General features: G+C 42.4%; 3 protein-coding genes across 5 annotated transcripts; 1 reads left to right on the top strand and 2 right to left on the bottom strand.

The window, feature by feature from the left end:
• Positions 1–10,259: 10,259 nt before the first annotated feature.
• LOC110697599 lies at positions 10,260–11,153 on the bottom strand. Its single transcript, XM_021874988.1, has one exon. The coding sequence runs from the start codon at positions 11,151–11,153 to the stop codon at positions 10,260–10,262; it is 894 nt and encodes a 297-aa protein (XP_021730680.1).
• Positions 11,154–43,831: 32,678 nt separating this feature from the next.
• Positions 43,832–61,932, top strand: LOC110697582. 3 transcript variants are annotated; one of them, XM_021874957.1, is made up of 7 exons: positions 43,833–45,706; positions 50,803–50,858; positions 57,003–57,275; positions 57,422–57,658; positions 58,644–58,763; positions 59,375–59,503; positions 61,566–61,932. In XM_021874957.1, exons 1-7 carry the CDS (start codon positions 43,939–43,941, stop codon positions 61,629–61,631), a joined length of 2,649 nt encoding a protein of 882 aa, XP_021730649.1. In that variant the 5' UTR covers positions 43,833–43,938; the 3' UTR covers positions 61,632–61,932. The 3 variants fall into 3 exon arrangements, with proteins under 3 accessions (XP_021730651.1, XP_021730649.1, XP_021730650.1); XM_021874958.1 differs by having other exon boundaries at positions 43,834–45,706; positions 61,476–61,692; XM_021874959.1 differs by lacking the exon at positions 59,375–59,503 and having other exon boundaries at positions 43,832–45,706; positions 61,476–61,692.
• A 25,064-nt stretch (positions 61,933–86,996) lies between these two features.
• On the bottom strand, positions 86,997–108,551 carry LOC110697581 (histone-lysine N-methyltransferase ATXR2). Its single transcript, XM_021874956.1, has 16 exons — positions 108,094–108,551; positions 107,897–107,989; positions 107,725–107,800; positions 104,401–104,486; positions 103,981–104,309; positions 103,262–103,374; positions 103,148–103,179; positions 102,257–102,402; positions 101,053–101,140; positions 92,650–92,698; positions 92,520–92,574; positions 92,326–92,395; positions 92,130–92,199; positions 91,751–91,827; positions 87,519–87,575; positions 86,997–87,404 (listed from the first exon to the last, which is right to left on the bottom strand). Exons 2-16 carry the CDS (start codon positions 107,978–107,980, stop codon positions 87,291–87,293), a joined length of 1,446 nt encoding a protein of 481 aa, XP_021730648.1. The 5' UTR covers positions 107,981–107,989; positions 108,094–108,551; the 3' UTR covers positions 86,997–87,290.
• Between the last annotated feature and the right edge of the window lie 35,628 nt (positions 108,552–144,179).

Below are 144,179 nucleotides of genomic sequence, written 5' to 3'. Positions count from 1 at the left end.
GGCTGCACTGAAAAAACGGGCAGCCAGTTTTTAAATGATAAAGGGAGAACTTCACAAAAGAGGGTATCTCCAACCCTACTTGAAGTGTGTTACTCCAGAAAAGGGGCGAGAGATACTAGACGATCTTCACTCTGGTTACTGCGCTTCCCATATAGGCGGCAGGTCGCTTGCCCAACGGACAAGGCGGCAGGGCTACTTTTGGCCTACTCTAGAAGCAGATGCAATGGAGATGGTGAAAAAATGTGACAAGTGTCAAAAGTTTGGAAAACTAATTCACCGTCCGGCTACTGACCTCACTACCATTCAAAGTCCACTACCGTTTGCTAAGTGGGGCATGGATATTCTGGGTTCCTATACGCCTGCTACAGGTGGTAGGAAGTACATACTTGTTGCAGTCGACTACTTCACTAAATGGGTGGAGGCGGAGGCTGTAAAGGGAATCAAGACGAAGGATGTAATTTCGTTCATCTGGAAAAATGTCATCACTCGATTCGGGGTTCCCATGTCTATGGTTTTTGATAATGGTCCCCAATTTGAGACGCCTGTTCTCAAAAGCTGGTTGGGTGACCAAGGTATCGCACACTACTTTGCATCAGCCGGCCATCCACAAGCAAACGGCCAAGTAGAAGCCTTCAATAAAATCATCTCAGACGGTCTTAAGAAGAAGATTGAAAGAGTAGGCGGCCTATGGGCGGATGAACTACCACATGTTCTCTGGGCCATTAGGACGACTGAAAAAGGGGCGACTGGAGAGACTCCATTCCTCCTAACCTATGGTGTGGAAGCTGTTCTTCCAATTGAACACTACGAGCTGACTCTTCGAGTAATGTTATACGACGAAGAGGCGAACTGGGAATCCATGCGCCTGGCATTGGACTCACTCCCAGAAAGAAGGGGCAATGCCGTCTTGCGCCATGAAATTTACTGTCTGAGAATGACCAGATCATACAACAAAAAAGTACACAGGCGTCCACTCAAAGTGGGGGACTTTGTACTAAGAAAAATGGAAGCAGTCGGTAGGGCTAATGAGTCTGGCAAATTAACTCCCAACTGGGAAGGACCCTACCGAATCTATGAAGAGGTCAGGGACGGTACCTACCGCCTGGAAGCACCAGACGGCCAACCGTTTCCTCGAACCTGGAATGTAGATAATCTTAAGAAATATTATTTTTGAATGATGTAAATAGCCGAGAGCTACTTAATAGAAGTTTGTTGTTTCATTCAATTTTGTACTAAGAGGGGCATGCCTACTGACAAACAGTCGGCTACTCTCCATGTTTTATTTTCCTACTTAAGAGGGGCATGTCGTTTGTTCCACACAACCGGCTACTCTCCCATAACATGGTTCACCAAGAACTATCAAAGGCTTATGGCTGAAATGATCAGATCAGGCGCCATGCCAACTGATTCAAACGATAAACTAATCCGACCTGTCCTAACATCATAGCAGGCGTCCGGCGGCATCCATCCGGATGAAATTCGTTGCAGAGGGCAGCTCCCTTTTGGGTGGAACATTGTTCTATAAAATAATTACACGGCACCTATACGACTGTCTAACCAAGAAAACCACGTAGCCGTTTCTCAGACAAGGATACCTCTCACTTAACCTAGTAATTAGGTCCAACAAGTGTTTGCAGTAACCATCCGTGTCAGCCAACCGACTGAACTACTTAGGATAAGAACAGTCGGTACCTTATGAGTTAATAGCCAACAAACATTGGCGAATAAAGGGGAACAATAGGTACCCACCATTTGAAGCCCCTACTACTCAGTCACTCGGCGTCTAAGTAACAACCGTGTTTACTTGGTCACTCCTTAAAACTTGGTATAAAACTAAAAAGGTGTTCATTTATCGCCTGTTCTCACTAAGTTAACACAGAGGGACTAGCCGGCCCAGACCGCCTAGTTTCTCTTGCTTAAAACCATGGCAGACGAGAAACCATCTTCCTACTTGGTTAATACTAAAAATGACAAGACCGCCCGCCTAAAGGGGATCCAGTCTTCAAAATAAGTCAGATACCAGTTGAATAAATGGCTGACTGATCTCCTAGCCTGGAAACAAACAACCAGTCGTCCAGGGGCATAGGCAGCGTGACTACCCCTTACCTGTCTAGCGTGACTACCTCTTACCTGTCTGCAACTATCGGCCATGCAAGAAACAGTCGGTATAGTATACAATTGGATATCAGAGTTTCGATACTTAGCAAAATAAAAGCGCAAATTCGAAGAATTCGAAGCATTTTGGCAAAAAAAGGCGACCTAAAATAATGGTCGCCTAAGTTATATTAACAGCCGGCCACAAAGACCGGCATAAATATTCAAAACCCCGGCCCCTAGGCCGGGTAAAAGATACAAAAGAAGCCGGCCATTAAGACCGGCAAAATATTAAGAGCCCCGGCCCCCTGGCCGGGTAAAAGAAAGCAAACGGCACGCAGGCCGAAGAAGACAAAGCTTAAGATGGAGGCAGATCTTCAACAATAGCAGCTGCCGCCTGGTCAACATTCTTCTTGCTTGACTCGGCCTCAGCTGCATCTTTTTTCGACGCATCCACCCCAATCGGCACTATGGCCACTATCGGATCCTCATCCTCCATTGCCTCGTCCTCAGCAGCCGCCAGGATCTCTTGATTGTATCTGTTGGAACACTGGCGGTACGTTTTTTCCCATGAGGCAAATTCGGCATTGGGGAAGAGGCGGCCCCAGGTCAGGCGCTGAATTTGAGCCGAATCTTCCATCATCTCTCGGACCAAGTCTTTCTTTTCCTGCTCGGCCTTTGCCGAGAGCTCCGCAGTGAGACTCTTCTCCTGAGTCGCCAAGCGCTCTTTAACGCGCTCCAAGGATTTCTCCAAGACGTCGTATGTGGTCATTTTTTGGCGAAGAGGTCTCAGCTCGGCCTTGAGATTGTTGATGGTCGCCTCCAGCTCATTATTTTTCTTCTGGGCCGCCTCCAACTGAGCCCGGATAGCAGAAGTAGCATGCGCCTGATATTAAAGAATATCAGTTGTCAAAATCTCATTTTGGGCAATTTGAAACATTGCCTTATCACAGTCAGAGACGGCCATAGCTTTAGCAGCCTTTACCTCTTTGTTCTTCCTATCAAGCGGCTTGCGAAGGCCGTTCACTCGGAGCAGAGCCTGATCAAAAGGAAACAGGCGTCAGTTTTCAAACAAAAAACAGGCGTCTTGGAGTTTAAATGACAAGAGTATGCCAAGTATACCTCAACCAGGACCCCTGCGATTCCGTCTAGGTCAAGGGTGCCGACACCCCTGACCGCCTCTCTCTCAGCCGGAGGGACGGCTTTAATCATAGACTTGGCCACCTCGATCAGGTCCGGTTCCTGAGGGCCGGCTGCATCAAGCATAAACAAGCATGTTAGACCTAGTAAAAGGGAAGCAAGTCTGAATTCGCAAGGACAGGTCCATACTCCTAGGCGGCCTTATTGGAGTTTGAGAGGGGGTGGCCGACTGTTTCTCAGTCGCCGCATTTTTCCTGGCCGTGCCAGGAGAGCTCGCAATAGTCGTCCTCCGGGTCTTAGAGTCCGGCTGTTGGGAAGAAGAAGTTCTAGGAGTGCCCGTCTAAAAAAAAACAACAAAACACGCGGTCAGTCTCTGCGTAAACCCAACTTCAAAAAGGAGAGTGTGTGAAAGGCTTGGAACTTACCAAAGGCGCCTCCTTGTTGGGAGAGTCGGTTGAAGATTGTTGCAAGATAAAGGCTCGCAACATAGCCGCCGCAGTCTTGGGAGCGGTGATCTTGCTCATGGCGTCCACTGCAAGGACAAATACCAAAGTTAAATAAAACGTTATAACAAGTAATGCATGGCAAGAGAGTATTCGACAGGCCGGCTACCTCTTGGACACCGACTGCTGAGGCCACAGGCGGCCAAAAAGTACTCTTCATAGAGCCATTTAAAGCTCGAGACGCAGTGCAGGGGTACTTGCTCTCGCACCCCTGTAGTAGAGTCGACCCTCGACTCTACTTTGAAGAGTCCTTTGTCCAGGATCTCTTTCTTAGCCTTTGAAGGAACAGGCGGCATGCTACGGCCGCCTGCAAGAAGAGGCGGATCCCTGTTCCACCTATTGAAGCGCTTGTTCAGCTCTGTGTCTGAACTTTCAATGATAAGGAAGGTGCTTCGCCAATCCTTCCATTTATTTTCTTTACCTCTTGTCATGAGGTAGCCTCTGTGGCTCGTCAATTGATACCAGCTGGTACCGCCTGCCTTAGGGGTTCGGCTGAGGTAATTCATGTGGGCGAAAGCCTCAAAGTTTGGCTCCACCCCGTGCAGTTCGCACCCGGCCACATAGCCGAGAACGTTGAACCAGGAGTTTGGGGCTAACTACCATAACCCCAACTCATACCCATCCAAGATCCGCTGAACAGCCGGATGTAGTGGAAGCGCAGCCCAGCTCTGATGGCCGTCTCGTAGCAGCCGAAGCAGGCGCTATCGTAGCTGGTACCAGCCGGCCAGACGACTGTGTCCTCTAGATCCGGCACAAAAACTAAAAAGTCGGGGCCCATTGTGTGGTTCGCAATAAAGCTCCCCACTTTCTCTTGCATGGACTTGATCCGGCCTTTTGGGACAGTGCAGTAGTAAGGGGTATTTTGCTCTCTGTAAGAGGCGAACGGCTCCGCCCAATTGTCCCCCTTCTCAACTGCGTGAGAAAGCCTCGCCTCTTGTAGGCGGTTGTTTTTCTCTTCTGTGTCTAGAGAAGTATGACCAGAAGAACTAGACTCGGACTCGTCCTCTAACGAATCTGAAGAGGACGACTCCTCTCCTCTCCTAGAGGGGCCCGCCTCCTCTCCTTCGATAGGAGCAGGAGAAAAGTTAGACATGTCAACTGTAAAATGGGAAGGGACCACCTTGACCCCTCCCTCAGAGCTGTCGGCAGTCAAGCCGCCTTAATTTACTTCAGCATCTGGCGCTTGGTCAGATGTCTCACTAATCGGCACCTGGTAGGAGGACCGTCTGAGTTTGTGATCCTAGCAAATCTTTTTGTTCTGGCCATTATGTTCTGCATAGACACAGAGACAGTCGAACTTTGTATAAAGGGAAAAGATTGGTTCGGAAAAGGGCAGGCGGCACTCCTAGTCCTAGATTCAGCCGTCCCCGGTGACCGGCTGATCACTAACCTAGGTCGTGTCGTGTGCTTCCGTGGTGCCATTTCAAAAAGGAAAAAATAAAGAAAAATTAAAAGAGTGAGAGAACCGACGGTTACCTGAACGAGTGAGAAGTTGACGAAGTTCTGAAAATTCTGAGAAAACGGCCGACTTGTCAGAGCAGGCGGTAGGTAGAAAGTATCCGGAATGTCAGAGCAGGTTCAGGGGTCCGAATGTTCTCTTAAAAATTTCTCAAGTGTGAAAATGACTGAATTCAACACACACTTATATAGGTAAAATGAGAAGGCGAAGGGTCACTCCCAAATTCGAAATTTGAGCGGGAAACCTCTCGGCCTTTCATCAAGTGACACCTGTAGCAGGCCTTCGCCTGTTACGGTGCGACACCTGTCACAGGTAACACGTGACCAGTCACGTGCCACCTTTGAGGGGCAAATGATTAGGGGATTTTTATCCACCAATCACCATGTGATACGTGGACCAACCAGGTTTTGCCACATGTCCTTCATGTAGGCCAATCGGAGCCTGCCACGTGTCAATTAAAGATACGTCCTCCATAGACCAATTGCAACGCGACACGTGTCCACCCATGCCAAATGGGAAAATCAGCCAACAAGGCCCAATCTTTGGGAAGCCCAGTCAACCTTAGGTTTAACCTAAACCTAGTATTGGCACACATCCCAAGGCACATAAATATGCTCATTAATCCTCATTAAGGGGGGATTACGCACATTTAACACTCTCACCTAGTGAGACTAAATTACATTTTCCGCATTAATTACTCCTTAATCAAGTACTAACTTGACCGTTGGAGGCGGATCTCCAACCATCCGGAGCATCCGTTTGTTTTGCAGGTACAGGCGTCCGGTTCAAGTCTCGAAATTGTAACTCTCCCACAGGACATCAGAAAACCCCGAAACAGCCGCGATCTTGGGAGTTGGGATTCAAGTTCTCGATCTAGGTACTAAATCAAAGAGGATCCTTGCCACTTATTCAAAATGTAGTAGGCTTGAAAGATATTAAAAACCTCACCTTTGGGAACAATGTGGGATCAATTACTACCTTTCGGGGTTCAAATTCCTTTGATATGGGCGACACCTTCTTACCACAATCCTAGACTTTAGGTCTCGTACATTCGGTAAGGTTATTCTCATACTAGCTTAAACTAGCCAGTTCTATGTTCAACCAAAGGCATCTAAACCATGCTCGAAATTTTATTACCTAAAGAAAGCAAATATCCATCACATGCAATCCAATATCATTCTTGAGGACTATTCTAAAAGCAAAAAGGTTTATATATATATATATATATATATATATATATATATATATTATATATATATATATATATATATTTACTAGAGGAAAAGGGAAGGAGGAGTTACCATTGATCTTGATGTAGTAGTATCTTTCATATATACAAGATGATAAAAGAATAGTGATTAGTAGCAAAGCAAATAAAGAATATCATGAGTGGATCATACATATAAGAGTCTAACAATCATTCCACAATTCATTGATAAACTATCACTTGCAAAACTAAGACAATTATATCACATGCACACTTGAATTCATTTTACCATCAAAGATACTAATCAAATCACTAAGACAAACGACTACAAGCAAAAACAATATATACAAAGCCTATTCTAAAAAAACACAAATTTTTTTTATAAATAGGAGGGGAGAAGAGAAACTAACTAAAGAATTTGGATGAAGGGCTTTGGATTTTTGGGGTTTGGGAAAGAGAGGAGGCTCATCAACAAACATCATCATCAATGGGAAGCACATCAACCAAGCCAAGTTCATTAAAATGCAAACATTCAACCATTAATTAACCAACCAAGATAAGCGAAGAATAATCAAATTAAGCACAAAACTAACAACACCGAATCCCAACTCTATACAAGGCCTAAATGCTCCCCCAAGCTAGACATTTAATTACCGTTTCATGAAAGAAAATAGGCAGTGACAAAACCTCCCCCAAGCTTGGGATTGGCACCGTCCTCGGTATCCCAAGGGTCTAAAGGGGCGATGAAACGGTAAGTAAAATGTCTAGATCAACTAGTCATGCCGGCGCCCCGGTGAATAATGAAAGTTGTAGTTAATATCTACATCACTAGGGGTAGTCGAGGCATCTACATAAGGAGGTAGATCGTAGTTGGGACAAGTACAGTAGTGGCCAAAATCCGGCACACCTCGCTCACCCCAACCACCATCATAACTGGGTGGGAACCCGTAATACCCCCTTAGGTGGGGATCAAGTACCTCAGCAGATGAACTATCACTACCAACCTCGGGGACGTAGTAATAACTAGGGTCACCCCTATAATCACTACCCCCGGGATGTGTATAGCCATAAGGGGGATAGGAGCGAAGCTCCCCAATCGAACTACGCGGGCCTTGCCAAAAAGGGTAGGTGGGTTGGCCATTAGACCAACCTGAAACCGACCCTTGTTGAACGGGACGGTTGGGATAGTTGAGGTAAGGGAGAAAGTCTCCCCTCTCAACTTGATGTTGATAGTTTCTTTCCGCTACAAAACTTTGATATTCATTATGTTCTAAAATTCTTTGGTTGGTTAAATTTAATTGGTTGAAAGCGTTTTCGACATCAAAGAGGGAAGAGGAGGAGGAGGAACTATCTATCCTAGATCGGGGAATGGAGGATTTACTCATACGACGGGGTATAGGTGCATCCTCGTCATCGTCGGCCATAGCTCGTGGGGGTGGATCACGTGGCACATGCCACGTGTCCCCCACGGAGTTAGTGACCGCCGCATTAGGGAGCGTGCAATAATGCCTCCCATTGACCTTCCAGCTAAAGCGACGAACCCGACCCGGAATTTCAACAAGGAACTTCATATCATAAAGTCCCTTGATATCAAGCAAGTTCGAACCATGGACCGGGGTCATTTGGTCTAGAAAAGCACCAAATCCCAATTTCCTCACTATAATTGAAATCATCCCCCCACATCTAATCTCACCACTCATATCTTCATTTACCCTCATTTCCATGCATCTCTTAATGAACATATATCCCATGTTCACGTTCCCTTCCACATTTCCTTCGAATCTTGTAGCTATGAAGAGGCATTTAATCTCTTCTTTTGTTAGTTTCCCTAAGTCTTGCTTAGAGAAACAAGCATAGCTCATGAGTCTCATGAAGAGTCGAAGGACGGGGTGGATAATGTGGCTAGCATGGCTAGACCGGGTCGTGAAGTTGGGATAACCCGCAATGGCGTTCCACCAAACTTGCTCCTCATAGCTTGAGAAGTAAGTACCATTGGGGTCGTAAATTTGGTTAAGGGTGGGCCATTCAAAAATTTTGTTCAATCTCGTTAAGGTTAGGATCTTTTCGACATTGAACATCCTAAACTTTATCTCACATTCTAATGGCTCACCCTCTAGGTTTATGCGCTTCATACTGACCGATGAAAGAAATTCAAGAGTTAGGGAAGCATAAGTTTCTTCCGTATTCCTTAAGAAGTTTAGCCAACCAAAGTTGTCAGCTACTCTTCTTATTCCTTCATCGACCCCTAATATTTGCATAGATTCTTGATGATAGAAACGGGTTGGGATAATTTTTCGTTTGGAGAGGTCATTGAAAGCCTTCTTATATCGGTCATGGACTTTAAGTGTTGGTGGGGGGTTAGGATTTTCTTGTTGCGAAGGAGTTGGGGATGGTTGAGGTTCACTTGTCTTTCTCTTCTTACTTCCTCCAAATAACTTCTTCATTTTTTATTTAGGGAAGGTTATTTAAGAAAATCACTCAACAACAAACAACAACACCACACACACCCTTAACTTCAAACCCCCTTTAAAATCCAAGTACCTGTTTCACAATATATATAACAACACAACCAAACAGAGTATCCCAACACACAATTTTTTCAAACACAATTTACTCCAATTTCACACAATTCACATTCCCAAATTCACCAAGTTTGTGCAATTTTCAATCACAAGTTCAACTACTCCAAAAAGTCATTCATAAATTTGCCACAAACAATTCTAATTAAGCAACAATAATTGTTAAAATTTCAATTAATCATGCAACTAACTACACAATTTATATGAAATTAACAAAATTAAGAAAATTGAAGAAGAACCCTAAGGTTCAAGAGGGAAAGTGAAGTAAAGAAGAAGATTATACCAAATAGAGTATGAAATACTCTACATTCTTCCAAGACTACTCAGATTTTGCTACTCCTTCAAGCTTTCACCGTTTTCCCCTTGTTCTTCAATGGAGAATTTGTGGGCTTTTGAATTTTTGCTCAATTTTGTGAAAATTTGTGATTTTTAGAGAGAGAATTGGATGGAGATTATGAATTTGTGAATTTTGAGTGAAAAAATTGGAGGATTGATGATGATTTTGAAGAGAGAAGGTAAAAGAAGTGAGGGTTTTAGAGTGAGAAAGAGATGGTAAAAGAGGAGAGAGAGTGTGAAAATGGTGAAATGAGGGGTAGAAAGTGAAAGAAGATTAAAAGAGATAAAAGGAAATCTCTTATTTTTTATCCGGACCCCTTAGGAGCGGGCGTGCAGGGTGAGAGGAGCGCCCGCTCCGGATTCTGAAATTGCTCACTGATTTAGTATTGAAGATAGGAGCGGGCGTGCAAGGGTTTAGGAGTGCCCGCTCCTAACTAAATTTCAGTTTCTGATTTGCTTTCTCAGTTGATGGAGCGGGCGTGTTGTGGTATAGGAGCACCCGCTCCTTCCTGATCTAGAGTTTCTGCCTTAGATGTTGTAGATAGGAGCGGGCACGCACTCAGTCTGGAGCGCCCTCTCCTATCTGTTGTTGTTGGTACAATTTTTGCTGTTTCAACTAGGAGCGGGCGTGGTAGGGTCTAGGAGCGCCCGCACCTTTTTGAGTTAGTGATTCTGTTTTTATTGTTCAGTGGTGGAGCGGGCATGCACCACATTTGGAGCACCCGCTCTTCACTGCTTTTCCAAATCTCTTGCTTTGTCTTCACTTGAGCAAATTATCCTAGTTCAAAAACAAAACATAAACAAACACTCAAATTCGTCAAGTGTTAGTTCAAGATCTTTCATTTTTTTCATTTTTTTTTTCATTAAGCAACAATACTCGGGTTGCCTCCCGGAAGCGCTTCTTTAACATCACTAGCTTGACGACATTGCGCTATCCAAAATTAGGGAGGGTCAAGCCACACCTTTTTGACCCACCTCATTGTTTCCACACACTTGCCATTCTCCTTAGGCAAGATAATGACATTTCTATCATCATTAGAAATGCAACCAAACAACTTGTCCATTAACTTGATCTTGTTTTTCTTTTTCTTCTTGGCCCTCTCTTGCTTTTTCACCTCCGGAGCATGAATCAATTCATCTTGTGACTCCTGCATGTCTTCCTTCAAAATATTAACCAAAACATCAACCCTATGAACTTGTTTAACCATAGGGTCATTCAACGTTTCCGGAAATGAGAAAGAGATTATTTCATCCCCAACATGTAAGGTAAGCCGCCCTTGTTTCATATCAATATTAACACCCGCGGTTTTCAAAAATGGCCTACCTAATATGAAAGTAATTTTGAAATCCTCATCCATCTCCATGATTACAAAATCACAAGGCACAAGAACCTTCCCCACTTGAATTGGGATGTCCTTCAAGACTCCCAATGGGACTCTAACCGAGCGTTCGGCTAGTTGGATTGACATTTTGGTGGGGCTAATCTCCCCAAGATTTAATCTTTTTGCCATAGAGTGAGGCATAAGGCTAACACTAGCCCCAAGATCACACAAAGAATTTGTTGATTCAAGATCCCCAACCTTCATCGGTATAGCAAAACTACCGGGGTCACCAGAATTCTCGGGAAGCTCATTTTGAGGGATAACACTTATCTCCGTTAGAATGGAGATAGAATCACTCTCCTCAAGCCTACTCTTGTTAGAAAGAATATGTTTCAAGAACTTTGCATATGTAGGCATTTGTGACAAAGCATGAAGAAGTGGAATGTTTGGTTGAAGTCCTTTCATTTCATCAAGGAACTTGGAAAGTTTCTCAGTTAGCTTCTTCTCTATCATTCTATGAGGGAATGGAATACAAGGCTCATGCTCTAAATGGAGCTTGACTCTTCACTTCTCCCTCATCTCTCTTTGAGGCACCCTCATCACTCATTTTTAACCTTCCTCTCGCCTCCTCACTCACTTCATTTTCAAACTCACTTTCATCTACCCAACTATCTCCCTCATCTCCCTTTTTGGCAACATTTTCTCTCATAATTGGAGTTTCATACCCCCCTTCCATAATCAAGGTGATTGATTTATCTTGCTCTTTTGGATTCATTACTGTTGTGCATGGAAATTGACCACCGGGGTTAGAGGTGCACCTAACTTGTTGCGCAATTTGAGATAATTGACTTTCAATCATCTTGTTGTGTGCTTGGAGTTGTTGAATAGAGCTACTAACTTCCCCATTGATCTTGATTTGTTGGGTCATGAAGGTTTCCAAAACGGATTCAATGTTGGATTTTGGAGGAGGAGGGGCTTGATTGTATTGGGGTCTTTGTTGGACATTGTCTCTTTGATTGGGGTGGCAATAGGGTGCTTGTTGTTATGGAGGGGGTTGATTGTAAGGAGGAGCTTGGTTGTAATTTTTTTGAGGAGGGGGAGCTTGATAATTTGGATGTTGTTTCCAACCTTGGTTAAAAGTTTGGGAGTAAGGATCATTCCTACCAAGTGAAGCCACATGCTCCGTTGTAGTGTTGCCATAGGATGCCAAGTGGTCGTTTCCTCCACAAGTCTCACAAGACATGACTTGTGGGGAGGAGCTACCGGGCACATTGTTCACTTGATCTAGCTTTCGAGCTAACATATCAACCTTTGAAGCAATAAGATCGATTGCTTCAAGATCATGCTTACCGCCTTTCTTGGGTTGACCTTGCCTTTTATCACCCCCATAAGCATAATGCTTGGCCACTTCCTCAATCATTTTGTAGGCTTCGTCAACCGATAGCTTTTTAAGGCTACCTCCGGCTCCCGAATCAAGGTTGGCCCTTGAGGTAGGAGTAAGACCATCATAGAAGCTTTGCACTATGATCCATGAGGTGAAACCGTGGTGAGGGCATGCTCTAGTGTAATCTTTGAACCACTCCCATGCTTCACTCAAAGTTTCATCAACCTCTTGTTTGAAGTTTGTGATCTTCCGTCTTAGTTCGGCGGTTTTCTCGGGAGGGAAATACTTCCCAAGAAAAGCTCTAGTCACTTCATCCCAAGTACTCAACGATCCCTCTTCAACCGTTCTCAACCAATGCTTTGCTTTGTCTCGAAGGGAGAATTGAAACATGTGCATCCGAATAAACTCTTCCGAAATGTTGATTTGCTTGATAGTTGTACACAACTCAAGAAAGTTGTCCAAATGAGCAAAAGGACACTCATAAGGACTACCCCCAAATTGATCGCTTTAAATCATGCGGATGAGTTGAGGTGAAAGCTCAAAGTTGTTTGCATTTGTGGTGGGGAGACGTATGCCCCTCCGAAGTTGGAATGCGTTGGGGTGGTGATGCGTTTCTTGGTTCGTTTGGTCTTAGTTTTAAACAAGCTTCACTCGTTTGTTTTCGCCTAAGGGTTCTAAATCTGATTTCAAGGCTTCACTCACCTTAATCTCGTGATTTAGGGGTTTTTTTAGGATAGTTTGAATTAGCTTCACTCACTAATTAATCTAACCTCTCTTAAATCAGGTTTCACTCGCCTAATCTAAGGGTTTTTATGTTTAACTTCACTCGTCAAACACAAAGAAAACTTGGAAAGAAACGTTCCAAATTAACAAGCAATAAAGCTTTAATCAACAAAACAAACTTGTATAATTCGAAATTTACAACCTTTATTTATAGAATCAAAACTAATCCTAAACCTAATCAAATTATAAGACTAATCCTAATTGAATTAGAATCCCATTTGACCTAGAAAACCTAAGAAAACCGAAACTTGATCCCCAAGTTCCTAATTCGGATATGACTAAACTAACTAAGTTTAATTCAACTTAGATTAGGTTATTCAATCCTCTTAAAACTCCTAGACACGCCTAAAAACCAAAGTCAAGTCCTAATACACTTAGGAACTTACTTTGCTAAAAACAAGTCCTAATTCAAATAGGAACTCTCTTTTGCTAAAGACAAGTCCTAATTCAAATAGGAACTCACTAGACCAAAACAATTCCTAATCAAAATAGAAATCCTAATGCTTAAAACAAGAAAAACCCTTTCAAGTGAAAGGTAAAAACTTGTAAGCCAAAATCTAATCTAAGAAACATTAAAGAAACGGACCAAGAAAGGAAACCTTGAATGCTCCCGCATCATACTCCTCCTCTTGAAAACGAACTTGTCCTCAAGTGACATCATAACAAGGAACGAGATCATTTGCGCTAAGAGAAGCACAAACGGCTTCACCAAGTAGCACTTGAAATGTATCATAATTCTCCCTATGCACGATTTTAAAAGGCCCTTCATCAAAGGATTCATGATTGTCTTTGCGGTTGTTGTATAACTTCTGTGCACTCAAAGAAAGCCACACATAGTCACCTATCTCAAATGGAGACTTACGAACAAGTTGAAGCACTCTATCTTGCTGCTTGTCTTTCTTCTTCCTTTTTCTTGAACCACCTTTATGACATGTAGAAAGAGAAATAACCTTGTTGCCATCATGTTTCATAGGTTCAAATTTAGGAGGCAAAGGTTTTAATCCAATCCTTTTCCCTTTTGTAGAACCGAAACCACATTCTTCTTTGCAAGGTAGATCACATCACGATCAAATTGCCAAGGACGACCTAGAAACAAAGCACATGCATCCATAGGAACAACATCACACCATACTTTGTCTTCAAACTCACTAATTGTAAAAGAAACCAATGCTTGTTTCGAAACATGTACTCCTCCAACATTTGTGAGCCAATTAAGCTTGTATGGATTAGGATGGTTTCTAGTCTCAAGCTGCAACGTATCCGTCATCTTCTTAGAGCATGCATTAGTACAAGAACCATTATCCACAATAACTGAACAACTACGCCCATTCACTAAGCATCTAGTGTGAAACAAGTTCTCCCTTTGTGCCATATCAGTCAAAGGAGTAGATTGAGCATGGAGAAGCTTTCTCAAAACGAGTGTGTTGTGATCCGGGGCTGCCTCACACAATGGTTGCTCTTCACACTCTTCCTCAAAGTCATATTCATTCTCCTCTTCTTCACGTTGCTCTTTTAGAAGTAAAGCGGTTTTAGCATCCTCCTCTTCTAAGGCTTGGTATCTTGTTAATGTCATGACCCTTCTATTAGGACACTCGGACTTGTAGTGACCTCTACCTTGACACTTGAAACACTTGATCTCCTCTTCAAGACTCTTCCTATGATGCATGAACGTAATGTGTCGTTCCATCAAAACAGTCATCTGTTCAAGCAAGTGAGTGACCGTTGATTTATTCTCCATGTTTGCGCACAATCAGTAATTTTCCCTCGAACGTTTGTTGCTGTAGATTTTGCGTCACTTATCCAATGACCACGAAATTTTACAGGCTATAATTTTAGTCCAATAGGAATCCAATCCAAAACGAATCACCGAAAAAAAACTAATAGAAAATTCGCAGTAATTAAAAACTTTCGGTCGTTCCAGAAATTTCGTCCAGAAACAAAACGACCAAAGTTTGAAGCTCCCTAGGACTCGTTACTTGATCAAACGCATTGAAACTTTATAGGAAAAAACTCTAAAGATATTATAACACAATAGAAGTGGAATCACCAAAAAATACCAAGTAGATAATTCGCAGTAACCTAAAACTTCCAATTGGTCCAGATCTGCGCCGAGAAGAACAAGAACCAAGAAACTAGCTTGAATTGATTCTTGATTACTCAAGAACAAGGATATAACGACTCAATAATCACACCAACAGCTCTGATACCATATGATGCGTTTCTTGATTCGTTTGGTCTTAGGTTTAAACAAGCTTCACTCGTTTGTTTTCGCCTAAGGGTTCTAAATCTGATTTCAAGGCTTCACTCACCTTAATCTCGTGATTTAGGGGTTTTTTTAGGATAGTTTGAATTAGCTTCACTCACTAATTAATCTAACCTCTCTTAAATCAGGTTTCACTCGCCTAATCTAAGGATTTTTATGTTTAACTTCACTCGTCAAACACAAAGAAAACTTGGAAAGAAACATTCCAAATTAACAAGCAATAAAGCTTTAATCAACAAAACAAACTTGTATAATTCGAAGTTTACAACCTTTATTTATAGACTCAAAACTAATCCTAAACCTAATCAAATTAGAAGACTAATCCTAATTGAATTAGAATCCCATTTGACCTAGAAAACCTAAGAAAACCGAAACTTGATCCCCAAGTTCCTAATTCGGATATGACTAAACTAACTAAGTTTAATTCAACTTAGATTAGGTTATTCAATCCTCCTAAAACTCCTAGACACGCCTAAAAACCAAAGTCAAGTCCTAATACACTTAGGAACTTACTTTGCTAAAAACAAGTCCTAATTCAAATAGGAACTCTCTTTTGCTAAAGACAAGTCCTAATTCAAATAGGAACTCACTAGACCAAAACAATTCCTAATCAAAATAGAAATCCTAATGCTTAAAACAAGAAAAACCCTTTCAAGTGAAAGGTAAAAACTTGTAAGCCAAAATCTAATCTAAGAAACATTAAAGAAACGGACCAAGAAAGGAAACCTTGAATGCTCCCGCATCAGGTGGTCATAGTCTCGTAGCAAAGGTTGTGAAGGAGGATTCTCTCCCATGTTATCTTCTTGGTAGGTTTCAAAGACCTCTTCCGGATCGGAATCCGAATATACAATGGAGAACTCGGGTGTGCCTTGTAAAAGTCTCCTCACGTTCCTCAAGGTCTTGTTCAACTCTAGATCAACGGGAATAAGCGGTGATTGCTTACTCTTTCGTGTCATACAAAGTCAAACAAAGCTAAGAAAAACGTTAGCAATGACTATCACAAGTTAAACATACATAAACAAAAATTAAGGTAAGGAAACGACTATACATATACACACATTTAGTCTCATTCAACAATAATACATTCAATGTGACTTTGCCTCCCCGACAACGGCGCCAAAATTTGATAGGCCGTCGTCGAGCCTACCAAAGATAATAATTCCTATCTTGGCTCACTAACTAATAGCAAGGGTAAGAAAGGGTCGAACCCAAGAGAGGTGTTGGATCAACCACCGAGTACTACCGTTTAAATAAGCTAAATGAAGTCGAAATTGGGTTGGTTTTGAGTAACTTCTACTAATTTAATTCAACTAAAACTAAGAGGAAATTAACAATATTTAGGGGAATCTAGGGCTCGGGTTATACCACTCAACTTCATCACAATTCATAATTAACATGCAACAATCAAGGTAAATCAATGGGATAAATTAGGGGAAGTCATCTATGGCACCCAACTACTCTCTCAAGCTAGAGGGATTACTTGAATCATGAATACAACCTACTCTCGTGGTTACAAAGCATAAAACAAGTGTTTAAAGCATAATCACGATGACATAAACATTCCCTTGACCGGAAATTCCTATTCTCATGGCATTTCAAGTCAACTAAGCATAAGGGAGCTAACTCAAGTTCATCTCTCGATCCTTTGTTGAGAAAGCTTGGATAAATAGTTCTAGCAATGGCCATATACAAGAACTAAGCAATTAAACCACTTAAGCTCAACTAATTAACACCCAATAATTACCCAATTATTACATGCAACAAGTATTAGTGACTACATTGAGGGTTTTACCCAACCCCTAGAAAATAGACTACTCACAATCCATGGTGAAGAACAACCTAACAACAATATTTAAGTTCATCATAAATCCAACAAGTTGAGAAAAGTAGTAAGAACAAGGTAGATTGAACATGCAACAACAATTTAACAAGATTAAGAAGGAAATTAACAATTCAAAGAAATTAAAAACTGAAAATAAGGAGCAAGAGATAGAGGAAGAAATTTACTAGTGAAGCTAGCTTCAAAGTTGAGAAAGTCTTGAAATTGAGAGTACAAACTTCAATTAACTACTTCAATGATTGAAATTGAGAGAAAATAAGCTAATTAATGAGAGTTTTTGAGAGCTAACTAAGTACCTAAGAAGCCTAAAAGGAAGAAGCAGCCCCCCAAAATTAAAGACCCACGGTCCTTTTATACTCCCCCAAAGCCGCATAAAGAATTCCGTAGAGAAAATCGGGTTTGCATGTAGGAGCGCCTGCTCCTACAAATAGGAGCGCTCGCTCCTAGCTGCAACAAGAAGGTAGATTGTTGGAACTTAGGGAGGAGCGCCCGCTCCTCCTTAGGTGCGCGCCCGCTCCTCGCTGCATCAGAGAAGGCAGAATGTTGGAGCTCGAATAGGAGCGCCCGCTCCTTGACTGGTGCACGCTCGCTCCTGGCTGGGAAAGAGGGAGGCAGATTGTGGCGCTTGGGGTAGGAGCGCCCTATCCTCTTGTGCTTTGCTTCCAATATAGTTCTTCATGCTTGTGCTATATAACCAATTTATCATTGCATCTACAAACACGAACACACACATAAAAAAGATCGGGGAAGCTAAAAGCTATAATCATGCACAAAAGGAGACAAAAAAGGGATAAAAGAGGGAAAAATAACTACAAAATCGTGTCAAAAATACCACAATAAGTGGACAAATAAAACACTTATCACTGCTTCGGCTTCAAAGAAAACGCCTGACACAGACAGGCCTACTACTGCAGGAAAGAGCCTGCAATCCATTCCCCACTTCAAAATGGTAGTAGAGGAATTAAGGTTGGCTGCTCGTACCCAAACGGGTACAGACTCAAATGCGGCCTGGGGGGCTTTGACCCCACTGTCCGAAAAAGGTAAAACCACTGCCTTTGATCCCCCCTGGCCGCTTGGGCATATGAGAGTCAAAACCCAAGCAAGCCAATCCGGGGATTCTTCTAGATGCCGCCTGAATATAGGCAGAGCGTATGCCCAACATCTTACAGATAACTATCTAATTGCAAATGCAACCTCCAGTCGGCCCAATTACAACCAGTATGCTCAGAGAATGATTAAGACTCTAACCCGCTCTGAGAAGGCAGTGGTGCCGGCTGTGCACCAAGTGAACTTCAACCGCATCAACTCCATTATAGCTGAGGTAATTGACCGAATGACCTATGCTTGTGAAATGTTCTGTATTTACCGGAAGAGTAATAATCTTTTAATTTCTCACACTTTTACCGGCTGATGTCGCAGGTGATGCTGAGAGTTGATGGGCTGCGAGTCCTCTTGCGTAAAAAGCAAGAGGAGGTAAGGGACGCTCATAAACCCAGATCTGAGCTGATTGACGTTTCCCAATTCAATGCTATTGAAATTAACTTCGAAACTAAACGGAGGGAGTTGGAATAGGAGGAATTGCTGAAGGGAGCTGTTTCGGCTGGGGAGGCGGCAAAAAAGAGAGCGGATGAGTTTGATCAAAAGGTCAAGGACCTTCAGGCTGATCTCAAGGCTCTGGAAGGAGCCGACAAAGAGAATGCTGACCTCCGCCGGGAAAACAGCCAACTGAAGGACGAGCTTGCTTCAAATTAGGCGGCACATAAAGAAGAGCTAGAGAAGGAACAAATCCGCCTAATTGAAGAGAATGAGGCCGACTACGAGGAGCGTATGAAGCTAGCTTGGAGTCTCATTCATCCGGACTATGAGTTCAAATACTTCAACCTCTGGTACCTGTATGCTTCTGAAGTATACGAGGCTAAGGTACTCGGTTCTGACCCTCTTCCCCCTTTTGAGGAGTGGGTCAAACGGAATACGGAGAGTCAACCGAATGAGGTAAATCAGGAGGCCCCAACTGAAATCCAGCCATAACCAAATGTGGCGCAGTCGGCTGAAGTTCCAACAGAACAAACTCAGCAGCCGGAGCAACAGCAACCTCAGCAGCAACAGTTTCAACCATAAACATTTCTTTTTTTATCGGCCTGCGAGCCGTGTATGTCTCTGTACTTTTCCCGGACATGGGTCCGGTTAACATTTCTATTTCAATATATTTACCGACTTAGTCAGTTTTGCTATTTACTTGCAAATTTTAATTAATTGAAATTTTTTACAAGTATATATCTACAATATACCGGTTGATACAATAAAAATGCCCCTGAAATGGATGACTGTTTACTCCAACGGTAAACAAGCAGCCGTTTCAAAAACAGCCGGATGGGTAACGATCTTTGACCTTCAATCATACCGGCTGATACAATAAAATGCTCCTGAAACGGATGACTGTTTACTCCAACGATAAACTAGCAGCCGTTTCAAGGACAGCCGGATGGGTAACGATCTTTGACCTTCAATCATACCGGCTGATACAATAAAATGCCCCTGAAATGGATGACTGTTTACTCCAACGGTAAACTAATAGCCATTTCAAGGACATCCGGATGGGTAACGATCTTTGACCTTTAATCATACCGGCTGATACAATAAAATGTCCCTGAAACGGATGATTGTTTACTCCAACGGCAAACAAGCACCCGTTTCAAAGTTAGTCGGATGGGTACTAAAGACCGTCTGCATATCTTTTGGATATAGACCGGTTGCTTTAAGCCCATATATATATATATATATATATATATTTAAAATCTGCTGTTGTTTTTAACACAGCAAGAGTTTTCATACAAAGAGGAATAACATTGTCCTTTTAAACAAGTTTTCATCCGGAATACCTAACAACCTGTAGTGCTTTGCTGCTAAAGCCGGTTGGCGTTTTTACCAGGATTTGAATTTTGCCGCATGGAACACTTTTGGATCTATGCTGGCCGAATCCCAGATGTAATGGATCATTGCGAACGGTTGTGTACTTTCAATGATGTGTCAGTAAATGCCGTTTGAGTTTACGATCGCCAGAACAATGTACCACCCGGAAGGGAGCTGTTCTCTTCGGTGAATTCACCCGGATGGGTGTCACTGGATGACTGCTCTTTTTGGAGCAGTGGTTTAATAAATGTTCTTCCGTTCAAGTTATCTACGTTACAAAAATTACAAATTTCTTAGAAGTAGTACTTTTTCAAGTTATCTACGTTCCAGGTGCGAGGTAGCCGCATTCCGTTTGGGGTTTCCAGGCAGTAAGTGCCATTTCTAACTTCTTCAAAAATCCGGTAGGGACCTTCCCAATTTGGAGTTAACTTCCCTTGCTCGTTCGCCCTACCGGTTGCCTCAAGCTTACGTAGTACAAAATCTCCTACTTTAAGGGGTCTTTTGCGTACCCTTTTGTTGTAGGCTTTCGTCATTCTCAGACGGTAGATTTCATGACGTAATGCGGCATTACCCCTTCTTTCAGGGAGTGTATCCAAAGCCAGACGCATAGCCTCCCAATTTGCTTTTTCATCATAAAGCATGATTCGAAGTGTTGGTTCATATAACTCAATAGGAAGGACAGCCTATGTTCCGTATGCCATGAGAAATGGGGTTTCACCGGTTGACCCCTTCTCTGTCGTTCTGATTAACCAAAGAACATGAGTCAATTCTTCTGCCCAAAGACCGCCTGCTTTTTTGATCTTCTTCTTTATGCCGCCTGAGATGAGCTTGTAAAAAGCGTCCACCTGACCGTTTTCTTGAGGACAGCCTACGGATGCAAAATAATGTGAAATTCCTTGGTCTTGCAACCAAGTTTTGAGAACAGGCGTTTTGAACTGCGAACTATTATCAAAGACCATTGACATAGGAACACCGAACCGGGTGATGACATTCTTTCAGATGAAGGAGATGACATCCTTAGTTTTGATGCCCTTTACCGCCTCTGCCTCAACCCACTTTGTGAAGTAATCAACAGCCACCAAAATGTATCTACGACCGCCTGAGGCTGGCTTATACGGTCCCAAAATATCCATGCCCCATTTGGCAAACGGGATAGGGCTGAAAATAGTCGTCAAATCAGTAGCCGGTTGACGGATAAGCCGGCCAAATCTCTGGCACTTGTCACATCTCTTTACCAGTTCTAGAGCATCTGCCTCAAGAGTGGGCCAAAAGTACCCCTGCCGCCTGGCTCTCTTTGCAAGAGTTCTGCCGCCTATGTGTGATCCACAGAAGCCGGCATGTAGGTCTTCAAGCACTTCCTTTCCCCTTTCTGGGGTTATACACTTGAATAACGGCTGTAGGTACCCCTTTCAAAAGAGTTCACCCTTGTGCATGACGAAACTTAATGCTCGTCGCTTTAGAGCAGCCGCTTTTGAGGAGGAATTCGGCAGAGTGTCGTCTACCAAGTAGTCCCGGATGGGGTCCATCCAAGTAGAGCTTCGATCTAGAACTCCAATGGGATCATGTTTAATGATTTTCTTTTCCATGACTTCCCAAAATACTGACCTAGGCGTATCGCAAGTGGCAGATGATGCCAGTTTTGATAGTGCATCCGCCTGATTATTCTCAGACCTTGGTACTTGACTTAGATTGAATTCATCAAATGCCCTAGCCTCTTCTTTGACTACCTGAAGATATTTAATCATTACCGTGGCTTCGTAATCACCATGGTACTGGCTAACAATTAGTTGAAAATCCAAACAGGCATCAACCTTCCTTGCCCCGACTGCCTTACACATGCGGATACCGGCTAGCAAGGCCTCGTACTTTGCTTCATTATTCGAAGCCTGAAACTTGAATCGTAGAGCATATTCGTATTTATCACCTTCCGAGGAATGACAAATTACGCCTGCCCCACAACCATTCATGGTAGAACTCCCGTCTACATACACCTTCTGATTAGGGGATTTTTATCCACCAAACACCGTCTCACAAGTGGACCAACCAGGTTCCGCCACGTGTCCTTCACGAAGGCCAATAGGAGCCTGCCACGTGTCAATCACAGATACGTCCTCTACGGACCAATCGAGGCACGCCACGTGTCCACCCATGCCAAATGGGAAAACCGGCCAACAAGGCCCAATCCTGTCTAGAGGCCCGGTCAGCCCTAGGTTTACCCTAAACCTAGAGAGTGGCACGCTTCTCAAGACTATAAATACTTAATTAATCCTCATTAAAAGGGAAAAAGCAATTGAGAGGCAATTGATCAAGCAATTAATCTCACCTGAAGAACAGAGAAGAACAGAAACATTACGGAACAAACATTACCGGCTAATCTCGCTAACAAAGCAGATTACCAACATTAAACACTCTCACCTAGAGAGGTCTTATTACTTTAATTTCCGTATTAATTACTCCTTAATCAGGTACTAACTTGACCGTTGGAGGCAGAGCTCTCAGGAGTCTCTGTTATTTTGCAGGTACAGGCGTCCGGTTCCAGTCTCGGAATTGTAACTCTCCCGCAGGACATCAGAAAACCCCGAAACATTTGGCGCCGTCTGTGGGGAGAGTACTTCAGAGATGGCATCCAAGTCTGTACCGACTCCTGAAGAGAGGCGTCCCCTAAACGACCCTCAAGTTCAGTCGGACCATGACACCGAAAGTGAATTTGAAGTGGAAACTCATACAGCTCCAGACGGGACCCTAAGGGCCCGACGTACCCGTCATACCGAAAGGAGGGAACGGGAGCATCTTCAAACAGGAAGCGAGCCAGCAGGCGCACCGCCTGCTCGGCAACAGCCGACTGATGGGTCTGCTCCCATCACAAGGAACGAACTCATGACCTTCATGAGGGACTTCAAGGGAGAGATTCAAGAGTTGATCAACAAAAAGCCGCCTGCTTCAGTCAAAGAGCAGTCGGCCAAAAAACCTTCCACTTCACTGAAGAGGAAGCCAGTTCAAGGGCGAGAGGCGACTCCTCATCCTAAATCCAAGAAGCGGGAGCCACCTGCTCTTGATTTCACAAAATTCCGTTATCCTACGGGAAATAGGAAACCGGTTCGTCATATTCAGGCGGACGGGTCAAAGCAAACGTTCACAGATGCTCGGCTACTGCTAGAGCAGAAGAAGAGTGACCGATTGTCAGAGTCGTCTTCTACTTCAAATTTTCAAGACAGTTTGCGAAATGCCTCGATGAGGCATACTCAGTCGTACCATGAGAGTCAGTCAGGCGGCACCTCCCGTCAGTCCGGCTTTCATAGTGCCCAGGCGGTACCAAACTTACCATTTGTGCCGCAACAACAGTATTTTATGCAGCCACCTCCATTTGGTGGACCTGCAGCAAAAAACGTCCAACCTATGGACTGGCAGCTACGGTTGCTTAGACTTGGTGAACAGCCGTCGGCCTTCTCCAAGGAAATTACTGAAGCCGCTCAGCCGGCCAAAGTAAAAAATGTACTAGTAGGCGCCTATGACGGCACTACTAACCCAGAAGACCATCTGATGGCATTCACCAACCTGATGTACCTTCAAGGGTTGGATGATCCCACTTGGTGCAAGTGTTTCCCAGCGACTCTCAAGGGAATCGCACAGCAATGGTTCGGCAACCTGCCGACTGGTTGTGTAAACAGCTTCAGGACGCTTGCTTACTTATTTGCCTCCAACTTCGCCATGAACATCCCTGCGAAGAAAACGACCCTTGATTTGGGAACAATTCAGCAGGGCGAGAAGGAGGGGCTTCGTTCTTACATCAGGCGGTTCAACCTGATGAGAATACAGATTCAAGGGTTACCGGATGAGGTAGCTTATACTGACTTTTTTAGAGGTCTCAAAGACGGGTCTACCTTCAAATTTGATTTAGTTCGAAAAAGGGTGGCGACTCTTCAAGAGGCCTTGATTGAAGCAGAAGCCTATATACAGGCGACTGATCTGTGTACGATAAAACAGTCGGACGGGAAAAGGTTCGACAAAAGAGAAGGACGACAGAAACAGTCGTCTAACAAAGATGAGAAAAGAAAAGAGGTCTGGGCGGTTGATTCCTCTAAACAGCCGGCCCAGAAAAAGAAAAAAGAATTCAAACCATACTCCCCAAAGTATGTGTTTAACAAGGATAACCAGTTTATCCTAAAAGAAATAAAGGGACGGTTCTCAATTGAGAAGCCGGTCCCCATGAAGGGTTCTGCAAACAACCGGAACCAAAACAAAATCTGTGCTTATCATGATGACGTTGGTCATCACACCAATGACTGCATCAGTCTCATGCGGTACCTAGACCGCTTGGCTGAGCAAGGTGATCTTGACACTTATGTCAAGAAATCTACGGGGAACACTTCCTCAAAAAAGCAGTCGGCCAAAAAGAATCAACAGGCCGACAGTTCCGATACAGATGATGCAGTCGTCTACACCATTGCAGGCGGCTTCTCAGGAGGCGGCCCCACTATTAGGGGCAACAAAGATAATATAAGGCGGTTAGATGTAAATTCCGTTCACCAAGAACGGCCGTCCAAATATACATTTCCTGAGATTGTCATCACTGAAGAGGATCTAGGAGGGGTAAGGGGGCCGCATGACGACCCTCTCGTTATTGAATGTAAAGTGGCCAACCAGAGAGTTGGCCGAATCCTCATAGATACCGGGAGCTCCTCAGATCTCATCAGCAGCAAATGTCTGTCAAAACTGAAATATCAGACGGACTGCATACATCCGGCCTCCCACCCTTTAATAGGGTTTGGAGGAGGAGTCGTCCACCCACTGGGACGAGTAGATTTACCCATTCGCCTGGGCGAAAAAGGGGAAGGACGACACATGGTAGTCCGGTTCCTAGTAGTAGAGGAACTCTCGGCCTACAACATGATTCTGGGTCGACCAACCCTGAATAATTCCAAGGCTGTTATAATCCCGTCTCTTATGCTGCTTAAGTTTGAGAGGGACAATGGAACAGTCGGCTCCCTAAGGGGAGATCAGAGGATGGCCCGAGAGTGCTATCTCTCGGATGTCAAGCCCACTGTTATTGCCACTGGGTCAAGTGGAGAAAAAACAGACCTTGACAATGTCAAGGAGAGTGCGCCTGTTCAAGAAACAGGCGACAAAAAGAGAAAGGCGTCCCAGACAGAGTCCGCAAGAAAAGCAAAAAAATAGCAATCATTGGCAGAGGAGCGGCCGGATGAGTTCCGCCCTCAGCCGGCTGGTGAGCATGCGGACCTGATCTTAGACGACTCACGTCCTGACCGAACAGTCAAAGTTGGGACGACTGCTCTGAGAAACCTTGGTGACGACTTTCACAACCTATTGAAAGAATACAAGGACATCTTTGCATTTGAAGTCCATGAAATGCCAGGCATTAGTCCTGATCTGGCAGTACATAAACTCGTTGTGGATCCGAAAAAGAAGCCGGTACGGCAAAAGAAGCGGAACCATGGCGAAGAAAGAAGTCAGGCGGCAGCCGCCGAAGTTAAAAAATTACTTGATGCAGGGTTCATTCGGCAATGTTACTTCCCAGACTGGGTTGCAAATGTGGTGCTTGTTAAAAAGCCGAATGGCACCTGGCGAATGTGTGTAGACTACACAGACTTAAACAAGGCGTGCCCCAAAGACAGTTACCCTCTGCCTAAAATTGATAACCTGGTCGACTCAACAGCGGGTCATGCCTTGATGAGTTTTATGGACGCCTATTCTGGTTTCCATCAAATTCCCTTATGGAAGAAAGATCAGGAGAAGACGGCCTTCGTCACTGATCAGGGGTTATACTGTTACACGGTCATGCCGTTTGGTCTTAAGAATGCCCCGGCTACCTTCCAACGAATGATAAACACAGTGTTCTTTGATCAGATTGGGAGAAACGTCGAGGCATATATTGATGATATGATTGTCAAGACTAAACTTCAGAAAGATCATCTGACGGACCTCCGAGAAACTTTCGCCACACTCAGGCGGCACCATGTCATGCTCAATCCCAAGAAATGTGTATTTGGAGTTGAGTCTGGGAAATTTCTCGGATTCCTTATCAATCAGAGAGGAATAGAGGCAAACCCTGAGAAGGTGCAGGCGGTCATTGACATGCAGTTGCCTCGTACCATCCGAGAGGTTCAGAAGTTAACAGGTTGTCTGGCGGCCTTGGGGAGATTCCTAAGCCGATCAGGCGACAAATGCCTATACTTTTTCCAGGAAATTAAGAAAAAGGCAAGGTTTGAATGGGGGCCGGATGCTGAGGCCGCCTTCCAGAAATTAAAAGTTCACTTGCATTCCTTGCCGAGGCTGGTCAGCCCTTTGCCCAAAGAGGATCTCTACATGTACCTGGCCGTCTCTGATCATGCGTTAAGCGCTGTGCTCCTTGCTGAAAGGGACGGCTGTCAGCTCCCGGTCTACTTTGTCAGTCACGTACTGAAAAATGCCGAGTTGAGGTATCCCCTAGTGGAGAAATTTGGTCTTGCACTCTTCATGGCTGTTAAAAAATTGAAGCCCTACTTTTTGGCACATGCAGTCGTCGTGTATACCGACCAACCAATCAAGCGGCCCCTTACCATCATGGAGTCGTTAGGACGAATGATCAAATGGGCCATAGAAATACAAAGCCTCGAAGTTACTTTCGAGCCTAGAAAAGCAGTGAAGGGGCAAGCCTTTGCTGACTTTGTTGTAGAGATGACTCGTCCTCCTGACTCTCAAGTTCCAGACCAAGTCTGGAAGGTATATGTGGACGGAAGCTCTACTTCAAATGGTTGTGGAGCAGGTGTCGTATGTCAATCTCCAGAGGGCGACAGGTTCGAGTATGCTCTACGCTTCAGTTTTCAGGCTTCAAACAATGAGGCAGAATATGAAGCTTTACTAGCCGGGATCCGCATGTGCAAGGCGGCAGGGGCAAGAAAAATAGACGCCTGTTCTGATTCACAATTGATAGTGAGTCAGTACAATGGCGAATACGAAGCAACCCATCCGGCCATGATCAAGTATTTACAGGCGGTCCGACAAGCAGTCGGCTCCCTTGAGGATTTCCATCTGATCCAAGTGCCGAGATCAGAAAACAACCAGGCAGATGCACTGTCAAAATTAGCATCATCCGCCTCCTCCGATACTCCTCGAACTGTTTTTTGGGAAGTAATGGAGAAGAGAAGCATCGAGGAAAACCCTATTGGAATCCTAGACAGAAGCTCAACCTGGATGGATTCAATCAGGGCATATCTGACAAACGGTACACTGCCGGATGATCCTCAACAGGCGGCAGCACTGAAAAAACGAGCCTCCTGTTTTGAAATGATACAGGGAGAACTTCACAAGAGGGGGTACCTTCAACCCTTCTTAAAGTGTGTTACTCCTGAAAAGGGACGAGAGATACTAGATGATCTTCACTCTGGTTACTGTGCTTCTCATATAGGTGGTAGGATGCTTGCTCAAAGGGCAAGGCGGCAGGGCTACTTTTGGCCTACTTTGGAAGCAGATGCAATGGAGATGGTGAAAAAATAAGACAAGTGCCAAAGGTTTGGCAAATTAATTCACCGTCCGGCTACTGACCTCACTACCATTCACAGCCCACTACCGTTTGCTAAGTGGGGCATGGACATTCTGGGTCCATATACGCCTGCTACAGGCGGCAGAAGGTATATACTTGTTGCCGTTGACTACTTCACTAAATGGGTAGAGGCGGAGGCTGTAAAGGGAATCAAGACGAAAGATGTAATTTCATTCATTTGGAAAAACGTCATCACTCGGTTCGGGGTTCCCATGTCTACGGTTTTTTATAATGGTCCCCAATTTGAGACGCCTGTTCTCAAAAGCTGGTTGGGAGACCAAGGAATTGCACACTACTTTGCATCTGTCGGCCGTCCACAAGCAAACGGCCAGGTAGAAGCCTTTAATAAAATCATCTCAGACGGTCTCAAGAAAAAGATTGAACGAGCAGGCGGCCTATGGGCGGATGAACTACCACATGTTCTCTGGGCCATTAGGACGACTGAAAAAGGGGCGACTGGAGAAACTCCATTCCTCCTAACTTATGGTGCGGAAGCTGTTCTTCCAATAGAACACTACGAGCCGACTCTTCGAGTAATGCTATATGACGAAGAGGCAAACTGGGAAGCCATGCGCCTGGCATTAGACTCACTTCCTGAAAGGAGGGGCAATGCTGTTTTGCGCCATGAGATCTATCGCCTGAGAATGACTAGATCATACAACAAAAAAGTACACAGGCGTCCACTCAAAGTAGGGGACTTTGTACTTAGAAAAATGGAAGCAGTTGGTAGGGCTAATGAGTCTGCTAAACTAACTCCCAACTGGGAAGGACCCTACCGAATCTATGAGGAAGTCAGGGACGGTACCTACCGTCTGGAAACACCAGACGGACAACCGTTGCCTCGAACTTGGAATGTAGATAACCTTAAAAAATATTTCTTCTGAATGATGTAAAGTAAAGAGCTACTTAATAAAGTTTGCACTTACTATTCAATTTTGTATTACGAGGGGCATGCCGTCTGTACCTTTACAGTCGGCTACTCTCCATTGAGTTTTTCACTCTATCTTCAGAGGGGCATGCCGTCTGTACCTTTACAGTCGGCTACTCTCCATTGAGTATTTTACTCACAATACTTAGCTAAAAAGATTAGGGCCTGGCCGACCCTGTGTCTAACAGGCGGCTACCCTTCTTTTACTTAGCACCTACGTTCACCAAGAACTTACCAAGGCCACCGGCCGAATGATCATACCAGGCGCCAAGCCACCTGATCAAATCTACAAAACTAATACGACCTGTCCCAACATCATAGCAGGCGTCCGACGGCATCCCTCCGGATGAAATTCGTCGCAGAGAGCAGCTCCCTTTTGGGTGGAACATTGTTCTATAAACTAATTACACGGCACCTATACGACTGTCCCCAAGGGCAACCACGTAGCCGTTTTTGAGACAAGGATAACTCTATCACTAACCAAACCAGTGGTAGCAGTTGACATCTGAGTCAGATGACCGCCTGTATTACTTGGGATAAATGCAGGGGGTACCTATTGAGTTAATAGCCAACAAACATTGGCGAATCAAGGGGTCTAGCCGGCCTACGCCGCCTGGTACCTCTACTACTCAATCTAGATTGTGACGAAGACTAAGTAACTCCTATGTTAACTTAATAGTCACTCAAACTTAGTATGGAGCCTAAAAGGTATGAGTCGTCCGCCTGTTTTTAATAAACAGGGGCTCTCAACCACTACTCTTGCTAGGTTAACAAATTACGAGTTAAAAGCCAACATTGGCAATAAAGGGAAACAACCGGTACCCGCCGCTTGTTATCCTACTTAATTCCTTGGCGACTAGGTAATACTATTTACTTGGTCAGACCGATTGAATAAATAGTTCGAATACCGATTGAATAAATGGCCGACTGATCGTCTATCCTGGAAACAGACAACCAGTCGTCCAGGGGCATAGGCGGCGTACTTACTATTTGTACCTGTCTGCAACGTTCGGCCATGTACAACAGTCGGTCTAGTGAACAATGGGATATTAGATATGGAATACTTAGACAAATTTGAATCAAAACAAAAATTTGATTAAAAATAAGCCGGTCATTAAAGACCAGCAGAATATTCAAAACCCCGGCCCCCTGGCCGGGTAAATACAAAGCAAACGGCACGCAGGCCGTGGATAAAATACTTTAAGCTTAAGAAGGGGGCAGTTCAGTATTAGCAGCTGCCGCCTGGTCAGCACTCTTCTTGCTGGACTCGGCTTCAGCTGCACCCTCTTTTGATGCCTTACCCCCAAGTGGCACAAGCGCCACAACCGGCTCTTCCTCCTCCTCCAACGTATCTCCCAACGCCTCTTCTTCAGCAGCCGCCAGGATCTCTTGATTATATGTTTCCGAACACTGGCGGTACGTTCTTTCCCATGAGGCAAAGTCGGCATTGGGGAACAGGCGGCCCCAGGTCATGCGCCGGATTTGAGCGGAGTCTTCCACCATCTCCCGGACGAGCTCTTTCTTCTCTTGCTCGGCCTTTTCCGAGAGCTCTTGGGTAAGACTCTTCTCTTGGCTCACCAGGCGTTCTTTTACGTTGGCCAAAGATTTCTCCATGGCTTCGTAAGAGTGCATTTTTTGGCGAAGAGGTTTCAGCTCGGCCTTAAGATTTGTGACGGTCGCCTCCAGCTCGTCATTCTTCTTCTGGGCCGCCTCTAACTGAGCCCGAACAGCGGCGGTAGCCTGCGCCTGATAATAAAGAATATCAATGGTCAGTACTTCATTTTGGGCAATTTGAAACATTGCCTTATCACAGTTGGAGGCGGCCATAGCTTTTGCGGCCTTTACCTCTTTGTTTTTTTCGATCAATCGGCTTGCGAAGGCTGTTAACTCGGAGCAGGGCCTAAGTACAAAAAAAAAAAACAGGCGTCAGTTTCCAAACAAAAAAGATAACAGGCGTCCTGGAACTCAAATACTCAAAAATATGCTAAGTATACCTCAGCAAGGACCCCTGCAATCCCATCAAGGTCAAGGGTGCCGGCACCCCTGACCGCCTCCCTTTCAGATGGAGGAACTGCTTTGATCATGGACTTGGCTACCTCAACCAAGTCAAGCCCCTGAGGGCCGGCTGCATCAAGCGTAAAAAAAGCAAGTTAGACCTAGTCAAGAAGGAAGCAAGTGTGAGTTTTTACAAGTGATTGTCCATACTTCTAGGCGGCCCCGCCGGGGTTTTAGAAGAAGTGGCCGGCTGCTTCTCAGCCGCCACTGTTTTCCTGGAAGACCCAGGAGAGCTTGCAACAGTCGTCCTCCGGGCCTTGGGGTCCGGCTGTTGCGAGGAAGAAGCTCTTGGAGTGCCAGACTGAAAACAAAAAGAGTTAGTATATGCATAAGACAACTCCTAAAAGAGGAAGAGTTTTCGAAGCCTACCAAGGGTGCCCCCTTGTTGGGGGAGTCGGCACAAGACTGTTGCATGAGAGAGGCCCGCAACATGGCCGCCGCAGTCTTGGATGCTGTTATTTTACTCATGGCGTCAGCTGCAAAAAATAAACAGCAAAGTTAGTAAAGATCCCAAGTAAACAAGGCGTGAAAAAAACAGAGTATTTGTCAGGCCGGCTACCTCTAGAGCACCGACTGCTGAGGCCACAGGCGGCCAAAAAGTACTCGTCATAGAGCCACTTGAAGCTCGGGACGCAGTTTAGGGGTACTTGCTCTCGTACCCCTGAAGTAGAGTTCACCCTAGTCTCTACTTTGAAGAGTCCTTTGTCTAGGATCTCTCTTTTAGCCTTTGGGGGAACAGGCGGCATGCTGCGGCCGCCTGCGAGAAGAGGTGGATCCCTATTCCACTTGTTAAAACGTTGGTTCAGCTCCGTGTCTGAACCCTCAATGATAAGGAAGGTGTTTCGCCAATCCTTCCATTTGTTCGCCTTACCTCTCGTCATGAGGTAACCCCTATGGCTTGTTAATTGATACCAGCCGGTACCTCCCGACTTAGGGGTCCGGCTGAGATAGTTCATGTGGGCGAAAGCCTCAAAGCTTGGCTCCACCCCGTACATTTCGCACCCGGCCACATAGCCGAGTACGTTTACCCAAGAGTTGGGGGCTAACTGCCATAACCCCAAATCATACCCATCTAAAATCCGCTGAACAGCCGGATGTAATGGGAAGCGCAGTCCAGCTTTGATGGCCGCCATCTAGCAGCCAAAGCAGCCGTCATCATAGCTGGTACCAGCCGGCCAGACGACAGTGTCTTCTGGATCCGGCGCGAACAGTAAAAATTCCGGGCCCATTCTGTGGTTAGCAATAAAGCTCTCCACTTTGTCTTGCATGGTTGCGATCCGGCCCCGGGGTACCATGCAGTAGTAGGGGGCGTTTTCCTCTCTATAAGAGGCGGACGGCTCCGCCCAATTGTCCCCCTTCTCAACTGCATGAGAAAGTCTCGCCTCTTGTAGGCGGCTATGTCTTTCTTCTGAGCCTGGAGAACTGTGGCCAGAAGAGCTGGACTCGGACTCGTCCTCTAACGAGTCCGAAGAGGACGACTCCTCCCCTCTCCCAGAGGGGCCCGCCTCCTCTCCCTTAGAAGGAGCATGAGGAAAATTAGACATATCAACGGTAAGATGGGAAGGGACCACCTTGGCCCCTCTCTCAGAACTGTCGGCCTGGCAGCCGCCTCGTTTCAATTCTACATCTGGCGCCTGGTCAGATGTTTCACTAATGAGCACCCTTTGGGAGGAGCCGTCTGAGTTTGATATCATAGCAGTCTTTTTTGTTCTGGCCATCACGTTCTGCATAGACACAGATACAGTCGGACTTTGTATAAAGGGCAAAGATGGGTCCAGAAAAGGGCAGGCGGCACTCCTAGTCCTAGATTCAGCCGTCCCCGGTGACCGGCTGATCACTAACTTAGGTCGTGTCGTGTGCTTCCGTGGTGCCATTTCAAAAAATAAAAAGAAAATTAAGAGTAAGAGAACTGAGTTACCTGAACGAGTGACGGTTGATGAAGTTCTGGAAATCCGGTGCAGTCGGCTTGTCAGAACAGGCGGTAGGCAGAAAAGGTTTGAAATGTCAGAGCAAGTTCAGGGGTCCGAATGTTCTCGCAAAGTTCTCAAATGTGAAAATGACCGAAGTCAGCACTTCCTTATATAGGCAAAGTGAGAAGGCGAAGGGTCGCTTCCAAATTCAAAATTTGGGCGGGAAAATCTCTCGGCCGTTTGCAAGGTGACACCTGTAGCAGGCCGTCGCCTGTCACCGTGCGACACCTGTCACAAGCGACACGTGACCAGTCACGTGCCACCTGTGAGGGGCAAATGATTAGGGGATTTTTATCCACCAATCACCGTCTGACAAGTGGACCAACCAGGTTCCGCCACGTGTCCTTCACGAAGGCCAATAGGAGCCTGCCACGTGTCAATCACAGATACGTCCTCTACGGACCAATCGAGGCACGCCACGTGTCCACCCATGCCAAATGGGAAAACCGGCCAACAAGGCCCAATCCTGTCTAGAGGCCCGGTCAGCCCTAGGTTTACCCTAAACCTAGAGAGTGGCACGCTTCTCAAGACTATAAATACTTAATTAATCCTCATTAAAAGGGAAGAAGCAATTGAGAGGCAATTGATCAAGCAATTAATCTCACCTGAAGAACAGAGAAGAACAGAAACATTACGGAACAAACATTACCGGCTAATCTCGCTAACAAAGCAGATTACCAACATTAAACACTCTCACCTAGAGAGGTCTTATTACTTTAATTTCCGTATTAATTACTCCTTAATCAGGTACTAACTTGACCGTTGGAGGCGGAGCTCTCAGGAGTCTCCGTTATTTTGCAGGTACAGGCGTCCGGTTCCAGTCTCGGAATTGTAACTCTCCCGCAGGACATCAGAAAACCCCGAAACACCTTCCATACTTGATCGGTATTATCCAGCTGTACCGGCCTAGTCATTTCGACAATGAAGTCGGCAAACGCCTGACCTTTCACTGCCCGCCTGGGCTCGAAAGTTATCTCTAAACTTTGAATTTCCACTGCCCATTTAATCATTCTCCCGGATGATCTCTAACGTGGTCATAGGCCGTTTAAGCGTTTGATCAGTATAGCCGGTAACCGGATGAGCCAAGAAATAAGGCTTTAACCGCTTGACCGTTTTGTATAAAGCCAGACCAAACTTTTCAATCATGGGATATCGAAGTTCAGCATTTCGGAGAACGTGGCTTATGAAATAAACCGGGAGCTGTTTGTCGTCTCTCTCAGCAAGGAGAACGACACTTAGGGAATGATCCGAGACGGCTAGGTACATATAGAGGGCCTCCTGGGGTAGGGGACTCACTAATCTTTGCAAAGAATGCAAGTGTTGCTTCAGCCTTTGGAATGCCGCCTTAGCTGAAAGGAATGGTGTCCTTCCAACAAGTGTATTCTTCCGATAGAGGGTTCAGAATTATTACGGAGCTAATTCTTCAGTAAGGTCAAGTGATCGGAATGCCTATGTGGAGGCCTCTTCCGATCAGTAATATCAATGTATAATTGATGTTACAGCTTAATCTTAACTGAACCCTTCGGGTCGAACCCAATCGAATCACTGATCCGAGACGACGAATTAATCCGAAAGGATTTAATGAGTCGACAGAGTTTTACGAATACAGACATCGGATATCGAGCCTAGGGCGTCGAGACCGAGCGTCGCAAAATCACAAAGCGACAAGTATGAACATAGCCCTAGCACCGCACTGGCCTAGCCATGTGGATGCTAGGCTAGTTCAAGCTAGCATGCACCTAGCATGGCTAGGCGCAAGCCTAAGCACACTAGGTGTTCTAGGCGCACCATCACAACCCATCGCAGCCCATACAACATCACTAGGCGCACCATGTGTGCCCTAGGATGGTTGGGCACCATCGCAAGCCAAAGAGCATCACTAGGCGCACCATGCATGCCCTAGGATGTTTGGGCACCATCGCAGCCCAGGCAGCATCTCTAGGCGCACCATGCATGCCCTAGGATGGCCGGGTGCCGTCGCGGCCCTAGCACAATGCTGGGCGCATGGCAGGACCACATGCACCAAGCACAGCTAGTGCTAGACATTGGCGCATGCGTGGTGCATGGTGCTTGGCCGAGGCTTGTGCATGCATAGTGCATGGTGCATGGCCAAGGCTGGTGCGTGTGGTTGTGCGAGTGTATGCAAGGGAGAGCTAGCAAGCAGCTTCAAGCCCAACATGCGTGGCTCGCTAGCAACACGCATGCTAGGTATTGCGAGCATGGGGCTGGATGCGTGGGTGCGCGTAGTGTGGGTGTGTGTGAGTGTGCGAGGCAGTGCGTGGGAGTGCTAGGGCCAGCACTAGCACGCACTAGCGCCTAGCACCAGCACGCACCAGCGCATAGCACCAGCACGCACCAGCGCATGGCACTAGCACGCATCAATGCCAGCACACAGCACCAGCCCAGCACCAGCACTCACTGGCTGGCTGGGGTGCTGGGCAGCAAGGCGGTGCCCCTCCTTGACCCGGATTTTTGCATAGGGTGTGGGGACCAAATCAAGGCCTTGGGAATCAAGGCAATGGTCCCCCCCCCCAAGCCTTGGTCCTCACTTGGCTTTCTCTATTATTGTGCCATGTGTCGATTTGTGATTGAATTGATTAATCATTTAATTTTGGAATTAAATAATTATCATTTTACCAACTCTCCCACATTGATGGGAGATTGGAAATCAAGGGATCATTTCCCTATAAATACCAAGCTTGGGTATTTGGGAATGGACAACCTTGAGTGGAATTAAAAAGGCAACTCTAAGTAAGAGTAAACCTTTGATTCGTAAAACTCATAGTTATTTTGTCTAGGTCTTGACTAACCTTCAAGACTTAGGACGCTCGGGTCGGGTCGAGGGTATGATCCGTCGGAGATCTCGTGTTTTCGGGATTTTGAAGTAAGAGCTCTTTGGGAGTGAAGCACGCGACAAAGGTATAATTCTTGTTCTTAATCTTGTTTAATTAAGTTTAATATGCTTGTTAATTGTTTTAATTAAGGGGCGGGTCTTGGTGGGTTTCCTTCCGTGTAGTGTCGGGTCACTACGAATCCCTACATCAGCCTCTTCACCTCATTCAAACCTGGACCTCTTTTTGATTTCTTGAAAAAAGTAAAGGCACTTGTTCCCAGACCGGCTCAGGAATCTCCCCAATGCTGCCAGACAACCGATAAGCTTTTGAGCCTCTCTGACGGTACGAGGCGACTGCATGTCAATTACCGCCTATACCTTGTCCGGATTAGCCTCTATACCTCTCTGGTCAATAAAAAATCCGAGGAACTTCCCAGACTCAACACCAAAGACGCACTTTTTTGGGTTAAGCATGACCTTATGCCGCCTGAGGGTGGTGAAGGTTTCTCGAAGGTCAGATAGATGATCCGCCTGTAGCTTGGATTTGACTATCATCTCATCAATGTACGCCTCTACATTTCTCCCAATCTGATCATAAAAGACCGAGTTTATCATTCGTTGGAAGGTAGCAGGCGCATTTTTCAACCCAAACGGCATCACCATGTAACAATATAAACCCTGATCTGTGACGAAAGCCGTCTTTTCTTGGTCTTTCTTCCACAAAGGTATCTGATGGAAGCCAGAATAGGCATCCATAAAACTCATCAGAGCATGACCGGCGGTAGAGTCTACCAAGTGGTCGATCTTTGGAAGCGGGTAACTATCTTTCGGACAAGCTCTGTTTAATTCCGTGTAATCTACACACATCCGCCAGGTACCATTCGGCTTTTTCACGAGGACAACATTGGCTATCCAATCCGGGTAGTAGCATTGCCGAATGAACCCAACATCTAAAAGTTTCTTGACCTCAGCTGCTGCCGCCTGAGATCTTTCTTCGCCATAGTTTCTCTTCTTTTGCCTAACCGGCTTCTTTTTAGGATCCACAGCGAGTTTATGAACAGCAAGATTCGGGCTTACACCCGGCATTTCTTCCACTTCAAAGGCAAACACATCTTTGAATTCTCTCAGCAATCGGAGCAAGCTGGTTCCCAAGTTGTCAAAAGCAACCGTCCCAACTTTGACAGTTCTGTCAGGCCGGCTGTCATCTAAGATGATGTCAATAATTTCTCCTGCCGGCTGGGGGCGAAGGTCATCTGACCTCTCCCCTGAAAGTGATTGCTATTGTTTTTCTTTGACGGGTGCCATTTCATCCGCCTTCCTCTTTTACCGACTGCTTTCAGGGCCGGTGCTTCTTGATCACATTCGTCAAGTTCAACTATTTCCTTTTCCTAACCGTCTGTGACCAATGTTGGTTTGACGTCTGAGAGGTAACACTCTCTCGCCGTCTTTTGGTCCCCACTCAAGGAACCGACTGTGTCATCATCCCTCTCGAATTTAATCAACATTAGAGACGGGATGATCACTACTTTGGAGATGTTAAGGGTTGGCCGGCCAATGATTACGTTGTAGGCCGTCAGTTCCTCAACAACAAGAAACTTGACAACCATACGCCGGCCTTTCCCCTTCTCTCCAAACTGGATGGGTAGGTCAACCATCCCCACCGGATGCACTACTCCTCCCCCAAAGCCAACAAGAGGGTATGGAGCCTGTATCATGCTACTAGGCTTGTACTTGAGCTTTTCTAAGCACCGATAGCTTATGAGGTCGGACGATCTCCCGGTATCAATTAAGATCCGGCCAACTCGTTGACTGGCAATTTTACATTCGATGACTATGGGATCATCGTGGGGCTGTCTGACCTCTCATCTATCCTTTTCGGAGATATTGACCTCCGGGAATGAATTATTAGACGACTGACCCTCATCCACTGAGTTGATCAGCCTTCTTATGTTATCCTTGGTACCCCGGATGGTAGGACCACCACTCGCAAATCCACCGGCTATAGTTAAGATGGTTTCCTCATCAGTGTCAGAATGAGTTACCGGTGCCTTTAGAGGTTGTCCCTTGACCTGCTTGGGAGTACCCTTTGATTTGGGCAAATAAGATTTTAGAGCCCCCTCATCAGCAAGGCGGTCAAAGAGCCGCCTGAGACTAAAACAACCTTCAGTGTCATGGCCTATCTCTTCGTGGAAATGGCAATATTTACTTTTATCCCGGCTGCTCATGGGACTCTTCATTGCTGCCGGTTTTTCAAGATTTAACCGGTCTTTAACCTCCTTGAGAATAGAGGCGCAATCCTTGGTGAATTCGTACCTTGGGACATACGGATCCGACCTCTTTCTCTTCTGGAACGGTTGTCCGGATGGCTCTGCCGCCCAGACTTCTTTTCGTTTCTTTTCTTCCCTTTTGGCCGGCTGAGTAGGACGACTTTCTCTTTTATCGGATCTTTTGTAATCCATTGGGAGTTTAACAGCACAAAATTCCATTGCCTGTATGTAAGCCTCTGCCTTCATTAATGCCTCATGAAGGGTAGAGCCCTCTTTCTGACCAAGTCAAACTTAAAAGTTGATCCATCCTTTAAACCTTTGAAGAAGTCGGTATAGGCGACGTCATCAGAAAATCCCTGGATTTGGATTCTCATCAGGTTGAACCGCTTGACATAGGACCTAAGCCCTTCCTTGTCCCCCTGCTGTATTGCCCCTAGATCAAGGCTTGTATTTTTAGCATGGATGTTCATTGAGAAGTTGGACGTGAACCAGTATGCCAACGTTCTAAAGTTATTGATGCATCCGGTAGGTAGGTTACCAAACCAACGTTGAGCAATCCCTTTCAACGTTGCCGGGAAGCACCTACACCACGAGGCATCATCCAGACCCTGCAAATACATCAGGTTGGTGTATGTCATAAGGTGATCTTCTGGGTTGGTGTTGCCGTCATAGGCACCTACCAACACATTTTTTATTTTTGACGGCTGAGCCATCCCAGTGATTTCCCTGGAGAACGTCGTTGGCTGTTCCCCAAGGTTGAGCAGCCGGAGCTGCCAGTCCATAGGCTGGACAGGTGGCGGTTGACCCCCGAATAGGGCCGGCTGTGAGTAAGGAGATCCAAAGGGCATGTATGGTGATCCATGCACTGCCGGTTGGATTATATGAGGGCCGGATCGAGCGGAAACCTTGGTCGACTAACTCTCTTTACTTGTTCGCGAGTGCCTCCCTGATGTAATATGGAAACTGTCTTGAAAGATTGACGTCGATGCCGACTTGGAGCGTTGCTGAATCTTTTTATCCTGGATGAGAGTTCGAACAACAGAGTACACCTTCTTTCTTCCCATCCGGATGTAGGTACCGGAAGGGTTTTCTGGTCTTCTCCATGGGAATGCGAATTTTTGAGATATCAATGGACCTAACCGGCACCTTTGGCTTTGGGTACGGAGTAGGTGCTCTATCTTTTACCGCCTTGGCTGTCTTTTTCCCAAGACGTCTCTCTTCCGCCTGCCCCTTGCGGGATCTGGCTGATTTATCTAGGAGGCCTTTGATTTCTCCTTTGAAACTCATCATCATATTCATGAGTTCGTCTCTGGAGACAGGAGTGGCTCCTTCTGAGGCAGGGGTTAGCCCAAGCGGACCTTTGGTGGGGTGACTAGGGCCCGACTGTAGTTCTGCCCGTTCCCTTTTGTCTTTGGAACGTGTATGCTTGGTCCTTAAAGAACCATCAGCGGTTGTATAAGTCTCAACCTCATAGCTGTCGGCTGTATCTTGGTCCGAGTGGACCTCAGCCTCACCAGCAGGTTAGCTACCTTTCCCCGGCAGTACAGGTTCTGAAGTCATCTAGAAAGTACTCTCTCCACAGATGGCACCAGATGTTTGGGGATTTTTTATGTGTCCTACGGGAGAGTTACAATTTCCTAGTATGCTCCTTCCTTCGCCTGTACCTGCACAAATAAAGGAAACTCAGGCTGGGGGGTGGGAGTTCCGCCTACAAAGATTAAGTTAGAATCTTTCTTATAAGAGGTATAAAGAGCAATAAATGCTTCTCGATTGGAGAGCGTTTTGCAATGGGTTTTGTGTTTGGTTGGTTGTTGGAAATGTTGTCGATTCCCATAAATGAGGTCTGCCCCTACTATTTATAGTAGGGGAGAGCTGTACCTCAATTAGGGTACAATGACACGTGTCGCAAAGGGATTGGACCCTTGCTGACCTTTGCAAGCTTGATACATGGCAAGCCTTTATAGGGCCACGTGTCTAGGGTATTTTTACCCTAAACAACCCAGACTTCTTTTCTTTTTCTATCTTGTTTATTGGCCGACTGCTGTGGTCGGTTGTCTCTTTGGTCGGACTTCTTGTGGTCCGACTGTTTTCCAACATTGCAGAGGTCGGTCGCCTGTATATAAGCGTCTGCCTCCATCATTGCTTCTTGGAGGGTTGTCACCCTCTTTCTGACGAGATCGAACTTGAAGTTCGACCCGTCCTTTAGACCCTTGAAAAAATCTGTGTAAGCTACTTCATCAGGTAGTCCCTGTATCTGAATTCTCATCAAATTGAACCTCTTAATGTAGGAGCGCAGTCCTTCCTTCTCTCCCTGTTGTACAGCCCCCAAGTTAAGGATGGTCTTCTTCGCAGGGATGTTCATTGAAAAGTTTGATGTAAACAGATAGGCGAGTGTTTTGAAGTTATTGATACATCCTGCTGGTAAGTTGCCGAACCACTGTTGAGAAACTTCTTTCAGGGTGGCAGGGAAACACTTACACCATGTGGCATCATCCAACCCTTGGAGGTACATAAGGTTGGTGTATGCCATCAAGTGGTCTTCAGGGTTGGTAGTGCCATCATAGGTCCCTACCAACACATTCTTCACCTTGGCCGGCTGGGCGGCCTCTGTTATTTCTTTGGAGAAGGCGGAGGGCTGTTCTCCAAGTTTGAGCAACCGAAGTTTCCAGTCCAAAGGCTGGATGTTCCTTGCCGCCTCTTCTCCAAAAAGAGTAGGCTGCATGAAATATTGAGATTGCGGAACGTATGGCTGGGGAGGCACATACGGGGCCGCCTGGTACTTCTGCGAACCAGAGCGAGAGGAGGTGCTGCCTGTCTGGTTCTTAGAGTTTGATTTCGAATACCTCATGGAGGTATTGTGTGAACTGTTTTGAAAGTCAGACGTAGAGGCCGACTCTGACAGTTGGTGATTCTTCTTTTGCTCGATTATCATTCAAGCATCATAGTATGTTTTCCTTGATCCATCCAGTTGAACAAGGCGGATGGGCTTCCTCTTCCCTGGAGAAGGGAAGCGGTACTTTGTTAGGTCGATCACTGGCGCCTCTCTCCCCCTAGGTCTAGGGTGAGGAGTCGCCTCCCGATCCTTTGCAGGTTTCTTCCTCCCAGATTGAGAGGGCTTTCTGGCCGATTGTTCCTTTGCAGGAACAGGCACCCTTCTATTGATCAAGTCTTGGATCTCCCCTTTGAAACTACTCATGAGGGTTATTAGTTCATTCCTGGTGATAGGGGCAGATCCCTCAGCCGCTTGTTGATGATCAGGCGGCGGGCCGGTTGGTTTACTAGATTCAGCCAGGCAGTCTCCCCGTTCCCTCCTTTCGGTGGGAAGGGTGCGTCGAGCTCTGAGGGTCCCGTCAGGGGCCGTGCGAGTCTCGACCTCGGTATCATTATCTATATCCTGGTCAATGTAGACACTACAAGGAAACAACTGGATTCCGACGGAATTTTTCCGTCGAAAACATAGGAAATTCCGTCGGAATCAAGCCTTCCGACGGAATTACGTCGGAAATAGTCTGTCGCAGAACCCTTTGTCGGAAATTCGACCTTTTCCGGCGGAAATTCCGCCGGAAGAGGTGATTCCGACGGATCTAATTCTGTCGGCGTCGTTTTTGACTTTAATTGAAATTCCGTCGCAATTTTCCGACGGAAATTTCCGTCAGAGGTGGATTGGTTTCCGACGGAATTTTTCGTCGGAAGAGGTATATTCCGACGGAAATTTCTGTCGGAAAAGTCAATTAAAAAAAAAAAAAAAAAAAACCAGCCCCCCACCCCACAACCCACACCCAGCGCCACCCCTTCCCACCCACACCACCACCAGGCCACCCCACCCCCTGCCCCCCTGACTATCCCCTACCCCACCCACACCAGCACCAGACCACCCCCAACCCACACCCACACCTAGCGCCACCCCTTCCCACCCACGCCACCACCAGCCCACCCCACCCCCTGCCCCCACTGACTACCCCCCTACCCACCCACGCGACCACCAGCCACCCAACCCCCTGCCCCCTACCCCCCCCGAACTACCCCCCCAACCCACCCACAACCAACACTTCCCCCCTACCCCCCTGCCCCTAAACCGGACCACCAGCCCACACCCACCTACCCACACTTAATCCACCCACCCAAACCCGAAATCATCCAAAAAAACCGGAAACTACCCAAAAAACCCAAAACCACCCATATCTACCACCCAAACTCACGAAACCACCAAAAACACCCACCACCTTCAAAAGTCACCACCCACACATCACACACGCACACACAACAACGTTACACCCAAAAATCTAAAAAAAAAACAAAGAAAAAAAAAACCGAAATCGACAAGAAAAAAAATACCTTATTAATTGAAATGGCTCGAATTTCACCACAAAAACAGTTTAACAAGGCCAAATTCGGCCATGAAAAGTCTAGATCTAGGCTTTTAATGGTCGAATTTGGCCTAAAAAACCTTAAAAATAAACAAAACACACCCCGTGGTGGCTAGTAGAGGCGGTTACGATTCGACGATGGTGGTGGTTCGGTTGTGCAAGGAGACGAGAGGAGAAATGAGAGGGAGAAGATACGAGAAAAGAGGAGAAGGGAGAAGAAGGAAGGAGAAGAGAAGAGGAATTCTGAAGAAGAGGAAAGAGAAGAGAAGAGGAGAGGAGAGAGAAGGAGAAAGGGGAAGTGGCGGAAATGGAAGGCTGTTTTAGGGTTTAGTTGTTAAATTTTTTTATTTTTTATTTTTTAAATAAGTTTCCGACGGATTTTAATTCTGTCGGAAAGTCAATGTTTCGACGGAATGTATTTCCGTCGGAATATAAATTTTCCGACGAAATATTTCGTCAGAAAGCCCATAATTTCAGACGGATTTTATTCCGTAGGTAATCCGTCGGAAATTTCCGACGGAATATAAATCCGCCGGAATATACAGGATTTCCGACGGAATTTTGGGTCCGTCGGAATCTGGCCTTTTTCTTGTAGTGAGACCTGAGGGTCGTCCATGGGACGCTTGTCACTTAGAATCGGTACAGACTGTGATTCCATCTCGAAAGTACTCTCCCCATAGACGGCGCCAAATGTTTCGGGGTTTTTTGATGTCCTGCGGGAGAGTTACAATTCCGGGACTGGAATCCTTGCTCCTATACCTGCAAAACAACGGAGACTCCGGATGGTGAGAGCTCCGCCTCCGATGATCAAGTTAGTCCTTGTATGTGGAGTAAAGAGTGCGGAAAAGTAAAGGTGATCTGGTTCCTCTAAGGAGAGGAGCGATCGAGGTGTGCAATTAATGCTAAGTTTGGTCTAACAGTTAGTATGCACGTGGGAATAGTTTTCTCTTGGTGAGATGATTCTCCCCTTTAATGGAGGATAATGACCTGTTTATATAGCCTCGAAGTACATGCCCAATACTAGGTTTTTTGGGAAAACCTAGGACTGATTGGGCTTGCCTCGGGATTCAGGCCTGTGGCGGCCGCTTTCCAAGTTGGCAGATTATGGGCCACATGGCGTGGCCTGATTAGTCCATGTTAGACCTCTCAGGGTGACAAGTGGCGGACGCTGATTGGCCCACATGGTGGACACGTGGCAGGCCCGGATTGGTCCAATTGTCATGGGTAATTTTACCTTAAACACATATAATTATATAAAGATTAAATTAATACATTTAACACAAAATTAACACATAAGTAATTTCTAAATTTTTTATTTGTAAATTTAATTTCAATATTTAACGCATAATACATTTAATTTCTAAATTTACACATTTAACACAAAATTAACACATAATTATGTATAAAAGTATTCATATAAAATTAAAACATAACACTTTTTTTTTTGGAAATTATTAACACATATTTAATTTCAAATTAGTATCAAAGTTAAAAAACCAAAAAAAAAAAAACAAAAACTTTAAATAAAATTAAAAAACATAAAATTACAAACCGTGGTGGTGGCGTCTGGCCGGGACGCCGTCACCGTGGCTGTGGCGCCTGGGCCAGACGCCACTACCATGGTGGCGGTGTCTCGCCCAAGCGCCACCGCCACGGTTAAGGCTTCCCGGCCAGATGCCACCGCTACGGTGGCGGCGGTAAGGCCATACGCCGGCCAACATTTCGTAATTTTTTACCGTAAAGTACCTTGCTTTCCGGCGACTATGACGACTTTCTAGTGTCCCTCGGCGATCCAGTCCTGCTCCACATTTTTTGTGAGAGAGAATTACGTTTTGGGTAAACATTAGAAAAAAGGGCAAAAGCGTCAAAGTAAAAATAATTATGGGCTTTACGTAGAGATTTGTGGGCGATGTTTAACAAATCCCAATGGGGGCATGTTTATAAAGTCATGTTAAAATATAATAGGGGCATGTTTGTAAATTCATGTTAAAATATGGCGTTACTCGGTAAATGTCGGACGTGGTTTAACAATTCACTTTAAAAAAAACATTCATATAAACGGTTTACATTGATCAGCAGAAATGGACGGCTTTACAACCACCTTCGAACAGGTAAAACTTCAACTCCCTTCTCAGTATTCCTCCAAAACAAACACCCTATGACACCTACACCAGCAGCGCAAGTGGGCATGGAGCCACCAGAATGTCCAGTTTGCCTACAATCCTACGACGGCGACACCACAATTCCCCGCGTACTCGGATGCGGGCATTCAGCGTGCGAGCCCTGCCTCGCACACCTCAATCTCCTTCGCCCTATCACCCTCCCGCACACCCTACGCTGCCCATCTTGTACTCAGCTCGTCAACTTCCCTCATCCTCAAGGCCCCTCCGCACTCCCTAAGAACATCGACCTCCTCCGTTTCTCTCTCCTCCTCCAAGACCAAGACCGAGACCAAGACCAACACACCAACTCAAAACCCCAAAAGAATAACTCCAACAAACCCCTTCTTAATGACAATTCCTCTTTACGACGTCGTTTTCTACCTCGAATATGGTCGGAGGAGTTGTATTCTGCTTGGAAGGACTGGATTCTTCCCTACGGCGCGGTTTCGATTGAGGATGAATTGGTCAGTACTACTGGTAGAATTAACATTAGTTCCAATTTTGTGGATTTGAGTTTATCTTCTATTATGCGGTGTCGTTTAGTTGAAAATCATGTGGTTGGTCTTGTTAAAGTTGGGCGTTTTGTGTTGAGTGATCCTTTGTTGGAGTATAGTTATGTGGGTAAAATTATGAGGGTCCTTAGTTTGATGAGTGATTATCAAAGGAATGAAATAAGTAACATTTTGGGTGTTTCCATGAAATATTCTAGAGTTTGCAGGGTTCTTGGGCTTTGGCTCAATGTTGAAAATGATGGGTTTCTTTATTTAGTTACTGAGAAATTAAATAATGGGTTTTTGAATTCGGGAAATTTAGGATATGAGATTGATCAATATAACACGGAATGGGGGTGTTTGTTGGGGTCAATTGGTGTTGACTTGTGTGAAGCTATTATCAGTTTGCATTCAGAAGGCTTTGTGTGTGGTTTTTTAAATATGTCTTGCCTTTGCTTTGATGAGTTTGGGCATGTTTGCATTGATATAGGCGAGGCCTTGGTGATGGGAAGGAAGTTCCGTCAGTGTTTTGTGGAGGGAATCAAAGGTGGGCGGGAAATCGATGGTTTTGACGTTGAACTGTTTATTGGGAATATGCTGGACATGGGTGCATTTGTGAGCCCAGAGGTGTGGATGGAGTTGCTTGGTAGGGAAAATATTGAGGTAGATAAAAATGATGTGAGTTACCCAGTTTGTTATAAATCTGATAGCTGGTTATTAGCCTGTGTTTTGATAAATCTCCTTATTGGGAATAAGATTTCTGTAGAGATGTACAATTACTTGAAATTTGTCTTTCAAGGAAAGAATGAGCGAGTTTCTGAGTATAAAATCAATTATCTTCAGTGGATAGAAACGATAAATGCTATGTTGGAGCCGTCAGTGGGTACTGAATATGCATCAGTACATGAGATTTTGCTCAAATGCTTGGCTTTTGATCCAGGAACTAGACCACTTGTAACTGATGTGTGGAAGTGTATCAAAGGATTGAGATCTTACCATTTTATTAATAATGTCTCTAGCTTGGATAGTGGATCCATGAAGGAGAACATTGGCCAATGTTTGGCTTTGGGAGAGCTGTGCAATATTTTAAATGATGCAAGAAACGAATCAAGAATATCCAAGTTACCCGAGGAACATGATGATTGTAAACCAAACCGTAATCTGGTGGGGGAAAATACAGTTGATAATGTTGTTAAGGGACTATCTGCTGGTAAATTGCAATGTAAGGTTTTGCAAGGCCATCTGGATTGTGTAACAGGATTATGTGTTGGAGGTAAGATTTCCACTATGTGCTTATTGTGATTTGTATCGGTTTATAATGTTCCATGATAATTAAAAGATAGCTATTGTTTGGTCTGATAAGTATACAATGATTTAACCAAAAAGCTCTCAAGGAAAAAAAACCATAAGGAAACACATATATGTATTACAGTATATACTTATCCGTCAGTCTCATAACATTGTTTTGCTATTTGTTTAGTAAGTCTATAAAGAGAAACAATATTGCCAATGTCAATGAATAAAATTTATCTTGATACGTATGTTAGCATATTTAATAAACAGAACCCCTTGTACACACAGTATAGTGGTTATGCAACTTGCGACAGAATTACAAATTTTCTACAGCAATTTTAGCAATCATAGTGGAGTACATGATGCATTACCAATTTCCTGACTTCAAACAGATAAGTCTGCTGAACTTAATACTATATAGGTTACATACACTGCAAGCCTGACCAGAAAGTAAAGATCACATGACTAGGGAACAATAGGTTGTTATTGTCTTCCAAATTCAAACAAAACTTAACTACTATCTCTAGTAAAGTGATAAGTAAGGTTCATTCTTCCACAAAATACTAAAGAGTGTTGATTTGTTTCAAAGAAGCAATAAGCTAGGCAGGAAAGAGTTTATATAAATTACCAATTATAAGACTCTTAAAGCAAAAGAGAATAGGGATGTGTTCAAGCTCCAATTAATCACGAAATTAAGAACAGTGAGATTAAGCAAGGATATTTCAAACACTACAAGGATGATAAACTGATCATCTAAGCTACTTCAAAACATTTCTCCTGAATATGAAGCTATTCTCAATGATGAACATACAAAGGCTTTCGCTGAATGTATCTCTTTGTCAAATTACAAATAAGCATAGATCAACTATAGGCTTCACAAGATTACACTTCCATGTCAAAACAAATCCAACCTACTCCATATAGCTAAGCAACGCCTACGTGATCGAGTGTAACAATGAATAAATAAGTGGATACAAACTACTTTAGTTGGTTAAAGTCTTGGGGGATGGATCAAATCCCGTCTATATCATTATTTTTCCAACTATGTTTATACCAAAAAAAAATTAATAGCTCAATTAAGCAATTAAGTAAAATGCAAAATCTCTCAGTTTCAATCTTGAAATCTCAATTCAATCATAACTAGTGTCTCATCCAATCCCTAATCAAAATTCTACAAGTAACTCAAAGAGTAAAAAATTAACAAGCTTTAATTCAATTCAAATGTATGAGAAATTAAGAAGATGAAAGCTATAACATCTAATCTAAGCATTTCAATTTGTGCTAAGCATGAGATATTGAAGTAGAAAGAGGAACAAATCCAACAATGCATTTTGAAAGGAAAGAGAGTGAAATTCTCATTGATTGATTGAGAATGAATTATTCATTGATTAATCAATGTAACTTATGATATTTTCATGGTATTTGTTGATTTTTCCAATTCCTTTATCAACTTTGAGTTTCCACACTTTCTCTCTCTAAATTTCTAAGCTTCGGAGGTTAGTCCTCTATTTTAATCCTAGTCTTTCATAAACATTTACTCTCTATAATTATGAACTACAAAAACATTGAACATTGAATTGACCTGATTAGTAAAAAAATTGAACTCTAGTGACAATTTGGTTAAAGTAATAAAACTGAGACACCATTTGGACCAAAAAAATCTTCTTTTTTTTTTCTTCTGATAAACACCTCAAAATGCACAATTTAATATTTGTATGTGTTTTTTAAATTTATTCTTCATATTTTTAATTTTCTAACTAATATTCTATCCCTTTTTATTTCTCTAAATCCCCGATCACCCAATTTTATTTCCAACCCCACTTTTAATTATTTTCTTTGCTTTTTTTATTTTTTATTTATTTTATTTTTTTATAGCACCATTTTCTTATTTAGGACGTTGCATATTAATTGCACCATTATTATATTTGGTATGCTTTCATACACTTTTTGTTTGTGTTCACACGGTCGATCGCACAGGGCCCTAAGTGAAACTACTATAAAAGGGCCCCAGTTTTTAAAATGTACTTATACAAAATATAGAGAAAACTTGTTAATCAATAATCTATTCTTCAATTTTATCATAAAATTTAGTAGAATATCATTTCTTAAAGAAATAATTTTAAGACCCAATTTAACAAAATTGCACAGGGCCATTTCAGTGTTAGCATTTGTAGCCCCACCTAGTAAATGCCTATCCTATCTTTACTCAAATTTGATATTTACCTTTGTTACCAAACTCTCTTTCTTTTATTTGTAGTCACATGGACACTTTTGTTGTTTAATTATTTTCTTAATCTTTGTGCCCAGATCAAATGGTGCAATTTAAAAATGATGGTTAGAAAATTATGGTGAAATTAATATTTAAACTCATTTTTTTTTCTCCAAACTTTTATTTCCTTAAAAATGGATGGAAAATTAAATGGGAAAAATAAATAGGAGAAATAAAACCACATAAACAAACTGAATAAGACAATTGCTAATAGTTTGTGTCAGAAAATTTTAGATTTTTTAGGCCAAATGTTGCCTTAGATTATTTTTTTTTAATTTTTTTTATTACCAGTGTCACATGGGGCTAATTTTTTATTTTATTAAATTGTCTTTTAAGTTATTTTTTTCGGTAGGGGTCAAATTTTTTGCCAAATTGGTTAGTTGTCCACGGAAACACGTTGCTCAAAATTGGGTTTCACTAAAGTCACGTTTGTGGGTGAAGTGGACGCGTTTAGGGTCGGCAAAAAATAGGAAAATAGGCCACCACTAGCGTAACCCCTCTTTGTTAACGCGGCTAAGGGCTTGAAGCTTTACATTGTTGATAGACATATTCATCTTACTCTGTTCTTTGTCTAATATTCACTCTAAGACCATAAACTCACAAACAAGTATGTTTTAAAATAGAAATATGTTGAGGATGGAGAATTTTCGAGCATAGAGAGCCTAAAATGAGAACAAAATGAGCTAAAATAAGTATTTGTGATGATAGGGTAGTTTGGAACTTGACGTGTAGGATATGTAGGACCATAGGATAGCTAATACTAGCTTTTAGGTTTCAAAGCAACTATATACAACAACACCACTCACAAATAGCTAACACTAGCTTTTAGGTTTCAAAGCAACTATATACAACAACACCACTCACTAAGTTACAAACCATGAACTTAGGTTTCATAACCACCAAAGCTCTAAATTGAGTACCTTATCATGCAATATCACAGAGTCTACTCTAGACTTTTAAAACTGTGTAAATTTTTACCCATTTAGACAAAAAGCATAAGATTACACAAATTCAATGCTATTATGACCAAGTCGAGAGTGAAGCAAAATGAAAACTTCAAATTTGCCCGAAGTAAAACAAAGATCTTTTTGTAATCATTCAATAATATAAAAATATGAAACGGAAATTCACATACAATTATGGATGACAATAATTAATCAAAATACCACCACTACAATATAGATTACCTACACTAAGCTTGAATCAAACATTGAACTCAAGCCTTAACATAGAGAATCAAAGGGAGGAGATTTGCTTCGCATAAACATCTAAAGCATTATTGTTCTTCTCTCTTCTTGATCCAATTCAATGTATGATTGTTTATCGAAACTACGACTCGGTGTTTTGAACAAACGAAGATTCAAAGTGATTGAAATGAAATAAAATAAAAGAAATATAATACGGTTTACTTCCTATGAAACAAATTTAAGCCATTATGTTTGACCCCACTAGAAAATAATGATCACAAGAGGTTGTCAAATGCCTTGGCGTATATTTCAAAGATTATAAGTATGTACTTGAAGTACAAAAGATCTATGCGACTTTATGTTTGTTTGGGGCAAGGGTGCCTAAATTGATGAAAATCAAAAGAAAAATTAAGAAAATAAGAATAATAAAAATCAAAATGAAAACGAAAACGAAATTCTAAAGAAGAAAAGGAAGATATGCTCTCATATTGTTATTCTTTAGGTGATGCAAATTAAATAAGGATTTCAAAATGTGAGTAGGATTGAATAGGAATACATTAGATCAAACTTTCTTAAAATGGATAGAGGTGAAGGAATTGGAAATATGGTTTCACACATAGTTTCTCCTACATCACTAAGCCTTGAAATGCAAGATTTTAGTGGTGTTATGTTCAAAACATCTAAACTTTCCTAAAAAGGTTTAAATATGTCCTCAATAAGATAAAGCTTTCTTTAAAGTGGGATATGAGGTGAAGGAATTGCAAACATAGTTTCACAAATAGCTTCTCTCCATGACTCAAATGAGATGGGTTAGAAAATGATTAGTGGTATAGATCAAGAGGAGGGGGAATAAAGTCAAAATTCCTTGACGTCATGCACTCTTAAAATCTAATTTCATCATTCCACTCTTTTGACTTAACGATATTATCATAATCATGCACTTGAGCTTTATAAAATTCAAGATCAAGCATCATAGATATATGAACTTCTAATTTTCCCTTTCCCCTTATCGAAACTTCAAATCTTTGCTCTAAAGCTATGAACTCACAAGCAAGCATGTGTACATATAAAAATACATTCTGAATGAACTCATTTTGAGCAAAACCGACAAAAAGTGAGAACAAAACGGCTAAAATGAATATTTGTGACATGCTACATATAAAATTGATAAAGGAACACAAGGTGATTAAAACTAACTAAAATGATAAAGAAAATTGCTTAGAGTAATTAAATTCTTACACTAAGGGTGACATAAATATCACTCATCATCATACAAGAAACATAGGAGAAAATAGAAACATGATTGCTGTTTGTAAATTTTACTGGGCTGAAATAAGCTATTAGCTTTGTTATGCTTCTGATGTGATGGTTGAAACCTCTGGTGAAGTTTCAATATCCATCTTTGTGTATAGTTGTCACTTATGGAGAAAACTCTTCAATACCCTGATCTACTATCCCTTGTTAAGTAATAATTTTAAATCTTCAACCTGGAAATATTTGTAGGGAACAAAGACCCTGGCTGATAAAGAACTATGGTAGAGCTTGGAGATGATATAAAAAGAAATTTTTTCTGTTTCACCTTTTAATGTGTAAAATTGAAGTGTGTTCTTTCTTTTGTAGGAGGGTATCTTTTTAGCTCATCATTTGATAAAACAATCAATGTGTGGTCTTTACAGGTATATTAATTTGATTCAATCTTGATTTTATGTATTAAATTTCTGGGTGATATGTTTAGAAATTTCCTGTACCTATAGTATATTTCCTCAATATGCCTGATTTTTTATTTTCTAGTTTCCAGAAAGAGAATAAATGCATCATGAATGCTATCTTTTTTTCCTAATGTTAGAGCAAAGTGGGTAGTATTTGATACAAGTAGTGATAAGAAAGTAGTAAGATGTGTCATTAACTTTTTTTTTTTAAATTTTTTTTTTTTATGTTTTTATTTTTTAGTTTTTTTTTTAATTGCACCATGCTTCTTTGGCTTGTTATTTGAGGAAGTGATTCAAAATGGTAAATGGAATGAATAAAATATAACTTTAAACCACTGTCTTTTTATCGGTGGTAAAGTTATTTCAATTAATTTGTCCATTTACTTAGTTTAATATCTTCAAGTGTGTTCCAAGTAATGAAAATAGAGGAAGCGTATCTTTTTTATAAGTACGTGACTCCTTTATATAGGGTTAAGGATGCCTTCTACATTATAGTGATATAATGACGAGTCATAACTTTTGGCATTAACTGCTCCTAATAACTCATTTACATTTTAATTTAGGAAAATTTGTTAGAATCAACCTTCTATATGGAGCGTTTTGGTAGAAATAACATCTTAAAAAGATTATGGGGAAATTAATACCTTAAACAATTTATTTTTTATTTTTAAGATGAAACCTTACTCTATACTAGCGTTAACCAAATCTGTTCGGTGTTGACCCGTGCATGCCAATCAAGTGACAACTGTTTCTTCTAATTACACTCATCTTCTTCTACTTGCACTCCTTTCTTTCTCCAAAACACCATTTTCATTTATTTCATATAATTCCACACCATGGAGCCCCAAAGCTTCCCATATACATCTTCATCTTTTTCATTTCCTCCAAAGCTTTAGTCATTAAAGGATGCATCTATTCTCTAAAATCCCTCTTTTATATATTCTTTCCTTTCCAATGCAATTTCCTTTTGCCCCAATTTTAATCCTTTTACCATAAAAATTAATTAACATAAACCCTTAAATTGCTGTGAATGCTAATATTTTTCCCGATTCACCTGTGACATTGGTTTTTGTAATATGCAAGGATTCATTTTTCAACGTACCCTAAAAATTGAAAGGGCCCCTCAATTTCAAGGTAATATCCTCCCCAATCTTTAATTTCAAGAGAATAATCATTAATGGTGGGAAGACTGTAACAACAAGCGAAGGTCGGATTCTTATCATTTAACAATCTATTCCAATGGCGTCCGCGCTACCCTTGGTGAGCTATGCAGACAAAAATCTCCTCTACATGCTTCTAAAGAAATGTGGACGCGATGAGGCCATGACCTGCTACTTAGCCTAATTTGAATTCTTTTTCTTCCAAGCCACTTCTTGCTATCTCCATGGCTATAAATTTAGCAAAAATCCTCGGAAACAGCCTCCTTTCCTGCACACGACTAAAGCAATGAGAATGAAAGAACGAGAGGGGAAGACCAACAAAGTGGAGAAAGAAATTGAATATACATGCATTTCCCTCATTAACTGCCTAAGCATGCAAGGTAAAGGAAGAGAGGAGAAACTAGCTAGAAAAGGAGCTCAAAAAGTGCCTAAATCTCTCTAGTTTAATATCATTTGAATGTCAGAAATGGCACTCATCGATTTTATGAGATTTTAGCTTATTTAGGCCAAATTAGCTATTTGACAAGCCTTAAAAGCTATTTCTGGTGTTTTTGTGACTAGAGGTTTCAACTAGAGTTTTAAGGTCCAAACAGGTAATTCAGAAATGCTGGTAAAGGTAGTGTTCTCTGATGAGAGCTTTGTAAAATCCTTGCAATTGGCATGCTTACCCAAATTAATCTCAAACCAAAGCAAAATAAGGGACTGATTTGTAACCGTTAACAAATTATATAAATTCACAAATGTACAAGAACACTTTTTCTTTTTTCCTACTGATTGGAGGAGGAGCTTCATTCACTGGGAAACTCATAAAAATCCACCTTTGATTATGCTTATTTTTGTGGATCTCTTGATTGGGTTGAAAATTAGGAGAAAGTGAGGGAAGAAGAATTGAATTAAGGGAAAAAAAAGAAAAAAATAGATGACCAATTATTCCTTTTGGAGATAAGGGTATTTGTAATTGGATGATTTTAACCTACCGATTTTTTGTTACATGTAAGAGAAAAATGGTAGAGAAGGATGAAATAAAAAAAAAGAAAAGAAAAGAAGGAAATGATGGGTGACTTGGTGAGCCAAAAGGAAACAAAGGGTTGGTTAATTTTGTTGTAGGTAGATCACAAATGGGATTTTTTTTTTTTTTTTTCTAAGAATAGTATGGAGAGGTCTTTAGTTGTAATTTTATTTTTTTAATAAAACATAGTGATATATAAAATACAAATGTATATTAAAAAAGAGATGTATTCATTCCCTTGAAATAACTATTTTTAAGTATGACATCTTATTATGCGAAAACTTCAATAAATAAATATGAGTAAATTTATGTTATTTTCCATCATTTCTGCAGTTTAGTAAGACATTGCAATTAATTTGGTAATAGATCAATAACTTGGGAATTTTGTATATTTAAAAACTGTTAGAGCATGAACCATTGCTTTTTCAAATTGTTGTGTTAGTTAAAGTATATTTTATGCTAGTATCTTATTTCAAATATTCACCATATAGATGTATATTACTATACTCTACAATAAATTCTATTATGTCCTTGTGTCATTTACGAGATCAAGTAGCTATTAGCTAAAAGCTACTTACCAAACACTTGTACAAACAATTAATACAATTAGCTAGTCAAACCAGCTAATATAATCAGTTAGTCAAGCCACTTGATCTAATAAGCTAATAGCTTATTACAATTTGTTGATGTGTATTTAAAATTTTTTGTGAATGATGGACCCCATCCAAATGAGAAATGGGGCTTATATCTAGGGACTGATGGACTAACAATCAAAACGACCAATGAAATAATTTTTAAAAAAGCTGAAAAGTTAGTCATGGACGTATATTATAGTGTATATTTTCTGCTAACTGATATTTAGTTCGTCAATTCTTTTATTTCCATGGAAGAGTATGACATTTATCAAACATTTCCCCTCCTAATTCATTTTTCATACGCTAATAATATAGTCACCACCTACCCCTCCCCCCCCCCTTCCCCCCCTCCCACACACACACACACACTCTCTCTCTCTCTCTCTTCCATCTTTTATTACTAATTAGTTGTCCAACAGCCTACACTAAAGAAAGTAATGGTTATGATTAATAATGTACGGAATGGCATTATAATAGTTGCAACTTTTTGGTAGCTTATGATTCAAATGGTGTTCTAAAGCAAGTGGAAGGAAGGTGAACTATTGCAAAACATTAAAACACCTTTGTTGTCATTTAAATATTTCAGCTAGTACATCAAGTGACTTCATCAAACATATATCTATAATTAGCTAGCATAGCAGTTTTCATTGAACTTTCAATCTTACAATTGTTTCTCAGTTTCTAACTAGTTTTGTCTGACCAACCAGAGCTTAAAACAAACTCATTCACTTCCATATTTATAATACTGTCAGCTAGATGATCATTCTTTGGCTTGCAACTTTTCAAAATTCTGCTATTATTCAGCTTCTAGCTACAATCAACTCTTGATCCATGCTATTAATCTCCCAAAGCATGTTTAAATTCAAGGGAGGTAATAGACAAGAAAAATGCTGCTTGTGGAATAGTGGAATGCTGTGTGATTAAATTCTACATCATTGCTCTATGTTTGTCAAACTTTTTCCGAGATTTGCATTCGTTTTTTTATTTCCCTCTCAATCTTCTAACATATTTCCCTGAATGAACAAAGAAGTGAATCTAGGTATTTTGGAATTAGTTGCAGTGTCGAAAAGCTCTCTACACTAGGCATGAACTGCAAACCTTGCTTAAGTTCTTCTGGATAGATCAGATCTAGGGTGGTGACAAGTTTCTGTGTAACCTCCTCCATTTTGCAGAATTACTTGATGCATTATTTTTTTCTTTTAGAATCTTTTTTTTTTCCCTCTCCAATCTATGAAATATAGATGTTTGACTAAAAGAACTTTTAGAGTTTTAGATGTTTCATTCTTTCCTTTGAACCCCCTTGGGATCCAGCTGCATCCATTCAAGTAGATGTGTCCTTTTAAATATTGAAAATTCCACTCATTTACCCTCACAAAAATTAGCCTCAAAAAGCTCATAACCTTTTATCAGAATTTTACCTCTACAACTGCCTATTTTTACTTTCTGTAAAAACTCCAGTCTTATCACAGATCCTGGAATTCTGTCAAAATGTAAGTCTACCAGCTATACCCTGAACTGAGGGAGACTTCCAGAGTTCCTGCAAACGTATATCTGATTACCATTTAAGCCTTATTATTTTTTTCATGTGTCTGGTCAGATTAGAATAAACATGAAGGGAGCCTGATTTTAGCATCTTATTCATGACATATGCCGATTTCCCAACTCTTGGCCTCCATTTTATTTGACATGTCATAGAAGTTGCCAGACCTCTTAACCTTGAGTTCAGTGGCTCATTGTTCCTTCTGCTGAAGGAATTATTATTATAGAATTAGAATTTTCCTGCCCTCCACTTTAGTATCTGTATTAATTTGTTCATCAATCTTAGGGTGTTGATTAGGGGTGTAACTAAGTTGATTCAAGTTCAAGCTGATCTTGCTCAGCTTACATTGCTCGATCACCTAGAGGGCCAGGTCAAAGCTTAACAAGCTTGAACCCAGCTTGAATGCAAAAGGGTGGAAGCTTGACTTGTTTGCAAAACGTGACAGTTGGCATAGGCTTCGGTCTGGCTTTGAAGCTTACAGAGCTGGCTTGGGCTTGGATCTAACCAAGCTTGAGCCAGACTTTGATCAAGCTAACTGGGAGTTATCTGTGCTGTCTGAATTCATATGCCAATGCCACTAATTGAGGCCATCATCCTCAGAAACACTGGTAATCTCTTGATCAAGTTGCTTCAGACTTTCTGTTGCATATACTCTCCCTCATAAACATACTGCAATTGGAATTCTTAGAGCTGGAACTTGCTCCCTGACTCTTAATTTTTTGCATAAAGCTAGTAATTCCCTGCACCTAGGGCTGCAGTTTCGCTCTATTGATTTCCTTTCTGTTCCTTTATTTCATCAGGGTAAAGTTTCTCATTCAAGCTCACAGGTTTGAGCTCAAAGTGTGTGATATTTAATTTAGTTTCCACTTTTGGAGGACAAGCTATGCTTTGATACCACTTATGCACACTTCAACAGTATGACAAAAAAAAAAAAAAAAAAAAACAAAAGAAAAAGAAAAAAAAAGAAAATTCAAATAGAAGAGAATTAATGTTGAAATGTATTACTTTGGCGAGATCATCCCTTTCATTCACTATGGGATGGCAAAAATGTATTACCATTCAAGCTATTTTTTTCCATGCTTTTTGAATCCCACAAAGGAAGGACTGAACAGAAGTGGAGAATAAGGATTTGATCATATAAACTTAATCCCCTATGATTCTCATCCTCCACTTGGATTAAGGCAGGAGATTTGCTTAGCAGAGATATTTATTCAATTATAAGTATGTATTTACTTCCTCCATCTTCTTTTACTTGCAACATTTCTATAGTGTTCACTATTCACATATTCCACTTCAACTAAATTTTGTGATATATACTTGAAGAAAAACGTAGTCATATGAGATCTTGTTAGATCCGTCTCAATGTATAATTTTATTGAAATCTAATAGCAGTATATAAATTTTACATGCATTACTAAAGATATTAATGGTTGAAGTTATGCATTGGCAAACGTGAAAAACAGAAATGTTGCAAGTAGATTATAATATAGAGGAAGTATAATTTACCACTTAAGCATATAAGGTCTTTGAGAATCTAAAGGCTAGGATAAGATAAAGAAACATGCTTTGTCTCTTCAAATTTCATTCGATGCATAATGATTGCTTTAAATATTTACCAAAAGGAAAAGCCATGATTGTGCTAGTAACATGTGTTTTGCTACTATGTGGGACCATTTCCTGTTTTATGTTTTAAAGTTCATCTATTCTTTCTTTAATCTTCCATCATCCCACCTATAACTTTCTTATTGTTTGATTTAATTGGGGCAGGATTTTGTGCATGTGCATACGTTTAAAGGTCATGAGCACAAAGTCATGGCTTTGGTCTTTTTAAATCAAGAAACGCCTCTGTGTATCAGTGCTGACAGTGGAGGTGGTATATATGCCTGGGAAATAAATGAGACTTTAGCTCAAGAACCCTTGAAGAAGTGGTATGAGGAAAAAGATTGGCGTTATAGTGGCATTCATGCCTTAGCTGTTTCCGAATCTGGTTGTCTCTACACTGGCAGTGGTGACAGGTTGATAAAAGCTTGGTCATTAAGGGTGAGACATCTTTACAGCTGTTTTTTTTTTTTAATTTAATTAATTTTTTGAGGAAATTTTTACAAGTATTCTAAAAGGGTGTTAAGTGATTATTAATCAGCAATTCAGTATAGTCATGAAACCTGTAAAATTTTCATATTGTTCAGGATTATACCCTGCTGTGCAGCATGGAGGGTCATAAATCAGTGGTTGCTACCCTAGCATTGTGCAATGGAATTCTGTACAGCGGAAGTTGGGATGGTACCGTTCGATTGTGGTGTCTTCACGATCACAGTCCTCTAGCAGTATTTGGTGAAGACATTCCTGGGACAGTGTCATCTGTGCTATCTCTTGTTGTGGACCAAAATATGATCATTGCCGCTCATGAGAATGGCTGTATAAAGGTGTTGAAATCAAACCCTACTTTTCTTTGGTCCATTTGGTTACAACAATTAATAAGTATTGTAAATCCCCTACGTACTGTTTTTATAGACATTAATTGAAGTATAGAATGCATTCTCTTGTCCTTGCTAATACCTGTTGACAACTAGCACTTTCTTTTTCGGATGAGCAATAATCCGCTTGTTTATCATAATTTATTACATTGAAAAGGTGAGATATATATTGACCAACCAATTAATTATAGTTTTCTTATAAAGCTAACTCCTCAAAAGAATATACTCTGTGCAATAAATCAGTCTTAGAACTACCTCCGTAAAGAATACAAGTGTGCTGCCTAGTAGCTACTCGCACTTAACTGTTTTTCCTGCCATATATTTCTTTCCTAAATGTTCATATCATATTGTTGAATGCTGAGGATTTGCATCACAGATCTCTTTTTTTGGCTACTGTTTGTTTACATGATGTGTTAAATATCATGTCTTTTAGAACTTCCTGTTCCAGTTCTTTCATTCTGACACTTATCTACGTAATATTAGTGAAAATTGCTCTTACGCTTATTGATATTTCCATTTCTTCTTCCCACCCCCTCCGTTCTAATGTTTTGGATTAGCCAAGCAATATTTATATTTTATAATCAAATTATAAGTTTTTTTTTTTTTTTTTTTTTTTTTTTTTTTTTTTTTGGGAGATGTTAGCTATTCCACAGCATTTATACTCTATAGGCAAGGGCTTTCTACACAAGCAACATAAGTGTCTGAGAAAGGGATTAAACATTGACTCTTTCTATGGGAACCTGCAAATTAAGCACTGAAATGATTCTTCTAGGTTTTCTAGTACTCGTGGCCAGTATATTTTAAATAGATGGAATTATTTTGTTCTCTGATGAGAAGGGGGGAGGGGGGGGGGGGGGAAGCAAGCAAATTAGATTTTATTATATTTATTACTTTATCTATTTGAGTGACACTAAACTGACTTCAAATTTTGCAGATGTGGGTTGATGATGAATTTAAAACGTCAACAAAAATCCAAAATGGGGCCACTCTTGCTCTTGCAATGGATGGGAGGTGGCTTTTTCTTGGAGGATGGGGCCGGACTATAAACGTCCAGGTATGTTTACAAAATCTAGACGATCAATAGCATTGTAACTTAGGCCTTGTTCTCTTCAAAAATTATTTAAGTTCAATTAAAATAAGTTATGTTCAGTAAAAAAAAAAATTTGTTCAGTAAAAATTAGTTAATTTGGCCATTAAGTAAAAATAGGTTTTAATCTATAAAATTCATAACTTCAAATTACAAATATAAAAACGAATCAGTAAACTAATTCCAATTCAATGTAAATAATTTAATTGTAGCAAAAATAATTAATATTAGTGAAATTAGTATATAATAAAAATAAATAAATAAATAAATAAATAAATAAAAAAAGTAATTGAGCTCAGTAAATATAGGGTGAAGAGAGAAGGCCTTATACACACTACCTATTAAACTATTGAATTTATTCTTCTGGAGTTAACTTGCCATTCAGCTTCTGTATAATAAATTCATCATTTGGAAAAGGAATTACAAGGCATGTTCGTACTATGAATGACATTTGTATCATCCGCCTTACCTTCCTAGAACATTGCTAGTGGTAGTCTTATCCATTAACATTCAAGAAGTTGCTAAATTATCTTTTATTCCATGTGATATTTCTTGAACAATTATGAATGATATTGTAGGAGATAACAGGATCTGAATCTGAGATGGATATTTTAGAAGTTGGATCTATTGCTTGCGATTCTGTAATAACAGCTATACGGTGTGTACAAGGGGCTCTGTTTGTTGGATATGCTAACAAACTTGTCAAGGTGATTCTTTTCATTGACATTGGCAATCACTTAACAAATACAGAGTATCAAAAGCATTATTATGGATTGATCAAAGTGCATATAGGTAGCATTTGACATTTTACATTAATATCACCCTTCCCCCCACCCCCAACTCTGCTTAAAGGCCTTGTCTACTGATCAGGCTATACAAGCAAACCCTATTCCCTCAGTAGTGGCTGAGGTGATTCTCATATAGGCCACAGTGGGGCGAGGCAGTTATATGTGCCCTTGCCCCCAGAATCTGCAAGGGTTTTTACCATACATCCTTATTCTAAAAGGCAACTGACTGGCCCACTACTTTGTGGTAATGACATAGTTGGAACACTTGTTTAAAACAGACGTCTTAAACCTTCTAAATAATTGCATAGAGACTAAGACAAAATGAAAACAAACAAAAGAAAAGAAGGGTAAAGAAAAAAAAAAAACCCTAAAGTGATATTACGAGTGTTACCATAACACACATTCCCGTATCTTTTTGTTGGGGTTGATTTTCTATCCAATATATAAAACATTAATCTTGATTCAGGCTATACTAAGTATCAGTCTACAAAGAAAATAATCAAAGCATGTTTGGGATAGTGTTTATAAGTGGTGGAAACAGAATAAATTAACCATTCCATTACCTTTTTTTTTTGGGTATGAGAGGTGAGTTAGTACACTTCATTTCCTAGGAGTAACTATTACTTCCCATTTGTTGCCTCTCCTAAACCTATGGTAATTAAATTGTTTCCTACCTCGAAAAGAAGGATAAGCCTAGTACTTATTCCAACAACTAAGATCTTAAAAGTATTAACATAAATAAGTCAGAGGGACTAGATTGTACTCTTTATCTAGTTATACATCTTATAACTATTGTGGGAAAGTTATATCGTCATAGTACTTATTCTAACAACTAAATTACTCCATATTACATTAAGAGTAATCATATTACGATGATAGGGTAACTTTAAATGACACATTTTGTTGAACTTAGCCCAGTCATGGAGCCAAGTCTTGTTGAAAGATTTGAACCATTTGGATTGCCATGATTTTAGAGTTAGTTGGACGGAAAACATAAGCAAGCAAACTTTTACCGATTTCTTTGAGAGCCATTAAAATGGTGAAGGATCTCAGATTGGTCTTCTGAATCTTCAATGTCTTTGAACTTGGAAAAGTCATTACTACCTTTTTTAGGTAGCTTCCCCTTGATCTTCTGATCGTTGTAACTCTTAATTGTATATCAATTCCGTTTCATAATGTCTTAAAATTTAGGAAACTTTGTCAAGAACAAGCTAACCTTTGCCCGGTTAGCTCAAAATAAGTCAATGTTTTGATTAACTAAAAATAAGCTGACCTTTATTTTGAGTTTATTTTGAGCTAACCTCACAAAGATTGACTTATTTTTTACAAATTTTCCTAAAATTTATTGTTTGCACAAAAAATTAGGACAGTAGAGAGTGTAAAAATGTAAGTGGGTGTAAAAAGAGGTGGACAACGTAAGAAAGGTGTAAAATTGTTGTGTATAAGACAGTTTGTGGATAATAAGAAAGAGTGAGTGAAAAAAGTATATTGTGAGATAAGGGAGGTACTATTGTTGAATGCGTTTACAAATGAATAAAGTGAAAGGGTTACAAAAATTATGAAATGGGTGAATTTATTATATAACCAAGATAATATTATATTGAACATACTCCCTTTATTGCATATTAAGTGATACATTTTTAATTTTTTTTTTCCCACTATTCTTGTACTAACTTGGACTGTACATGTTTAGAAGTATTAAAAACAATTATATCTTGTAAAATATTATTGTGAAGATTTATAAGTTTTTTTAAAAATTAAATGTTACTGATTTTTAATTTAATAAATTTTTGCTGTCAACCTCATGCATTGGAATTGTGTCAATTTTATTGTGTCAGTTATTCTAAAACAGTACTTCGTATATGCTTAATTAATGTCTGTCATTTACCAGGTGTATTATTGTGATGCATGATTGAAATGTGAAGTACTGTGTTTATAGACTTTGACAAAGGAAGAGTTGTTGATAACTTTATTTGTATAGCAAGGAAAGTTGAATGGAGGAGGCCCTTTTCCGAAGCTGCATCACCAAGCTTGTTCTGGTTTGTAATGGCTCCCAAAGGAAGAGTTGATACTTATATTTGTTTGTTTCTATATTAGAGGAACCGGATTAGAATTCAACTGAAGAATCACATTCCCGATCAGAGTTGCAGTTTACATAGTTGTGTAAGTATTGTACATAAATGGTACCTGGCAAATTTCTAATAATTCGAAGTACCATTCTTTGGTTTTGATAGCCTGTTATTGGGTTGTTCGATTCAACAATGAAAAGTCCTAGTTTATGACCCATCTAATGTATGAAATTATAAAGTATAAGATACATGTAAGTGGAATATACTTCTTTTGTTTTACTAAAATTGTAACACTTAAAATGGACATAATATCTAATATAAGAGGAAAAAGTGCAAAAGGCTAAATGGTGAATGGTTATTTTAATGATGATAAACAGGAGTAAGATATTATCCAAAATACACGAGTGTTGCACTTTTAGTGTAATAAAGGAAGTATAGCCTCTCGTTTTTCTAATTCATAATAATGAATGTACAATTCAACAATTAAGATTACTAGTGGAAACTTATGTTATATTAGCCCTAATAACTTGAAAAAAGTCATTACTTTGTGATTGACAACAAAATTTTTAAAGAGAAAGGGAGTAAGAAGAGAGTTTTTAAAGAGATGTATATATACCCACCTAAAAACAAAATTAGAATTTTGTCCAAAGGTTATTCATACCCAAGATAAACTCTCTTTCTCTCATATTTATTTTCTCTCCCCTATTTTCCCTTTCCCGTTTCCCTCACTTCACCTCATGCAAGGTGGCCGGCAACCACTACACCACAACCGACCATTGTCACCAGCACATGGCCGGCGGCAGCAGCAACCGCGGGGGGTGGTAGCCGGCCGTCCTTTACTCTCTCCCCTTCTCGGCGTGCGTGTGTGTTTAAAAAAAAACAAACTCTTAATTAATTTTAATGATTATAATTATAATTTTGGGATGTTTGAATTGAATCTTTGATGAAATTATGTTTGATTGTTAAAATGAATTTTTCGGATTTTGAATTAGAGCAAAAAAAAGCCCCAAATTTTGAAACCCTAGTTTTAGAAATTAATGGGTATTGATTGGAAATTGGTGTTATTGGATTGGATGGTTGAAATTGATGATTTAATAGCAAATTACAGCAAATTTTATTAATTTAATAATGCTGAAAATTTAGGAAATTTTGTCAACAACTACCAATTTAAGTCTCCGTTTTGAAAACAACTACCTTTTAATTTTTATTTTTTTTTAAAACAACTACCACAAAAATGTAAAAAGTTAGAGTAGCACTACGACATGTAAAATTCCGGCAAGAATTTCCGGCAAGTGGGTCCCACTTTCTACATTTCCCTCTAATTTTTTTTTTCTCTCTCCTCTGTATATAACTGCAAATGTTCGAGCGTTAATTGAACAAAATTTCCAAAAAAATTTCTCAAATTTTCTTCCTTTTTTCACCAATTGAGCAAGAGGAATAATTTCTTGAAAGCTACCTCAGGTAATTTGAGAATCTTATATGCTAATTTGGGTTCAAAATTGGGGAAATTAGGGTTTTGCAATTTTTTGTTTTTTGGGTAAATTGAATGGATTTATTCACATTAGGGTTTATTAATTGGTTGTTATCCCTGTATTTGCAGGAATTTGCAAATTGAATCATGTCCAATTCATCCTGACTTTAAGTGGAATTTGTCCTTCACCCGCTGTCACCATCTTCCCCTTCTCCATTAAAGCTCCAACTTTCCCAAAGTGGAAACGACAACTCCACTTTCGTTGCAAATTTGGACCACCGCGACAGAGACAGAAAACGTGAGGAACAGTGGGGCAAATTCAATGACCTGAGTGTGAGGTGAGAAAGTGCGAATATTCTCTGAGAATTTCAGAGATACTTGACAATGGGGGTTTATGAGAGAGCAGGGGAGAGTTAGGCGGGAATTAAATGAAGAGAAGGGAAGGTAGTTGGGTGTAAAACAAAAGAGGGGTAATAAGGTAATTTCGCATGGTCAAATTGGAGGGAAAAGTAGAAAGTGGGACCCACTTGCTGGAGATTCTTGCCGGAATTTTACATGTGGTAGTGCTACTCTAACTTTATACAATTTTGTGGTAGTAGTTTTAAAAAAAAAAAAATTTAAAAGGTAGTTGTTTTCAAAGTGGAGACTTAAATTGGTAGTTGTTGACAAAATTTCCGGAAATTTATTGTACATATTTAGGGTAAAAATACCCTAGACATGTGGCCCAATGGGCTGGTGACACGTGGCGTATTGCCATTAGTCAACAGGGCTCCAATCCCCTATTGACACGTGTCCTTGGAACCCTGCATGGGGGACTTGTCTGCCCCACTATAAATAGTGGGACAAACCTCATTAATGGGGTATTCATAAATACAAACACAATTACCGAGCAATATTAATTGTGGAATTCTCCTAATCAGCGAGAAATACTTTACCATTTTCGTACTTTTACCTCCTGTACGTATACTAACTTGATCGTCGGAGGCGGAGCTCCTACCAATCGGAGTCTTCGTGATCTTGCAGGTACAGGCATCAGCAGCTCAGTCTCGGAATTGTAACTCTCCCGCAGGACATCTCAGAAAACCCCGAAACATTTGGCGTCGTCTGTGGGGAGAGTACTTCCAAGATGACTTATGATACTGTACCACCGAATCCAGACAAACGGCCCTTGGCCGAGCCTGAGGTCCACACGGACCATGAAAGTGGTGACGACTATGAAATCGACACCTATGTGGCCCCAGACGGGTCCTTCAGAACAAAACGCACCCATTCCAAAGAAATGAAGGAACGAGGTGAGAACCAAGCTGCTCCAAGCAACACAACCGGTACGCCGGTTGGGGATTCCCAGGCAGCAGCGGGATCTGCTCCCGTCACGAGAAACTAACTCATGACCTTCATGAATAGTTTCAAAGGCGAGATAAAGAATCTCATCCGATTAGCCACCCCCCAGAAGGGTCAGCCGGCCAAGAAGCCTTCCTCCTCTGGGAAGAAGGCTCTAAAAGATCGTGTGCCCATTCCTCATCCAAAGCCCAAGGTGGGGGAGGGGCCCCAGTTCGACTTAAATAGGCTCCGCTTCCCTCAAATGGAGAAAAGAAAAGCCATCCGGCACCTACAACCGGATGGATCCAAGAAAACTTTCTCTGATGCCCGGACATTTCTCTAGGAGAAGAGAAATAAGCTGTTGTCTGCGTCAGCCTCAACGTCGACCTTCCCTGACAGTTTCTGCAGTGCCTCCGTCAGGCCCTTAGAAACACACCAAGGGGTTCAGTCTCGCGAACCCTCCGCGCGATCTGGTCCCAAAGTGATCCAGCCGGGACAATATGGTCCGCCATATGTACCGGGTGGATCCCCTTTTTCTGCACCAGGCCTCTTCGGGGGTCATGGGCAGCAGCAGTTCCAACCCACGAATTAGCAGCTGCGTCTGCTTAATTTGGGAGAACAGCCTACGGCGTTCTCGCCAGACATAACTCAGGCGGCACAGCCGCCCAATGTCAAGAATGTGTTGGTAGGTTCCTATGATGGTACCTCCAACCCGGAAGACCACCTAATGGCATACTCCAACCTCATGTATCTACAGGGGTTGGATGACGCCGCCTAGTGTCGATGCTTCCCGGCAACCCTGAAGGGCATTGCCCAACGGTGGTTTGGTAACCTACCAGCCGGCTGCATAAATAACTTCAGATTTTTGGCGTACTTGTTTACGTCAAACTTCTCCATGAACATCCCTGCCAAAAAGACCAGCCTTGATCTTGGGGCAATACAGCAGGGTGACAATGAAGGACTTCGGTCCTACGTCAGGCGGTTCAATCTAATGAGAATTCAGATTCAAGGGCTTTCTGACGAAGTTGCTTACACAGACTTCTTCAAGGGTCTGAAGGATGGGTCGACCTTCAAGTTCGACCTCGTCCGGAAAAGGGTAGCCACCCTCCAAGAGGCATTAATGGAAGCAGAAGCCTATATACAAGTGACGGAGCTTTGTGTTGTAAAGCAACCGTCAGATTTCAAAAAATCTGACAGAAAAGATAACTGGCCACAGCAGCCGACAAAAAAGGAAGACAAGAGGAAAGGAATCTGGGTGGCAGATCGGTCTGGTCAGCCGGCCCAGAAGGCAAGAAGAAAATCTGAACCGTACGCCCCCAAGTACGAGTTCACAAAGGACTGCTCCATTCTCATGGAGATCAAGGACCGGTTGTCCCTCCAGAAACCGGCCGCCATGAAAAGTCCCGCCAGCAGCCGGGATAAGAGCAAGTACTGCCAATACCATGAGGATGTTGGCCACGACACTAATGGCTGCTATAGCCTCAGGTGGCTGTTAGATCGTCTAGCCGACGAAGGAGCTCTAAAGTCCTACTTGCCAAAGCCCAAAGGCAACCCCAAAACAAACAAGGGGCAGGCGGCAAAACCCGGCCCTGGTAACTGTGAAACGGATGAAGAGACAGTCTTCACTATAGCAGGCGGTTTTGCCGGCGGAGGCCCAACCATCCGGGGTACCAAAGACAACATCACGAAGCTGGTCAACTCAGTGGATGAGGGCCAGGCGTCGAGAGACACCTTTCCTGATGTCCTTATTTCTGAAAAGGACCAGGGTTAGGTCAGACGGCCCCACGATGACCCTATTGTCATCGAATGCAAGGTTGCCAACCAGAAAGTTGGCCGGATTTTAATAGATACCGGGAGCTCGTCTGACCTAATCAACTATCAGTGCTTGACAAAGCTTAAGTACAAGCCCAGCAGTATGAATCAGGCGCCTCACCCCTTAGTTGGCTTCGAGGGAGGAGTGGTGCATCCGGTGGGAAGCATTGACCTTCCTATCTGGCTGGGTGAAAAGGGGGAAGGACGCCATATGGTCGTAAAATTCTTGGTTATGGAAGAGCTGATTGCCTACAACATGATATTTGGGCGACCGACCCTCAACGAATCCAAGGCTGTGATCATCCCATCTCTCATGCTGGTCAAATTTGAAAAGGATGATGGTACAGTCGGTTCCCTAAACGGGGACCAGAAGACGACTATGGAGTGCTACCTTTCTGACGTCAAACCAACTATGGGTACAGCCGGCCATGGCGAGCCCATAGATGTTGATAACTGTGATCTCGCTGTCCCAGCTCCAAGGGCAGCCGGTAAGAAAAGAAAGGCAGACCAGCTGGCACCCGTCAAAAAAGAAAAACAATAGCAATCACTTGCCGGAGAAAGGTCGGATGACTTTCGACCCCAACCGGCCGGTGAGAGCGTTGATGTCGTCCTGGACGACAGCCGACCCGACAGAACCGTCAAGGTTGGGACGGTTGCTTTTAAAGTGTTGGGGGCAGACTTGCTCCAACTGCTGAAGGAATTCAAAGACATTTTTGCCTTTGAAGTGGAAGAGATGCCAGGCGTAAACCCGTATCTAGTTGTCCACAAACTCGCCGTGGATCTAAAAAAGAAGTCGGTTAGGCAGAAAAAGTGAAATCATAGTGAGGAGAGATCTCAGGCGGCAGCCGCCGAGGTCAAGAAGCTGTTAGATGTTGGGTTCATCCGGCAATGCTACTACCCGGATTGGGTAGCAAACGTTGTCCTGGTTAAAAAGCCGAATGGTACCTGGCGGATGTGTGTAGACTACACAGATCTGAACAGAGCATGTCCAAAGGACAGTTACCTGCTCCCACAGATCCACAGCCTGGTCGACTCTACAGCCGGTCATGCTCTGATGAGCTTCATGGACGCCTACTCAGGCTTCCATCAGATACCCCTCTGGAAAAAAGATCAAGAAAAGACGGCATTCGTCACTGATCAGGGGTTATTCTGTTACAGAGTGATGCTGTTTGGGTTGAAGAATGCACCTGCTACATTTCAGCGAATGATAAACACAGTTTTCCGCCATCAGATAGGTAGGAATGTAGAGGCGTATATTGTTGACATGATAGTCAAATCCAAGCTACAGACGGATCACCTAGCTGACCTTCGAGAAACGTTCACCACACTCAGGTGGCACAAGGTCATGCTCAACCCAAAGAAGTGTGTCTTTGGTGTTGAGTTTGGGAAGTTTCTCGTATTTTTGATTGACCAAAGGGGGATTGAGGCTAATCCGGAAAAGGTACAAACGGTAATTGACGTGCAGTCACCCCGCACTGTAAGAGAAGTCCAAAAAACTCACTGGTTGCCTGGCGGCTTTGGGGAGGTTCCTCAGCCGATCTGGCGACAAATGCCTCTATTTCTTCCAAGCAATTAGGAAAAGGTCAAGGTTTGAATGGGGAGAAGAGGCTGAGGCGGCACTTCAGAAGCTCAAGCAGCATCTACATTCTTTACCAAGGCTAGTGAGCCCCCTGCCCCAAGAGGTTCTCTATATGTACCTAGCCGTCTCAGATCACTCCCTTAGTGCTGTTCTCCTTGCTGAGAGAGACGACAATCAACTCCCGATGTATTTCATCAGTCTTGTCCTTAGAAATGCTGAGCTCTGGTACCCTATGATTGAAAATTTTGGGTTGGACCTCTACAAAGCAGTCAAGCGGTTGGAGCCCTACTTCCTGGCTCATCCGGTAATTGTATACACTAATCATCCACTCAAGCGCCCAATCCAATAGAGTCATCCGGTAGAATGATCAAATGGGCTGTTTAAATACAAAGCCTGGAGATAACTTTCGAACCCAGGCGGGCAGTGAAGAGTCAGGCGTTTGCTGACTTCATTGTTGAGATGACTAGGCCGATGCAACCGGAAAATCCTAATCAAGTTTGGAAGTTGTTTGTAGATGGTAGTTCTACAGCGAACGGCTGTGGTGCAGGCGTTATTCGCCATTCTCCGGAAGGGGATAAGTTTGAATATGCACTACGGTTTAAGTTCCAAGCCTCAAATAACGAGGCAGAATATGAAGCCTTGCTAGCCGGCATACGTATGTGTAAGGCGACTGGAGCAACGAAAGTTGACGCCTACTCAGACTCTCAATTATTCGTTAGCCAATACCACAATGACTATGAAGCCACCCATCCGGCTATGATCAAATATCTGTAGGCGATCAGGGAAGAGGTTGCGTCACTTGAAGAATTCCATTTGAGTCAAGTGCCACGGTCTGAAAACAATCAGGCGGATGCGCTCTCCAAATTGGCGTCATCCGCCTCGTGTGATGCGTTGAGGACAGTCTATTGGGAAGTCTTGGAAAAAAGAAGCATTGAGCATGATCCCATTGGAATTTTGGACCGAAGCGCCACCTGGATGGACCCCATCCGGGCTTATCTGACAAACGGCTCTTTGCCGAATGTCCCTTCAGAAGCAGCTGCGCTTAAGAAACGATCTCTGAGCTTTGTTATGCACCAAGGAGAACTCCTCCGGAAGGGGTACTTACAGTCGTTCCTGAAGTGTGTGACCCCGGAAAGGGGAAAGGAAGTCTTGGAAGATTTGCACGCGGGTTTTTGTGCCTCACATATAGGCGGCAGATCCCTGGCTAAAAAAGTCAGGCGGTAAGGATATTTTTGGCCCACTCTTGAGGCAGATGCCATGGATCTGGTGAAGAGGTGTGATAAGTGCCAACGGTTTGGCCGGTTGATACATCGTCTGGCAACAGACCTTACAGCTATACACAGTCCGGTCCCGTTGACAAAATGGGGCATGGATATCTTGGGACCTTACACGCCTGCATCAGGCGGTCGACGCTACATCTTGGTAGCCGTAGACTACTTCACCAAATGGGTTGAAGCAGAGGCGGTCAAAGGCATAAAAATCAAGGATGTAATCTCCTTCATTTTGGAGAAACATCATCACCCGGTTTGGGGTCCCTATGTCTATGGTCTTCGTCAATGGTCCTCAATTTGAAACGCCTGTGCTCAAGGATTGGTTGGGGGATCAGGGAATCTCCCATTGCTTTGCGTCTGTAGGCAGGCCCCAGGCAAACGGACAAGTTGAGGCCTTCAATAAGATTATCTCATAAGGCATTAAGAAAATAGTTGAAAGGGCTGGTGGTCTATGGGCAAAGGAGTTGCCTCATGTTCTTTGGGCTATCAGAACAACTGAGAAAGGGGCAACCGGTGAAACCCCGTTCCTAATGACATACGGCATTGAGGCTGTTCTCCCTATCGAGCACTATGAACCAACTCTCCGCATCATGCTGTATGATGAGGAAACCAATTGGGAGGCCATGCGTCTTGCCTTGGATGCTCTTCCAGAGCGAAGGGGCAACACCGCCTTACGACATGTGGTTTACCGCCTAAGAATGACCAGGGCCTACAACAAACGGGTACACAAGCGGCCCTTGAAAGTAGGGGACTTTGTACTCCGCAAAATGGAGGCAACCGGTAGGGCAAACGAGCAGGGCAAGCTAACCCCAAACTGGGAGGGCCCTTACCGGATTTTTGAAGAGGTTAGAGATGGCACATACCGCCTGGAAAGCCCAGACGGTAGGAGGTTGCCTAGAACTTGGAATGTAGACAACTTTAAAAAGTACTACTTCTGAGAATTGTAAATCTTTTGTAACTACCGTATGATTAATAGGAAAAGTTTGGTTTATTACATTTCTGTATACCTACGCCATGTCTTGTGCCTAACACAAGCGGCTTTCATCATTTAATTTCCATGCGCCATGTCTTGTGCATCACACAAGCAGCACATTTATCATTTAAAAAAAATTAAATAAATAAAAAAATAAAAATAAAACATCCAGTGATGCCCATACGGGTGAATTCACTGAATAAAACATCTCCCTTCCGGATGGTAAATTGTTCTAGTGATCATAACTCAGGCGGATATAATAAATGGAAATTAAGTCAGTTATTTCCGCCTGAATGATCCATTGCATAAAAGGATAGCTGACTAGCACTCCCAAAAGTACAGCCGGTTTATTCCTTGAAAAGCAGTACCAAAAGAAGCTAGCCCCAAAAAAGGCAATCGGTACTCCCAGTACATCTAGACCGCCGCCTGCCCCTTCTGAAGAGGTAGGCGCAGGATAAATATGCTTATACAAACCAAATTTTACACAAAAGCACTACACACGGTTCGCCATCAATGTTAGCAAGGCCCTAAGCTTTGGGCTCCTAATGAAAAAACGCAGCCGGCAACCAAGCAAAACAAAATATAAACGGTACTTAAAAACCGTGCTTTAACCGGGGCTGTACGTGTTTAAATATTAACGGTCTCTGACCGGGGGCATACGGATAGCCACCTGGCTGAGTGCAGCTCTACCAGTCACCTATCCGGGGCAATATTCCTAACCCCACCCCCGTCTCAGGATCACACGACAATAGTACTTGAAGAAATTTGAAAGAAACTTGTCATAGAGCAAAATTTAAAGAAGTGCAAATAAGGAGAAATCATTCAACAAAACCGGCATAGCCGGTGAGAAAATATATATATATATTAATATTCAAAATAAAATACAATGGCAGAATAAGCCGACTCATCCGGCGCGATTACAAGATAATGCACGGCGCGCAGGCCGGGAGGTCGTTGCTACTCTATCTGCACGGTCAATCGGACATTCGGAGCCTGAGTCCCTTCCGGGTGTGGTGGGTCAACGGTGGGGACGGAGTCAGGAGCAACTTCATCTTGAGTAGCCTCCTCGTCAATAGCCGCCTCCTCCTCCATCCTTTTGAATTCCGCCTCGACCCACTTATCATAGGGTTTAGGCCCCGGCTGACCCTCCTCCTCAGCCAGAATGGCAAGATCTGCATATTTGTAAGCAAGCTCCCAGACGTTATAGTCTATACCCGGATGGATAATGGAGAACGCCCTCTTCATCCTGTTCTCGCAGTCTTGCTCATTCTCCTCAATGAGTCGGCTCTATTCTGCTTCAAGGGTGGCCTTGAAGTTGTCCTTTGCAGTAGTCGCCTCTTTTATCAGGCGGTCATTCTCTTTTTGCAGGCGGACGCTAGCCTTCTCCGCCTGATCCAACCGTTTGAGGGGCTCCTCATGATCTTTGAGCTCCTTCTCGGCATTGTCCAGCGCCACCTGAAAATTGTCCAATTAGACCTTGGACTCATTAAGGGCCTTTTGGAGGGTCTTGACCTGGTCCGCCTGTCGCATGATTATAGATTTAGTTTCTAAGTCATGCACAATCATTGAATATTCAGCAACATTATGTGCGTCATCCGCAGACTGTTTGGCTCTCCTTACCTCTTCCTGTTTGCGTATGTAGGCCTTTTTGAGCCCTTCCACGCGTAGCAGTGCTTGCAACAACACAACCGGTGTCAGTAGGAAAACCGGATGTGCATACATCAAATAAAATGCCGGGTGGGTACTTCAAACTTACATCAGCTAGCTCGACCATTACACGATCGACATTGAAGGTGTTGATCCCAGGGATCACCTCCTTCTCATCCCGGGGGACGGCTTTCAGCATGGCTCGGGCATACTGAGCTGCATCCGGCCAGCGGGGGGAATTATCCGCACCAGAAACAGACGGTGAGAAAGCTGCATATGCTCCGCTTATGGATTGTCGGCTGATTGGAGAATCTCCTGGCTGAGACTGAGAATAAGACTTAACCCGCATGGGCAGGTCAAGCAGCGCGAGGTTGAAAGGATTTGTACCATGTTGTTGGAGACCTCTCTGGCCTCCGTCAGTAGATGGACCGGTTGAGGTCCTCATTGGTGTGACCTCTTTTGAGGCCATAGCTTCAGCAGTAAACCCGCCTGGGGTCTTTATTAATATACCGCCGGTAGAGGGCCAGACGGCGGATGTGGTTTTCTGCACCTTAGATGCAGGCTCTACTACAGTCGGCCTCGGCCGAATCTGCTTCTGTAGGGAGCGGGGAGCTTTGCTCCCATCCTAAAACGAAGTAACAAACGGTCAGACGGAAAAACAAGCAAAAAACGGAAGTAAAGAAAATAAATCAAAGATAAGTCAGACGGTCTAACCTTCTTAGTTGCCTGGGCAGCAAGCTTTTTCTCCAGATTCTCCTTACGGATGTCTGAAGCCCACCTGGCAAGCGTTTTTTCTGTTGGCAACATGTCCTTTGCTTCCACTGCAAAACACAAATCAAATACGTTCTATCAAGGTCAGGACAATGACAGAGAGGCATAGTAATCAAAGGAAAATTATCAGCCGGCGTAAGTTAGCCGGCTGAGGCTCTTAACCTACGTTTTTCGAACATGCTACTAAGTCCACAGGCGGAAAAAAAAGCTTCGTTCCTTAGAAACTCATGTTTGGGCACCCAGTTTCTAGGCACCCTTATTATCTCTCCGGTTGAGAGGGTGGAAGGGACGAGCTCAAAAAAGCCGGAGTCTAGTATTTTGCTTCTATATCCTCCTCCGGCACTGGGGGCATCCGGCATTTCTGCCCCAAAAGTTCAGGTTTTCGGTTGTATGTCTGGAACTCTCTATTTTCCTTGTTGGTAGGAGCCTTGACCAGGTAGATACGGTTTTTCCAGTCCGACCACTTAGACGGTTTGTCGAGTGTCATGAGGTACTGGGGGTAAGTGGTCAGGGTATACCAGGCTCTCTAGCCGCCTGGGCTCCTACTCAAGTAGTGCATATGGGCAAAAGCCTCCCAGCCGGGGTTCAGATCCTGCATTTCACAGGCAGCAATGTATCCAAGAATATTCACCCAAGAGTTGGGGGTGAGTTTCCAAATGCCCAGGCCATACCCCCTGAGTATGGCCTTTATTGTGTCATGAAGAGGGAAGCGGAGCCCCGCCAAGAATGCCGCCTCGTAGCAGCCAAACCAGCCGTCTGCATTGCGCTGGTCTTCCTCCAAGGCAATTGTCCCCTTCTCAGGCGGGACCGCCAGTTTATATCTAGTCCCAAGGGGCCGTTTCAGGACGACATCTGCCAAGTTATTCCGCATAATGGCCCTATCTTTGGCAGAGACAGTGATCATCAAAGGATCACCCTTTGTTTTCCAGGAGGGTCTCTCATCCTCCTAACTATCGACGAATGGTGTTAGATAGCTAGTGCTGCTCTCCACAGGTCCGAGTGCAGAGCCGGAAGCAGAGGAGGAGGCCTCCTGGGATGAGTTTTTTCGCTCCCCCGCATCAGAAACAGAGGCGGCTTCCTCACCGCCTCCCTGATCAGAGCCTAGAATGCCATCACTAGGCGTACTAGGGGTACCTCCGGGAGATCCCATGGCCGCCTCAGATGGGGCCCTCTCATCAAGCGGTAACTCGTCAGAGTCCCCGCCTCTGTAATTGGGATCCACAACCGTCTTCTTGGTTCTGGCCATTGTGTCCTGCATAGACACGGAGACGGTCGGATTGGGAGATAATCAAGGCAAATCCCAGAGTCTATAGGCGGTATTTCTAGTCCTAGACTCAGCCGTACTAACGGACCGGCTAGTCTCATTATTACGTTCCGGATAGGGGTATAAAGGGTCCATCTAACTACGGGACAAATAAATGAGAAAACAAACAAAAGACTCAAGCGTAAATACATGGAAGAGCTTGAAAGAATAGAGGCGGTACCTAAAAGAAAGAGGGAGAAAACCGCTTGGTCACTGGGAATTTCTTGGGTTTGCTTGCGAAGACACAGGCGTCTCTTGAGCCGGTTGTGTTGTTTGAAGTGCAGATGCAAATTCAGCTTGCTATCAAACCCCTCAGACGGTTATAAACCGAATGCTCACGCGGAAACTATCTAAGAAATGCTCTCAACACCGGCTGCTCTTGAAAATCAGATAATTCTCCAAGTTTGTAAATGAGGGCTTGGGGAGGGGACTTGGCTATTTATAGGCCCCTCTTCACAAGGCGAAGAGTCCCTGTTTCGGGGTTTTCTGATGTCCTGCGGGAGAGTTACAATTCCGAGACTGGAACCGGACGCCTGTACCTGCAAAATAACGGAGACTCCTGAGAGCTCCGCCTCCAACGGTCAAGTTAGTACCTGATTAAGGAGTAATTAATACGGAAATTAAAGTAATAAGATCTCTCTAGGTGAGAGTGTTTAATGTTGGTAATCTGCTTTGTTAGCGAGATTAGCCGGTTATTAGTGTCTTCCGTAACGTTTCTGTTCTGTTCCGTTCTTCAGGTGAGATTAATTTCTTGATCCCCTTTAATGAGGAGTAATTAAGTATTTATAGTCTTGAGAAGCGTGCCACTCTCTAGGTTTAGGGTAAACCTAGGGCTGACCGGGCCTCTAAACAGGATTGGGCCTTGTTGGCCGGTTTTCCCATTTGGCATGGGTGGACACGTGGCGTGTCTCAATTGGTCCGTAGAGGACGTATCTGTGATTGACACGTGGCAGGCTCCTATTGGCCTACGTGAAGGACACGTGGCGGAACCTGGTTGGTCCACTTGTCAAACGGTGATTGGTGGATAAAAATCCCCTAATCATTTGCCCCTCACAGGTGGCACGTGACTGGTCACGTGTCGCCTGTGACAGGTGTCGCACGGTGACAGGCGACGGCCTGCTAAAGGTGTCACCTTGCAAATGGCCGAGAGATTTTCCCGCCCAAATTTTGAATTTGGAAGCGACCCTTCGCCTTCTCACTTTGCCTATATAAGGAAGTGCTGACTTCGGTCATTTTCACATTTGAGAACTTTGCGAGAACATTCGGACCCCTGAACTTGCTCTGACATTTCGGACCTTTTCTGCCTACCGCCTGTTCTGACAAGCCGACTGCACCGGATTTCCAGAACTTCATCAACCGTCACTCGTTCAGGTAACTCAGTTCTCTTACTCTTAATTTTCTTTTTATTTTTTGAAATGGCACCACGGAAGCACACGACACGACCTAAGTTAGTAATCAGCCGGTCACCGGGGACGGCTGAATCTAGGACTAGGAGTGCCGCCTGCCCTTTTCTGGACCCATCTTTGCCCTTTATACAAAGTCCGACTGTATCTGTGTCTATGCAGAACATGATGGCCAGAACAAAAAAGACTGTTATGATCTCAAACTCGGACGGCTCCTCCCAAAGGGTGCTCATTAGTGAAACATCTGACCAGGCGCCAGATGTAGAAGTGAAACGAGGCGGCTGCCAAGCCGACAGTTCTGAGGGAGGGGTCAAGGTGGTCCCTTCCTATTTCACCGTTGATATGTCTAATTTTCCTCCTTCTTCTTCTAAGGGAGAGGAGGCGGGCCCCTCTGGGAGAGGGGAGGAGTCGTCCTCTTCGGACTCGTCAGAGGACAAGTCCGAGTCCAGCTCTTCTGGCCACGCTTCTCCAGGCTCAGAAGAAAGAAACAGCCGCCTACAAGAGGCGAGGCTTTCTCATGCAGTTGAGAAGGGGGACAATTGGGCGGAGCCGTCCGCCTCTTACAGAGAGGAAAACACCCCCTACTACTGCACAGTACCCCGGGGCCGGATCGCAGCCATGCAAGACAAAGTGGAGAGCTTTATAGCTAACCACAGAATGGGCCCGGAATTTTTATTGTTCGTGCCGGATCCAGAAGACACTGTCGTCTGGCCGGCTGGTACCAGCTATGATGACGGCTGCTTTGGCTGCTATGTGGCGGCCATCAAAGCTGGACTGCGCTTCCCATTACATCCGGCTGTTCAGCGGATTTTAGATGGGTATGATTTGGGGTTATGGCAGTTAGCCCCCAACTCTTGGGTAAACGTACTCGGCTATGTGGCCGGGTGCGAAATGTACGGGGTGGAGCCAAGCTTTGAGGCTTTCGCCCACATGAACTATCTCAGCCGGACCCCTAAGTCGGGAGGTACCGGCTGGTATCAATTAACAAGCCATAGGGGTTACCTCATGACGAGAGGTAAGGCGAACAAATGGAAGGATTGGCGGAACACCTTCCTTATCATCGAGGGTTCAGACACGGAGCTGAACCAACGCTTTAACAAGTGGAATAGGGATCCGCCTCTTCTCGCAGGTGGCCGCAGCATGCCACCTGTTCCCCCAAAGGCTAAAAAAGAGATCCTAGACAAAGGACTCTTCAAAGTAGAGACTAGGGTGAACTCTACTTCAGCGGTACGAGAGCAAGTACCCCTAAACTGCGTCCCGAGCTTCAAGTGGCTCTATGACGAGTACTTTTGGCCGCCTGTGGCCTCAGCAGTCGGTGCTCTAGAGGTAGCCGGCCTGACAAATACTCTGTTTTTTCACGCCTTGTTTACTTGGGATCTTTACTAACTTTGCTGTTTATTTTTTTTTGCAGCTGACGCCATGAGTAAAATAACAGCATCCAAGACTGCGGCGGCCATGTTGCGGGCCTCTCTCATGCAACAGTCTTGTACCGACTCCCCCAACAAGGGGGCACCCTTGGTAGGCTTAGAAACTCTTCCTCTTTTAGGAGTTGTCTTATGCATATACTAACTCTTTATTTTTTTTTATTTTTTTTTTTTTCAGTCGGGCACTCCAAGAGCTTCTTCCTCGCAACAGCCGGACCCCAAGGCCCGGAGGACGACTGTTGCAAGCTCTCCTGGGTCTTCCAGGAAAACAGTGGCGGCTGAGAAGCAGCCGGCCACTTCTTCTAAAACCCCGGCGGGGCCGCCTAGAAGTATGGACAATTACTTGTAAAAACTTTTACACTTGCTTCCTTCTTGACTAGGTCTAACTTGCTTTTTTTACGCTTGATGCAGCCGGCCCTCAGGGGCTTGACTTGGTAGAGGTAGCCAAGTCAATGATCAAAGTAGTTCCTCCATCTGAAAGGGAGGCGGTCAGGGGTGCCGGCACCCTTGACCTTGATGAGATTGCAGGGGTCCTTGCTGAGGTATACTTTTTTGAGTATTTGAATTCCAGGACGCCTGTTATCTTTTTTGTTTGGAAACTGACGCCTGTTTTTTTTTTTATACTTAGGCCCTGCTCCGAGTTAACAGCCTTCGCAAGCCACGTGATCGGAAAAACAAAGAGGTAAAGGCTGCAAAAGCTATGGCCGCCTCTAACTGTGATAAGGCAATGTTTCAAATTGCCCAAAATGAAGTACTGACCATTGATATTCTTTATTATCAGGCGCAGGCTACCGCCGCTGTTCGGGCTCAGTTAGAGGCGGCCCAGAAGAAGAATGACGAGCTGGAGGCGACCATCACAAATCTTAAGGCCGAGCTGAAACCTCTTCGCCAAAAAATGTACTCTTACGAAGCCATGGAGAAATCCTTGGCCAACGTAAAAGAACGCCTGGTGAGCCAAGAGAAGAGTCTTACCCAAGAGCTCTCAGAAAAGGCCGAGCAAGAGAAGAAAGAGCTCGTCCGGGAGATGATGGAAGACTCCGCTCAAATCCAGCGCATGACCTGGGGCCGCCTGTTCCCCAATGCCGACTTTGCCTCTTGGGAAAGAACGTACCGCCAGTGTTCGGAAACATATAATCAAGAGATCCTGGCGGCTGCTGAAGAAGAGGCGTTGGGAGATGCGTTGGAGGAGGAGGAAGAGCCGGTTGTGACGCTTGTGCCACTTGGGGGTAAGGCATCAAAAGAGGATGCAGCTGAAGCCGAGTCCAGCAAGAAGAGTGCTGACCAGGCGGCAGCTGCTAATACTGAACTGCCCCCTTCTTAAGCTTAATGTATTTTTTCCACGGCCTGCGTGCCGTTTGCTTTGTATTTACCCGGCCAGGGGGCCGGGGCTTTGAATATTTTGCTGGTCTTTAATGACCGGCTTATTTTTAATGAATTTTTGTTTTGCTTCAAATTTGTCCAAGTATTCCATATCTAATATCCCATTGTTTACTAGACCGACTGTTGTACATGGCCGAACGTTGCAGACAGGTACGGATAGTTAGTACGCCGCCTATGCCCATGGACGACTGGTTGTCTGTTTCCAGGATAGACGATCAGTCGGCCATTTATTCAATCGGTATTCGAACTATTTTGTCTGGATCCTTTTTAGGCAGGCGTGCCTGTCTTTTTGTAATTTTAACCAAGTAGGAAAGTGGTCTGACCAAGTAAATAGAATATTACCAGTCGCCAAGGAATTGAGTGGTAGAGATAACAAGCGGCGGGTACCGGTTGTTTCCCTATATTGCCAATGTTGTTGGCTTTTAACTCATAATTTGTTAACCTAGCAAGAGTAGTGGTTGAGAGCCCCTGTTTGTTAAAAACAGGCGGACGACTCATACCTTTTAGGCTACATACTAAGTTTGAGTGACTATTAAGTTAACATAGGAGTTACTTAGTCTTCGTCACACTCTAGATTGAGTAGTAGAGGTACCAGGCGGCGGAGGCCGGCTGATCCCCTTGATTCGCCAATGTTTGTTGGCTATTAACCCGAGTGGTTACCTAGTAGGAATAGGGGTTTGAGTGCCCCTGTTTGTTAAAAACAGGCGGACGACTCAAACCTTTTAGGTTCCATACCAAATTTGAGGGAGTGACTATGAGTTAACGTTGGAGTTACTCAGTCGCCGTCACTTTTGTTTGAGAAGTAGAGGTACCAGGCGGCGTAGGCCGGCTAGACCCCTTGATTCGCCAATGTTGGCTATTAACTCAATAGGTACCCCCTGCATTTATCCCAAGTAATACAGGCGGTCATCTGACTCAGATGTCAACTGCTACCACTGGTTTGGTTAGTGATAGAGTTATCCTTGTCTCAAAAACGGCTACGTGGTTGCCCTTGGGGACAGTCGTATAGGTGCCGTGTAATTAGTTTATAGAACAATGTTCCACCCAAAAGGGAGCTGCTCTCTGCGACGAATTTCATCTGGAGGGATGCCGTCGGACGCCTGCTATGATGTTGGGACAGGTCGTATTAGTTTTGTAGATTTGATCAGTTGGCTTGGCGCCTGGTCTGATCATTCGGCCGGTGGCCTTGGTAAGTTCTTGGTGAACGTAGGTGCTAAGTAAAAGAAGGGTAGCCGCCTGTTAGGCACAGGGTCGGCCAGGCCCTAATCTTTTTAGCTAAGTATTGTGAGTAAAATACTCAATGGAGAATAGCCGACTGTAAAGGTACAGACGGCATGCCCCTCTGAAGATAGAGTGAAAAACTCAATGGAGAGTAGCCGACTGTAAAGGTACAGACGGCATGCCCCTCGTAATACAAAATTGAATAGTAAGTGCAAACTTTATTAAGTAGCTCTTTACTTTACATCATTCAGAAGAAATATTTTTTAAGATTATCTACATTCCAAGTTCGAGGCAACGGTTGTCCGTCTGGTGTTTCCAGACGGTAGGTACCGTCCCTGACTTCCTCATAGATTCGGTAGGGTCCTTCCCAGTTGGGAGTTAGTTTGCCAGACTCATTAGCCCTACCAACTGCTTCCATTTTTCTAAGTACAAAGTCCCCTACTTTGAGTGGACGCCTGTGTACTTTTTTGTTGTATGATCTAGTCATTCTCAGGCGATAGATCTCATGGCGCAAGACAGCATTGCCCCTCTTTTCAGGAAGTGAGTCTAATGCTAGGCGCATGGCTTCCCAGTTTGCCTCTTCGTCATATAGCATTACTCGAAGAGTCGGCTCGTAGTGTTCTATTGGAAGAACAGCTTCCGCACCATAAGTTAGGAGGAATGGAGTTTCTCCAGTCGCCCCTTTTTCAGTCGTCCTAATGGCCCAGAGAACATGTGGTAGTTCATCCGCCCATAGGCCGCCTGCTCGTTCAATCTTTTTCTTGAGACCGTCTGAGATGATTTTATTAAAGGCTTCTACCTGGCCGTTTGCTTGTGGACGGCCGACAGATGCAAAGTAGTGTGCAATTCCTTGGTCACCCAACCAGCTTTTGAGAACAGGCGTCTCAAATTGGGGACCATTATCAAAAACCATAGACATGGGAACCCCGAACCGAGTGATGACATTTTTCCAAATGAATGAAATTACATCCTTCGTCTTGATTCCCTTTACCGCCTCCGCCTCTACCCATTTAGTGAAGTAGTCAACGGCAACAAGTATGTACCTTCTGCCGCCTGTAGCAGGCGTATATGGACCCAAAATATCCATGCCCCACTTAGCAAACGGTAGTGGGCTGTGAATGGTAGTGAGGTCAGTAGCCGGACGGTGAATTAGTTTGCCAAACCTTTGGCACTTGTCACTTTTTTTCACCATCTCCATTGCATCTGCTTCCAAAGTAGGCCAAAAGTAGCCCTGCCGCCTTGCCCTTTGAGCAAGCATCCTACCACCTATATGAGAAGCACAGTAACCAGAGTGAAGATCATCTAGTATCTCTCGTCCCTTTTCTGGAGTAACACACTTTAAGAAAGGTTGAAGGTACCCCCTTTTGTGAAGTTCTCCCTTAATCATTTCAAAACAAGTGGCTCGTTTTTTCAGTGCTGCCGCCTGTTGAGGATCATCCGGCAGTGTACCGTTTGTCAGATATGCCCTTATTGAATCCATCCAGGTTGAGCTTCTGTCTAGGATTCCAATAGGGTCTTCCTCGATGCTTCTCTTCTCCATTACTTCCCAAAAAACAGTTCGAGGAGTATCGGAGGAGGCGGATGATTCTAATTTTGACAGTGCATCCGCCTGGTTGTTTTCTGATCTCGGCACTTGGATCAGATGGAAATCCTCAAGGGAGCCGACGGCTTGTCGGACCGCCTGTAAATACTTGATCATGGCCGGATGGGTTGCTTCGTATTCGCCATTGTACTGACTCACTATCAATTGTGAATCGGAACAGGCGTCTATTTTTCTTGCCCCTGCCGCCTTGGACATGCGGATCCCGGCTAGTAAAGCTTCATATTCTGCCTCATTGTTTGAAGCCTGAAAACTGAAGCGTAGAGCATACTCGAACCTGTCGCCCTCTGGCGACTGACATATGGCGCCTACTCCACAACCATTTGAAGTAGAGCTTCCGTCCACATATACCTTCCATACTTGGTCTGGAACTTGAGAGTCAGGAGGACGAGTCATCTCTACAATAAAGTCAGCAAAGGCTTGCCCCTTCACTGCTTTTCTAGGCTCGAAAGTAACTTCGAGGCTCTGTATTTCTATGGCCCATTTGATCATTCGGCCTGACGACTCCATGATGGTCAGCGGCCGCTTGATAGGTTGGTCTGTATACACGACGACTGTATGTGCCAAAAAGTAGGGCTTCAATTTTTTAACAGCCATGAAGAGTGCAAGACCAAATTTCTCCACTAGGGGATACCTCAACTCGGCATTTTTCAGTACGTGACTGACAAAGTAGACCGGGAGCTGACAGCCGTCCCTTTTAGCAAGGAGAACAGCGCTTAACGCATGATCAGAGACGGCCAGGTACATGTAGAGATCCTCTTTGGGCAAAGGGCTGACCAGCCTCGGCAAGGAATGCAAGTGAACTTTTAATTTCTAGAAGGCGGCCTCAGCATCCAGCCCCCATTCAAACCTTGCCTTTTTCTTAATTGCCTGGAAAAAGTATAGGCATTTGTTGCCTGATCGGCTTAGAAATCTTCCCAAGGCCGCCAGACAACCTGTTAACTTCTGAACCTCTCGGATGGTACGAGGCGACTGCATGTCAATGACCGCCTGCACCTTCTCAAGGTTCGCTTCTATTCCTCTCTGATTGATAAGGAATCCGAGAAATTTCCCAGACTCAACTCCAAATACACATTTCTTGGGATTGAGCATGACATGGTGCCGCCTGAGTGTGGCGAAAGTTTCTCGGAGGTCCGTCAGATGATCTTTCTAAAGTTTAGTCTTGACAATCATATCATCAATATATGCCTCGACGTTTCTCCCAATCTGATCAAAGTACACAGTGTTTATCATTCGTTGGAAGGTAGCCGGGGCATTCTTAAGACCAAACGGCATGACCGTGTAACAGTATAACCCCTGATCAGTGACGAAGGCCGTCTTCTCCTGATCTTTCTTCCATAAGGGAATTTGATGGAAACCAGAATAGGCGTCCATGAAACTCATCAAGGCATGGCCGGCTGTTGAGTCGACCAGGTTATCAATTTTAGGCAGAGGGTAACTGTCTTTGGGGCACGCCTTGTTTAAGTCTGTGTAGTCTACACACATTCGCCAGGTGCCATTCGGCTTTTTAACAAGCACCACATTTGCAACCCAGTCTGGGAAGTAACATTGCCGAATGAACCCTGCATCAAGTAATTTTTTAACTTCGGCGGCTGCCGCCTGACTTCTTTCTTCGCCATGGTTCCGCTTCTTTTGCCGTACCGGCTTCTTTTTCGGATCCACAGCGAGTTTATGTACCGCCAGATCAGGACTAATGCCTGGCATTTCATGGACTTCAAATGCAAAGATGTCCTTGTATTCTTTCAATAGGTTGTGAAAGTCGTCACCAAGGTTTCTCAGAGCAGTCGTCCCAACTTTGACTGTTCGGTCAGGACGTGAGTCGTCTAAGATCAGGTCCGCATGCTCACCAGCCGGCTGAGGGCGGAACTCATCCGGCCGCTCCTCTGCCAATGATTGCTATTTTCTTGCTTTTCTTGCGGACTCTGTCTGGGACGCCTTTCTCTTTTTGGCGCCTGCTTCTTGAACAGGCGCACTCTCCTTGACATTGTCAAGGTCTGTTTTTTCACCACTTGACCCAGTGGCCATAACAGTGGGCTTGACATCCGAGAGATAGCACTCTCGGGCCATCCTCTGATCTCCCCTTAGGGAGCCGACTGTTCCATTATCCCTCTCAAACTTGAGCAACATAAGAGACGGGATTATAACAGCCTTGGAATTATTCAGGGTTGGTCGACCCAGAATCATGTTGTAGGTCGAGAGTTCCTCTACTACTAGGAACCGGACTACCATGTGTCGTCCTTCCCCTTTTTCGCCCAGGCGAATGGGTAAATCTACTCGTCCCAGTGGGTGGACGACTCCTCCTCCAAACCCTACTAAAGGGTGGGAGGCCGGATGTATGTAGTCAGTCTGATATTTCAGTTTCGACAGACATTTGCTGCTGATGAGATCTGAGGAGCTCCCGGTATCTATGAGGATTCGGCCAACTCTCTGGTTGGCCACTTTACATTCAATAACGAGAGGGTCGTCATGCGGCCCCCTTACCCCTCCTAGATCCTCTTCAGTGATGACAATCTCAGGAAATGTATATTTGGACGGCCGTTCTTGGTTAACGGAATTTACATCTAACCGCCTTATATTATCTTTGTTGCCCCTAATAGTGGGGCCGCCTCCTGAGAAGCCGCCTGCAATGGTGTAGACGACTGCATCATCTGTATCGGAGCTGTCGGCCTGTTGATTCTTTTTGGCCGACAGCTTTTTTGAGGAAGTGTTCCCCGTAGATTTCTTGACATAAGTGTCAAGATCACCTTGCTCAGCCAGGCGGTCTAGGTACCGCATGAGACTGATGCAGTCATTGGTGTGATGACCAACGTCATCATGATAAGCACAGATTTTATCTTGGTTCCGGTTGTTTGCAGAACCCTTCATGGGGACCGGCTTCTCAATTGAGATCCGTCCCTTTATTTCTTTTAGGATAAACTGGTTATCCTTGTTAAACACATACTTTGGGGAGTATGGTTTGAATTCTTTTTTCTTTTTCTGGGCCGGCTGTTTAGAGGAATCAGCCGCCCAGACCTCTTTTCTTTTCTCATCTTTGTTTGACGACTGTTTCTGTCGTCCTTCTCTTTTGTCGAACCTTTTCCCGTCCGACTGTTTTATCGTACACAGATCAGTCGCCTGTATATAGGCTTCTGCTTCAATCAAGGCCTCTTGAAGAGTCGCCACCCTTTTTCGAACCAAATCAAATTTGAAGGTAGACCCGTCTTTGAGACCTCTAAAAAAGTCGGTATAAGCTACCTCATCCGGTAACCCTTGAATCTGTATTCTCATCAGGTTGAACCGCCTGATGTAAGAACGAAGCCCCTCCTTCTCGCCCTGCTGAATCGTTCCCAAATCAAGGGTCGTTTTCTTCGCAGGGATGTTCATGGCGAAGTTGGAGGCAAACAAGTAAGCAAGCGTCCTGAAGCTGTTTACACAACCAGTCGGCAGGTTGCCGAACCATTGCTGTGCGATTCCCTTGAGAGTCGCTGGGAAACACTTGCACCAAGTGGGATCATCCAACCCTTGAAGGTACATCAGGTTGGTGAATGCCATCAGATGGTCTTCTGGGTTAGTAGTGCCGTCATAGGCGCCTACTAGTAAATTTTTTACTTTGGCCGGCTGAGCGGCGTCAGTAATTTCCTTGGAGAAGGCCGACGGCTGTTCACCAAGTCTAAGCAACCGTAGCTGCCAGTCCATAGGTTGGACGTTTTTTGCTGCAGGTCCACCAAATGGAGGTGGCTGCATAAAATACTGTTGTTGCGGCACAAATGGTAAGTTTGGTACCGCCTGGGCACTATGAAAGCCGGACTGACGGGAGGTGCCGCCTGACTGACTCTCATGGTACGACTGAGTATGCCTCATCGAGGCATTTCGCAAACTGTCTTGAAAATTTGAAGTAGAAGCCGACTCTGACAATCGGTCACTCTTCTTCTGCTCTAGCAGTAGCCGAGCATCTGTGAACGTTTGCTTTGACCCGTCCGCCTGAATATGACGAACCGGTTTCCTATTTCCTGTAGGATAACGGAATTTTGTGAAATCAAGGGCAGGTGGCTCTCGCTTCCTAGATTTAGGATGAGGAGTCGCCTCTCGCCCTTGAACTGGCTTCCTCTTCAGTGAAGTGGAAGGTTTCTTGGCCGACTGCTCCTTGACTGAAGCAGGCGGCTTCTTGTTGATCAACTCTTGAATCTCTCCCTTGAAGTCCCTCATGAAGGTCATGAGTTCGTTCCTTGTGATGGGAGCAGACCCATCAGTCGGCTGTTGCCGAGCAGGCGGTGCGCCTGCTGGCTCGCTTCCTGTTTGAAGATGCTCCCGTTCCCTCCTTTCGGTATGACGGGTACGTCGGGCCCTTAGGGTCCCGTCTGGAGCTGTATGAGTTTCAACTTCAAATTCACTTTCGGTGTCATGGTCCGACTGAACTTGAGGGTCGTTTAGGGGACGCCTCTCTTCAGGAGTCGGTACAGACTTGGATGCCATCTCTGAAGTACTCTCCCCACAGACGGCGCCAAATGTTTCGGGGTTTTCTGATGTCCTGCGGGAGAGTTACAATTCCGAGACTGGAACCGGACGCCTGTACCTGCAAAATAACGGAGACTCCTGAGAGCTCCGCCTCCAACGGTCAAGTTATTACCTGATTAAGGAGTAATTAATACGGAAATTAAAGTAATAAGATCTCTCTAGGTGAGAGTGTTTAATGTTGGTAATCTGCTTTGTTAGCGAGATTAGCCGGTTATTAGTGTCTTCCGTAACGTTTCTGTTCTGTTCCGTTCTTCAGGTGAGATTAATTTCTTGATCCCCTTTAATGAGGAGTAATTAAGTATTTATAGTCTTGAGAAGCGTGCCACTCTCTAGGTTTAGGGTAAACCTAGGGCTGACCGGGCCTCTAAACAGGATTGGGCCTTGTTGGCCGGTTTTCCCATTTGGCATGGGTGGACACGTGGCGTGTCTCAATTGGTCCGTAGAGGACGTATCTGTGATTGACACGTGGCAGGCTCCTATTGGCCTACGTGAAGGACACGTGGCGGAACCTGGTTGGTCCACTTGTCAAACGGTGATTGGTGGATAAAAATCCCCTAATCAGTCCCGACTCTTCACCTTCTGCTTCTCCCGCCTTTTCACCCAAGCAGCCAGAGTCCAAGAGATTAATAAAAAAATAAAAAAAAATAAAAGGGAGAGAGAGAGATCTTCACAGGTGCCACGTGGCACAGCCACGTCAGCACCTGTGAGGGGCAAATGTTTAGGGTAAAGATACCCTAGACATGTGGCCCAATGGGCTGGTGACACGTGGCGTATTGCCATTAGTCAACAGGGCTCCAATCCCCTGTTGACATGTGTCCTTGGAACCCTATATGGGGGACTTGTCTGTCCCACTATAAATAGTGGGACAAACCTCATTAATGGGGTATTCATAAATACAAACACAATTACCGAGCAATATTTATTGTGGAATTCTCCCAATCAGCGAGAAATACTTTACCATTTCCGTACTTTTACCTCCTGTACGTATACTAACTTGATCGTCGGAGGCGGAGCTCCTACCAACCGGAGTCTTCGTGATCTTGCTGGTACAGGCATTAGCAGCTCAGTCTCGGAATCGTAACTCTCCCGCAGGATACCTTAGAAAACCCCAAAACAGTACATGTTTAATTTATTTTTTTTTAATTTTTTATTTTGACGGATTTATTTACGATATTTTGATTACCCATTAATTGGGATTATAACCATATGTTTTAAACTAAACTATAACATGTTTTAAAGGCTTAAATATATTTTTAAGTAAGTTTATATTGCTATAAATTGTTTATTAATGGTATTTAATACACTTTGGTAATTATTGGTTGAAGGAGAGTTTGAAGTGAATGGTTTCTTGCAGTAATGAGAATCTTAATAGTGGCTTTGTCCAATATTTATTATAATCGATATTTTATTGGCCCGCTTATTATCAACCCGCTATTAACCATATAAAATGTGACCCTATCTAACTCGATCTGTAATCAACCTTAACCCAACCTGCCCAATAACCAGGTCTACTTGTCATCAAAAGAGATTACAAGTTATTTGTCATTTTTTATTTTAATAACTCTATTCTGTTTTGGTTGTCTTGATAGTCAACTCTATCTTCTACACGAATTGAGCTCGGCAAAATTCGTCCAAATCATGTAAACAATTATGCAGAACTTCATTACAATTAACTTAAGAGTAATACCACACTACAATAGAAGAGTTACCTCCACTTATCAATGGATAAAGCATAACACCAAGTTAGAATAAATTTTATACAAAGTGGTGAATGAAGCAGATAAACATAAAAAGGCGAGGTATAAGCCATACAAAAAAAAATCATTCACTATGTGATCCGACTTTCTACACAATAACCTTACCTGAGAGAGAAATGAAACCCGATTGCTTAATATCGAAACGCATATCTGGATATCTAAAACATATTCTTACAGACCTACCAAAAATGAATTGCATATGCTATTTGTTTCAGTTAGACTTTTCCTCTATGCACTTGGGGCACTTGCATCTAAATCCATAATCAGCCAGTAATTTCTGCCTTTCTTCATAGGGCAGTTCCTCGTCGATATATGAGATAGTTACCTAAAAATAAACAGAAGCCATCGTTTTAGTGTAAACACTCTCACCAGAACATCATCTCATAAGAAAAACTGAATGCTCCTGAGATTCAAACTACGACCGTTAAAGTCACTATACCTCCTCTCCTATTTCAATGGGACGTAGAGCAATTATCGTCGTTTGGCCATCTCTATCCTGTTTCTCAGCACAAAAAGCAAATAAGAGTTCAATTTGTTTGCCAATAAGATAGTTTAATAGTAATGTAAAGTTCTTGGACAGTGATTGACAAATGAGTACAAGATAAAGATTTTTTTAAAATAAATAAATAAATCATATTGTTAACTTTCAGACTTTAATTGGCAAATGAGGAGAAAATCCAAGTTATCTTCTTGATATACAATTGATGTTTATCAAATAGCAATGTAGTAAATAAATGCATAAAAACCACTTAAGATAGCAATTTAGCCCTAAAACCGATACTTGAAGTAGCGGTTTAGCCCAAGAGCTACTTGAACTTGCAGTTAAGGGGTAAAACTGCGATCTCAAGTAGCACTTTTGCCTGTGATATTACAATTTTACCCAAGAAGATAAACTGAGGCTCCCTCGCAAATGAGTACAGGGTATTCAAGACTAAATAGGGTATTCAAGGCTAAATCATTTGTGTCATGCATGATACTTTCTTTCTTACAGAGTTATTAGAACTTTCTAGGAAATTCTTTAAGGGATTGTTTGGTTGGACTATTTGGAATGGATTGGAATAGAGTTAGAGTCCATACCATCCATTTTATTGTTTGATTAGACAAATTTAGGTATAAAATCTCATACCAAGGGGTTCTAATTCCACCCCATCCCTCTGAAATCTCACACCCACCTTACCCTCTAAGATTCACAATCCTTTGCTTTAATGAATTGTAAAAACCAATCCAAAGAATAAAAGGTTTAGAGAAGTATGGGGTTTAGAATCCATACCTCCCTAGTATGAGATCCTATACCAATCCATTCCAACTTAACGAACCAAACGACTCCAAGGTTCTTACAGTTTAAGTCTAAATTTTGCTTATAAATTTTTACCACTCAACTCATTGTAAAGGATTTTTTTATCTTAAGCACCTAAAGATTCTTTATTTCATCTTTAGATTATTAGTTTAATATTTCGTCCATTCTTTTTTTCTTTTTTTATTCACTTTCCATTTTAATCTATTAGTTTTTGTTCTACTCACTAATTATATCCTATATTTGCCTTGTCTTTTTTACCATCTTATCCCTTCAACCCCACAATAAATAAACATTTCCCACTCTCTTACTTGATTTACCTTGGAGCTCAAGCCTATAGCTAACGAGCCTTTAGTTGCGGTACTAAGTTATTGACAAGGAGATTCTTACACAAACCCACCTTATTTACATTCTCTTTCTTACTTATCTTACACCTACTCGTCTTCTTAAATATTTTATTAAATAGTGTATCAACAATAATGGAATTAAACAAAAATCAAAAAAACAAAACAAAACAGAACAGAGTATAAAGTTTTACTTAATAGTAGGACTCTTAAGCATATACACTATTCTTGTGTTTAGTAGGCTATTTTAGGGTCTCCTTAGTTAATTTTTATCTTTTAGGGTTATAATGCCTATAAAGGCACACATAACATGATTTAAATATAAGATTATATTGTGTTTGGATTTAATCCTTGAGCATTGCTTTATTGGTCGTTAACCAAGAACATTTGTTAGCTAGCTTGTTGTGGCGTGTGCTCATTTTTTATTTAAGACTAGTAAAAGACCCTCTATGAGTCTATTCTGACAGGAATTAGAGTTCTATCAATTTTATTTTTTTTTTCAGTCACAAGATTCATTTGTTTAGTCACTTAAATTCACAAAAATAATTCTTAAACTTTTGCCTCAAAATTCAAACACTAAGTGCTCAAAGTTTGCCAAGAATAAACCAATCTTTAGTCGGTATTCTCAAAATAAGTTGGGTTTTTGATGAACTCAAAATAAGTCAATTTTTATAGAATATCTTCCAAAAATGAGTCAAAACCTATGGGGTTAGGAGGTAACCAGTTGGTTGGGTACATTATAACATGTGTCATAATGTGGTTGGTTCTTTTTTAAAATTTTAATTAAATTTATTATTGTTATTAATTATTACAAAATCTTTATTTATTTCAATTTAACAAAATACAAGGAAAAATATTTTTAAAAAAAATGGTAAAGTACCCCCACTCTCTCCGCTTTCCCCAACCAACCCCCCTTACCCTCCCCTGCCCCCACCCTGCCCACCTCCCCACCGGCCACCAGTAGCACACCACTCCCTTTACCCGCCTCCCCTTCCCCCATCTCACTACATCCCTTGCAGCCCCCTTCCCCCATCCCCATAATAATCAGCCAATGAAATGACGTTGATTCAAACAAGTACCCACATAAATCATCTCCTTAGTCCAACCTAGGGAGTATGCCCACTCTTCATCAACAAACACCAACTCAGCCGAGTCATCACCCACACCTTCCAAACTCGGCAACTCAACGATCTCACTAAGTCCATCTTCATGTCCATTAGGCCCAATAGGCCAATTAACCTCCAAAGAAGACGAAGACACCGCAGGCGACGGCGCGTGAGACTCCCTCGCGGCGCCAAAAGCAGCAGCAGCTTGAACATCACGTGGTGAATTTCGAGGTTCTCGAATTTTGGATACCCATTTGCCCCAAGCTCTTTTTCTCACCATTCTCTCCCACTCCTACCTCGGAAACCACTACCCCTCCCCATACCCCCAAACCACCACCCCTTTCCTTCCCATGCCCCCGAAATTACCAACCCCCCCTCCCATACCTCCGAAACCTTCACTCCCCTCTCTCCCCTACCCTCGAAACCACATTTCCCTCCCACGAAATCACCACCTCCTCCCTTCCCCACATCTGAATCAAATTGAAAAGAGGCTTTTGTAGTCAATTGCGGGACTAGCTCGGTGTTGGTGAGCGATGACCAAGGCTAGGAGAATTTGAGGTGGTTGTGGGTCTGGTTGGTGGGTGGTTTCTTTTTTTTAATTTTTTTTCCAAGGTAGGAATTGAAGGTTAAAAAAATAAAGCGAAAAAAAACTACCTACTTATATTTCTATAGCAGGTCCCGGCAAATAAATGCATCTGAAGTGGAGGGGTAGCAAAGGTCAACTTATTTTGAGTTAATCGAAAGCTTAACTTATTTTCAGAAGACCGACTAAAGGTGACTTAATTTTTAAAAAAAATCCTAAACTAAATGAAGTAGGAAAATTAAGAGATTTGGAATTAGTGCCTTATATCATGCATCTAGAACCACATCAATGAGATTATTATAAAATGGTATCCCTAATTTCCCTTTAATCCCAAAAGCTCACTTTCGAATTTAACGTGAAGCGGGTAATACGTAGTTTTATGATGGATAGGAGGAGCCTAAAAAACATATTACCTCCGCTCAAACATTAATAGATTCACGCTTGCCAATACAAAACATAAACTATTAATACCTATGGTTGTGTTTTAGTAAAGATTAAAAAAAAATATATATATAAAAATATACACATTGAAACAAATCCAACAAGATCCCCCATTCTTCCATATTAATTACAATATGTTATTATAAGGGGAGTATGAACAATGCCAAATTCCTAATATTGCAACTAAAGTGGAGCAAAGGATGTATATGACAATATTTCTTCAAACTATCATGGGAAATACAATCAACAATTAAAATTGTAAAAAATAATGTCCAAATTATGGGAAAAAAAAGGAGTAGAAAGGAGCATCTAAGAATTGGTTGAACAGTTGCATGGAAAACTTTTCATTACCAGCAACTTTACAGTAAGCAAGTCTAGATTAATAAAACAAACTAGTTACACATCATGTCAAACTCCTAAAATTTGAATTTATTCAACTTGTCTTTTGATTTCCACAAATCTGTAGCTTACTTACAAATGTTGACTATAAAAATAATTTTTGATATATTCCAAGTTCATAACTATGAAAACTTCATCTAGTTGAACCTTTTTTTTATATGAAGAAGAAAACTAAGTAGGAATATAATTTGGAAGCTAGGTGTACAGGTTCACTTATATACTACAATGTGTAATTATTACAAAACAAGACAAAAGGTAATCAAGATCAAGTTTCTTAAGGGATTTCTATAAGAAATTTTTACAGATGATATATCTTATAATGTGTTTACATATAACATATACTTGTACAAGGTAGTTATTCTAAAGAGCGAATTATATTAGGTAGATAGATATTCCTTTCTTTTATTCTATTTAGAAACAGCAACAAAATGAAACTAGACAACAAATTTTGTCGAAATCCAATGAATATATAATGCGAATGAGATTGATCAAGAAATATCTTACATTCTCACTCTTGAATGCCTTTGCATTTGGACAGCAAGAATGGTTCATACAACTCTGCAGAGGAAAGAACGCAGTTCCTACATGGAAGATATATACACGTTGATCTCAACTTTAAGAAGTAAATTAAATAAAATAAGATGCTTTGTAAGAGTTCTATTTTCTTCTTTTTCATTTATCCTATGAGCTTGAATGAGAAGGAAAAAGTATACAATTAGTATTACAATACGCATGAGACTTTTCAGTTCAATTAATGTTAGCATAAAATGCAAATCCAGGCCACTCAATTAGAAAGTTCAATATTTGCAGCAAATGCATAAATGACCTACAAAGTCCACTATATTATTCTTAATCCCCAGTCATTAAAATACACGTAGCCCACCTTGACAACAAATTGAGTAATCATCATCAAGGGCATCCAATATTGAACGAGTTACAGCTTCAGCTGCTTTCTGCGAAAATTTTCAAGAAAATAGGCTGTAATAAAGGAAATAATCTAACCTTTGGGGATCCTGGTAGATCATCTAATAAAGGAAAACAGGGCAATGTTTAGAAACAAGTCAGAAGCAGCATCTAACCTTTGGGGATCCTGGTAGATCATCTAAAAAGAGGAAATAATCTTCGACAGGAGAGGCCACAATCAAATCACTACAAATAAAAGAAATATTAGAAATGATGATTTCCTTTTTTCTAATTCATTTTCTGTTGTGGAGAGGGGTGGGGGGAGAGGGGGGGGGGTGGGGGGTGGGGAGGTATAAACAATTTTACTTACAGATTATTTAACTCAAACATGCCAATGATATGACCATAAATCTCCAGCGAGAATACTTAAGATTGTCAAGGATAATATGTCAAAAGTTAAAACGCAAAACAAGACTTATTCAAGCAAAGAGCAAGGATACGAGGTGCACACTCTTCATCAAATATGGCTGCTTTCAAGAGCTGCAGTGACTGGCAAGCATAGTATGACATTAGGGTTGCCTACTATAGCTATAAAGAAAAAGCATAGTAGTGTCAACACAATGCATGACTATCGGCATACATATATGTAGATCCTGGTTAGGGTGATGCTAAGCTGAACAATGTTAAGCTTCTTTAAAAAGAAAATAATAAATGACATTTTAGAACATGTTTTGAAAAAAATTCAGTTTCCTGACTTCATGCAATATTTAAACAGAAAATATGTCCATTAGTTAGCTGGGAAACGTTTTCCAGCAATATTGTTTTCCCTATTCTAGTATTCTCCAGAGTAATATAAGCCAGCCAGTGAAAGGATAGGTTTGGCAGAAAAGCTATTCTTCAAACAGTGGAAAATCATTTTTCCCCTAAAGGGAAGCCATGGCTTCAGTCATCTTCTTTGATAACACTCTCTCTCTCCACACTTTCTCCCTGCAACTGAATAACCTGAATAATTGAAGATACGTCTCTTTCCTTCTGAATTTTGGAACACTTTTGCTCATCTCTCTACTCTCTGATGAGAGTTTGCAGGAAGGAGAATTTGAACGGCGAATCATTTGCAGAACCTATCACCTTCTTATTAGATCCTTTGGGTTACAATTTGGGCTGCCAAAAACAAGGTTGGATCACAAGACAGGGCAGAAGATGGGCCTTTTTGGACCCATTGAAGACCGACAATCCACATGCCAACCCAAGGTTCATAACCCACCTCACAAGAATCCTTGGGACTATATGTGACCTAAATGCTAAAACATTAAAAACCTATCATAAGTAGGATTATAACAAGATGTAAACTAATACTTCTAAGATTACGGAGTAAAACTCTAGTATTCAAACGGTTCACTTATTTGGCGCCAAAGGAATGCTTAATCTTGCACATTAATTTTGTTTGATCATCAAGTAAAAGTGCATGTGAGGGACCCATACATAACATTACATCACATTTAGATTTAAAAATAATTTACACCAAGCCAATCAAAGCCTAAATGTATGAGGTTTTACTCTCAAAATTCATTGATAATCTAACATGGCCATATTAAATAGTAAGGATTGAAGATTACAAAAGCCCCTACACACAGCATTATCTTCTCTCTCATGCCTAGACCATTTTTGGTTAAACAAAAAAGGCCTCTCTCCAAAATGGGCAGAGAGTGGCTCTTTATAGCTGATAGCCCAACTAATTTTGAGAATTTGAGCATATCAAATAAGCATAACAATAAAAACTTTGATCTCACAGTTCCAACTTTATTTAGCATATTCTCATTTTTGATGTCCAAAAAGAAATCCATATAAATAAATAATAATGCAATGCTCTCTAGTTTTCCTAGAATAAAAAGACAGCTTATACTAGAGATCTCACAAATTATAGAAGGCATAGTTGTAATAAACTAACCTAAGGAGGGGCAATATGGGTAGTCTATAATAATTAGGTTGATAGTCTTAGTTTATTATAAATAGGGAGAGAAGAAAGGAAAAGGGCAGGAAGAATTTGGAATGAATGTTTTAGGAGAGTTGTGACCTCGAAACACTATTAGGAGAGTAGTACCTCAAGCCACCTTGGAGAATTGGAACCAAAAGATGCTAGTTTGTAAAAAGCTCTAACCTTTTCAATCAAAGAATCAATCTTTTTCTCTCTATTTTCCTGTTATTTTGTGTAAGTTAGCAGTAATTTCAGTCTATTACATAGTTGTAAGATGCAAATCTCACTTTCTGATCCACTCATATGATAAAATTTCCAAATCTTTAGGGCATTTGAAAGTCCTACGCTATAAATATGTGAACATTGAAATTAAAAACCCTCTCTCTGTATCAATTAATCTATCCATAAATCAGAACTGCTACCCTTTGATGCTAAAAACATCCATATAAGTCAAGACTTATCACCTAAATTAAACTTATATTGGCTGCAAGACTCCGAAGAGTCTGAACACCAGTAAATATAAACAAATCCTTTCAATTTTGATGACTTGGTTGAATAGCTCAGTGAGTACAAACACAACTTGAGGATCTTCACACTCAGTTGAATGAACAAAACAACTCTTTTTAAATGGTAGAAAAGATATGGCTTTGATACTATTGTTCCCAACTTACTACACTCTGTAATAGACTGAACTTCTGACTTAGTATTTTCTGATTTAAAGGCTAATAAAAAGATAAAAGCTTGAGTTTTTGATTAATAATGGCAGAATTTGATACAAAAGTGATAGGTTAATAGCTTAAGGCTATTGCTCACCTTGATAACTTTAGGTTATCACTCTCCTAAGTAACTTGAGGTTAACATTCTCTCAACATATTTCCTCACAATTAACATAATGTCCTACTGCATATACTATCCCCTATTTATACGAAGGCCAAGGACAACTAACCTAAAAGTACTCGACTTCCCAAATTGCCCTTCCTAGTGTTAGTCTATCACATTACCGCTCCCCTAAACTTCCACCTTGTCCTCAAGGTGGATAAAAATCAGCACTCGATTCACGGCAAAAGCAATTATCTCTCAAAGTTGATGAAGGAGGAGAATGACTTTTGAGAGTGGAAAGAGCAAGCTGCATATAAACTGTAGTGGTGAGTTGATGGGTTAAAAAATGGTAGTTGACAGAATGGGTATTGAAGGTTAAAGAAAGAATAATGGGCCTAAAGTCACTAAGCCCATCTTTTTGCCTTTCTTCTTTCGTAAAGGAAAAAGAAACTCTTAACTTAGTAAGCCCAATCAATCTCAATACCCCACTGTATTGACTTAGGTTGGTATGCTGGCAATTTCTCTGGTTTGAAGCACGTGACCACTGGCTGAATCCATTTGTAATATCTTCAAGTGGTATTACCATAGTGCCCTTAATAACAATTTTCATAATTGGCTTCCTCCACAAGCCAAAGAAGATTCCAGTCAAACCTCTACCAAAAGCTGCTCCTTCTGCAGACTTCAAGAAACCTCGTAACCACTCCTCTTGAATCCTTCCTCTTGCTCCATTTCCGCCAAACCTCCACCGCCGGTAAAACCACAAGCGAAATCACCACGCTTCTACTGCGTGAAGCCACCACGACCAACACCGTATCTGCCATGGAAGTTCCTGCGCCATCCCCCACCTTTTTCTCCGATGACCAAAAGCCCAGACCACCACCAGATCCACTTCCTCAGGCACCACCTTTCTCAAAATTTCCTCCACCCTTGTAAATGTTGCCCTTCTCACTAAAACCACCAGTAAAAACACTTTCAAAAGTGATAGTTTCACCACTAAAACCCCTAGCATCGCTAAATCCACCTGCATTCCCATCAGCTTGTGCGCGAGATCCACCACCAAACTCGCCGGCAATTTCACCTCGACCTCGACCTCCACCAGTAAACCAATCTCCGAAATCTCCAAGCCTACCACCATATTTGAATTCTTTTGCAAAACCCTTACCTACAATTCAACTCGCCATCCAGATCCCATGAACCACCAAATCTCCCATCGACACGGCTTGCCTCGCATACAACTCTTGGGTTGTATGTGAAACCCTTAGGTAAGTCATCTTTGAAAGTGCTCACCGCAGTGCTAGATCCCCACCCCACCTTGACTCTTCTCATGTACTACCTCGCTGCCGGACAGGAATCAAATTGTGCCGTCATCGAACAGAAATGGCGGACCAGAACACTCATAGAATGGTAGCCACTTGTGTTCACATTCGAACCACTGCAACGCTTTGCCGCAAAGCCCAATGATGGCAACCTTGAGCTTCTCCTATTCATTTAACTGAAAAAAATAAAAGTAATCCTCCATTTGGAAAATCTAGTCATCTGAGTTTCTTTCATTGAATTCGTGAATTAGAAGCTCCTTCCGGATTCTCTTCTCCTCCTCGAGATCCGAAATTTCTCACTCCCTTTTAAAGGATATGTGTTTAAATTCCTCAAGAATCCATTTCTTCATGAGTCATGCGCCACCTGTTCCACCAAACTGCATTGCTCAAATTTTTTTTTTTTTTTTTTTTTTTTTAATATCAGGGAGGTTTCCGGCGTAATAAATTGAACTTTTTAACTTAGTATTTTCTGATTTAAAGGCTAAAAAAAAAAGATAAAAGCTTGAGTCTTTGATCAATAATGGCAGAATTTGATACAAAAGTAATAGGTTAATAGCTTAAAGCTATTACTCTCCTTGATAACTTTAGGTTATCACTCTCCTAAGTAACATTCTCTCAACATATTTCCTCACAATTCACATAATGTCCTACTGCATATACTATCCCCTATTTATACGAAGGCCAAGGACTACTAACCTAAAAGTACTCGACTTCCCAAATTGCCCTTCCTAATGTTAGTTTATCAAAAATGTAATAGACTGGCTTTAGGAGGGGTAATTTGGGAAGTCTAGTATTCTTATTAGGTTATGGTCCTTAGCTTTAGTATAAATAGAGAGAAGGGGAAAGGCAAAAGATAGGCCGAAATTTGGTGTGAAACCTCTAAGAGAGTCATGGCCTCAAGACATTTTGAAGAGTTGTGAGCTAAACTCACTATTTCAGAGTAATAGCCTTAAGCTATTAACTTATCTTTTGTAACCTTTACACCATTATCAATCAATCTTAAAGCTTTCGTTTTAATTATTGCATTATTAAATCAGAAATATTAAGCCAGAAAATTCAGTTCATTACACTTGGTATCAGAGCGGTGTTCCTGGCGGTCCGGTGTCTGTAACTACCACTTCAAATTATTTGTTTTTAAAAAAAATGGTGCTTGATATCACTGGAAGAGAGGCATCACAGCATATGCAGAATTGGATCCAAGAGGAATTCGCATACATTTCCAGCAAGAGAGAGCGTGGAGTTTCAAATCTCAATGACGAGCGAGGAGTCTGATGCGAGCTTCAACTTCGTGAGTTTAATGGAAGGAATCTGGATAACTGGATACTACAACTAGAGGATACCTTCCAATTTTTCCAGTTAAATTAGGAGGTGAAATTGAAGGGTGCCATCATTGGGCTTAGCGGCAAAGCGTTGCAGTGGTTTGAATGTGAACACAGGTGGCTACCAATACGAGAGTGGCGGGTTCTGAAGGTAGTGTTGGTGAGTCGTTTCAGCTCGTCATCTTTAACGTTCTAGAAGGCATAACAAACTCCACACAATCAATTGAAGAGGAAACGAAGGTGTCATCTTAGATATTCTTCATAGGAGGCAGAGGAAATCACGAAGAGAATCATTGGAAATGTTCAAAGAGATTTGGAAAAAATCACTAACAAAGCCTCTTCTCCAATGAAGAAGCAAGAAGACTATCAAGCAAAATTGGAAGATGAAAATGCAAATAATGAAGAGGAAGATCAGGTACACCCTAGATTAGAAGATGATTAGGGAATTTTTGTAGGGGGTGTAACTGTTGGTAGTTTGGAAAACCATGAGTCCTTGACGGGGGTTTTGGAGGAGTTAACTCTAGTGGTAGGCTTGGCGGTATTGGGGATGAATTCGCTGGTGGAGGTCTAGGTAAAGCCGACGGCAAATTTGGTGGTGGACATCGTGGGCTTACTGGTGGTGTTCAAAATGATTTTGAGGGAAGTAGTTCTAGAAAGAAGCTAGTTGGTGTCTCAAGTGGTTCACCAGCACACCAATTTGAGAAGGGAGGTGCTGGAAGAGGTGGGTCTGGCGGTGGTCTAGGATTCTTAGCCGGAAAAGGTGAGTTTGGTGGTAAGGCCACCACTAGAAGTGGCCTAAACAGGAACGGAGTTGGCTTCGTGAAAGGCGGGTCAGTAGCTAGTGGGTCAGATGGAGGGCCTGGAGTTATGGCCGGGAAAGGTGAGGATAGTGGTAAGACCACCACTATCGGTGGCTTAAGTATAAAAGGAGGTGTCTTCATAAGGGATGGATTCTGGATGCAGTTTGCTTGAACAAAAGGATGTTGGTGTTTTTGGAATCATGGACGCGGAAGGGTTAAGAATGGTGATTTTTCTTTAACCGGCCAGAGGCAAAAACGGTGAAATTTGCAAGTAAGACGGTGCGCTTCTCCCAGGCGGGTTTGCCGGTAAAATTGAGTCGTCGTCATCGATGGTTGCAAGAAAGGGTGGTGGTTTCGCCGGTGGTTTTACCGGCGGTGGGGGTTTTGTTGGAGGTGGAGCAGGTGGGAGGTTTCAAGAGGGGTGGTTACTTTGTGGTTTCTATGGTTATGTAGGCAAAGAAGTCTTTGGCTTGCGGAGGAAGCCAATTCTGAAAAGTGCTAGTAAGGGTATTTTAGTAACACCATAAAGATATTGCAAATAAATTGAGCCAAGGATCACGTGCTTCAAACAAAACAGATTGCCAATGTACCAAATATAGTGGGTACTGAATGGGCTTACTCATTAGAAGCCCAACCTATAATTTTTTGGGGTGACTAACAAATTAAACTCTTCAAGTTATGGGCTTATTAATGTTAGGCCCATCCATCTAACATCAGTTTAAAATCCAAATTCACCACCCAATTTTCCCTCTATCATTCTTTATTTTAACCTTGAGCCCACAAAACCATCAACCTGTAGACCTCCTCCCAAGACGTTCCCCCATTTCTTTAGCCAATGATTAAACCAAAATGTTCATTGCAATTTGCCCTACCCACAACCAACTAATCCCTAGTCAACGAAGACCAACTCTACCCAAAATTCAATGATCTCTCAGGACAAGCTTTCTGCAAGGGGAGCCCCAAACTTTCAAAAATGAACAGAAATCCTCACTGCAGTTCGCTCTCGCTTTTGGCACATTCATGAGATGCAACAGTGACCATTGTTGCCAAGGTCGGAAATCAACGACCGCTTATTATCCACCTTGAGGACACAAGGTGGAAGTTTAGGGGGCCGGCAATGTAATAGACTGGCTTTAGGAGGGGTAAAATGGGAAGTCTAGTATTGTTATTAGGTTATGGTCCTTAGCTTTAGTTTGAATAGAGAGAGGGGGAAAGGCAAAAGAGAGTCATGGCCTAAAGCCATTTTGGAGAGTTGTGAGCTAAACTCACTATTAACTTATCTTTTGTAACCCTTCCACCACTATCAATCGACCTCAAAGCTTTCGTCTATATAATTGCATTATTTAATCAGAAAATTCAGTTCATTACACACTCATGGCTGATACTATTTATTACAAACAAACAACAGAATAAACCTTCACAAGCAAGAACAAGCTCTTCCTTCACAAATAATTTAAGTTATATGATAGGATCAAAAAATAAAAAGAAAGCACCATGCCAATGATGTAAGAGATAAATCAATTTATGCATAAAATTAAAAAATTCAAATTGTAAGACTACACACCTATAGCTCATAAAGGACAGTCAAATAATCACACATCCTTCATTCATTATGATCAAGCATTAATTAATGAGATTAACAATCAGTTCACTGTTCTTAAAATTGGATGACAAAAAAAAAAATATTAAGCCCCAGGCTAACTAGATCCATGAAAATAATTTTAGATCAATTAGGCACAAGGAACCTTTTTTCAAGTCGTACAAGCATTTCATGAAAAATCATGTAAACATTTAAGGCTTGCAATTCAAAAGGTTGTATAGGAAGCACTTAACTAAAGTGCATAAAGTTGGCAAGTGATAACCTAATCCCTGATATATATATATATATATATATATATATATATAAAAAAAAAAAAAAAAAAAAAAAAAAAAAAAAAAAAAAAAAACCTAACTATATACATTGCGGCTTTGGAAGACTTTGGTCTTGTAACTAAATTTATATTTTTGGCACATATACAGTGACTGTTAGAAGCACAAAGATAAGAAAGGAGTTGGTCTTGTCACCCCCACCCCACCACACACACACACACATCACAATGACAATGACAATGACAAAGACTTTCAAGTTTTCGATGTTTTGCAGCTTTTTTCACCCCCACTCCACACCCTCACACACAAAGACTTTCAAGTTTTTGATGTTTTGCAGCTTTTTATCCACACACACACACACACACGCACGCGCGCACACACACACACACACACACACAAAAATCAAAATCATAAACTTTCAAGTTTTGGGTGTTTTACAGCTTGTTTTCTCAACTATGTTGGCTAACTGCTTCTAGATTTCCAAATAAATATCAAACCATGCCATTACTACAGCTTTAACCCTGAACCAGCCTAAAGTTTCGCCACGGATTTCAGAGGATATTCCATCCCATTATTTGAGAACAAGTTAGTTGATCCATTATCAGGATTTATAAGGAATACAAAATTTCCTATTGTTCTACTGCAAGAGATATTATGCATAAATTTTACTGTACTCCTACATTTATCGCAAAATTTACATACAGCTTTACAAATAAAAACTGTACCCTAGAAAGCACAACTATTAACATGTAACATAAAATCAATGGCTTTATTTACAAAGTTATTTAAATACAAAAAGGATTACCTCAAATGCAAGCTCTTTAAACTGCAATCTAAATGCAACTTCATTGCATTTCTCAACATCTTCAGGTAATGCAATGCAATCCCACCACCTAAATTTAAGGCATAAAATATTGTTAGTCCTTCAAGACATTCCAGGAATGATTGCAAAACATTAGACATATCTACATCATCATCTTCTTCTAAAATTGATACTAACATCTTTCATATATTCAGTAAAATTATGCTAGATATGCTTGCAAAGAAGTTTGTGACCCTGACTTTGGTAAATACAAAATGGAAAAAACAAAAGGTACGGAAAAAATAAATAAAATAAAAAAAAATTGCATATCCAAGTTTAATTCTTCCTATTGAGTTTGCAAAGCAAATTAAAGGATTTACATATAATGACAAGTATAACAATAGGACAAAGAATTTATGTTGCACAGAAAATTGTTCTGAGGCAATAATCACAGTACCGTGCAAGATATTACAAGTTCAAATTGACAACTCCAATCTTGTTCAAAAAAAGAAAAAAAATATATTGTATACAGAATTACAGACTACAAAGACTAATTTACTGCCACATGAGTGTTTTAGAGGGTTGCATTGCATAGCGTAATAATAGTAAGTAATAATTATTACTCCTTTTGTCCCTATAATATAGGCCACATTCGATTGAATATCATTTTTAAGATTCTGAGTTGAATACCATAACTATCCTTTCACAATGTGTTTACATCACCATCATATCAATGTAGTCTGTTTTAGAATTTTGAAAGGCTTAGGGTACTATCAAGGGTCATATGCAAAACTGCAAAAGTTTAAAAAGAATTTATCATTTAAGCTTTCAGTATGTTTATTTATAAAGTAAAATAATTTTCTTAAATTAAAACAGTCTTCCAATTACAATATTATTACCTTCTAAGATAAATATTGCATGAAGAGATATTTCTCAAGGACTGCTTTCTTACAAACTCAACAATCATAGTCAGTCAGAATTCATTATGTTCCAAACTCCAACATAGTTCTCAAACCTTCAAAACATCATACCCAGACATAGATATGGAACACACAGCATAATTATTTCAGATCTTAAATGACTCCTTGATAGTAATTTATCATCGAATACCTAGAAAGTAGTCTAATTGACAGATTCAAGATGTCTTCTGCATCAAATTAATAGTTTAATGGGGATAATATTGATCAGTACCACTTGTTTCTAGTACCTTCTCTTGTACCCCATAGAGAATGGCTTCCATGCTTCCAGAAGTAATGATAAGTCAACTGGTGCATCACTCGAAGGTTTACAGCCTACTTCTTTGAGACGAGCTTCCTTCAACTTCTTGTATCTCAGACTGGTCATAGCAATGACCTGAAATCCAGTACCGGGAAAAGCAAATGACCTTAGTAATGGTTAAACACCACCACCTTACACTAAAACAGTGAAAAAAAAAAAAAATACATTCAAATCAGATTTTGTAGGAGAGGAATATATTTTGTAAATTTTATCGTTTCAATACAATATTCTGTACTCTGCATGAAATGATAATAAAGATATCAAGCAGCCCATGCTAAACTTGGACCAAGAACCAAAGGGTCAACATGTGTTAGACATACTTGGGATACAGAATCAAAATGGGTGTGGATCTGGGTATTTGTCCGTCAAAAATTAATATTAAGGACACAGGAAGTCGTTCAAAGAGTCCACGCACTTACTCAAGGCATCAAGAGATGGGACTCAATTGTAGAATTGGATCTAAGTAACACATATTGTGACTCTCCGAAAAGATTACGATGTTACACATTCTTTGAGATGTTTATCACAAGTCAATTAAAATTAAAAAATACATTTGCAAAGCTATTCCATGTCCCATTCACTTACTGCTATTTGCCAAAATTATATTCTCATTTCTTCTAATATTTTCAAAGGCCGAAATTAAGGAATTCTGTAGGCATAGATAAAGACTGTTGAGAACAAGAGACCCCTCAGTTCGTTGATTTGGTGTGTGCCTGTTTGGTTCAACTTTTTACTTCTTTCCCTATGTTAAATGAGCTGAGCATAAATAGTTTCATAAGCTTGAATTCGGGTTTGGTGGGTGGGGGTGGGAAACTCTTACCTTGGCAGCTAGAATAAAGATGTCATTAGTATCTGCAGTATTACAAATTTGAGAGGATAAGTTGGAAAGACAAAAAGGAAAAGAATCACAAAATCAATAAATCAAGAGTCTTACGATTTGCATGTTCTACAAACTTGGACAGTGATTTCCGGCAAGCAGACTTCGAATTCTCCCCGATACAAAGCAAAGAATGACAGGTTTCCCAGTCAATCTCTGCACAAGATTTACTGTAGACAGACATCATTAGATATCAAGTGGTATACACAAGCAGCTGTGAGATGAGATTAGTTATATACAAGTACAAAACAGTTTTTGGTTGGTCAGCATAAAATATGTACTGGTATCAGGGCTGTTGGATTCTTTTATGATATGACTATATGTCTGAGTCTTGCTCCTCAAAATTCTTCAACAAAATGGCTCTACCTTTTTCACCGGCAAGAGGTCTTTATATTAATATGATCATAGAACATTGCTGTAAATATATTATTATGTGCATTGCTGCTATATAATATTATAATTTAATCAATTAGCATAAATTATAAGGGGCAAACACAGATAGGCACAGGAAGAAAATGGTTTACAACATAAATTCCAACTTGTTAACGATAAGCCAATAGTATGATCCATACACCATACCCACCAAAACCCAATTTAAGTGTGATCCTACTATTAATATTATAATCAACTAACAAAATGCTTTTCAGCTATTACTGATCATTCTCCTCATACTGTTGATATTGTTAATGCTACGACTTGTGAACATAAACCTTACCTATTCTCCTCATACAAGTTCAAAAATATCCTATTTTACTAAAATAAGGTTTGGGCATTACCTGCAGTAGTACTCTTCTCCACAACCACCAGGGCAAGGATATGGTGATGGCAAGGAGAACTTTTCAGTGTAGGGTAATACAAGTTGGCCACCCATTAGTGACTCAATAACTTCCTGAGAAAGTGGAATCCTGTCCTTTGAGTTCGAAGCAGAACACTCTCCTAGATTAGTATCTTCTAGTTCACAAGAGCCATCTTCCCCATCAGAAGAGTCACTATGGCATTGATTGCTAAAAGAAGCACCTAGTCCTTGAAAATAGAGTTTTCTCCCAATTTGAAGTTCAATTGAGCCTATGAAACAGAAGCAAGAGCCACATACAAAACAGTCCATCTGCAAATGGCAAGATTAAGCACTAGTGACTTATTTTGTAAGAGTATTAAGCGGATCAGAGAAACAACATCATCGGTCACATCAATAAGACCTTGTTGGTAGAGTGCTGTGAGCCCACTAGCATTTGGTCTTTCAGCACAAGTTCTCCGTCTTTGAATTCAGCATCAGCATATACTCCTGCAGTATATATCATGAAGATATGACATCAGATTTGTATAACAAACAGAAATGCAACAGTAATATATAAAAAAATTGTATGCTTAACAGAAGCATACAAATAATTAGGTTGGCAATATTGGCATTCTACACAACAAAAATACTCAAGAACCAAACATTAAAAAATCATATGTTGCCCAACTCATTAGACCAGCTAAAAATATGGCCAAACATAAATAATAAATTATACTTGTATATCAATTCTTCTTTACTAATATTTTACATGAGTCATGAGAAAAGATAAAGACCGACATATAGATATATATATGGTCCATCGAAACAAAGTCTTCTTGAGAAAATTAGTAATTTCATTGGCTCAGAGAGGTTAGGAGTCTTAGGACTGCTGAAGGTATAGTACCTTAGACCTAAAAGCTACATACTTCTTCCTAATTATTTTGCTAAAACTCCTTTATCATTTGTCCCAACTTAATTTGACCATTTTTTGGCAATGGTCAAAAGTACACTGTTATATCCTATCACATCTACCTTTTTTGTTATGATAACATTTGATAACTAACAACTATTCGTGGTGTGTGTGTGTGTTGGAGGAAATGATTGAATTTGAATATTCTAATAAGATAATATTACTTCCCTTTTTGAAGGTTGTAAACACTTTTCGTTTTCACTAATTTGATAATGTTTTTTACATTTTTTCTATATTTCAATTTTGACAAACCCCTTTGACTACCTTAGTACCTTACCCCTCTTACCCGCACAATATTTACACTTTTTCACTCATTCTCCCTTTTTTATCTAACTTTTCCTTACACTCATCTATCGTTTTACACTATTACTTTATCCACCATTTCCCTACACTCCCACATCAACACTCTCTCTCCAACTACCTTAATTTGCTTTTAAACAAAAAATGTTATGTTCAGAATGGAATGGAACATACATTGGACTGAATTGGTTTTAATAAACCTTCTTCTCATTTTATTGAAATAAATACCTTTTGCAATTTTTATGATATTCAACTACGGAACTACCTTTCAATAATAATAAATAATTTTTAAAACCTTTCATTTATTATTATATTTTTGGAAACTCAATCACAATACCACATTATAAAGGTTTTCAGCTTACCACGACCATAATATTAAGTTGTGACAACCGTAAACCATCATATTGCCTAGGAAAATGGTATAAAAACTATTGTCATTATAATAACCACAACCAATATTTTTGAAAAGTTCAACACAAGGAAGTATGCCACTCAAATTTAATCCACAAGTAGAATTTTGATTTCTTTCCAAAGGAGTAAGTAATAAAGGGGATAATTTCATTCATGGAAATGAAAGAATTAAGAACTAAACATGAAAAGCTTAACAGCCTAGTACTTTTCTTTCGTTAAAATGTGCCCAAGTTGCAATGAATGTAAATAAATAAATTGCCACATTGTAATTATTAATAATGACAAAATAACTCGCAAAATTTCTAGGGTAATAAAAAGCCAAAGGAAGTATTGTAAGATGACGTGTTATAGAGAGTTTATTTATGAGACGGAAAAGAACTTAGATAAGGAAAAATTCATCATTGTGTATGAGTTGCACAACAAACCACGACATGAAGTTATTTCTAAGAGCATCTAAAATGGTTGTAATTCTACCTTGACCATTGGAGTTACAATGGAATATTAGCTATCAGACAATAGAAAGAAAAATGGTACCTAACCATTGATTGACAAGTGGAGCACATTTAAATAGAAATATACTCTTTCCGTTCCTTTTTATTCTTTACTTATTCGGTTTAAGCGTTCCCCTTTTTTTTATGTTTCGTTTCATAAAAAAAGTAGAAATAAAATTGAAATCTCACTAATTTTAATTTAAAATTAGAAAGATTCCAATTTTATCTCCTATTCCATAAAACATGTGACCATCATTAACTGTATACCCATTGAAACCAAGTTTTTTATAAATATTTATTTACTACGTATTCAGTATTTTCGTTGCATCTTTTGGGCTCTCTTTTAATTAAAGTAACCACAAAATTTGTGTGCATGATACTAACGTAGAGAATAAAAAGGAATGAAGGGAGTAGTAACTAAAGTTTAAGGTACAAACTAGGTAGAAAGAAATTAGCTTGAAATATAATGTGATAATTGAAGATGCTCCAATATCAAGCAATGAGGTCGTTTCTTATTTAGATAAGTCACTATAACTTCACTTATTGGTGTATAAATTATTGCCTTGCACCAATAAAGCCCCTTGAATTGTATCACATCATTACATGAATTACACAAGCTTGAAACCTCTCAATCTCCCATCATTCTTAACAAAATTTAGTGTTAAATTGTATACATGTACTAGATTGCAAAATAAATCAAATTTATCACTTCATTCTTTGACAATTATAAATCCCATATGAACAATAATCCAATCAAAAGGACATAAGAAAGCTAGTGTATTCTTCATTGTTCTCCACTCCATTTAACTCAAAAATCATCCTACACCAAATTTTTGACCAACGGTCAAATTGGAGTATATAATTTCATGTGGCAGGGATAAATAATCTTGTGATGCTACTGAGTTGTAAAAGGTTTAGTGAGACAAATAGATCTCCATGTTGCACAACAATGCAATAGTTGCAACAAAAAAGTACTTGATTACAACACTAAAACTGCGCATAAAACAATGCACATCACCATAGTGGAAGTATGAAGTATCAATAAAGTTTTCATTTTGCTACTTGTATAAATACATACATACATACATACATACATACATACATACATACATACATACATAAATTTATCACTTTGGAGTGTGTGTCTTAACTTTAAAGTAGAGTTGTCAAAAACTGCCCAATCTAATCCCAAATGGACCAAAGCACGAATTTATTATGCACGAACACGATGAACCAGCATAACCCTAATAAGCCTAACTTACACGACTCGACACATCAAAATCCATTCCAAACTCAACCTAGACTCCTGATTCCACAACTCAACATGTTATGAAGTACATATGAATAATTAAAAAAATAAAAAAAAAAAACAACACATTTGAACCCTACTAAGCTCACTAGATTATTTACTAAGGTATTCAAGAAACACACCCCAAAAAAAAAAAAATAATAATAATAAATAATAAATTTGCAGACAATCTAGATATATGACAACTGAATGCACCATAAAAAATGAGCATAAAAAAATTGCAAATAAAATGAAATGAAAAGCAAATAAAAGTTATAAATTTACCCTTTCCAAGTTCACCATCAACTTTAACTTTGAGTCCATGACATGGCCTTGATGCTACCAGTTTATCAAAATATTCCTAACAACCCACCAACAAATGTCAAAAATTTACACTCACTGTTTATCAAAGTCAAAAAGAAAAAAAATCCAATATATATTTAGGGATTATTGGTACCTGGGTTTCGTGAGCAGGCCCGTCCCTGAGGAAGGGCAGGAGGGGCGGCAGCCCTGGGCCCAGGGAAAAGAGCTCTGATTTCATAGTTGAATCCTAACATTAAAGTGTTGTGCAATACATTAGCAACCAAATTTGATTCAATTATCTCATAATTTTAGGGATATTTGATATGATGATAACAAATTCAAACAACTTACCTCAGAAGCTGCTTCAATGGGGGATACAAGAACTAGATTCAACGGAGAACGGCAACTGCGCTTCAATGGAGAACGTTGAATACGCTTCAACAGAGCAATTCAATGGGTTGGACGCCTTGGATCCCTATTAAAAGCCATGACCCGCCACAGTTACTAATGGGTTAGATCCGTCTAATAAATAAATGGGCTAAGTCTTTATACGATCGTCCAATTAAAGTACGGGGTTTAGAGTAAACCTGTTTAAAAAGTACGGAGTATTAGTTTATCTTTACACTTTCATTTCTCAAATACTATTTTCACACACCAAAGCTTGTATAATTTGTTTGTAAGTTTTTTTTTTCATTTTTTTTTAAGTTTGAAAACGGCTGATGTTTGGGGTAAATCCCCCCCCCCTATGCCACGTGGCTCAATGTCGTGCTGACACGTGGCAGCCCTTCAATGACCCATTGGGATCCAATCGGATGCTGACACGTGGCATTGTAACCCTAATGGGGGAGCAGATCTTCATCTGCTATAAATAGAGGAAATTCCTCATTTATTACACATTCATAAATACATACACAAGAACCGAGCAATATTAATTGCGGAATCTCTCTGAATTAGGGAGAAAAACCCATTTACCTTCCGCACTTTTACCCATCCGGAATCATACTAACTTGATCGTCGGAGGCGGAACTCCACCCAACCGGTTTTGTGGTTTTGCAGGTACGGACGTCAGGCGCGCATTCCTAGAATTGTAATTCTCCTGAGGGATTTCAAAAAAAACCCGAAACATTTGGCGCCGTCTGTGGGGAGAGTACTTCTGAGATGGCATCTGACACTGTACCGCCTGTAGTGGGCAGCCAGCCTACGGTTGAACCTGAGGTCCATACGGACCATGACAGTGGTGAAGACTACGAGGTCGACACCTATGTGGCCCCAAACGGGTCATTTCGAACAAGACGCACCCGTTCCAAAGAGAAGAAGGAACGGGGCCAAGAAAAAGCTGGTCCCAGCAACCCAAGCGGCAAGCACTCTGGGCAACCCCAGGCGGCAGAGGGCACAACCCCCGTCACCAGAGACGAGCTCATGAAATTCATGACGAGTTTCAAGGGGGAAATAAAAAACATAATTAAGAAGTCAACTGGCTCAAACAAGGGTCAGTTGACAAAGAAGCCTTCACCCTCTGGGAAGAAGCAAATCAAAGACCGGGTGCCTACTCCTCATCCCAAACCCAAGGGGACGGATGGGCCCCTGATCGACCTCTCAAAACTTCGTTTCCCTGAATCAGGGCAAAAGAAGGCCATCCGATCCGGCAAGTTCAGTCAGATGGGTCAAAAAAGACTTTCTCTGACGCCCGGATGTTCATCCAGGAGAAGAGAAGTCAGCACATGTTTGGGTCGGCCTCGACGTCGACTTACCCAGACAGTTTCCGCAATACTTCAATGAAGCATTTGGAGACGCATCAAGGGAGTCAGTCACGCGGCATGTCCGCACGTACTGGCCCTCATATCATCCAGCCGGTTCCGTATGTGCCCCAACAGTCATACATGCCGTATGGATCACCATACATGCAGCCGTCCCCCTTTGGGGGTCAGGCGGCACATCAAGTCCAGCCCATGGACTGGCAACTCCGGCTGCTCAACCTTGGGGAATAGCCTTTGGCTTTCTCCCGGGAGATAACTGAGGCGGCACAGCCGATCAAGGTTAAAAATGTGTTAGTTGGTACCTACGACGGTACCACCAACCCGGAAGACCACCTAATGGCATACACCAACCTCATGTACCCATAGGGGTTGGATGATGCCGCATGGTGCTGATGCTTCCCGACTACATTGAAGGGCATAACCCAACGATGGTTTGGCAACCTGGCAGCCGGGTGCATCAACATCTTCAAGACGCTTGCATACCTGTTTGCGTCCAACTTCTCCATGAACATCCCTGCCAAAAGGACAAGTCTCGACCTAGGGGTTATCTAGCAGGGAGACAAGGAGGGACTACGGTCCTATGTCAGGTGGTTCAATCTGATGAGAATTCAAATCCAAGGGCTGTCTGACGAAGTTGCATACACAGACTTCTTCAAGGGTCTGAAGGACGGGTCGACTTTCAAGTTCGACCTGGTCCGCAAGAGGGTTGCCACCCTCCAAGAGGCGCTGATGGAAGCCGAAGCCTACATACAGGCGACGGAGCTCTGTGCCATCAAGCACTCGTCGGAGCCCAGACGGTCCGACAAGAGAGACAGCCGGCCTTCCCAGCCGGCCAAAAAAGAAGAGGGCAAGAAAAGAAAAGAAGTTTGGGCGGCGGATCGCTCTAGTCAGCCGTCCCAGAAGAAACAGAGAAAGTTGGAACTGTACGTCCCCAAGTACGAGTTCAACAAGGACTACTCCTCCATCCTCATGGAGATCAAAGACCGGTTAACTCTTGAAAAATCGGCTACTATGAAGAGTTTTATCAAGAACCGTGACAAGAGCAAGTACTGTCTCTTCCATGAGGACGTTGGTCATGACACCAATGGTTGCTATAGCCTCAGGCGGCTATTGGACCGTTTGGCTGACGAAGGGACTCTGAAATCCTACTTGGTGAAGTCCAAGGGTAACCTCAAACCCAACAATGGACAACCGTCAAAGAAACCGGCTGTGAGTTCCGATACTAATGAAGAGCACATCTTCACCATAGCAGGCGACTTCGCAAGCGGAGGTCCAACCATCCGGGGTACCAAGGATAACATCCGAAAACTATCCAACCCAGAGGATGAGGGCCAGGCGTCGAAAGACACCTTCCCTGAGGTCTTCATCTCTGAGAAGGATTGGGGTATGGTCAGGCGGCCCCATGATGACCCCATAGTCATCGAATGCAAGGTTGCCAACCAACGAGTGGGCCGGATCCTAATGGATACCGGGAGCTCGTCTGACCTGATCAGCTACCAGTGCTTGGTAAAGCTCAAGTACAAGCCTAGCAGCATGCACAAGGCTCGTCACCCCCTAGTCGGCTTTGGGGGAGGAGTAGTGCATCCGGTGGGGAGGATTGACCTAACCATCCGGCTAGGAGAGAAGGAAGAAGGGCGGCACATGGTCGTCAAATTCTTGGTGGTCGAGGAATTGACCGCCTACAATCTCATTCTGGGTCGTCCTACCCTCAACGAGTCCAAAGCAGTCATCATCCCATCCCTCATGCTAATTAAATTTGAGAGGGATGACAGGTCAGTGGGCGCCCTGAACGAGGATCAGAAGACGGCTAAGGAGTGCTACCTCTCAGACGTCAAGCCAACTGAAATAGCAGCCGTCCATACTAAGGAGCCCATCGACCTTGATGACAAAGAAGTCGCGCCTGCTCCCAAAGCAGCCGGCAAAAAGAGAAAGGCGGACAAAATGGCCCTCGTCAAAAAAGAAAAACAATAGCGAATACTGACCGGGGAAAGGTCAAACGACTTCCGACCCCAGTCGGCAGGTGAGAGCATTGATGTCGTCCCAAACGACAGCTGGCCCGACAGAACCGTCAAAGTTGGGACGGTTGCTTTTGAAAAGTTGGGAGCAAATTTGCTCCAACTGCTAAAATAGTTCAAAGACATTTTTGCCTTTGAAGTGGAAGAGATGCCAGGCGTGGCGGATCCCAAAAAGAAGCCGGTTAGGTAAAAGAAGAGGGATCACGGTGAGGAGAGATCTCAGGCGGCAGCCGCTGAGGTCAAGAAGCTACTGGATGACGGGTTGATTCTGCAATGCTACTACCCGGATTGGGTAGCCAACGTTGTTCTTGTCAAGAAGCCGAATGGTACCTGGCGGATGTGTGTAGACTATACAGATCTGAACAAGGCATGTCCGAAGGATAGCTACCCACTTCCAAAGATCGACAACCTAGTCGACTCTACAGCCGGTCATGCCCTGATGAGCTTTATGGACGCCTACTCAGGCTTCCATCAGATACCCCTATGGAAAAAAGATCAAGAAAAAACGGCCTTCGTCACTGATCAGGGGTTGTATTGCTACAAGGTGATGCCGTTTGGGTTGAAGAATGCGCCTGCTACTTTCCAACGAATGATCAATACGGTTTTCATCAATCAAATCGGAAGGAATGTAGAGGCATATATTGAAGATATGATAGTCAAATCCAAGCTACAGGCGGATCACCTAGCCGACCTCCGAGAAACCTTCGCCACCCTCAGGCGGCACAAGGTCATGCTTAATCCCAAAAAGTGTGTCTTTGGTGTTGAGTCTGGGAAGTTTCTCGGATTTCTGATTGATCAAAGAGGCATAGAGGCCAATTCTGAAAAAGTACAGGCGGTAATTGACAAGCAGTCACCCCGCACCGTCAGGGAAGCCCAGAAACTTACCGGTTGCTTGGCGGCATTAGGAAGATTTCTCAGCCGGTCAAGCGACAAGTGTCTCTATTTCTTCCAAGCAATCAGGAAGAGGTCTAGATTTGACTGGGGAGAAGAGGCTGAGGCGGCATTTCAAAGGTTAAAGCAACACTTACACTCTTTTCCAAGGCAAGTGAGCCCCCTGCCCCAAGAGGTTCTCTACATGTACCTAGCCGTCTCAGATCACTCCCTTAGTGATGTTCTCCTTGCTGAGAGAGACGGCAAACAGCTCCTGGTGTATTTCTTCAGCCATGTTCTCAAAAATGCTGAGCTCCAGTATCCAATGATTGAAAAATTTGGGCTGGCCCTCTACAAAGCAGTCAAACGGTTGAAACCCTACTTTTTGGCTCATCCGATTATTGTTTATATTGATTAGTGAAGGTTCAATGGGCACTCAAGAGGGGGGGGGGTGAATTGAGTGTTAAGTAATCGTTGGCTAATTTTGCTTCTTTTCGGATTATGTGTGAGGAACCAGTTGTGCTGGTTCCCGTACGCAGCGGAATATAAATAAGCAATAAAGAAGACAACAAATTTAACGAGGTTCAGCCAACTCAGGCCTACGTCCTCCTATCCTAAGTTCTTTATTAATCTACTCCGAAAAACAAAGACAAAGAACACTCTGCTGTTTCCCTACTCCGGGAACCAGCAAACCCCACACTCTACTCCGAGTGTGCTCTCGACTTACACTCGTAAGCCCAATGTGTTTGAACTCACAAACACTCACCCAGCCTTTAACCCCTTTGTTAAAGACTCAATACAAGAATCAAGAACTCTCCTTTGATCTCACTTCTACGAAGCTAATTAAGAGAAAATGTTTTTGTACTAGAATGCTCTTGTATATGACTTGATGAATGGGATTAGTGCTTAAGTATATGCTCTCAAATAATTGCTCTTTTTAATTTCTGGAGAGGCACACGAAATATGTGAAATAAGATGAGTTTATATAAGCTTAGATTCCTAAAACCTAGTTTCCTTAAATCACACAATCTTAGAGAATAAGATATATTGTAATTTTAGGAAAGTATTTATCTTATTTGATTTAATCACAAAGATAGAATCAATTAAGATAAATACTCCTAGTTTTTAGGTAACCGAGAATATTTCATCTTATTTCCAGCTGCACAAAATATTTTCAAAATAATCTTTTCGAAAAAATCTTTTTGTAAAATCTTTTTCAAAACGGCAGCTCGAATATTTCGTACAGTGAACCTGGTTCCCCGACCTGGTTCCCTGAATTGAAACATGTTATGAAACCTGTTCCAACTTTGTACCAGATTTCATATCATACTTCAATATACTTTTAAGCACTTATATAACCCAAACATGCAAGCATACTACGGAGCATATTACATGAAAACCTAGATAACATATTAAAGCATAAATCGTCTTTTCTTCATGTAATCTTCAAGACTTGAATCTTCCTTGAATACTTCTATTATGAGCAAACAATCTTTCTTCGAAATATCTTCGAAAGGCTTCTATGCTCCAAGTCTTGGAATCAACTCAACTACTGCACATGTAACATGGTTAATGCACAATAAAGAGTATGTGACTGCTTTTCCGCATAGCAGTCAAGGAAACGGTTCATACTGGTTCCCCACCAGTACATAGCACATTTATCATCTAACTGTTTCCTGTATATAGATAAGTTAGTTCAATAGATAACTCATATAATCAATAACTTATCTAGGAAAACAGTGTTCTATTTTAGTTGGTTCCCCCAACTGTATTGAACACTTTCAAAGACCTGTTTCCCTTAGCTATTTGTCATCATTCAAAACTATCAATCAAAACAGGTCACACCATAGCAGAGTTAGTAGTTCATACAAGCCAACAAAGTTCAACCAAAGAAGCCCAAATCCATCCAAAAAGAAAGTTCATGGAATGGAGAGAAGTAGACAGACCAACAAAATCAGTTATTTTAGAATAAACATGAGGGTGAGGAAACAAGAACAGAAACAGCATCACTCCTCATCATCATTCTCGTTCCCTTCCTCCTCCTCGAACTTTGCAACATCTTCTGTATTATCATCTGATTCCTCTTCATCCTTGTCACCATGCTCTGCTTAAACCAAAATCATTATATTACTAAGCATATTCTTGTGATTCCCCAATCTGTTTCAAAACCACTTCCTGACCTGCTGGTTCCTCTATTTTTTTTTTTTTTTTTTTTAAAAAAAAATCATGAGAGATCCGCACTTATTCATAAAGTTCTCCTTGTTGCATAACGAGTACAAGACTAGCATCACATCAATCAAGCAAAGACCTCCACCCTTTTGTGGTGTGAAAGGTTCTTGCTGGTACCCTTTTTCTCTTGGTTTCCGGAAGAGAATTAATGGACTGTTCCTCCTACACCTTCTCAGTGAACTTCTTTAATGAAGATTGAGTTACTCTACTTCGTACCATGGTCTTAACAATGAGTGTCTCCTCATTGTAACCAACAATCTCTATTTCATCCTCTTCACTCTGACTTTTCCGAATTTCCTCCAACTTCGGGCTTAAGGACATTTGAGCTTCCTTCTGATGTTCCCCCTGAGACTGAGCTGGTTCCTTGAGTGAACAGTAACCGAATGAACAATGATGAATTTAAAGCATACGAGAGAGAGAAAGAGAATTTCGAGTGATGATGATTGATGATCTGCACAAAGGGTTAGTGTATATTTTTAACAATGAAGCACAAAGAGAGAAGAAGGAAAGAAAAGAGTTAGTTGAGCCAATAAAAAGCAATGGTAAAGATTCTTTTTTTTTTTAAATTGAAATCAAAAATTTGGTTATTATCTTTTACCATAATTATCTCAACCAACTATAAATAAGGCATATGATATGTTTGCCTTTTATATGGGATTAAATAACTGAAATAAGATAAATTCCTTCCAAAAGGAAATATCTTATAGTAATCTTCCGAAAATAAAAGATATTATCGGATGACATATCAGAGCTGGTCTGCTGTTTCCCTTTGCTGGTACCTGTATAGAACCATGTCACGCTGTTTCTGGCAATTCAGCCTGATTTCATCTGTTTCTTACAACAATGATTCTCAATCCTTTTGAGATTTTGAACCATCTACACAACACTTGAAAGATATCAACATAAGTATGTACACACACTATACAAGAGAATACCATTCTAACCAATCATTGAAGGAAGTAATTGAAGCCAATACCTAAAATCTAACTAGACCTAAAAGGACTCTTAACCTACAAAAAGACTCTCTACACAAAGGCTTTGTGAAGATATCAGCAATTTGATCTTTACTTTTACAAAACAACATCTCCACCAATCCTTTTTCCACATTGTCTCTTAAAAAATGGTGTCTTATTTCAATGTGTTTTGTCTTGGAGTGTTGCACAGGATTCTTTGAAATATTGATTGCACTAGTGTTATCACAAAAAATAGGAACACTTTTATAAATAACACCAAAATCTTTCAGCTGGTTCCTTATCCACAGTAGCTGGGAACAGCATGAAGCTGCAGCTATATATTCAGACTCTGCTGTGGATAGGGCCACTGAATTTTGCTTTTTAGAACCCCATGAAATTAGACAAGAGCCAAGAAAGTGTGCCATACCTGATGTGCTCTTTCTATCAACTAAGAAACCAGCATAATCTGCATCTGTGTATCCAATAAGATCAATGGTACTGCCTTTGGGGTACCACAATCCCAGATTTGCTGTTCCTACAAGATACCTAAGTATCCTTCTAACAGCCTTCAAGTGAGATTCCTTTGGATTGCTTTGAAACCTAGCACACAAACCAACAGAAAACACAATGTCAGGTCTACTAGCTGTTAGGTAAAGTAGAGAACCTATCATTCCTCTATAAAGAGAAGCTTCAACATCTTTTCCCTTAAGATCAGCATCTAATTTTGTAGATGGGGGAACAGGTGTATCATAAGCTTTGCTGTTCTCCATGCCGAATTTTTTCAGCAACTCTTTTAAGTACTTTTGTTGATGGATCATTATTCCATCATCCATTTGCTTAATCTGCAGCCCTAGGAAGAATCCTAGTTCTCCCATCATGCTCATTTCAAATTCACTCTGCATAAGATTAGCAAATTCATCACATAAAACCTGATTAGTAGCACCAATCAACATAAATTTGTACTACAATCAAGTGTTTCCCCCTGGTTCTTATGAACAAGGTCTTGTCTACTGTTCCCCTCTTGTAATCATTTTCCATCAAGAAATTGGACAATCTTTCATACCAAGCCCTCGGAGCTTGTTTCAACCCATATAATGCTTTGTCCAACTTGTACACATGTTGAGGGAACAGTGCATCTTCAAAACCAGGTGGCTGCTCCACATATACTTCTTCCTTTAAATATCCATTGAGGAAGGCAGTATTTACATCCATCTGAAACAGCTTAAAATTCATGTGAGCAGCATAAGCAATTAAAATCCTAATAGCCTCTAGCCTAGCTACTGGTGCAAACGTCTCATCATAGTCAATTCCTTCTTGTTGATTGTACCCTTGCACCACTAGCCTTGCTTTGTTTCTGACTATAGTACCAAGGTCATCTAACTTGTTTCTAAAGACCCATCTAGTGCCAATGACTGATCTTTCCTTGGGACGGGGAACCAGGTGCCAAACCTGGTTCCTCTGAAACTGATTTAACTCATCTTGCATAGCTAGTACCCAATCAGGATCAGTCAATGCCATTTTATAGTCAGTAGGCTCTACATTAGACAGGAAAGAATAGAAAGCACAAAAGTTTTGAAAAAACATTTGTTCTCGTTTGAATCCCCTTATTTATATCACTAATTATTTGATCAGTGGGATGAGAAGATTGATATCTATAACTTTTAAAATTAAGACTGTTTTGTGCTTTCTCATTAAGTTGGGAACCAGCATGTTCATGGATCTCTCCTTCTTCTGAGGAGCCAGGAGGATTCACATTCATGCTGTTTCCTCTATCATTACTTACCTCAGGTTCAGGGGTGGTACCTTCTTCTGTTCCCCCTGAACTCATTACCTGTCTATTATTTGAGGAACCATCAGGACTTGGTTCCCCTTCAGAGTCCTCATTATCTTCATTTTCTTCTCTAGGCACTTCATCATTATCATCTGGTGGAGTATTTGGTAGGCCTAGATCTGCTTGCACTTCATCCGTGGGACCAGTATACTGGTTCCCCGTGAAATCCATCAATCCAATCACTTCATCAGGTTGTACCTGCGCAATCTCAGAAGACATGTTAAATTCATCAAAAATGACATGGACACTCTCCTCAACACAAAGAGTCCTTTTATTGAAGACTCTATATGCTTTGCTGTGAGAAGAGTATCCAAGAAAGATTCCCTCATCACTTCTAGGATCAAACTTATCAAGTTGATTCTTCCCATTATTATGCACATAACATTTACACCCAAAGACACGAAAGTATGTGATGTTGGGCTTTCGACCTTTAAGAAGTTCATAGGGAGTCTTATTTAACTTTGGTCTAATGAGACCTCTATTCAATATATAGCAAGCAGTGTCAACAGCTTCTCCCCAAAAACTCTTTGGGAGACCACTCTCAATGAGCATCGTCCTCGCCATCTCCTCAAGAGTTCTATTCTTCCTTTCTACAACACCATTTTGTTGAGGTGTTCTAGGGGCTGAGAAGTTGTGATTAACTCCATGTTCCCTACAATAATCAATAAAGTTAGCATTATCAAATTCAGTACCATGGTCTGATCTTACCGAGAACAGCTTGTGGGTGAGCTGGTTCTCGACTTGTTTCACCAATGTTACCCATTCTTCAAACGTTTCATCCTTTGTGTGTAACATCATTACCCAAGTGTACCTAGAATAATCATTAACCATAACACATACATATCTATGACCTCTTCGACTTTGTACTCTCATGGGACCACACAAATCAATGTGTACAAGTTCGAAGGGTCTGCTGGTACTCAAAACAGTTTTAGACTTAAAAGAAATTTTGACCTGTTTCCCCCTTACACATTCAGAACAAGCTTTATCAGCTTCATACTTAATGTTAGGAAGGCCTACAACTAAGTCACGTGTTTTAAGTTTGTTCAGAAGTGTTAGGCTAGCATGTCCAAACCTCTTATGCCAAATCCATTGATTATTGTCAGAAACAGCTCTCAAACAGATGGGCTTGTCTTGAGGGATTTTATCTAAGAAGGTGATGTAAACATCATGCTTCCTGGTTCCCTCACATACAAGTTCTCCTGTTTGTGAGTTAACTATGTGACATAGGTTGGCTTGAAACTCAACTATATTACCTTTGTCACATAATTGAGAAATACTCAAGAGATTATGTTGCAAGCCTTCAACATAATAAACATCATCTATTGCGTTAGAAAGTGTCTTACCAACCTTACCTAAACCAGTGATGGTTCCCTTGCTATTATCCCCAAAGGTGACACTTCCTCCATCAAAGGCCACTAGTGAAAGGAATTGATCTTTATCCCCGGACATGTGTCTTGAGCAACCACTGTCCAAATACCAATAGGTGTCTCCCTTCACTCTAGCCTGCAAGAGCAAATTAAACATTAGTTTTAGGAACCCAAACATACTTGGGTCCCTTTTCAACAACATTAACATCTTGTTGATCCTTTATTCTCCACACATATTTTACACCCTTGCTGTTCTTATTAGCACTAATTTTCTTAGCTGGACATTCATGTATCTTATGTCCATTTTTTACCACAATGAAAACACACATGCATCTCTTTAGTCATGACATACTTGCCTCGTTGATATTCTTTGATCCAGGTGGTTTCTCTGGGAGACCAGTTAGTCCTGGCTCTCTGTCTAGTATAACCAAGACCAACTTTTCCTCTGTTTCCTCTTGATGAAGTCAGGTAATTTAAGGATTCTTGAGCATTCAATAATTTGTTCACATGTCTATGACTATCATTAAGTTCTTTTTCTCTGGTTTCAAGTGTTTTAGTTAACAATTCGTTTTTCTCTTTAAGAAAATCAAAGTTACTTTTTAAAGCTTCGAATTGTAGATTAAGCTTTGAAACCATAGAGTCAATAGACATGTCAACAACCACTGGTTGCTTGTCCTTTTTCAGTTGATTGATTTCCGCATGCAAATCACAAATATTACTTTCATACTTATCAATCGTATTACTGACATCTACACTGGTACCTGTAGGGGAAACAGTGAACTGTGCAGCTTTAAGTGAAGCAATTTCCTTGTGAGAGTTTTCCAGGTTGTAAGCCAATGTTTCAAAGGCCTTCAACAAGGAAGTTCTAGTACACGAATTTGCTTTACTTATAGCTACTGAAAAATCAAGAGTATCACTAGTGGTTGATAAGTCTCTAGGGAACCAGGAGGTCAGATCCTCTTCACCATCAATTGGTTCAAACGATCTTTCCTTTTCTAGTTCCACTTTACACTTGTCCAATTCAACCTCTAGTTCTGCTACTTGATTTTTTAGTTCATAACAGACTCCTTCTAGATGATCACAACTAGCAATAGCAATATTACATTCACCACGTTTTTCTTTTAATTCTCTTTTGCAAGTTATGTATGTTTCACTTAGTTTATAGCATTCATCTAGTAAGGAATCAATACAAGCAAGCATATTTTCTCTATCATATTCATGCATATCTTCTCTAATTTGCTCTAAGCTTACCTTGCGTTCATGTAGTACATCCTTCTTTGCCATAAAACATTTGTTGAATGTACTGGTTCCCCCTCTGGTTCCTGGACCAGTGCTGTTTTCCTTGATGTTTGTAAAGGCAGTTAGGCAAACATCTGAGTTGGGTGATCCTTCTTCTTCATCTGACCCTGAGTCAAAGTCTCCCCACATGGAAGCTATCATGGCATTCTTGTATGCTTGTTTATCTCCGGATTTAGACTGTTTGTCATTCCACTTAGGACAATCTCGAATAAGATGTCCTTTTTCTCCACACTTGAAACATCCTGTAGAAGAAGAATTAGAGTTAGATTTTTTATAGTTTTTAAAATGCTTACCTTTGAAATTCTTTCTTTGATCTCGAAGAGATCTCTCAAATCTTTTTGCAATCATGCTAATTTCATCTTCATCATCTTCTACTGTTCCCTTAAGCGTCATGCCTCTTGCTGGTTCCTTCTCAGACTTAGAGTCAATCAGCATCTCATGAGTCATAAGGGAACCAATCAGCTGTTCCAGAGACAAGGTAGACAGATCCTTTGCTTCGTATACTGCTGTTACCTTGGCTGTCCATGCATCTGTTAAACTACGCAATAATTTTCTCACAAGATCCTCGTCAGATAAATTTTTACCAAGAGATCTAAGATCATTAACAATAGTCATAAATCTACGAAAACAATCATTGATTTTTTCATTCTTATTCATAGCAAATAACTCGTATTTAGACATGATTAAATCAATTTTAGACCGTTTTACCTCACTGGTTCCCTCAAACGCAAGTTCAAGAGTATCCCATATTTCTTTAGCACTACTACAGCCAGAAATACGATTTGTTTCGGTCTCACCTATTGCTTGTTGTAGTATTGACATTGCCTTAGCATTCTTCTCCAGCAACTTGTAATCAGCAGTGACCAATTCGCTATCTTTCTTGGGAACCTGGTTCCCCTCAACATCTGTCTTGAGAATGATATTAGGACCATTTTTAACTACGAGCCAGCATTCATAATCAATACCCATGATAACATTCTGGATCCTGTTCTTCCACCAAGCATAATTATTTCCATTAAACTTGGGTGACTTGTTGTCATAACCGATTGCACTTAATTCTTGAGTACTCATTCTTAACTCCTCTAGATGTTACTCTTTCGAGAAGCTTAGGCTCTGATACCAATTGAAGGTTCAATGGGCACTCAAGAGGGGGGGGGGTGAATTGAGTGTTAAGTAATCGTTGGCTAATTTTGCTTCTTTTCGGATTATGTGTGAGGAACCAGTTGTGCTGGTTCCCGTACGCAGCGGAATATAAATAAGCAATAAAGAAGACAACAAATTTAACGAGGTTCAGCCAACTCAGGCCTACGTCCTCCTATCCTAAGTTCTTTATTAATCTACTCCGAAAAACAAAGACAAAGAACACTCTGCTGTTTCCCTACTCCGGGAACCAGCAAACCCCACACTCTACTCCGAGTGTGCTCTCGACTTACACTCGTAAGCCCAATGTGTTTGAACTCACAAACACTCACCCAGCCTTTAACCCCTTTGTTAAAGACTCAATACAAGAATCAAGAACTCTCCTTTGATCTCACTTCTACGAAGCTAATTAAGAGAAAATGTTTTTGTACTAGAATGCTCTTGTATATGACTTGATGAATGGGATTAGTGCTTAAGTATATGCTCTCAAATAATTGCTCTTTTTAATTTCTGGAGAGGCACACGAAATATGTGAAATAAGATGAGTTTATATAAGCTTAGATTCCTAAAACCTAGTTTCCTTAAATCACACAATCTTAGAGAATAAGATATATTGTAATTTTAGGAAAGTATTTATCTTATTTGATTTAATCACAAAGATAGAATCAATTAAGATAAATACTCCTAGTTTTTAGGTAATCGAGAATATTTCATCTTATTTCCAGCTGCACAAAATATTTTCAAAATAATCTTTTCGAAAAAATCTTTTTGTAAAATCTTTTTCAAAACGGCAGCTCGAATATTTCGTACAGTGAACCTGGTTCCCCGACCTGGTTCCCCGAATTGAAACATGTTATGAAACCTGTTCCAACTTTGTACCAGATTTCATATCATACTTCAATATACTTTTAAGCACTTATATAACCCAAACATGCAAGCATACTACGGAGCATATTACATGAAAACCTAGATAACATATTAAAGCATAAATCGTCTTTTCTTCATGTAATCTTCAAGACTTGAATCTTCCTTGAATACTTCTATTATGAGCAAACAATCTTTCTTCGAAATATCTTCGAAAGGCTTCTATGCTCCAAGTCTTGGAATCAACTCAACTACTGCACATGTAACATGGTTAATGCACAATAAAGAGTATGTGACTGCTTTTCCGCATAGCAGTCAAGGAAACGGTTCATACTGGTTCCCCACCAGTACATAGCACATTTATCATCTAACTGTTTCCTGTATATAGATAAGTTAGTTCAATAGATAACTCATATAATCAATAACTTATCTAGGAAAACAGTGTTCTATTTTAGTTGGTTCCCCCAACTGTATTGAACACTTTCAAAGACCTGTTTCCCTTAGCTGTTTGTCATCATTCAAAACTATCAATCAAAACCTAAGGGACTCAACAATTAGCCACTCAAACGTCCAATGACTACTATAGAGTCATCCGACAGAATGATCAAGTGGGCTGTTGAAATACAAAGCCTGGAGATAACTTTCAAACCTAAGCGAGCAGTGAAAGGTCAGGCGTTTGCCGACTTCATTGTTGAAATGACTAGGCCGTCTCAGTCGGAAAATACTGACCAGGTTTGGAAGTTATTCGTAGACGGTAGTTCTACAATGAACGACTGTGGTGCAGGCGTAATTTGCAAATCTCCGGAAGGGGATACATACGAGTATGCACTACGGTTCAAGTTTCAAGCTTCAAACAATGAAGCTGAGTATGAGGCCCTACTAGCCGGTATACACATGTGTAAGGCGGCAGGGGCAAGGAAAGTTGACGCCTGCTCAGATTCTCAACTGATTGTTAGCCAATTCAATGGTGACTATGAGGCCACCCATCCGGCGATGATTAAGTACCTACAGGCGGTCAAAGAGGAGGCTGGGACACTTGATGAATTTCATCTAAGTCAGGTGCCCCGGTCAGAGAACAATCAGGCGGATGCTTTGTCCAAACTGGCCTCATTCGCCACATGTGATACGCCTAGGTCAGTCTTTTGGGAATTCATGGAAAAAAGAAGTATTGAACATGATCCCAATGGAGTTCTTGACCAAAGCTCTACCTGGATGGACCCCATCCGGGATTATTTGGTAGACAACACTCTGCCGGATGCCCATTCAAAGGCGACATCATTGAAGAAGCGAGCTCTGAGCTTCGAAATGTACAAGGGGGAGCTCTTCCGGAAGGGCTACCTCCAGCCGTTGCTAAAGTGTGTTACCCCTGAAAGGGGAAAAGAGGTGCTAGAGGATTTGCACGCGGGCTTTTGTGCTTCACATATAGGCGGCAAAACTCTAGCAAAGAGGGCCAAACGGCAAGGATACTTTTCGCCCATTCTTGAGGCAGATGCCATGGAATTGGTGAAGAAATGTGACAAGTGTCAGAGGTTTGGCCGGCTCATACACCGCACGGCAACAGATCTGACGGCTATCTACAGTCCGGTTCCATTTGCAAAATGGGGCATAGACATCTTAGGTCCTTATACGCCTGCATCAGGCGGAAGAAGATACATTCTAGTGGCTATAGATTACTTCACCAAGTGGGTTGAGGTAGAGGCGGTCAAGGGCATTAAGACAAAGGATGTCATCTCCTTCATTTGGAGAAATGTCATCACCCGGTTTGGGGTTCCTATGTCTATGGTCTTTGACAACGATCCTCATTTTGAAATGCTTACCCTCAAGAGTTGGTTGGGAGATTAGGGGATCTCACATTGTTTTGCATCCGTTGGCTGCCCCAAGGCAAACGGTCAAGTTGAAGCCTTCAACAAGCTCATCTCAGACGGCATAAAAAAGAAGATTGAAAGAGCTGGCAGTCTTTGGGCGGATGAGTTACCTTATGTCCTTTGGGCCATTAGAACAACTGAAAAAGGGGCAACTGGTGAAATCTCGTTTCTCATGACATACGACACTAAAGCCGTCCTGCCAATTGAACTTTATGAGCCAACACTCCGAGTCATGCTCTATGATGAAGAGGCTAATTGGGAGGCCATGTGTCTTGCATTGGACTCACTCCCGGAGCGCAGGGGCAATGCCGCCTTGCATCATGAGATATACCGTCTGAGAATGATGAGGGCCTACAACAAAAGAGTACGACCCCTCAAAGTGGGGGACTTTTTGCTACGAAAAATGGAGGCAACCGGTAGGGCAAATGAATGATCAAGGGAAGCTAACCCCTAATTATATTAGGAGGGCCCCTACCGGATTTTTGAAGAAGTCAGATGCGGCACCTACCGCCTGGAAACACCAGACGGCTTGAAAACTGACACAGCCCCATATAGTCCCATGTGCAATGCACAACCGGGCATCTTCCAAGTCCCACCTGTGCAGTGCACATCCGGACACCCGTTTGCTCAAAATGAGTAGAAGGCTGAGTACCCAACTTAGTTATTCAAAAGGCCAAAGGCCAACATATTTTTAATCGCTTGCTCTAACCATGAGCAGGCATCCGGCGACGCCCATTTGGGAGAATTCGTCGAAAAGAACATCTCTCTTCCGGGTGGTACATTATTCTACAGGTCATAGACTCAAACGACTTTAACTGGTTAGGTTAAAGATAACCCATGACCGTTTGAATGACCTATCGAAATCAAGATACACCCGGTTATTGCCCCAAGGTAATACAAACGGTGAATTAAATCTTGATCTGCAGCCGACTTTTTCCAAAAAGCACTATAGCCGGCTCCAGCTCCCATAAACAAGGTCAAAACCTTGTTAAAATCAAGGGACACCCAGTTATTTCCCCAACGCAATACAGACGGTGAATTAAATCTTGGTCTTCAGCCGGCTTTTGCAAAAAAGCAATACAACCGGCTACCATTTCCATTATCATTATCATTATCATTATCATTAATCCGCACTTGTTTAAAATGCATACGTCCGCCTGTATGCCAACCAACGGCATTGTCGGATACCTAAGGGGTAAAACCCCAGCCGGTTAAGCGCGTATCCTAAGTTTGGTTTAGCCGGCACAGCCGGCTAATTCGACTTGGGTTCAATTCTGTTTTGAAACGGTCACAGACCGCATATATATTCATCCGGATGCTTATGGACGACTGCTTGCTTCAAGTTTGTAACAATTAAGCAAACAACCATCCAGGGGCAGACAGGGCTAATGCATCTAGCATATATCAATTCAAATTGCAACAAAAAATTCATTCAAGGCAAATTGCAGAAAATTGAAAATTGAAATAAAATGGCAAAGTAAACCGACACAGTCGGTATATATATATATATATATATATATATATATATATATATATATATATATATATATATATATATATATATATATATATATATAAATTTCAAGTTAAAATGTTAGCCAGACCCCTGTCCGGAGAAAGTGATACAAGATTACACGGCTCGCAGGCCGGATGAAAGTAGGAGTTTAAAAAATTTTGAGCTATTGTTGTTGTTGCTGTTGTTCCGGCTGCTGGACATGACCGGCATTAGGGGCATCTTGGGTCTGCTGGGGTTGGGCTTCTCTTGCCCCACTCGGCACCTCATCTTCCGCCTGTTCATCCCCTATGTCGGCCTATTCCTCGAAGGGCGCTGGCTGCTGAAGCCCGAGTACTTGAGCATCAAATACCTCTGTTGCGTATTTGTACCTCAAGTCGAAGAAAGCATAGTCGGTGTCCGGGTGGATCGTGGACCATGCCATCTTCATGCGTGCTTCGCAGTCACGCTCATTCTCGGTGACCAGCCGGTTCTGTTCAGCCGACAGCTGGTCCAGATGCTCCTTCTTGGTCCTTACCAGCTCGTCCTATAGTCGGGTGACCTCGTCTTTCAGTCTAACATTCTCCTTGTCAGCCTCCCCCAAGGCCTTGATGTCAGCCTTGAGTTTGTCAACTTGGAGTTTCCAGTCGGCAGCATTTTGGTTGGCTCCCAGATGAGTTCCTCCTGTTTCATCTCCCGGGATTTAGTTTGGATTTCAAGCATAAGGGAGTTATATTGACAGACATCAAGTAATTCGGTTGCTCGTCTTTGGGCATCTCTTACCTCCTCTTTCTTCTTCCGCAAGGGGGTTTTTAACCCTTCAACCCTCAACATTACCTGCAATGTCACCCAAAAAGATGTTAGTTCAGTTGTATAACAACCGGCAATGAGAAAAATTGCCCAAAAGTACCCTATTTGTCAAATAGTAAAATTGCCCAAAAGTACCCAAACCGGTATATTCAGTGAGGTAATGCGGTCAATATTGACCTGGCGGACACCCGGTACCGTATCCTTCTTGGACCGGGTGAGGGTCCTCAGCATTCTCTTGGCGTAATTTTGCATATCCGGCCAACGAGGAGCAGCATCTGCATCATGAGATATATTTGTTAAGTGTTGGGCATTAGCGGCTCCTATATTCAGTCGGCTTCCGGAAGAATCCCCCGACTGAGAAGCTTGGGACTTGACTCGAACAGGCCCAAGCGGGCAGGGAGGGTCAAAAGGGAAATCCGTACCTTCGTTTTCAGGCTGAGGGGTGAGACCACCCCCAGCCGCATTTGAGCCAGATGCAATGGCAAGCACCCGCCCAGAAGGAACCTCAGGCTCCTTAGATCCGGCCTTAGCCGGCCTTGAGCTTAAACCCAGGCTTTGCAGACTTTTGCCTGCGGTTGTGGCCCTTTTAGGAGCCGGTGTTCTACCGGCTGAGGTTGGCGCGAGGCCGCTTAAGACCCTCCGCCTCTGTGAAGCCGGCTGGGGGAATTCCTCCCCCGGCCTCCTCACCATCTGCCTCAAAGAGCGAGGAATGTTCTGGCTCCCCGTCTGCAAAAGATAACAAAGCAACAAGTTAGAATCAAGATTGTTTGCAAGACATACAGGCGGCATAAGATCAGTAGGTGCTTACCCCACCGCCTCTGGTCGTAAGTTGGGCCCGTTTCTGCTCGAGTTGCTCCTTCCTTATTTGGTAGCTGACTTAGCCGGTGTTTTCTCTGGTGGAGTCATCTCAAGTCCTTTCTCTACAAAATAGTAAAGAAAGAAAAATGTTAAGAGCATTCAAACACCATACTGGCGGCATAATATGCCGGTTAAGCAATAAACCTACGTTTGTCCCAAAAGGTGCTAAAACTGCAGGCGGAAAGGAACGCCTCGTCTCTGAACCAGTCTGGATGAGGGACCCAGAATTTGGGGATAATGATTTAATTCCCATCATCTAGTGGCATTGTAGTCTTCTTAAACAGCCCCGGCTCCATAATGGCATCCCAAGCCTCAACCGGTACCTTGGGGAGGGCGCATTTCTTTCCCAATAGAGTCGGGTTCTTATTGTAACGGCGCAGCCGGTGATTTGCAGCCGTAAACGGGGAAGAGACGAAATAAAACTTGCTCTTCCAGCTAGTCCATTTGGAGGGCTTCTCTAAAGTCATCATATATTCCAGATGCGTGGTGAGTGTGTACCACGCATTCCAGCCGCCTGGGGAACGGCTCCTAGCTAGGCGTCACGTCCTGCATCTCCCACGCGGCAATATATCCCAAAATATTCACCCAAGAGTTGGGTGTGAGCTGCCATACGCCAAGGTCGTAACCCCTTAGAATGGCCTTGATCGTTTTGTGGAGGGGAAATCGGAGGCCGGCTTTGAATGCCACCTCATAGCAGCCGAAATAATTATCGGCATGTTCCAGGTCGTCATCCCAGACGACGGTTGCATCAGCAGGCGGGACACCAACTTCCCATCCGGCCCCTACAGGGCACTTCTCCAAAAAAGCCGGGAGGGTTGTATTTAATGTCACCACATCCAGGGCCCTCATGTGCGCCTCAGTCGGATTATTTGCTGATGGCCAGTTATAGGCCTCCTCATCGTCTTGAGGGGCATCCGATGTCATTGTCGATCCCGTTGAGTCGACTTACTGGACGGTATCCTCACCGCCTGAGCTCCCGGGCTCTTCTAATATCTCATCTTCGGGCGTGCTAGGTACGCCCGGTTGGTCAAAAGGTACATCCTCAACCAGAGTTCCGGCTGAATCATCTGATTGGTACTCGGGGTCAACCGCCGTTTTCCTTGTCTGAGCCATTCTGTTCTGCACATGAACAGAGACGGTCGGATTCCTAGCAGAATTAGGGTGGTCCAAACACCCCCAGACGGCATCCCCAGTCCTAGACTCAGCTGTATCCGGTGAACGGTTGACATCTGCCCTATGTCGTGCCGTGTGTGTGATGGGAGGGTCCATTTTTCTCTAAACTAAGCAACCGGGAAAAACTCAAAGTTATGAAGGGCAGAGACGGTACCTTAAAGTGTTGAAGAAGTTTGTAGAAGACCGTTATCTCAAAATGTGGCTTGCAGATACCACAGGCAGACGATTTCGGTTGCTTGTGCTTTGAAAGCTGAAATACAAAGCAAACAGTCAGGCGTTTGCGTAGAAAATCACTCAAAGATACCCTAGATGGTATCAAATAGAATGCAATTTTTGAAGATTGCTCAAAGATACCCTAGGTGGTATCTTTAGAAAGCAGTTTATGAAGATGACTCAGAGATACCCCAGACGGTATCTGAGTGGCTTTTTGAAAAATTGCTCCAAAGGGTGCACTTTGTGAAGATTGCTCCAAGATACCCCATATGGTATAAGACCGGCTGAGGATCCATAAGATGCAGCATTTGAGGAAAATTGCACAAAAATACCCCAGACGGCACAAGGCCAGCTGAGGGTCTTATGAAAGCAAATATAAAAAAATTGCTTGAAGATGCCCCAGACGGCACAAGGCCGGATGTGGGTCTATAGAAAGCAAAATATGAGGATTGCTCAGAAATGCCCCAAGCGGAATATTTCCGGCAGTGGGCCCATTGGATGCAATCTTTGAAGAACAATTGTTTGAAGATACCCCAGACGGAATATTTCCGGCTGAGGGTCTATGAAATGCAAGTTTTGAAGAACAATTGTTTGAAGATACCCCTGACGGAATATTTCCGGCTGTGGTTCTGGAGAATGCAAGTTTTGAAGAACAATTGTTTGAAGATACCCCAGACGGAATATTTCCGGCTGTGGGTCTGTTGAATGCAAGTTTTCGAAGACAATTGTTTGAAGATACCCTAGACAGAATATCTTCGGCTGAGGGTCTATGAAATGCAAGTTTGGAAGACAATTGTTTGAAGACCCCCCAGACGGAATATTTCCGGCTGTGGGTCTATGGAATGCAATTTGGGAAATAAATTGCTTTGAAGTGCCCCAGACGGTGTAAGACCGACCGTGGGTCTAATGCATGCAATTTGTGAAATATAAATTGCTTAAAAGTGCCTTAGACAGTGTAAGATCGACTGTTGCTCTACTGAAATAAAGAAGAAATTGGTTGAGTCAGACTGTACCTTAGAAAGGGTCAAAGTACTCAGGCGGTAACCGGATGCGTTTGGAAGAAGAAGCTAGTTGCACGAATGAGCAGCCGGTGTTAGAGCTTTTTTCTCTCAAGTGATTTTTGTAAAAATTTGGAAAGTAGCAAATGAGAAGAGGAGGCCTCCAATTAATAGGAGGGGGGGGGGCAGAAGGCGAACCGTCACCTTCCCCCTCCAATTCAAATTCGAATCCAAATTCGAATTTAAAAAAAAAATTGAGGGAAGGAGACGAACCGTCACCTTCCCGGAATGTGACACGTGTCACAGGCGCCACGTGGCTTGCCACGTCACACCTGTGAGGGGCAAATGTTTGGGGGTAAAAAAACTCCTATGCCACGTGGCCCAATGCCGTGTTGACACGTGGCAGCCCTTCAAAGGCCCATTGGGATCCAATCGGATGTTGACACGTGGCATTGTAAGCGGGATCTTTTCGTTAGATTATAGTGTTGTGCCTCATTGTTGTTTGCTCACGTGAATCATGGTGCATGTTTTAGTTTGTTGATAGTTTTCTGATTTGTCATTCTATTGATGTTTACTGTACCATTCTGAAGCATACAAATGTAATATTGAGTGAATTTAGATGAAAGCTTCAACTAGTATATGCTTTATAGCGTTTCATGCCATTTTGTTGTTTTTGGCAGAAAAATGAATGTCAGCACAGAGGAAGACATGCGGCCAGATGGGAGTGAAAGCTCGTCAGCTTCACATGTTGATGTAAATGGTACTCACAGGGAGTCAAAACTGGAATTGTTTGGTTTTGATTCTCTTGTGAATATTTTAGGCCTTAGAAGGTACAAAGTGTCTCCCTTTGGTTTTTTATTTCCTCTTTTATCTGGATCTTCATTTTATTTCATTATTTTTGCAGTTTAGTTGTATGGGGCTATTGTAAAGGAGCTGCAAAATGGACTTGCTTTCCCATTCCTAGTTTTAATACGTGGTTTAAATTTTAACAGCCTATTTTCTGACTATCAAAGACTATCGTTTACTTCAGGCTTCAATATGATGAAATAAAGATTGGAAGTATAGGTGTCCCCATGTTGTTGTTTAAATTACAAGCTGTATCATTTTGGTTTGGTTTGGTTTGGCCTAGCTTAGCGACGGGAATATGCAGTTTAGTTTAACTGTTGTGTTATCATCATATGAATTTCACAATGTAGGGTTTATATTTGATATAATCTAATTTAATTATCAGTGCTTTAAGTTTAGGGTTTGCAAATTCTTAGATTATGAAACATCATATCCAAAATAAAAGAAAATTATGAGCTCAATTTGATTATTGAATTGAATCAAGTATCCCTAAAATTATGTATTTTTCGAGATTATTCAATATGAAATCAAATCTCTTTTCCCTGGGCCTAGGGCAGCCGCCCCTCCTGCCCTGCCTCTGGGAACTACTTTCAAAGCTCACCGTACCACCTTGAGGAAACATTCTCTGGTGGTAAGCAATCTGGCTGCATTTTTTTTAATGGCGTATTCATTCTTTGGCGAGAGTTGGGAGTTTGGGATCCACAAGTTGATCATTGAAAGTGTGTTGATGTAATTTGTTGTGGTAGCTGTTTTCGAATGGCAGTTTGGTTTAGCTGTGTGTAATTCTACTTGTACAACTTCGTAGCTACTCATGAATATAATGATGCAGGCAAATGAGGATTGTAAGTGCTACAGCAAAATATACTCCTCAGACAGTCATTAACTTGGTATAGTTTACAGATATTGATGGATTTATGTGTGGGGGATTGGGTGGTTAGTTTCAGTTGTTGAGGATATTGACAAGCCTATTTATCATCAGCTATTGATTGTTTTCTCACCTTCAATATTCTTTCATGGGTTCTATGTGAATTTCAGATCACTCTATTTTTCTAGAAGTAGATCTGGCTAACAGCATACTAGATAAAGAATTGTGTTATTATTGTTTATGTAGTTGCAGAGCCTTATTCCGATAATGAGTATTTCTCGGTAGTTGATTCCCTTGATGGGCTTTCTTGTCTGTAAGTGATAATGATGCTGATATCTGATGCAGATGTGAAAAGGAGATGGTGCATCCCCTTAAAAGTGCTTTTGGTGGAGAGCTTCCTTGTGCTATGCTCATCTAGGTTAAATATTATCTATTTATATTATCTTAGTGAAATTTCTATAGAAGAAAAGATGTCATCTTCACCTTTATTATCAAGCTCTTGATTCAGACTTGATGCTCTCTTGCAGGTTCAAAAGCTGAAATTCAGATCATATAATGTCTTTGTTTGTCATCTTATAATGAATCATTAGTCCCTGCCCAGTTTCCGTTAATAAGTTGAAAATGACAACATGTCCTAAAGATTAAGGTCACTATTTTATTGTCTTGTCTGGTGCAACTTGGATTCAGCGTTACAGAGTAATGAAGAACATTTGCTTATTGTCTTAATTTTTAAAAAAAATAATATATTGCATAAGATCTCTCGACTTAGTCTAACAATTCTCTTATTGCCTAGTAAATAACAACAGTGTGCAGAACACCAATGTATTTGATTGTCTGAAAGATATTGTTAGTAAATTTTCTGATTTCAGCTAGTTGCAAGACGGTCTGCACAATTTTATTTGGAGTATCCGTTATATTCTCATTCTTGAGTTATAAATGTGTGTTGTTGACGTCTATGTTGGTATTGTGATAAGGAAACTTGCTGATTTTGAAGATGATGAGGGTAATGAAGAATATAAAAGAGTCAAATTGGTATAGCTTATTTAAATGTTAATCTATTGTTATTTTTATTTCAAAAAGACTTGTTCTTTTAAATTCCATTTTTTTTTCCTTACAGCAGTAAAAGACTTTAGGTTGTTAATTTGAATAGGCTATGTTGGTAGCTATAAATTTAGTAATGTACTTATGTATATCTGGTTCAGGCTGCTGTTTTGGGCTGGATTAGGTTTGTGTTGCTGGCTGGTGCTTGGTCTTGATGGTGCTGGCCTGGTCTGTTGTTGCTGGCCAAGTTTCTGTCTGGTGGTGTAGTGCTGTTTTATTTTCTGGCTTTTGGTGCTATTTCTTTTGCTTGCGGCTGGTTCTGCTTGCCTTTGTGTTTTCTGCTTGCTGTTGCTGTTGTTGTTGGCAACTTGTGTTTCTATAACTCAATTTTTATAGCTGTCATCTCTCTCATTCTCTCTTGGAAGGCGGGAGGGGTTTCCATTGTATCTTTTGATGCTCATTTGTGTATGGAAGAGTTTATAGTAAAGAAGAATGTTTTTTTTATACTCAGGAATATTACATTGGTTGGACTACGTCGGCTCCTGGAGGAAGACTTGGCATTCGAAAAACATTCATTGGATCCGGTCAAGAAGTTAATCGGTCAGGAAGTGGATGAGGTGAGCTAACATTTTTTTTAATTGTTGCCTCAATTTCTTTTCATTCTGGTATATGGTGGTGGCAATTATGTTTATGGATCATATACTATGTTAATTTAACTGATCAATTCAAAACATGCCATGTTTTTCCAGTTTACTTGCATCAGGTCTCAACTTCTTTTTACTGCAGGTAGCATGCTTACATATATACCAAGTATAGGAACCAAATTTTGGAAGGTTTTCTATGTTTTTCAGAACTTACTGTATCAAGTTATCAGACATAATACTTTGTCGTTTTAGATTAGTTTTTACACTTTCTTTATTCATTTCAATGTTGACAATAATAATACAATCTAGCTAATCAATTCAATAATCGCCTTGGTGAAATAGGAAGATGTAGAGCTGATGGCTGATCTTGTACTCAACAGTACAATAGCCATTATACTAAAAATATATAACAATGTCCGTTCGATTTTTACTCTACATAAAACAGCTAACAATAGTTCTAAAACTGCTGACTATCACTCAATTTACGCAATAAAAGGAAGATATGGAGTCATCAATTTTGCAGGTATCAGATTTTACCACCAGCACATTGACACTCTACTTGCTGAAGGTTTGTTTTAAGATACGAAAAGAGAACATGCTTTTAGCCTTTGAGGTTCAACAGAAAAAATTTTGGTCTTACTGTAACAATCATTTTACTTCTGCTAAGTTAACTCATCCGAGTTTTTTTACTTCTGTATGAGCAGGCAAACAGTATTACGTTAGTCTATGTAGATAGTGTGGATTACTACAGAACCTGGAGATTCTCGAATTGAACCTTGGTTTACAGCAAACAGTATTACCAGAATGTATAGGGGAGCTTTGTAACTTGCGATTGCTGGACCTTTCTGGATGGTATGGGTTGAGATTGATACCTCGCAATATATTGCCAAAATTAACAAAGCTGGAGGAGTTATATAATCCAAGTCATTTCAGGAAGCCTTGTATAATATAGCTCGTGCATTCCACCACGCAGGACTTCTCACATTTCAGGAAGTCTTTTTGGGCTGCTGTTTTTTGTTTTGTTCTCCGTAGTTTTGGCTTTGTGTTAGGTGTTGTCCCGGTCCCTGTTTTAAGTGTAATGCAAGAAAGGTCGATCAGAGATAAGTCTGTATATTTAATTTTTTTTGGACAAAAATTGTAATATTATAGGCTTTATAGCCTTTTTTAATGAAATTATGTAAGTTTATATATATGTTAATGTTTCTATATCAATTTAAGTGAAAAAAAAGCAAAAAAAAAAAAAAATTTATTTTTTATTTTTTTGGGGTATTTCTGGCACCGGTTTGTACCAGAACCGGTACCAAAAGTTTTTTTTTAATTTTTTTGAGACTATTGGCACCGGTTTTAGGCAAGAACCGGTGCCTAAAGTGGAGTTTCGCATCGGTTCTTGCCTAAAACCGGTGCCAATAGTGTTGATAATAATAAAAAAAATTCGCGCGTTTGAAGTTGGCACCGATTAACCGGTGCCAAAGCCTTTAGTTGGCACCGGTTTTGAACCGGTGCCAAATTTTTGAGGATTTGGCATCCTTCAAATCCCCAACGGTTCAAAATCGGTGCCTTAGGGGGGGGGTTTGAACCGGTGCCAAATTACCTTTTTCGTCTAGTGGGCCTAGCCAGCCGGCTAAAAAAGAAGAAAAGAAAATAAAAGAAGTCTGGGGAGCTGACCGCCTAGGTCAGTCGTCCCAGTAGAAGCAAAGGAAGTTGTAACCGTACGTCCCCAAGTACGAGTTCAACAAAGATTGCTCCTTCATCCTCGTGGAGATAAAAGACCGGTTGACCCTTGAAAAACCGGCTGCAATGAAGAGCTCTGTCAAGAATAGAGACAAGAGTAAGTACTGTCAGTTCCATGAGGACGTTGGCCATGACACCAATGGTTGCTATAGCCTCAGGCGGCTATTGGACCGTCTGGCTGATGAGGGGGTTCTGGAGTCTTATTTGGTGAAGTCCAAAGAAAACCCCAAACCAAGCGGGGGGCAACCGTCCAAGAAACCGGCTGCTAGCTCTGAATAGATGAAGATTATATCTTCGCTATAGCAGGTGGCTTCGCAACCGGAGGTCCTACCATCCGGGGTGCCAAGGACAACATCCGGAAATTATCCAACCCAAAAGATGAGGCCCAGGCGTCGAAAGACACCTTCCCTGAGGTCTTCATCTCTGAGAAGGACAGGGGCATGGTCAGGCGGCCTCACGATGACCCCCTTGTCATCGAATGCAAAGTTGTCAATCAATGAGTTGGTCGGATCTTAATCGATACCGGGAGCTCGTCTGACCTGATCAGCTACCAGTGCTTGACAAAGCTCAAGTACAAACCTAGCAGCATGCAAAAGGCCCCCCATCCCCTAGTAGGCTTTGGGGGAGGGGTAGTGCATCCGGTGGGGAGTATTGACCTACCCATCCGGCTAGGAGGCAAAGGGGAAGGGCGGCACATGGTCGTCAAATTTTTGGTGGTCGAGGAATTGACCGCCTACCCTCAACAAGTCCAAGGCCGTCATCATCCCCTCTCTTATGATGATAAAGTTTCAGAGAGATGACGGATCAGTAGGTACCCTAAGCGGGGACCAGAAGATGGCTAGGGAGTGTTGCCTCTCAGATGCCAGGCCGACTATTACTGCAGTCGGTCATAACGAGGAACCTGCTGACCTTGAAGACTCAGAAGCCGTGCCTGCTCCCAAGGTAGCCGACAAAAAGCGAAAGGCGGACCAATTGGCCCCTGCCAGAAAAACAAAATAGCAATCACTTGCTGGTGAGAACGTTGATGTCGTCCTGGACGACAGCCGCCCTGACAGAACTGTCAAAGTTGGGACAGTTGCTTTTGAAAAGTTGAGGGCAGACTTGCTTCAGCTTTTGAGAGAATTCAAAGACATTTTTGCTTTTGAAGTGGAAGAGATGCCAGGCGTTAGCCCGGATCTAGCTGTCCACAAGTTGGCTATTGATCCCAAAATAAAGCCGGTTAGGCAAAAGAAGAGGGATCATGGCGAGGAAAGGTCTCAGGCGGCATCCGCCGAAGTCACAAAGCTTCTGGATGCCGGGTTCGGCAATGCTTCTACCCGGATTGGGTAGCAAATGTTGTTCTTGTCAAGAAGCCGAATGGTACCTGGGGGATGTGTGTAGATTACACAAATCTGAACAAGGCATGTCCGAAGGATAGTTATCCCCTTCCAAAGATCGACAGCCTGGTCGACTCTACAGCCGGCCATGCCTTGATGAGTTTTATGGACGCCTACTTAGGTTTCCACCAGATTCCCCTATGGAAGAAGGATCAGGAAAAGACGGCCTTCGTCACTGATCAGGGGTTGTATTGTTACACGGTGATGCCATATGGGTTGAAAAATGCTCCTGCTACCTTCCAGCGAATGATTAACACGGTTTTCATCAATCAAATCGGAAGGAATGTAGAGGCGTACATTGATGACATGATAGTCAAATCCAAGCTTCAGGCGGATCACATAGTCGACCTCCGAGATACCTTCACCACCCTCAGGCGGCATAAGGTCATGCTTAATCCCAAGAAGTGTGTCTTTGGTGTTGAGTCTGGAAAGTTTCTCGGATTTCTGATTGATCAAAGAGGCATAGAGGCCAATCCGGAAAAGGTGCAGGTGGTGATTGCCATGCAGTCACCTCGCACTGTCAAGGAGGCCCAGAAACTAACAGGTTGCCTTGCGGCATTAGGAAGATTCCTCAGCCGGTCAGGTGACAAGTGCCTTTACTTCTTCCAAGCAATCAGGAAAAGGTCTAGATTTTAATGGGGAGAGGAAGCTGAGGCGGCATTTCAGAGGCTGAAGCAACACTTGCACTCTTTGCCAAGGCTAGTGAGCCCCCTACCTAAGGAGGTTCTCTACATGTACCTAGCCGTCCCAGATCACTCCCTTAGTGCCGTTCTCCTTGCCGAGAGAGACGACAAACAGCTCCCGGTACCCAATGATTGAAAAATTTGGGCTGGCTCTTTACAAAGCAGTCAAGCGGTTGAAGCCCTAGTTCTTGGCTCATCCGATGACTGTCTATACTGATCAGCCACTCAAGCGTCCAATGACTACTATAGAGTCATCCGGCAGAATGATCAAGTGGACCGTTGAAATGCAAAGCTTGGAGATAACTTTTGAACCTAGGCGGGTAGTGAAAGGTCAGGCGTTTGCCGACTTCATTGTTGAAATGACTAGGCCGGCACAGCCGGAGAATACCGATCAGGTTTGGAAGTTATTCGTAGACGGAAGCTCTACCTCGAACGGCTGTGGTGCAGGCGTAATTTGCAAATCTCCGGAAGGAGATACTTATGAATATGCACTACGGTTCAAGTTTCAAGCTTCAAAAAATGAAGCTGAGTATGAAGCCCTGCTAGCCGGAATACGCATGTGTAAGGCGGTAGGGGCAAGAAAAGTTGACGCTTGTTCTGACTCTCAATTGATTGTTAGCCAATTCAAAGGTGACTATGAGGCCACCCATCCGGCAATAATCAAATACGTTCAGGCAGTTAAAGATGAGGCGGCGACACTTGAAGAATTCCATCTAAGTCAAGTGCCCCGGTCAGAAAATAACCAGGCAGATGCTCTGTCCAAATTGGCCTCATCCGCCACCCGTGATACTCCTAGGTCAGTCTTCTGGGAGGTCATGGAAAAAAGAAGTATTGAGCATGACACCATTGGAATTCTTGACCGAAGCTCTACTTGGATGGACCCCATCCGGGATTATTTGGTAGATGACACTTTGCCGGATGCCTCTTCAGAAGCGGTAGCGCTTAAAAAACGAGCTTTAAGCTTTGAAATGTACAAGGGAGAACTCTTCAGGAAGGGTTACCTCCAGCCGTTACTGAAGTGTGTTACCCCAGAAAGGGGAAAAAAGGTGCTAGAGGATCTGCATGCGGGCTTTTGTGCTTCACATATAAGCGGCAAGTCTCTAGCAAAGAGGGCCAGGCGGCAAGGTTACTTTTGGCCCACCCTTGAGGCAGACGCCATGGAATTGGTGAAGAAATGTGACAAGTGCCAGAGATTTGGCCGGCTCATACACCGTCCGACAACAGATCTTATGGCTATCTACAGCCCGATTCCATTTGCAAATGGGGCATGGACATCCTGGGTCCTTATATGCCTGCCACAGGCGGCAGAAGATACATTTTGGTGGCTGTAGACTACTTCACCAAATGGGTCGAGGCAGAGGCGGTCAAAGGCATCAAAACAAAGGATGTCATCTCCTTCATTTGGAGGAACATCATCACCCGGTTTGGGGTTCCTATGTCTATAGTGTTTGACAACAGTCCTCAATTTGAAGCGCCTACCCTCATGAATTGGTTGGGAGATCAGGGGATCTCACATTGTTTTGCATCTGTTGGCCGGCCCCAAGCAAACGACCAAGTTGAAGCCTTCAACAAGCTCGTCTCAGACGGCATAAAAAAGAAGATTGAAAGAGCTGGTGGACTTTGGGCGGATGAGTTACCTCACGTCCTTTGGGCCATCAGAACAACTGAAAAGGGGGAAACCGGTGAAACCCCGTTTCTCATGACATATGGCACTGAAGCCGTTTTTCCAATTGAGCTTTATGAGCCAACACTCCGAGTCATGCTTTATGACGAAGAGGCTAATTAGGAGGCCATGCGTCTTGCATTGGATTCTCTCCCGGAACGCAGGGGCAACTCTGCCTTGTGTCATGAGATATACCGTCTGAGAATGACGAGGGCTTATAACAGAAGAGTACACAAGCGGCCCCTTAAAGTGGGGGACTTTGTGCTACGAAAAATGGAGTCAACTGGTAGGGCAAATGAGCAAGGAAAGCTAACCCCCAATTGGGAAGGCCCCTACCTGAAAACACTAGACGGCAGGCAGTTAGCCAGAACCTGGAATGTAGACAACTTGAAAAAGTACTACTTCTAGGGAAATTGTAATTATTTTTTGTAAATAGAGTAAATGAACAAAAGGATACTTTATTTCAATTTTTTGTATAAAGTCCCATGTGCAATGCACAACCGGGCACCTTTTAAAGTCCCATGTGCAATGCACAACCGGGCACCATTTAAAGTCCCATGTGTAATGCACAACCGGGCACCTCTTAAGTCCCCTGTGCAATGCACAACTGGGCATGCATTTGCTCAAACGTTAAAATGCTAAGTACCCAACTTAGCCGTTTAAAGGCATAAAGCCAACATATTTTAAACCGCATGTTTTAACCTTAAACAGGCATCCGGCGACGCCCATCCGGGTGAATTCGTTGAAGAGAACATCTCCCTTTCGGGTGGTACATTGTTCTACGCGTCATATTCTCAAACGACTTTAACCGTCTAGGTTGAAGATAACCCATGTACGTTTGAATGACCTATCGCAAATAAGATAAATCCGGCTATTGCCCCTAGGTAATACAGCCGACCGTTGACAAAAGCGTCACAACTATATTTGTGCCTGGTTATTGCTCAAAAGCAATACAAGCGGTAATCCACATATTTGTATGTATCCGGATACCATTCAAAGCGAATACGTCTGGCACAGTTCCGCCTGCATGCCACCATAGGCATTGAATTGAGCCAGCATAGTCGGCAAATTCAACTTTAATCAATCCTGTTGTACAACGGTCAAGGACCGCCTAATTGTCCGTCCGGATGCTTATGGACGGCTTCCTGCTTAAAGTTGGTAACTGTAAGCAAACAACCATCCAGGGGCAAGCAGGGCTCACACATTCGGCATATCACATGATTTGATGCAAAGTAAAGTGCAAAAATGAAGAGAATTAAAAATATACGAAGCAAACCGACACAGTCGGTATGTACATTATTAAAATATTAAATTCAAATGTTAACCGGACCCCCGTCCGGGAAAGTGATATTCAAATGTTAACCGGACCCCCCGTCCGGGAAAGTGATACAGAAATTCACGGCTCGCAGGCCAGTAAAAAAAGAGAAAAGAAAAATATATCCTACTGTTGCTGCTGCTGAGTTTGCTGTTGCTGCTGTTCCGGCTGCTGGTCCAGACCGGCATTAGGGGCGTCTTAGGTCTGCTGGGGTTGAGTTTCCTCACCCGGCACCTCTCCATCTGTCTGCTCCTCCCCAACGCCGGCCCACTCCTCGAACGGCGCTGGTTGCTGAAGCCCGAGAACTTGAGCATCAAATACTTCTGTTGCGTATTTGTACCTCAAGTCGAAAAAGGCGTAGTCGATCTCCGGGTGGATCATGGACCACGCCATCTTCATGCGTGCTTCGCAAACGCTCGTTCTCGTTGACTAGCCGGGTCTTCTCAGCCGCCAGCTGGTCCAGAGCCTCCTTTTTGGACTTAACCAAATCATTTTTGGCTTTGTCCAGCTCCCCCTCAAGCTGGGTGACCTCGTCCTTCAACCCAGCTTTCTCCTTCTCCGCATCCTTCAGAGCTTAGATGTCAGTTTTGAGCCGGTCGATCTGGAGCTGTCGGTCGGCAGCCGTCTTGTTAGCAGTATCGGCAGCAGCCGTCAGCTGCTGGATGAGTTCCTCCTGTTTCATCTCCCGGGCTTTAGTGTGGATTTCAAGCATTAGGGAGTTGTATTGACAGACATCAATTAATTCAGCTGCCCATTTCTGGGCATCCCTTACCTCCTCTTGCTTCTTCCGCAAGGGGGCTTTCAACCAATCCACCCTCAGCATCGCCTGCAAGATCAACCGGTAATGGAGTTAGAAAAATTGAACTAAAAGGCATCAGCTAGCAAATCTTGCACAAAATACCCCATCCGGTAAATAAGTAGATTGCACAAAACTACTACATACGGTAACTTACCTCAGCCAACAGTGAGGTAATCCGGTCAAGGTTGACTTGGCTGACGCCCGACACAGCCTCCCTCTCGGACCTAGTTAGGGTCCTTATCATTCTCCTAGCATAGTTTTGCATGTCTGGCCAGCGAGAAGTGGTATCTGCATCATGAGATATATCAGTTAAGTGTTGGGAATAAACGGCTCCTACATTCAGCCGGTTCCCGACCGAGTCCCCCGACTGAGAAGTATGAGAGTTAACTCGAACTGGCCCAAGCGGCCAGGGGGGGTCAAAAGCGGAGTCCATACCTTGGTCATCAGGCTGAGGGGTGCCACCACCCCAAACCGCATTGGAGCCGGAAGCAACTGCTGGCACCCGGCTAGAAGGAGCAGGCTCCCCAGATCCAGCCTCAGTCGGCTCAGAGCTTAGGCCTAGACTGTGCAGACTTTTGCCTGCGGTTGTGGGCCTCTCAGGAGCCGGTGTTTTGCCGGCTGATGATGGTGCAGGGCCGCCTGAGACCCTGCGCCTCTGTGAAGGCGGTTGGGGAAGCTCCTCACCCGGCCTCCTCACCATCTGAAGAATGGAGCGGGGAATGTTCTGGCTTCCCGTCTGTAAAAGACAATCAACAAGTCAATATCAAAGTTATTTTCAAGATATACAGACGGCATACGGACAGCCGGTGCTTACCCCACTGGCCCGGGTTGCAAGTTGAGCTCACTTATGTTCTAGCTGCTCTTTCCTGATCTCAGCGGCTGACTTAGCCGACGTTATTTCAGGAGGAGTCATTTCTAGCCCTTTCTCTGCAAAATAACAAGAAAATGTTAGCATCATTTAAACATCATACAAACGACATAAATTGCCTGTTAAGCCTTAGACCTTTGTCCCAGAAAGTGCTGAGACCGCAGGCGGAGAGGAACGCCTCGTTTTTGAATCAGTCCAGATGAGGGATCCAGAATAGAGGGACAATGATTTGTGTCCCATCAGCCAAAGGCTCGATGGTTTTCTTAAATAGCCCCGGCTCCATTATGGCATCTCAAGCCTCAGGCGGAACCCTTGGTAGGGCGCACTTCTTTCTTAGAAGAGCCGGGTTCTTATTGTAACGGCGCATCCGGTGATTAACAGCCGTTAAAGGAGAAGAGACATAATAAAACTTGCTCTTCCAGCTTGTCCACTTGGAAGGCTTCTCCAAGGTCATCATATATTCCGGATGCGTGGTGAGAGTGTACCAGGCATTCCAGCCGCCTGGGGCACGACTCAAGTAGTGCATATGCGTGAATGCCTCCCAGCTTGGCGTCACGTCATGCATCTCGCAGGCGGCAATATAGTCAATGATGTTCACCCAAGAGTTGGGTGTAAGCTGCCAGACCCCCAAGTCATAGCCTCTTAAAATGGCTTTTATGCATTTGTGAAGGGGGAACCGGAGGCCAGCTTTGAATGCCGCCTCATAGCAGCCGAAGTAATTGTCGGCATGTTCCAAGTCATCCTCCCAAACGACTGACGCGCTCGCAGGCGGGACACCCAACTCCCAGCCGTCCCCTACCGGACGCTTTTTCAAAAATGCTGGGAGTGTTGCGATTAATGTCACAACATCCTGGGCGCTCATGTGCGCCTCCATTGGATCGTTTACTGAAGGCGAGCTGTATGCCTCTTCATTTTCTTGTGGGGCATCCGGTGTCATGGTGGACTCTGTACATCCGGCTTCCTGATTGGTTTCTTCACCGCTTGAGCTCCCGAATTCCTCTAAAATCTCATCACCAGGCGTACTTGGAACGCCTGGTTGATCAAAGGGAATGTCTTCAACCGGTGTACCGGCTGAATCATCTGATTTGTACTTGGGGATCAAAGGGAACGTTTTTGATATGCAATTGTTTGAAGATGACCCAGGCGGAATTTATCCGGTTGAGGGTCTATTGAATGAAAAATATTCAATACTTGTCTGAAGATCATTGATTAGAGATGCCATAGGCGGTATTTCATCGTCTGTAGGCCTATGGAATGCACTATTGAAGGCCAAGGTTGGAGGACTCCTCAGACGGTCCAAACCGTCTATGGGTCTATCATTTGAAGACCAAGGTTTGAGGATGTCCCAGGCTGAATATTTCCGGTTAAGGACTTGTAAAAAAAAAAAAAAAAAAAAAAAAGGGAAGAAAATGAAGACTATTATCTGAAGATGCCCCAGACGACATATAATCGTCTGTGGGTCTTTTGAATGCAATTCCTTGAAGATTAGTCTAAAGATGCACAGGCAGTATTTCACCGTCTGTGGGCCTATGGGATGCATTCATTGGAAGGTTCATTGTTTGGAGATACCTTAGATGGTCCATAACCGTCTGAGGGTCTATTTTTGAAGATCATGGTTTGATGTTTCCCTAGACGGTTCAAACCGCCTGTGGGTCCACCAAATGTAAGGCATGAAAGGGCTTAAGGTGCCCAGACGGTTTAAGACCGTCTGGAGTTCTACTCAAATCAAAAATAAATCAAGAGCTAGACGGTACCTGGGTGAGTTGGTTGAAGAAGCACTCAACCGGTATCCGGATGTGTTCAAGCAAGGGAGCTGGGTGCACAATTAAGCAGCCGGTGTCAGAGCTCTCAAAGGAATTTTTTGCAAAATTAGTAAAGTGAAGAGGAAAGAGGGGGTGCATCTCTATTTATAGACAAGCCCAGAAGGCTAATCACCACCTTCTGCTTCGAAATTTTCAAAATTTGAATCCTAGAGAGAGAGAGGCGGGAAGCAACTCAATCGTCGCCTCCCCAGTGCTTGACACCTGTCACAGGTGACATGTGGCTACGCCACGTCACATTTGTGAGGGGAAAATGTTTGGGGTAAAAATTACCCCTGCCACGTGGCCCAATGAGGGCCTAACACGTGTCACCTTCTTACAGGCCCAAGGGGATCCTATCAGAGGATGCCACGTGGCATTGAACCCCCAATGGGGGAGCAGATTCTCATCTGCTATAAATAGATGAATCCTCCTCATTTATTGGACATTCATAAATATATACACAAAACCCGAGCAATATTAATTGTGGAATCTCTCTAAATCAGTAAGAAATACCAATTTACTTTCCGCCCGTTTACCCATCCGTAAATCATTCTAACTTGATCGTTGGAGGCGGAACTCCACCCAACCGGAGTTTCGTGGTTTTGCAGGTACATAAGTCAGGCGCGTATACTCCGTATTGTAACTCTCCCGAGGGACTAAAAACACCCGAAACACCAGGTTATGCCTCCCAACTCAGGCGACACTTGGACGGTATATCCCTCCCCAAGGGAACGTTGAAGGAAGAAGGTTTCAAAGTGCCTCTCCACATTTGCCCAGTCTCTGGAAGAGACATGGATCTCAAACGGATCTCCTTTATTACTCCAGGTTGGCCTTTCCTCTTCTTCGCTATCCACAACCGAGGATAGTGAGCTGTTGCTTTCTTTAGAAGTAGAGGCGGTCTCACTACTATCTCACTCAACTGGGGGAGTTTCACCCGCCTCCTCAGAACCAGCTTTAGAGACGGTTTCTTCACTGTCTCCGTTATCAGATCCCAAGATTCCATCACTGGGAGTGCTAGGGGTACTCCCAGGAGATCCCTTTGCCATCTCTGCCTGTTCCTCCCCAGG

Source organism: Chenopodium quinoa, unplaced genomic scaffold, assembly GCF_001683475.1.
Source record: "Chenopodium quinoa cultivar QQ74 unplaced genomic scaffold, ASM168347v1, whole genome shotgun sequence".
Lineage (NCBI taxonomy): Eukaryota > Viridiplantae > Streptophyta > Magnoliopsida > Caryophyllales > Amaranthaceae > Chenopodium > Chenopodium quinoa.
The sequence above is the reverse complement of the archived record's forward strand: the minus strand, read 5'-3'. Positions and strand labels throughout refer to the sequence as shown.

Coding starts and splice junctions, on each gene's coding strand:
- LOC110697582 (XM_021874957.1), top strand. CDS start 43,939: ATGACACCTACACCAGCAGCGCAAGTGGGCATGGAGCCACCAGAATGT. Junction 57,276..57,421: donor TAAAAGCTTGGTCATTAAGG/GTGAGACATCTT, acceptor CATATTGTTCAG/GATTATACCCTGCTGTGCAG. Junction 58,764..59,374: donor GCCGGACTATAAACGTCCAG/GTATGTTTACAA, acceptor ATGATATTGTAG/GAGATAACAGGATCTGAATC.
- LOC110697599 (XM_021874988.1), bottom strand. CDS start 11,153: ATGATAGAGAAGAAGCTAACTGAGAAACTTTCCAAGTTCCTTGATGAA.
- LOC110697581 (XM_021874956.1), bottom strand. CDS start 107,980: ATGAAATCAGAGCTCTTTTCCCTGGGCCCAGGGCTGCCGCCCCTCCTG. Junction 92,699..101,052: donor TTAAAGAGCTTGCATTTGAG/GTAATCCTTTTT, acceptor TATGCTTGCCAG/TCACTGCAGCTCTTGAAAGC. Junction 87,405..87,518: donor CCATTGAAATAGGAGAGGAG/GTATAGTGACTT, acceptor GTTTATTTTTAG/GTAACTATCTCATATATCGA.